This window comes from Sciurus vulgaris (genome assembly GCF_902686455.1).
Source record: "Sciurus vulgaris genome assembly, chromosome: 16".
Lineage (NCBI taxonomy): Eukaryota > Metazoa > Chordata > Mammalia > Rodentia > Sciuridae > Sciurus > Sciurus vulgaris.
Window position 1 is genome coordinate 11,411,941 of NC_136477.1, and position 102,671 is coordinate 11,514,611.

The 102,671-nt window shown below is 44.1% G+C and overlaps 1 protein-coding gene and 3 long non-coding RNA genes across 4 annotated transcripts; 1 reads left to right on the plus strand and 3 right to left on the minus strand.

The window, feature by feature from the left end:
- Window positions 1-6,245: 6,245 nt before the first annotated feature.
- On the plus strand, window positions 6,246-23,003 carry LOC306646725. Its single transcript, XR_013759947.1, has 4 exons — window positions 6,246-6,403; window positions 18,096-18,222; window positions 18,408-18,519; window positions 19,055-23,003. It is a non-coding gene; the product is annotated as an uncharacterized lncRNA (long non-coding RNA).
- Window positions 23,004-45,205: 22,202 nt separating this feature from the next.
- On the minus strand, window positions 45,206-50,357 carry LOC306646754. The gene is made up of 3 exons (XR_013759958.1): window positions 50,222-50,357; window positions 49,501-49,563; window positions 45,206-45,474 (listed from the first exon to the last, which is right to left on the minus strand). It is a non-coding gene; the product is annotated as an uncharacterized lncRNA (long non-coding RNA).
- Window positions 50,358-56,765: 6,408 nt separating this feature from the next.
- On the minus strand, window positions 56,766-64,557 carry LOC306646824 (uncharacterized protein). The gene is made up of 4 exons (XM_079115563.1): window positions 64,406-64,557; window positions 59,514-59,640; window positions 59,025-59,085; window positions 56,766-58,379 (listed from the first exon to the last, which is right to left on the minus strand). The coding sequence occupies exons 1-4, from the start codon at window positions 64,406-64,408 to the stop codon at window positions 57,140-57,142; spliced, it is 1,431 nt and encodes a 476-aa protein (XP_078971689.1). The 5' UTR covers window positions 64,409-64,557; the 3' UTR covers window positions 56,766-57,139.
- Window positions 64,558-88,005: 23,448 nt separating this feature from the next.
- Window positions 88,006-90,939, minus strand: LOC306646980. The gene is made up of 3 exons (XR_013760022.1): window positions 90,918-90,939; window positions 90,729-90,764; window positions 88,006-89,705 (listed from the first exon to the last, which is right to left on the minus strand). It is a non-coding gene; the product is annotated as an uncharacterized lncRNA (long non-coding RNA).
- Window positions 90,940-102,671: the final 11,732 nt, after the last annotated feature.

The following is a 102,671-nucleotide window of genomic DNA, read 5'->3' on the forward strand; positions in this document are numbered from 1 at the left end:
AAGTTTTCAATATTCATGTGATATTCCCTGTCATGTGAATCTTCAAACTCATGTAAAGACTCCCACTGGAGAGAGGTCCTACAAATGTACATAATACAAATTAATTCACATATATCATTCCAGAACATCCACAACATGAAAGATGTTTTAAAACTTGCAAGCATATTTTTTAGTTGCTTATTAAAGTATCCCTGGACTATGGATTTCTATTTATTACTTTCACAGATGAACATAAGGTGAGATAACTCTGTAAGCAATAGTACACAAGTTTAATAATGTTTTTTCATTGAATCAGTTATTATAATTTTCTTTCCTTTTTGAAGTGTGCTGAGTTCATGGGTGAACCAAAGCGTATTCCAACATGAAAGTTTTTAATATTTTTTTTGTTCTGCAAATAATGGCCCATTGAAAAATGACAATTTGGAAATCATTGGGATTTTCCTACTGGCCATGGGTGGCAGGTATTAGATGTCTCTTACCCATTATATGATTTTAATCATTCCTTCTGATTTAAATACTCTTCTTTGGAGGAGGAGCAGAGGAGACTTTTTTCTCTGCTAATAGTTGCCATAAATTTATGAATATGCAAAGTTTACCTTACAGTATAATCTCATTTAAATTATTTTCATCTTTTGCTCTGTTAGTCATTTTCTGGCTGTGATTTAGATGATAGACTTTGCATTAAGAGGAGACTTGTGGTAGCACAATATAATCTTAGTTGGAAATGACTTTCCTGAATTGCATTAACATGGATAACAGTGTGGCCTGTTTTCTACAATCCATCCCATTCAGTTCCATGCTAGAATTCATCAGTAGTATATTTGTTTGAGATACAGAGAGCAGAAATGATGAAGGGTGTGGGTTTTGTAGCTATCATATATGGAACTGGACGGTGGATAGGGGCTTCAGGGATACCTGCTTCTACCTCATTTTCCTGATGCTTTGCCCTGCCCGTCATCAGTACAGTCATGTGCTGTTTAACAGTGTTTCAGTCAACAACAGGATGCATGTGTAGTGGTCTTTTAAGATTATAAGGGACCTTAAAATTTTCTATTGCTTAGTGACATCATATTCACTGTGATGTCATAGTGCAAAGTACTGTGTGTGTGTGGTAAAGCTGGCATAAACAAACCTGCTTTACCAGTAGTATAAAAATATAGCACATGCAATTAGATTTAGACATAATACTTATAGTAATAATAGACAACTGTGTTACTGGTTTATGTGTTCTCTATACTATAGTTTTTATCATTTTAGATTGCATTCTTATTTTTTTTTAAGTATAAGACAGCCTCAGGCAGGTCCCTCAGGAAGCATTCCAGAAGAAGGCCTTGTCATCATCCCTGGGCAGCTCCATGTGTGGTGTTGCCCTGAAGACCTTCCAGGCAGACAGTTGTGGAGGTGGAAGACTTCAGAAGTCTTCCCAGGATCATTGACGGTCCTGGACTGTGGAGGCCTAGGCTAACGTGTGTGTTTGTGTCCTAGTTTTTAACAAAAAGGTTAAAAAAATTTAAAAATCAGAAAATTTTGAAATAAATTGAAAATAAAACCTCATGGGGTAAGAACATAAAGAAAATATTTTTGTACAGCTGTGCAGTGTGTTTTTCTTTTTTTGCTTTTTTCCATTTTCAGATGGGTAATATGCTGATGTTGTAACAAGGTTTGAGGGAGGCACCTCTCACACATCTGTGTGAAAACCCAAGCATGGTGCTTGTAAACCATAAAAAGGCTCTTATGTTTTAACCTAAGTGTTATTACAAAAGAGTCAAAAAGTGCAAAAAATATTTTAGTGGGTTGTGGGTATAGCTCAATGTTAGAACACTTTCCTAGCAAGCATGTGGCCCTGGGTTTGATCCACAGCTGAAAAAAGTTATTTTTAAGTTCATTAAGTAAAAATGGTACAGTAAACTAAGGTTAATTTATTATTGAAGAAAAAAAATTTTTAGAAAAATTAGTGTGGCCTAAGTGTGCACACAATTTACAAAATCTACAGTAGTATACAGAAACATCCTAGGGCTTCACATTCACTTCCCACTCACTGACTCACCCACAGCAACTTCCAGTCATGCAGCCTCCGTTTATGGTAAGTGCCCTGTTTAGGTGTACCACTTTTTATCTTTTATACTGTATTTTTATTGTATCTTTTCCACGTTTAGATATACAAATACTATGTGTTATAATTGCCTATAATACTGAGTACAGTTACATGCTGTATAGGTTTATAGCTTAGGAGCAATAAGCTGTGTTATACAGTCTAGATGTATAGTAGGCTGTACCATCTAGGTTGGTATAGTAAGTATATTTTATCCTCAAAAAGATGCAACTACCTGATAATGCATTTTTAGAACACCTCCCCTTAAGCAGTAGATGCCTATATTCTCAAAGTTACCACTAATTGCTTGTCATCTTTACAGAGATGTAGTGTACAGACACCTACCAGGTTCCACTCAACATTCATTACAGTTTAGATTTTCCTGCAAACTTAAATATGTACATAATTTGGACTCTCAAGGTTGGAAATATTCCCTGATGTTTTGACTTTTCCTCATCTCTAGATTGAATTCATCAAGGGTCTTACATTTATGTAGTAAACACCTTGTATTAATGCTGCCAGTGACTGCATGCTTCTGAATCACCATGATAGTTATAGTAGTGCATTCAGAAAGAACATGGGCCAAGCATGGTGGTATACACCTGTAATCCCAGAGACTGGGGAGGCCGAGGCAGGAGAATCCCAAGTTTAAGGTTAGTTTCAGCAACTTAGCAAGATCCTGTCTCAAAAAATAAAAAAAGGGCTGGGGAGGTAGTTCACTGGTAAAGCATCCCTTGGGTCAATCCCCAGCATTGCAACAGCAACAAAAGAACTACATGGAAGTTTTTCCTTTATTGCATTGTGCAGTGAATGCATTGATCAGTCCTTAGTTTTAAAAATGAGCATCTTCCTCATAGCAAGTGGTTTGTCTATTTCCTGTCACTGTTGAACATAATCTATGTTTTCAGTTACATTTCATTGTATGTGATAAAGTGTGCCTGTTTTTGTCAGACTATTCTGTACATGTTTTCTAGAATATTTTATTAACTGTTTTCAAATAATTTGTATACTATCAATTGTCTTTTTCATTTCTTATAAGGATATATTAAAATACTCCATTGCCGTTATGGGCTTTCAGATTATTTGTAATTTTGTCAAGTTAACCATTGGCTATTCAAAGTTAATATTACCATGTACATACAAGATTGAGTATTGTTAGGGAATTTTATTTTTTATTCTTGATAGTTCTTTTTTAAAATTTATTTTTATTATAAACAAATGGGATACATGTTGTTTCTGTTTGTACATGGAGTAATAGCATACCATTTGCATAATCATACATTTATATAGGTTTATGATGTTTGATTCATTGTTATTTTTTCCTTCCCCCACCCCTCTTTCCTCTATACAGTCCCTCCTTCCTCCATTCTTGCCCCCCTCCCACCCCCCCATTATGTGTCATCATCCGCTTATCAGTGAGATCATTCGCCTTTTGGATTTTTCAGATTGGCTTATCTCACTTAGCATGATATTCTCCAATTTCATCCATTTGCCTGCAAATGCCATAATTTTATTATTCTTTATAGCTGAGTAATATTCCATTGTGTATATATATATATATATATATATATACCACAGTTTCTTTATCCATTCATCAATTGAAGGACATCTAGGTTGGTTCCACAGTCTGGCTATTGTGAATTGAGCAGCTATGAACATTGATGTGGCTGTATCTCTGTAGTATGCTGATTTTAAGTCCTTTGGGTATAGGCAGAGGAGTGGGACAGCTGTGTCAAATGGTGGGTCCATTCCAAGTTTTCTAAGGAATCTCCACACTGCTTTCGAGAGTGGCTGCACTAATTTGCAGCCCCACCAGCGATGTATGAGTACCTTTCCTCCCACATCCTCTCCAACACCTATTGTTGCTTGTATTCTTGATAATCGCCATTCTAATTGGGGTGAGATGGAATCTCAGTGTAGTTTTGATTTGCATTTCTCTTATTACTAAAGATGGTGACTAATTTCTCCATTCATTCCGAAAAGCTAAAACTCAATCATTTTGTCAAAGCCCTCTTGCCAGAGACCTCCAGGATCTCTGGTGCTCAGTGTTTAGAGTGCCTCTGGGATTGATCCCAGAGCTGCTGAAAAGAAAACTCCATGGAGCGGTGCGTGGCAGTGTGAGAGTATAAATTATGTGTCTGTATGTTGAACCCTCAAGGTTAGGAGTATTCCCTGATGTTCTGACTCCCCTAGATTAGATCTACATCAAATTCATCTAGGGTCTAGTAAGTAGTAAAACCCTTGTTTACTAAATAGTATTAATATTGTAGTCGGAGAGTGTTAAGAGTTGTAATAAGAATGACCACAAACCATAAGCGGCTAGGGAGAGTTGGTAAGAAAACATTGAAAAGGATTCTTTTTAGACTTGGGTTTTTGTTAGTCAGTGAAGGGAGATTTTCTCTATACTGGATGCTGTACATTGAACCTAATTACATCACTGGTTATAATAATTCTTATCTAGAAAGAAGGAAGAATGAAGTTGAGCTAACCCTGTTTGCAAGAAACTCCAGCTGTGTTGGTCAGTAGAGGACTATTTTGGTCAGTTTTGTGGTTTCGGTGCCCCTGTCCCCTTCACCCCTTTTTAAAGAGTTAAATTTTTTTTTCAGTCTGAGGAACAAACCCAGGGCCTAGTACTAGCTAGGCAAGTGATCTGCCACAGAGCTACATCCCTGCCCTAACATTTCCCCCTCCATTTTAAAAGAGATTCTCACCATGTTGCCCACTATGTTGATCTTAAACTCCTTGATTCTGGAGAAATGTAAACACGTGTCCACAGAAAACCATGTACATGAATGACGTTGGCAACATTCTTCATAATATCCAAAAGGTAGAAACAAAGCACATGTCGTTTACTGGATGAATGAGTAAACACAATGGGCTACATCTATACAGTGGAATAGTATTCATCATAGAAACAAATGAAGTACTGACACCTGTCACAGTATAGATGTTCCTCTATCAAACTCTGTTAGGTGAAAAAGTAGGTCATAAAGATACCAGATTATCTAATTCCTTTCATATTAAAGTTCAGAATAGGAACTCTATCCTATTCTGGTTGTGTAGGGTTTGAAGGAAAATGAAAGGATAGTTAATGAATACAGGGTTTTCTTTGGTTGTTACTGGTGATGGAAATATTCTAAATTTGTGAGATTGCAAGTACAAGTGAATATACTGAAAAAAATTAATCATACACATTAAAGGAGTGTATTTATAATATCTCAGCAAACAGTTTCCAATAAAAGATACATCAGGAGTTTTGATTCCATTTTAAAGCACATTGAGTTCCAATGGACATCCAAAGTTTACACAGCCTTTTATTTTTTCTTACATCAGCAAAATAGGAATTCAATTTGCCTTAGGGCTAGCATAGCCACTTACATTTCAAAGTTCACTAGGAACACCTTCAAAAATTATCAATAAGAAATTGCCTTGCAAGTTTGGGACTATAGCTAACGGTAGAGTACTTGCTAACATGCGTGAGACCCTGGGTTTAAAAAAAACAACAACCCAGTTTCTAATGTAAATTGCATGCCTCAGACTTTATAACAAGAGCACATAGCTTCTTGTTGGTCGAATAAGAGTCACTGTACCTAGTCTAGGACTGTGATGTTCTATGTCCCCAGCCCTTCTATTTTCTTTTAAGACAGGTTTTCCTAATTTGCTCAGGCTGGCTTCAAAATTGCCATCCTCCTGCGTCAACATCCGGAGTAGCTGGGAGTACAGGTGTGTGCTGTCGCGCCTATCCGGTTTGAAAAGGTTACTTTTAAATGTTTGTGTTCGTTGTAAACAGAAGAGTTCTAAAAGGCCTGGGGGACTTATGCCAAGCCTCTGACCCTCCGAGGACACTGGAACCTGCGATTCCAGTTTGACCTGATCTGGGCGCCCCTCTTAAATTGAACAGGGCTTCATTCCATGTGAAAAAAGAGTCGGATTCTCTGCGCACACTTGTGACCACTCCGCAGGAGCTGTGCGGAGAAGCCAGGGTGGGTTCTAGGGTGGGGAACAAGTTCTGACGGAGCCGAACGCTGCTGGTAGAGTCACGCTCTGGCCCACTGGGGAAGCCTAATCTGCCAACATGCGTGACCTCCTTCCTCGCTGTCATTCATTCAGAAGGGGGCGGGCCGTATGGACGGTCCAATCAGGCACTTCGCAGGAAAGCGCCGCGGAAGGACGCCACGGAACGTACGTGGACGTCTCTACATTTTCCGGTTGCCCTTGGGGGCCGGTGTAGCTGTGCTGCGTCGGCAGTTGGCCTGTGGCCTGCGCTGGAGCTGTGAGGGGACGTCGGAACAACCTAGAGGCCGGAAAATGGTGAGTACGGCGTCCTAAGCCGCCGCGAAGGGGCGGCTGTGACCCCGCGCACCCGACCGGGCGGCCCGGCCTTCTGCCTCAGCTCCGCACTCTGAGGCCGAGGCCGCGGCCACCGCTGGCCGCTCCCTTCTCCGTCCCCTCGGGCCCGCGGGGTGGGGCCGGGCCGGGCGGGGCTGGGCTGGCAGCCGCGACCCCGGAGCCCGGTCGCGACCCTGCGCGGAGCCCTCTCTGGGCAGCTCCGCGGCTCCCAGCCTGTGCGGCGCGGCGGGAGGGCCGCGGGGGCCCCGAGTGCGCGTGGGGAGCGCGCGGGAGGAGCGCTGGGCCCGAGCCCCCAGAGGCCCTCCGATCTCAGCGGAAGCAGACGTCCGGGCCTGCCCGCCGCTGAGGCTTCGAGGCTGAGAATCCCTCGATTTCGCGATCCTTCGGATGTTGCCAAACCCAACCCGCTCTCCGGCTCACACCGTTATTAACTAAAATGATCTTTCCGTATGCACGTGCGCGCAGTTTTCTGTTTGTTTTTTGTTTTCTGCGGTGTGGCGGATGCAACCCAGGGCCTCGCGCATGCCAGGCAAGCGCTCCACCACTGAGCTGTAACCCCAGCCTTGTTTGTGGACTTTTCACTTGAAAGTTAAGCAGAGAATAACTACCCCACGCTCTGCTGGAGGGGCGAAAGGTCCTGTGCCTCTCCTTTTTCCCCCTAAGCAGAATGTCCTTTTTTTCCTTTTCCATATTTTTTATTCGTGCGTTGTGGTTGTTCATAACGATGGGATTTGTTACCTATTACACATGCACACAATATAATTTGAAGCAGGCTGTCTTTGAGTTGAGGGTCCCCTTTGGAAACGTTACAGGTGATGTGTCCTCAGCTCACCTTCCTGTCTTCCTGGTCCTGAGTTTTTGAATGGTCTCGGATTGACCCAGCATGGGGTGTCTAGTGAATGCTAGCCCCATAGTCACTCCTACAGGACAGTGTGAGGTGCGGGGTGTGGGGCCTCTCGGAGGAGCAGCTGGAGGTCCTGGGACTGGCAGTAGTCTTTCTTATCTACCTATTTAACTGCTTGGGACAGTCAACTTTTTTTTTATTTCACAGTCCCAGGTTCCATTCCTCAAGAACCAGTGGTGATCAACCAGCCAATTGCTGGTATGGAGGTGACAGGACAAATATTATTACTGCCTTTTGTGATTCCTTAAGATGGTGAAGGGAGGAAAACTGCCCCAAGAGGACAAGGAAAGCTCACCCCAGGAAGGTGGTGCAGGAACCTGAAAAGAATGCACTTTGGGGGCAGGGTTGGTGGCCCAGTGATAGAGCACTTCCATAGGATATGTGAGGCCACTGGGTTCAGTCCTCAGCACTACATAAAATTAAATAAAGACAGACTGTTTGGAGCATGATATTCCCTTTTAAAAAATGCACTTTGGTCACACCTGGGGCAGATCTCTTGGGAAGGTGGACACAGCATTTCATTGAACAGGATGGAAGTGTGTAGTCCTCTGCTGGGTAGTCTGTCCTGACACTAGTTTCAGATATATGTGTGTTCCAGGTCAACATAGTCCCTCCTCAGGTTTGTCACCTGGAAAGAATCCCCCCCCCCCCACCACTAACTTTGTCACTTTCATTAATTGTGAAACATTGTTTTATCAGTAGTGATTGAAAGATATTTCCAAAAAGACAAAAATAAAGATCCAGTTTCAGAAAAAAGTTAGATATCTACTCATATTCCATTTGTTAAAAATTCACATTTACCTCTTTTCTTCCCCAGTGTATGTGTGTTCACTCTCTCAGGTGTGTTCTTTGGGGGATTTCAAATGGAATTCCTGGACTTGACCTTGAAAATGCCACAGGGGAAAGAACTAGGAACATACCCTCTTTCATGATGTTTGCAGATAATGAATGCATTTACACACACACACACACACACACACACACACACATATCATGGTAGACGAATTTGTTTATTGCAAAGAATCACCAAAAGTTAGTTCCTCTGCAGGTTGAAGAATTTGTGGCAGTGAATAACTGTTCTGTTTCCTGTTATCTGGACTGAGAGATGTAGTGAATCATATGGAACAGGGCGTGGCAACATGTAGACATGTTCAACTATTTACTAAATTATTGATCATGGAAATAATAGTGAAATTACCTTTTTTTCCCTGAAAGACATACTGTGCTTTTATTGTGTGCCATAAGAGAAATTATTTATGTGCATCCATTTCTCTTTTTAGAGTGAGTGGCTGGGAATCAAGAGGTCTGGGGCCAACCCAAGGCCAATCTTGAACTTACAAATGTGAAGTCATTGGTTTGTTTTTTTTTTTTTTTTAAAGTTGCTGATGGACATTTATTTATTGTGGTACAGAGGATCGAACCCAGGGCCTCACACGTGCCAGGCAAATGCTCTACCACTGAGCCACAACCCCAGCCCAAGTCATTGGTTCTTGCTGGGGAGTCTCCTCTGCAGGTGTTTCAGACTGCCTGTAGCCACCACTGGGATTTATTTGTATTGAGTTTGTATTCTGGAAGCTTACTAAAAATATTAAATATGAATATATATAAAACAATTACATAGTCCATAGAAACATCAAAAAGGGAACAGCAGTGGGGCACTGTGGTACATGCCTGTAATTCCAGTGATTCAGGAGTTTGAGGCAGGAGGATTGCAAGTTCAAGGTCAGCCTCAGCAACCTAGCAAGACCCTGTCTCAAAATTTAAAAAATAAAAAGGGCAAGGGATGTATCTCAGTGGTAGAGTGTCCTTGGGTTCAATCTCCAGTTAACCCCTGTGCCCCCAAAAGGAAACATCTGTGTAATTGCAGCCAGACTGAGACTTAGAAAACACCTTCCCACCACACACCCCATTGAAATGATGCCTGAAGGCTGCATCTCCTCTCTCTAGATGGAGCCAGTCTTATAAATTCTTAGATAATCTCCATGTTTATCTTGCTGGTTTTATAACCTGTGTATGCATTTCTTTTTCAGTATCTTATTTTTGCATGTTTTATGCAAATTATAACATCCTCTGTATAATAGTATGTGTCAGGTTTCTTTTTTGCACAGTTGAACTATTTTTTCAGAGCTTTTTTAATTTTACAGAAAAGTTGAGCAGATAATCCTTTCTTCATGGCTTATAGTTTCCCATTTTTAATATCTTGTATATGTGTAGTGTATTTGTTAGTTATGAATTAATATATTATGTTTGATGGTGAGAATTAACAAATACATCATCATTCATGTAAATCCATACTTTACTTTAGGATTGACTCCTTGCTTCATTTAGTTCTGTAAGTTTTGACAAATATGTGTGTCGTGTACCCACCATCAGTATCATAACTTTACTGTCCTAAAAATGAATTCCCTGTGCTCTATCACCCTTCCCTTCCTCCATTACTACTCCCCCCATCCCCCAGTAAATACCCTGGCAACCCCTGAATTTTTTTTTTTTTTTTTAATGTCTCTGCGGTGCTCTACTTGGAATCATGCTGTAAGGCAGGCGTTTTGCATTGTCTTCTTGCAGTTAGTAATAAGCATTTAAGGTCCCTCTGACTTTGTGACTTGATACTCATATCTTTTTAATGACCAAATAATATTTAAATTTTTTTTATTTGTTCTAATTGGTTATACATGACAGTAGAATTTATTTTGACATATTGTACACAAATGGAGCTCAACTTCTCATTCCTCTGGCTGTACAAGGTGCCGAGTCACACCAGTGGTGTGATCATACATGTATATAGGGTAATAATTCGGCCTCATTCTACTGTCCTTCCCATCCCACCACCCTACCCCTCCCCTCATTCCCTCTGCATAATCCAAAGTTCCTTCATTTTTCCCTACCCACCTCCCACTGTGGATCAGCATCCGATTATCAGAGAAAATATTTGGCCTTTGTTTTTTGAAATTGGTTTATTTCACTTAGCCTGATATTCTCTAGTTCTATCTATTTACCTGCAGATGCCATAATTTCATTTTTCTTTAAGGCTGAGTAATATGTATCATTCTGTATATGTACCATGTCACTGTAGTATGCAGATTTTAGGTCCTTTGGGTATAAAACAAGGAGTGGGATAGCTGGGTCAAATGATGGTTCCATTCCAAGTTTTCTGAGAAATCTCCATACTGCTTTCCAGAGTGGTTGCACCAATCTGCAGTTCCACCAGCAATGTATGAGTGTACACATCCTCACCAACACTTATTATTGCTTGTATTCTTGATAATTGCCATTCTGACTGGTGTGAGATGAAATCTTAGTTTTGATTTGCATTTGTCTAATTGCTGGAGATGATGCACATTTTTTCATATGTTTGTTGATTGATTATATTTCTTCTGTGAAGTGGTATTCAGTTCCTTAACCCATTTATTGATTGGGTTATTTGGTTTTTTGGTGTTACATTTTTTTTTAAGTTCTTTATGTATTCTGGAGGGTAGAGTTCTATCTGAGGTGCGTGTGGTAAAGATTTTCTCCCATTCTGTAGACTCTCTCTTCGTGTTATTGTTTCCTTTGCTGAGAAGAAGCTTTTTAGTTTGAATCCGTCCCATTTATTTTTATTTATTTATTTATTTTTTTGGGTGCTGGGGATCAAACCCAGGGCCTTGTGCTGCAAGGCAAGAACTCTACCGACTGAGCTATCTCCCCCCCCCACCCCCCCCCCCCACCCCCCGGTCGGTGCAGGGTCTCTGTCTAGTGCCTGTCTTTGATCCACTTTGAGTTGATTTTTGTGCAGGGTGAGAGATAGAGGTTTCATTTCATTTTGTTACATATGGATTTCCAGTTTTCCCAGCACCAGTTTATTGAATAGGCTATCTTTTCTCCAATGTATGTTTTGGCCCCTTTGTCTAGTATGAGATAATCATATTTATGTGGGTTTGTCTCTGTGTCTTCTATTTGTACTATTGATCTACTATTTTGGTGCCAGTATGTCATTTTTGTTACTCTTGCTCTGTAGTACAGTTTAAGATCTGGTATTGTGATGCCTCCTGCTTCACTTCTTCTGCTAAGGATTGTATTGGTTATTCTGGGACTCTTTGATAGTAATTTTTGACATCAGGTTGTCAATACAACTTTATTCTCAAGTATATTGTGTTGGTAATTTGGAATCTTTTACCTTTCCATACAAACTTTGATTCTAAAGTATTCCGTCTAGCGGAACCAGCACAGAGAAAGGAGACACCACCAATCTTTAGTTGACGAGATTTATTGCGTCCTCCCTGTTTCTCTGTCTTCTTTGTTCTACCACTATCTCCCTTCTCCCTCTCTCTCCCTCTCTCCTCCCCCTCTCCTCCTAGCTTATCAGCCAATTATAGCAAAGCTTTTTCTCACGCAGGAGAGCATGCAGAGGAATGCCAGCATAACACTATATAAATCACGAGCTGTCCAGGTGCGGCATGATACTAGATAGCCAATCCTTGAGCTTGGCGTTAACATGTCATAAGTCTCCAAGGAACTAGTAAGCAAGCAGCCTTTTTGGGTACCTCCTTATTTTGGTAGCCAGTGCCCTTTGGCTCACTGCCAGGCGCCATCTTGTCCAAGACAGCCCTCAGCACTAAAGTTTAAAAGCAGTTCTAGTTTTCTGTTGTTCCCTCCAACCCTTTAAACCCTTCTTTGTTGGGGACCAAACCTAGGCCTCACATGTACTCGGCACATGTTCTCGCACTGAGCTACAGCCTTAACCCTTGATTCTAGTTTTCTAAAAACTGACTCTAGTTTTGTTTTGTTTTGTTTTTTTCATAACATACTTTGCTAGAATAATCCTAATTGAGATGGTGTTGAATGTAGTTCAGAATGGGAGAACTGGAGATCCTGACAGTGTTGTGACTTCCTGTCAGTGAACTTGGAATACCTCTCCATTTATTTTGATCTTGTTTATTTAGGCCATATTTAGAATTTCATAGTGTTCATCATGTAGATGTCACCAGATTGATGCTGTGGTCTGAATGTTAATGTCCTTCCAGAACACATGTCAAGGTTTAGACCCCTGTGCAGTAATATTGAGAGAACTTTTGGGTTGGGGAAGTAGCTTGGTGGCAGAGAGGGTTTGCCCAACATGCATGATGGCCTGGATTCCATCCCTAGCACCAGGGAAGAGGGAGGGAGAGGGAGAGGAAAACTGTTGACTTTTTGTTTTGTTTTGTTTGTTTTTGTGGTGCTGGGGATTGAACCCAGGGCCTTGTGCTTGTAAGGCAAGCACTCTACCAACTGAGCTATCTCCCCAGCCCAACTGTTGACTTTTTATGTTAATCTGATGTTGTACAACCTTGCTATGATCTGTTATTAGTTCTATAGAAGTTTTATATTTGTTCTTTGGATTTTGGGCTTTTATGGTATATAATTCTTTTTGTATGTTGTTGGATTCAGGTTTTCTGATATTTGTTGATTTTTATGTCCATATTTATGAGAGTTCGTGCTGTGAGGTTTTTTTTGTTTTTTGTCTTTTTGTCAAGTCTCTTATCTAATATTGCCATTAGGGTAATGTTAATGTCTCTGGAAGAGATTGTAAGTGAATTGATGTCATTTCTTTCTTCAGTGTTTGGTTTTGGCAAAATTCACCAGTGAAACCATCTGAGTCCTGCCTTCACTTTTTGAAATTATAAGGTGTTGATTCAGTTTCTCAAATTCATATAGATTGGTTCATGTTGTTTATATATCTCTGTGTGCCTGAAGATTGTTTCCTTCAAGAAGTTGGTCCAACTTTTGAAATCCAAGTTTTCAAATTTTTAGACATGGAGTTATTCATAGTATTCCCCCACCTTTTCTTTTTTTCCTTTTTGGTACTGGGATCTGAACTCAGGGACACTTTACTGCTGAGCCACATTCCCAGCCCTTTTTTTATTTTTTAATTTTTCTTTATTTTGAGACAGGGTCTTGCTGTTGTTGAGGCTGGCTTTGAACTTGAAATTCTCTTGCCTCAGCCTTCCAAGGTGCTAGGATTACAGGCATGGAATACTCTGCCCAGCCATCGTATTCCTTTTATGGTCTTTTTAACCTCTGTGGGATTGGTGGCAATGACCCTTCTTTTTTCTTTGTTAGCCTGGCTGTGGGTTCATCAGTTTTGATGTTTGTGTGAGAGCGGGGGCGGGTAGTGGGTCTTTGATCCATTTTGATTTCACATTTGTGCATGGTGTAAGGTTTCATTCTTTTACATGTGGATGTCTAGTTTTCTCAGCACCTCATTTTTTACAAGACTGCCCTTTTCCTATTGTATGATCTTAGTTCCTGTGTCAAAACTCATTTTACCGAATGTGTAAGGGTAACTTCTGGGCTTTCTTTTCCTTTGGTCCATTCTCTGTTTTTATGCCATTACACTGTTTGTTTTATGTTGTTGTTTTGTGTGTGTGCATTTTTTTTAGTTGTGGAGGGACACAATACCTTTATCTATCTTTACATGGTGCTGAGTATCGAACCCAGGGCTTCACACATGCTAGGCTATCACTCTACCACTGAGCTACAACCCCAGCCCCAGCTGCACTGTTCGATTATCACATCTTTGAGTATTTGAGTTTATTTCCACCAGTATTCATAAGGCACACTTCTCTGCACTTTTCTTTCTTGGAAAGTCTTTGTCTTTGTTATCAGGGCAGATTTATTTTCTAAATGTTTTTATTAGTGCATTGTACTTATGCACAATAGTGGGGTTCATTTTTTACATACATGCATAGAATTTAATTTGCTCCATTTCAGTCCCTAGTGCCACCTCTTTCTCTTCCTCCTCCCTCCCCCTGTTCCCCTTCCTCTGCTCTACTGGAGATTTGGTGATTTATAAATAACAGAAATGTATTTATGACAGTTTTGGAGGTAGGGAAGTCTAAGATCAGGAACTGGGGGTTAGGTGTTTATTGAAAGTCTTGTCTCTGCTCCCAAGGTGGCACCTTGTTGCTGTGTCCTTATGCAGTGAAAGGCCAGAAGGGCAAAGGGCCTTCCTGACTCTCTCCAGTCATCTCATAAGGGACTAATCCCTTCAGAAAGTCACAGTCCTTGTGGTCCAATTACTTCCTAAAGGTGCCACCTCTTCATACTGTTGTTTGGGGGGTTAAGTTTCATCATAAATTATGGAAGGGGACACACACATTTGAATCATCACAGGGTTTTGATTATTGCTGCACAGTTCTTATTAAATGTAGGTAGGCTCAGATTCTTTTGTTTCTAGAAATTAGTCTACTTCATCAGTGTAATCCAATTTGTTTCTGTACCCCAAGAGACTTTGCACATAAGCTGTGAGCTGTGCATTTCTTTCATTTGTGTTTTGCTCTGTACAGGAGCCTTGTTGCTGTGGTGGTATGGTGTGGAGGGCGGCAAAACATTCCATTGACCTATGATTTGGCCTCATTTTTAGGAAACCTGTGTTCCTGGGTTGTGACTTTCTTAAGTACTTCTTAGTCTTCCACCCTCCTTAGTTGCTACAGGAAAGTTAGAGCAAATTAGAAGGTTTGGTCCTGGTCACATCTCTGTTAGGTTTTGGGACATGTGGTCAGCCCTCAGTATCTGTAAGTTTTGTGCCTGCAGATTCAAACATCAGGGGGTAGAAAATATTTGGGGGGAAAATCCTTTCTGTTTATTTTAGCCAGCTTTTTTGCTGCTGTGACCAAAGGACCCGACCAGCACAATTGTAGAGAAGGAAATGTTTATTTGAGAATTCTCGGTTACAGAGCTCTTAGTCCATAGAAGGCTGGATCCATTCCTCAGGGCTCAAGGTGAGGCAGAGGGAAGCAGCTCACATGGTGATCAGAAAGCAGAGAGTGTGCATTCTCCAGATACAAATATATACCCAAAACCACACCCTAATTCCCACCTTCTCCAGCCACATCCTATCTCTTCAGTTACCACTCAGTTAATCCCGATGAAGAAATTATATCACTACTTGGGTTAAGACTCTCACAACCCAATCATTTCTCCTTTGAACCTTCTTGCATTCTCTCACATATAAGCTTTTGGGGGACACCTCACATCCAAATCATAATATTGTACTGATTATGTTTGGTTGTTTGTAATTGTCTTCTAAACATTCTGGTAGGGTTTATGGAGTTATACTACAGTAGAACAACTATTTATATATAACATGTACATCGTAGTAGCTGTTGTAAGTCATCCAGAGACAATTTAAAGTCTACTGGAGGCTGTGCAAACACTATGCCATTTCATATAAAATATATTTTAGCATTGAGCAGGGGATGGTGGGGGGTCCTAGAAGTGATCCCCAGTGGATACTGAGGGGTGGCTATAGTTTTTGTTTGTTTCTGCAGTGTTCTCTACTATTGAGCTGTATTTCTAGCCCTATAGTTTCTCTCAGAGGAAGGGTTTATTAAAACAAACCCAGTTCCTTGGACATCTTTCAGAATGGCTACATTTCCCACCCCTGCTGAAGCAGGCAGTGATTTTTCTCTGATCTTCTCTGGGGACACCTGGTAGGATTTCTGGAGGTAAAATAAAGGGGCTGTCCACCCCACGATTGGTCCCCATGATTTTGTTTTTTTTTTTTACTTCTGAAGCTTATCCTACTCAGCTTCTAGCAGTTCACCAATAACAGTTTAGTTTTTCCTACCCTGGTAACTGTTCTTTGCAGAGGTTTCTGCTCTAGCAAGTTGTATTTTATGGGTCTTTGTCTCTGTCTCTTCATTTGGGGACAGCAGTTTTCCTGTAAATACATTTCTCTAATGGATGTAAGAAGAGTTGCTGATTTACAACTTGTTTGCTGTCTTGTTCTCTGGATGTGAGTATTACTGTCTGTGTCATTAGAGGCCGTAGTGGAACTGAGAACTATCTGACTTCACTTTTTGATTTTAACTGATAACTTTTTTTCCTTTTTCTTTTTTTGTGGGGCCTGGGGATGGAGCCCAGGACCTTGGGCTTGCTAAGCAAGCATTCTACCACCCAGCCATGCCGCCAGACCTACCGACAACTTGTAGACCTCAAACCTCCTTCATCCCCTTGTGCCCCACATCTGGATATGGTGATAGGAAAGCTAGTTTGCTCCTCTTTTCTCAGGGACAGGATAGTTAGTCCTTGTAAGCTTGACCTCACACTAGCTCACCCCTTAACCTCAAGGAAAATCCCAGTCAGACTTCCTTCCTCCCTCTCAAGGTCTTTCATGCCTGCTTGAGCCTGCTGCCCTGCTCTGCCTGGTGGCTGGCATGCACTTTGTTCCGCACTTGCTGGGGAGCTCGTGCTGTGACTGGTGTTGTTCTGTATTTGTTGCCAAGTAGGTTAAAACTCAGATTGCCACAAAGAAAGTAAAATACACAAATTATGTTCTTTTCCAAGCTTAATTCATTACTTAATTTTTTGTGTGTGCTGAAGATGAACCCCATGGCCTCACACATACTAAATACATGCTCTGTCACTGAATGTACCCCAGTTCCTTTGGGTTTTTATTTATTTATTTATTTTTGAGACAAGGTCTTTCTCAGTTGTCCAGGCTGGCCTCCAATCCTGAGACAAAAGCAGTCCTCCCAACATGCCGAAACCAAAGGCATGTGCCACTATGCTTCTCCTATCACTTTCTTTTTTTTTTTTTTTTTTAAGTGGGTTTCTTATTTTTTAAAAAAAAATTTTTAGAGTTCAATCCCCAGCACCACCCCCAAAAAATTTTTTTAGATGTTGATAGGCCTTTATTTTATTCATTTATTTATATGTAGTGCTGAGAAATCAAACCCAGTGCTTCATGTATACTAGGCAAGTGCTTTACCACTGAGCCACAACCCCAGCCCTATCACATTCTTGATTAGATGAATTTGGCCATTTTTAGATGTTCCTTTATTGGGGGGCAGGGGAATTAACCAGGGCCTCCATGCATGCTAGGCAAGCACTGTACCACTGAACTATAACATTCATTACTTCTATTAAATTTTGAAAAGTAGTTTTTTTGACTCCTATGATGTCTGTTTTGGGATTTATAAAATTTATAGGCCCTTGTAATAGGTGACATCTTGATGACATTGAATTCTAACAACATGTACTACCCTTCACCGTTTTTCATTCTCATTTGACATTGCCCAATTAAAATTTATCAAAATTTCCGTTAGCTTGGTGAAATATTTTTCATTAGTGTTCTTTAGTGCTTAATTAATTTGGACTAGGGGAGACCAGGTACCAGTTTCCAGTGTCCTCTCACTGTAATCACTTAGTTGGGCCAACTTTCCATGTAATACACTGAATATGCATAACGTATTTTCACCCAGGGAAGTGCTTCTTGCACTTAAAAGAGTGATTTTAGGCAACTTGTTGTGTATGCACCAGCACATAACAAAATTCCAAAATCTGAAGGAAAATGAGAGTACAGCAAATTCTATGTTGTTTTCATAAACATTTTAGGCAGAGTGAGCTACTCTTTATCATTTAGGCTGATATCAGCAAAGATTGAAGGTCATGAGCAGGGATTTCAAAGGAAACACGGTCTCAGTACTAGAGCACTAAATCCTTCTGTAGGCCAGGTAGTAGTTTTTGTTATAACTGGTACTAGACAACTCTACAAAGAGAAATTAGAGGTGGCTGAGCCACACATCCTACTCTGGAACCCACCGTCCACGGGGTAGTGTTCCTGTTCTGCTTTGCCCTATGAGTAATTCATTTGTCATCTCAATTGCTATGTGGAAGGGTCTGATGACCAAGTCATAAAAATACATGTTTGGAGACCAGAATTGTGAACTTATGAATCCCAGTGCTGTCTGTCTCACCCTTCCTCCTTTACATACATGTGGGATGTTTTAGGACCCAGTGACCTTTGAGAATGTGGCTGTGAACTTCACGCAGGAGGAGTGGGCTTTGTTGGATCTTTCCCAGAGGAATCTATACAGAGATGTGATGTGGGAAACCTTCAGGAACCTGACCTTCGTTGGTAAGGATAACAACATTCCTTCCCTTAGTCATTTAAAGAATGAGTGTTTCTTTATCATCAGTGGTGTTCAGTGGTTTAGAATATGGAAAGGGAATGCTTTGGTAAATAAAATAAATCAGCAGGGTCTTAGTGTGCTATAAAATTTCTAAATATTTTACTCATAATTTTCTGGTTCTACATTTTAGGAATAAAATGGAAAGACCAGCATATTGAAGATCATTGCAAAAATTCAAGTTATTCTAAATACTTAAAAGAATTCATACTGGAGAACAACCCTACGAATGAGAGACACCTAAGGTACTTTGTGTTCACAAAGGAAGGCAGTGTTCTTGGGGAGAAATATAGCATGTTTTAAAATTTTATTTTATTTTTAATGAAAACCTTGTTGTTGTTATGTTGTCCAGGCTGTTTAAAAAACTTGTGGGTTTAAGCAACCCTCTTGCCTTAACCTCCAGAGTAGCTGGGACTACAGGCATAAATCATCATGCCTAACTCATGGAAATATAAAAACAAAGAAACAGAACAAATAAGCCCAGCTTTAAGTTTCTTTGTCCTTCAAAAATTTTATCCAGAATCCACATACTTACATGTTACATAGTTCGTAGTTCACTGTGTATCACCATATTTAAAAATTCCATCTGTCAATATTACTGTTTTGATAATAGCTATGATCAAGCCCCCTTGCAGAGCATTTGATCAATTCATGCTCAAGCAATTTTGAGAGTGAATAAAGCCCTCATTTCCCTTATAATAATATGTAAGTATAATTCCTATTAATAAATATAAAATTATTAAGAAACAAATGGTTAATACTACTTTTCCTTTTTTTCAGAAGTCATCTGGCAGAGAGAGTCTGTGAAAGTGAAGAAGGTAGTCAGTATGAAGAAACCTGCAGCCAGATTCCAAATCTTAATCCCCCCACAGAAACAAGTGGAGTTGAACCCCATGACAGCACCACATGTGAAGAGGGGGTCACAAGTCATTCGTCCCCTAATAAGCACCTGAGAGCTCACACTGGGCAAAAAACACATGACTCTCAGGATGGAAAGAAGTCACGTCAGGGTAAGCAGCGCATAAAGGCCTACAGATATCATCACACTGGAGAGAAACCGTATGAATGTAAAGAATGTGGAAAATTCTTTATTTCCCTTGCAAGCTTTCAAAGACACAGGATAACACACACTGAAGATGAAGCTCATAAATGTAAATGTAAAATATGTGGGAAAGCCTTTTATTCTACCAATTTATGTCAAATACATGAAAAAACTCACCCTGAAAAGAAACCTTATCAATGTAAGCAATGTGGTAAAGGTCTGAGTACTGCCAAGTCCTTCCAAATACATAAAAGGATTCATACTGGAGAGAAACCCTATGAATGTAAGGATTGTGGGAAAGCCTTCAGATGTCCCAGTGATTTTCGAAGACATAAAAGAACTCACACTGGAGAAAAACCGTTTGAGTGTAAACAGTGTGGTAAAGCCTTTGCTCGTTCCAGTTCTCTTCGAGTACATGAAAGAACTCATACTAGAAAGAACACATACTGTGAGTGTAAGGAATGTGGGAAAACCTTCGTTTCTCTCTCGACCTTTCAGAGGCATATGATAAGGCACACTGGAGATGGGCCTTATAAATGTAAGGACTGTGGAAAGGCATTCATTAGTCTTATTTCATTTCAAATACATGAAAAACTACACACTGGCGAGAAACTCTATGAGTGTAAACAATGTGGGAAAACCTTAAGTAATCCCAGTTCCTTTAGAATCCATGAAAGAACTCACACTGGAGAGAGACCCTATGAATGTAAGGAGTGTGGGAAAGCCTTCAATTGTCCAAGTTCTTTTCAAAGACATGAAAAAACTCATACAGGAGAGAAACCCTTTGAGTGTAAAAAGTGTGGGAAAGCCTTCAGTCGTTCCTGTTACCTGCAAATGCATGAACGCATTCACACAGGAGAGAAGCCCTATGAATGTAAACAATGTGGCAAAGCATTCAGTAGTTCCAGTTCCTTTGGAATACATAAAAGAACTCACACCGGAGAGAAACCCTATGAATGTAAGGAGTGTGGGAAAGCCTTCAGCTGCCATAGTTCTTTTCAAAGACACCAAAGGATTCACACTGGAGAAAAACCCTATGAATGTACAAAGTGTGGTAAAGCCTTCAGCCGCTCCAGTGTTTTTCAAATACATGCGAGAACTCACACCAAAGAGAAACCCTACGAATGTCAGGAATGTGGGAAAGTCTTCGGTTGTTCCAGTTCCTTTCAGATACATAGAAGAACTCATACTGGAGAGAAACCCTACGTATGTCAAGAATGTGGGAAGGCATTCAGTTGTTCTAGTACCTTTCAAAAACACAAAAGGACTCACACTGGAGAAAAACCCTATGAGTGTAAAAAGTGTGGGAAAGCCTTCAGCCGCTCCAGTACCCTTCAGATACATGAAAGAACTCATGAAAGAACTCCTGCTGAAAGAAGACCTGCACAAACACCCTGAGTGTGGGAAAGCCTTCATTCCTTACAGTCCCTTTCAAAACCTAAAGGAACACTTAACTGGGTGAGGCCCTGTGTGAGGAATGTGGGAAAGCTTTGTTGAGTGCCGCTCTAGCACATTGAGAATGCACGCTGGTCAGAGACCCTGTAAGTGCCAAGGACCCTGTAGTGCCTTTTGTTGTCCCACTTCAGGTCAAAGCCATGAAAGAAGACGTGGAGAATACAAGCAGTGTGCAGAGCTCATCTCCTTATGGGAACATGCAACGTGCGCACTAGGGGCTGAGCGTAGCTCGGCTTGTTGGAGTGCTCGCTTACCAGGCCCAAGGCCCCTGGCTCAGTATTCACTGTGGCAAAGGAAGGGAGAAGGAATTCTTCCTGCATTAAAGACCTGGAAGTGTAAGAAACAGAAGAATGTTTTCAATTTTAACATTACTTTGAAAGTCTTATAAAAACTCCTATATTAGAGAAATCATGCATATTAAGATAATGTGCAAAGCCTGATGCAAATACCTATATAATACTCCAGAAAATTTACATCCTAAAGAAAATATTATTAAAGGTGTAAACTGATATGCTTATCTACCTTCCTCTTTCATTCTTTTCCCTTTTTTCTTTTTTTTATTTTTGTTTTGTTTTTGTTTTTGTTTTTGTTTTTTGTTTAATACAGAAGTGGGGGCTGCACCCAGGAGTGCTCTACCACTGGGCTACATTCCTGGCCCTTTTTATTTTAAGATTCTAAGACAGGGTCTTGCTGAGTTACCAAGGCTGTTCTTGAACTTGTGGTCCTGCCTCAGCCTACTGAATTGCTGGGATTAATAGGCATGGGCCACTGCACCTAGCTTATATTGATTTTCTTCATTAGTAACTCATTCTTAATGTAGATCTCTATACTTGGAATTTTTACTACTTATTTCCACAAAGAATCATTGAGGTTTGATAATTTTATGAGTACTTTCAAAGGAACAGTACAAGAGTTTTATAGGTAGTGTTTTTAAGTTACTTAATAAAATTTTATCTATTTTGAATTGTGTGGGACCTCTGGGTAGATTGAACTGTTTCTGATATACAGAGAAGTTTGATTTTTATGTAGTTTTTTATTGTGTGTTTAGTAGGTGACTAAAAAAAAGTTTTGTTGGAATTTTTTACTGGTCATGTGGTGGGTTTAGATATCCCCCCTCCACCTATGTATTCCACCATTTCTTATGGGGAAAACTGCTTTGTTTAAAAAAAAAAAAAAAAAAAAGTGAAAAAAGTACATAGACGTTTATTTCATTTACTAAGTATGTAAAATTTATCATAGTCTCATGTGGGTTCTTATTTTTGTCTTTTGCCTTTTACTGTTTGTTGCTATCTCTGGCTATTTGGATAGTTCACTTTGAATGATAGATACCTGTGATTAAACAATAAATTTAGAGTTGGTGTTAGATTGTGATGACTTCATTGTGGGAAGATTTTTGCAGAATGTATTCCCCTTATGGTGCCATGTTAGAAGTTGCCAGTAGTCTAAACTTGGATGAGAATTGGAAGGAAGAAATGAAGAGGCATTTATCAGGTTTTGAAGTCACCCCATTTGGAGACAGAAGCATATGGGCCATGCAGACACCTACTGCCAGCCCATTTTCCTGCTTGGTAATCGTGCCAATCAAAATCATCTTCAAAACCAGTTGATTTGGGGCTGGGGCTGGGGCTCAGTGGTAGAGCGCTTGACTTGCACATGTGAGGCACTGGGTTCAATTCTCAGCACCACATGAAAATAAAGATATTGTGTTCACCTACAACTTAAGAAAATTTTTTTGGTTTCCCTGTTCTCGGAGGCGAAGTTTCCTATAAATTTCTGTAGCAGTTCTACATGAAATACCCTCAGTTGGAATTTTCCCACAAACCCTAATATGTCTATCAGGCAGCCAATTTAGACACTCGTTCTTGGAAATACTCTCCCTCCTCTATAGGTTGCATTGCTACAAGGTCTGATTTGCATGTAAATATGTTTTCAGTGATAGTTGCTCTGCTCCCGCGTGGGTGGCAGCTTCAGTGATGCCAACAAAAAGAGCCAGACGAGGGGCGGGGGCAGAAGCTCAGTGGTGGAGCCCTGCTGAGGCCCTGCTTCAAACCCCCGCCCACAACACACCAAAAACTTTTCTCCATTGCGTGGTAAGGTGATCACGGCGGCTCCCGTCTGAAGAGACTAGATGGAAGGTGCTGGGTGTTTTCCTGTCCTCACAGCAGAGCATAGTCATTCTGTTCATTTTTAGTTATGTTTTATTCTCTGTGATTAAAAATATTAAAGTCTTTTCCTCAAGCAGAATTTCTGTGTGTTTCTTAGTGATATTTTATTGAATATGTTCAAGCAACTTGTATGCTGACAAATGTCTTTTATTTACCAAAATATATTAAAATATCCCATTGCCATTGTGGATGAGACTGACTCTATATTTTGCCAAGTTATTCATTAGACATGCATGTGTTATGAAGTATATACAGCTTCAAGAATTTTTTTCCTCAAATTTTACTTTTATTGCATATATTGGAGGTTTTTTTTTAATTAAAGCATGGTTTTGTATGTAAATGCTTTCTTAACTGACAACACAAATATACCTGTTGTCAAAGAGGAGTGTAGTAAATTATGGTAGTAAACCTGATCGGTAGCCATAGAGGACCGTGTGATTTTTTTTTTTTTTTTTTAAAGAGGGTGCTTAAAATAGTTTTATAAGATTTGTACTTGAGTTATGTGGACTGGTTGGTATGGGTATGACATTTCCTTTGGGTGTTTTGAGAAAGTAAAATTTTGTCCTTGGTAATTCATTTTTTGGTGGTTGGGTTTTTGTTTCTTGTAGTTCTGGGCGTCAAGCCCAGGGTCTCACACCTGCTGGACAAGAGCGAGCTCTACCACTGAGCTACATCCCGTAGCCCATGATATGTTTTTATTTTCTTTCATCTGTATTTTCTAATTTCCTTTGAGTTATGGTTTGGATCTTAAGTGTCCCCAAAGGCTCATGTGCTGAAGGTTGGCTGCCAGCCTGGGGCACAACTGGGAAGTGGTGGAACCTTAGGGAAGTGGGGCCTGGTGGAGGCAGGTCATTGGATGCTCTTGAAGGATATGGGACCCTGGCTCCTCTTTGCATCCTGGCCACATGTGACATCATCTTCCACACCCTGCCACCAGGATGTGCTGCCTCACCACAGCCCCAAGGCGACGAAGCCAAGACTTCGGACTGAAAGTTCTTAAACTGTGAGCCACAAACCTCTTCTCATTTATCTCGGGTGTTTTGTGAGTGAGGGAAGGCTGACCGACACCCGCGAGCACTGCGCGTGCCAGGCTGAGAGCAGAGGTACGCCAACAACGCTGCCCGGGCCGGGCATGTAGCGCGCGCTCTCTTTTTTTTTTTTTTTTTTTTTTTTTTTTTTGTCATTTTGCTCCTAAGTGCCAGGTTAATGTTCTTCATTTGCTTGCTTCCTTCCCAGCTGTTGGTATACCGTGGACGGTCACTGCTCATTTAAACTGAAGTGTTCCGACATACAAGTCCCTCCATCACCACAATCCACATAGGGAACATACCCAAGAATATTCACCAGCTGCTGTTTCGGGTTCCTATAGCTTAGTGGTTTCCAGAATTCATATAAACAATCATATAACACGCAGCCTTTTTAATTTGGCGTCTCTCACTTTCTATGTCTGACTCGATTATAGTGTCTCTTTCAGGTCTGGACAGAGGCCTTGACCTCCAAATCCTCCCTGGCTCCTTAGATGGCACCAAGTATCTCAAATTCTTTCCGGGCCAGGCCCCTAGTCCCTCAAACCCATCCTGTGGTATTTGGACGACGTCCCCAGATCCACAGACAGTCCTGACACTAGTTTCAGATGCCGCGACCCTTGGGCGTCACCCATACGCCCATGGAACTTGGAGTCCTCCCTGCATTCTCAAACTCCATCCCCGGCCACTCCAACCCCACGGTGGAACCATTCACACCGTACGGGGCCCTTTCCACCCGCCACGGCTGACCCCGGTGCTGCTGTTCAGCCCGTGGAGTTTGGAGGTGCAGCCTGAGGCCGCCAGTGGGGAAGGCAAGCAGGTCTCGCAGGCAGTCGGTGGGCGCCGCTGGGCCGCGCAGACCGGTTATGCCTCACTCGTGTCCCAGTTTCCCGTTCACGTCTGCGCTCACTCTCCAGGTCAGTGTCCTGGGCGCCCTCCTGCGGCCGCGTTCTCCCCACAACAAACTAGGGCCGCAAGCCCAGCAGCAGTGTCTGCAGGCCCAGCGGGCCAGCTCCTGACAACTGCGACAACTGTGGACAGGCTGCGTCCACAGTTGAGGCGACCAGTCGAGAGGGTGGGGCTGGGATCAGAATGCTGGGCGGGGCTGACAATGGTGGGTGGGGCCGAGGCCTAGGGGTGGGGCTTAGTGGGGCGGGGCTGAGCCCAAGGGGCTTGGAAGTCAAGGGACCCGCTGAGCCGGGACGGGCCGGCAGAGCCCGGGCTGTAAAGGGAGACAGGTGCAGTGGAACCCCGGGAGGAGTGTTCAGCTGTTGGACAGGCTGTGGGGCGACTTTGGCGAGGAGGGAATGAGGGGCCCAAGGCAGTGCTAACCCAGGAGGAATGGTCCCTCGCGCCCGCCGCCCCAGCACCGCCGGACCTCCAGAGTGTGAAATTTATCGAGCTATCTAGTGGCGCTGCTCTCGGACGCGCCTGGAGGAAGACACCGAATGAAGGACGAGAGCCTGAGAGTGTGGTGGCTAGGGAGAGGGTTTGGTGGATGGAGATGGGTGGGGGACTGAAGAGGAGCTGGGGGAGAGTAGGGGCAGCTTCAGTCCTCAGGGGCCTGAGGGCAAAGGAATAGGAGACAGATGAAGAGAAGGACAAGGACCGGCAGGGACCTGGGCCCTACCTGAGAGCTTGGACTGGGCTGCCCTGGGCAGACGCCGAGCAAGAAATAGGTAGTGATCTGAGACAGCACCCTCCTGGTAAGAGTGTCCGCTTGCAGGGGCTGGTCCAAGGCGCGACAACTTGCGTGCACCTGGTGGGCAAGGGCCAGGAGGCGTGTCAGGGCAGGGACAGCAGTGGGAAGCGACCAGGGCCGGCTGGGTCTACTTAGGGGTCGGGGGACCAGAGTGGAAACAGTTACGCCAGCGCAGACGACCAGGGTAGGAACCAGATGAAAGCGGGCGGGAGCACCTGGCTTGGAGGGGGCTCCGCCTCCCCCAGTGTGAGCGGGGTGTCGTTCAGGCTGCTGTCCCTGGGAGCAGTTGGTCGGCATGGTCAGCTGCGTGTCGAGAAGGGGCCGGTGAGAATCCTGAACTGACTCCAGGCGAGAGCTTCCTGCTGGTGAAAAGGGTGTTGACCCCCGACTGAGGGCAGAGGAGTGGCAGCGCGTGGGGACCCCGGTTCCTCTCTTCCCCGCAGGGAGGATGTCTCCCCCGGGATTTCCAAGTTTATTGGAAACTGGGTCTCAAATCCACAGGCCTGTTCCCCCAGCTTAGCTTTTCCTAGAACTGCAGGAAATTCCTAAATCTGCAGATTCCTCCTGGCACTCCCAAATGCCAACTTCCCCTCTCCAATTTATATCATTATGTGTAACTATCTGTCCTTTATTGTACATTTCAGACAGACGAAGTGTTTTCTTTTTCTTTCTTTTTTTTTTTTTTTTTTTTTTTTTTTTTTTTGGTACCGGGGATTTTACTCAGGGGCACTCAACCGCTGAGCCACATCCCAGCCCTATTTTGTATTTTATTTATAGAGACAGAGACAGAGTCTCACTGACTTGCTTAGTGCCTCACTTTTGCTGAGGCTGGCTTTGAACTCCCAATCCTTTTACCTCAGCCTCCTGAGCCGCTGGGAATTACAGATGTGCACAACCATGCCCTGCTTAATTAAAAAAAAAAAATTTGCTTATAACTCTATTTTGCTTATTTTTATGTGTTGCTGAGGATCAAACCCAGTGCCTCACACGTGCTAGGCAAGTGCTCTACCACTGAGCCACAACCCCTGCTTTCCCAGCTTAATTAATCATTTTCTTACAGAGAGAGGGATAATTCTTTAAAATATTTATTTGGGCGGCTGGGATGGATCTCTGTGTTCAATCTGAGCACCAAATAAGATTTTTTTAATGAATATTTTATGTGACAGGAAAGCAGAGAATCAGCACACAAAGCTCTATGGTAAAAAAAAGAAAGATAGAAAAGAATCCATATCCTTTCCTCTCTTTTTTTCCTGGGGGAACTCCTCTGGATTGAGGTTCCTCGTTGGAAAGTTTCCTGGGTGATCTGGCCTACTGACCCAATCCCAGGACAGGACAGCCCCTCTCTGAGCTTGTCACCTTAGATAGATTTACTCACTCGTTTGGTAGTATTTCAATAATGGGAGAATGTATTTAATTAATAGAACCTGAAAAACAATATGAAATGTTTCCAAAACAATAAAAAATGTGAATCTTAATATAAAATTTGCAGTATTTATATTTCATTTGTTTTGTATTCTTTTTACTTTTTTTTTTTTTTTTAACTCCTGAAGAATGTGCAGTAAGTTCAGGAGTTGTGTTTTTTTTCCCTCTTGGATGATTTCAACAGGAATTCTGGGGTATAAACTTGCAAATCGTAGGTGTGTTAAAATGTGATTCATTGTTTGGGAACCCATTTCTTGCCCTGGAAATAATAAATGGATGCCTTCATTTTCTGAGAAGAATAGTTATTTAGGGTTCTGTATTTTTCATGTCAATAAGGGCTTTGAGTGGTCTTGCTGGATATTTCACAATGTTTGTCTCATTTTAAGTGCCATTGGTGATCCAAAGCACTGTGACTGAAAGCTAAGGCCACCCTTGAACCCAGGAGGCTGAGAGGCAGGAGGACCACAAATTTTAAACCAGTCTCTACAACTTAGCAAGACTCTGTCTCAAAATTAAAAAATAAAAGGATTGGGAATATAACTCAATGGTAGAGCATCTCTGGACTCCATCCCCAGTACAGCAAGAAATAAACAAAAAAACTTCTCTTCTCATAAATTATTTCAGGTATTTTGTTACATCAGTAGAAAGGTGACACACACATATTCTTCTTCAGGCAATTTAGACAGGAAAGAAAACCTATGCTTTCAATGAAAGTGGGAAAATTAGAATTCTAACGCCAAATGGCATATGCAAAATCTCCAACAACATAACCATTATTATCGTGCTTCATACTTTTTACAGAAGTCACATGGTGGACAGACTGAAAATGAAGAAATTCATCAACGTGGAGAATATTCCAGTCAGATTCCAAACCAATTGGAATAAGAAAAGTACTGGACTAAAGTCATGTGAATACAGCCTGTGTGGAAAATTCTTCATTTGCCATTCATACCATAGTACACACATCAGCTCTCATGCTGGACACAAACCAAGAGTGTCAAGAATATGGAGAGCAGTCATATAAATGTAAGGAATGTGGGAGAGCCTTCAGGTATTGCCAATCTGCTGCCACAGAAAAAGAAGAACCACACTTCATAGAAATGCTATGGATGTAAACAATTGGGAAAACCTATACACTCCTTCAAAGCTTCTGAGCACTGAGGTAATGCATGCTGGGAAAAGCACTACGACATGATATGCGGGAAAGCGTTCAGATATCAGCACCCCATTGAATTACATGAAGTGACTCATTTCTTATAAATGTAGGAAACGCGGAAAAGCCTTCAGATACCACCAGTCAGCTCAAACACATGAAGAAGAATACTCTGCACAAGGGTTAGGGAGATAGCTCAGTTGGTAGAGTGCTTGCCTTGCAAGCATAGGGCCCTGGGTTCAATCCCCAGCACCGCAAAAAAAAAAAAAAAAAAAAGAAACTCTTCACAGAAATACTATGAATGTAAATAATGTGGGAAAACCCATGTCTGCTCTAGGTTTTTAAAGGCATGAATTAAGTCACAGTGGAGAGAAACACTGAATGTAAGAAATTTTGGAAAAGCATTCAGATATCAAAATTCTGTTCAAAAATATGAAAACAATCATACAGAAGAGAAACCCTGTGAATGTAAAGCTTGTGGGAAAGCCTTCAGATACCGCCAAACTGGACAAATGCTTGACAGGACTTAGTGCAGGGAAATGTTCTGAATGTAAGCAATGTGGGAAAATCTGCATGTCGGCTTCAGGCTTCTGAAAACATGAACCAAGTCACCTGGGAAAGAAAGCCCATGAGTGTAAGGAATGTGGGAAAGCATTCAGAGATCTCAATTCTGCTCAGAGACATAAAAATACTCACACTGGAGAGAAACCCAGCAAATGTAAGGAATGTGAGACAGCCTGCAGATACTGCTACCCTGTTCACACACACATTAAGATGGGAAGAACAACTTTATGTTGCATTAAATGGCAAGTGAGGGGCGAGAGTTGTGTGTGGAGAGTGGTGACAGAGGATGGGAGAGCAGGGACTAAGATTGGGCGTCTCCGATGACCTCATAACTGGCATGCCTGGTGCCTGGGAGTGTTTCTGCGTGAGGGCTCAGGATGCCTAGCTGCTGTGGCAATGCCCTGCATGAGGAGGCTCTGTGCAGGAGCCCTATCAGCTCTGACCTTGATCTCAGGCACAGCTTCTGGGAGTAGAATTCTTACACTAGACATCCACAGTGTTTCACCAGCTCCGCTACCTGAGTCTGCCTGCTTCACAGAAACTTAACAGCTACACAAAGCGCCTACTAACATTGCACTTTGCATCTGTGGTTTGCAACTGCAGAAAAGTTACATAGATGTCCTAGTTTTTGTAACTTTCCTGAATACAAAGAATAATGCTTGTGCAATCTTTAACCTGATAATGAGACATATGTAAAGACTGCTGGCATACCTCTTGAGACCTGCATCTCCATAAGAAGGCAGAGCTCCATCTGATCCCAGCTTAATTTTCAAAATCTGTGTTTGTGAATCTTTATTTTCCAATCCCCCTTTGCCCCTCGTGGGAACCAAGAGTTTGGCCACGCTGGTTGGGGCAGTTGTGGCTCGGTGGTAGAGAGCTTGCCTAGCATGTTTGAGGCACTGGGTTCGAGTCTCAGCACCACATATAAATGAATAAAATAAAGGTCTATGAACATCTAAAATTTTTTTAAATGGCCAATGAATCCAATGTTTGTCCATTTTTTCATTTGTAACATATTTTCTTAATGTAGATATGTGATTTCATATTTATTAGGGTCTCATATGGTTCACCATACCAATCGATCCTCACATCTCACAAATATAAAAAGATAACAGGGAGTCCACAGTTAAACTGAAAAGTGACAGCTGGGAGCTATCATCCCCCTTGCCTTCCCCTGCAGGCATGTCCTGCACCCGACTGCCCAGGAAGGAGCCCCATGAGGTCGTCCAGTGCGCTGGTCTTAGGCAGCTGAAGGCGGGAGGCGAGAGCTGGACTGCAGGACAAACCCAGCGCCCACCTGCTGCCTGCGGGTTCCTGCAGACAGTGCTGCTGCTACTGCCCACCGGGCAGCCAACCGAGTATTATATTACCAACCTCAGCTCATAAAAACGGCATCTCTGGGGGGTTTATTCTACTCCTGTTTTGTAGGTAGGACCTTGCTCTGCTGCCCAGGGCAGCCTCAAGCTCAGAATTCAAAACACAACATAAGGTCACATAACTTTCTAGTAAAGCGAAGGTAAGACCTTAAAGTTCAGAGGTAAAGGGTGGAATTCTTGAGCAGAACTGGGCACTGGAAGGGCCATCTTTTGGAATTATGTCCTGTTTCCATCTTGATGGTGCTGGTATGACTATATATATGAAAACTTATAAGAACACTTTAAGTGATATTATGTATCTTAAAAATAATTGTTAGCCAGGGCTGGGGTTGTGGCTCCGTGGCAGAGCACTTGCCTAGCAGGTGTGAGGCACTGGGTTTGATCTTCAGTACCACATAAAAATAAATAAATGAAAGGTATTGTGTCCACCTACAACCAAAAAAATATTTTTAGAAATTATTAGCCAGGCACATGCCTGTAATCCCAGCAACTCAGGAGGCTGAGGCAGGAGGATTGGGAATTCAAAGCCAGCCTTAGCAATTTAGCAAGGCCCTAAATAACTCAACAAGACCCTGTCTCCAAATAAAATATTTAAAAAGGCTGGGGATGTGGCTCAGTGATTAAGTGCCCCTGGATTCAATCCCTGGTATAAAAGTGAATAAATAATCATTGCAAAACATTAATTTCACACATCCGAACTATGTTTAACTCTCCACAACCTTCCATTTTTACTTCTATAATGCTTCTCTCTACCACGTGGGATCAAAGAGTGGAAGAATGGAGTTCTCAGGCCCAGGGGGACTTGCAGGCAACCCTGTCCTCAGGAAACTCCTCACAGGGCTCGCCCTGCCCGCTTCTCACACCCAGAACTTGAGAAAACTGAGAGACTTCTGTTGAGTCCAATTCACAAAAAAAATGAGTGACTTAGATACAACGTGATGTTCACGCAGCCTATTCTGACAATGCTTTTAGAAGACAGACATGGGAGCAGGCCTGTAGCCTGGACCCGATGTGTTTAGGGGTGCAGCTGACTCGGAGCATCTCACCAGTGATCATCTTCAAGTCGGGATCCTTCCTTCTTTCTTCCACACGTTTGGTCTGGTCAGATACCAGGTGCTTCGTTCATAAAGGGGCAGCAGCTCTTCAGGGGTAAGCACTGCTGGACAGGTGACAAGGACTGCTCGAGGTTGGTCTCCCTGGGCCAGGTTGCACCACACTGCCAAGTGACAGTGCTGTTGGCCCTGCAAGCTGCCTGAGTGGCCTTGTAGCTAGTGTTAAAATCACAGCCACATGGGGCTGGGTGGTGACGCAGTGGTGAGCGCTTGCCTAGCACATGTGAGGCACTGGGCTCCATCCTCAGCACCACATAAAATAAATTTTAAAAAGAAAGGTATCGTGTCCATCTACAACTAAAGCAATTTCTTTTTGAATTATAGTCACATTCCTGTTATGGCACACTGTGTGGCCACAAGCCATCAGGCCTGGACACGGATGGCACTTGGAAATAGAAAATGGGGTGTGAGAGGGAAGCTCTGTGGTTCAAATGAAGAGGTGTCCATTACTAGAGGAGCAGAATGTGACTGACCTGCCTGAACAACTTTAAAGGCCAGCAGGGATTGCGAGTGTACTATCGACTGACGAAGCACAGGACTACACTAGTATGCTCCTAGGACAATGCAGCACAGTAATGCTATCATATATAAACTGTACTATACAACGCATCATGAGCTACACACAGTAAAAACGTACACTACATAATGTATGTATATTAATACGCTTACCTACACAGCTCATAGTATACTGGTTAATGTTATATGGTATATTATAATAGGATACATGCATATATCTTCTGAATAGAGATGCAAACAGACTCAAAAATCGCAAATCGAATCTAGTTGAATGCACCTGCGCCGCGCAGCCAGCTGGGATTCTGCACAGGAAAGCAGGGAGTGCTCTTCACGATGTTCAGTTTGTGGGGCTTCAGCGCTTGCCTGGCATGCTGGAGGCCCTGGGTTCAGCCCCCGGCACCATGAAAAATGATTTCCAGCTTGCATTCTTATTGCCCATTTTTGAATCAGACTATTAGGCTTTTTGCTGTTGTTTCTTGGATATTCTGGATATCAGCTCCTTGTCATCTATACAGTTTGTGTTCTACCGAACCGAAGCTGTTTTCTCAATCAAGCGATTGCTTCGTACCTCTATGGAGGGTTTTGGTTTGATATAATCCCACCTGTCCGTATGAGTCCTGTGATTTGGGGGAGAGAGGGCTTGTCCAAAAAACCCTTGCCCCTTCCAACCTCTCGAAGCCGCTCCTCTATTTTTTTTTTTTTCTGGTAGTTTTAGTTTCAGATCTTGTGTTTAGGTTACTAATTGATGTAATGTTGATTTTTGTAATTAAAAAGAGATAAGGGGTCCAGTTCATTCCGAAGTGGAGATCCTATTTTCTTTTTGAAAGGAGCACGGCTGTGGCGTCTCTCCCCTGACTCTGCCGGTCCCCAGACACCGCCTTCCAGTCTGGGTCGTTCACCTCCTCGTTAGTCTCCGGTGCCACGAGCCCGCGGCCGCTCCCCGCTGCCGGCCTCTTTCTCTTTCTCTCGCCCTCAAGGGCGGACACTCCGCGCGTCAAACTCTGCGGAGTGCCCGCGTCTGGAGCGGTTCCCCGGGTGCTTTCATCCCTGCCCGACTCGGATGGGCTCTTCTACTGCCGCTTAGACCGCAGACCCCCGACGCTGGCTCACCTTCCATTTGCCTGACGCTGTCCTCCACATCCAGACGCCGGCCGCATTTGGTAAGTGGCTCCTCCGCCGGCTTTTGGTTAAATGACCCGTAAGACCTGGGAAGTGACCGTTGAGTCTGGCACCCCCAAGGCTCTCCGCGGGGTCGGCAGAACCCTGGATCCCTGCGCTGACTGCTGCGGAGAGCCCCGGGCTGCAGGGGACTCTTTCCCGAGAGGACGGCCTCTTGCGAGACCTACTCCAGTCGCGGTTCTCTTAGGACATTTTTGTCTCTACAAAAGCCCCGGCGCCGAGCACCCAGGTACCTCTACAGGCTTCGCCTGCACGCTGACCTAGCAGTGGTGACGACTCCCTGGTAACTCGTCCTGCATTCAGGTGATTCCTGGGGGCCGAGGGACGCCTGGCCTCTGTATTCATCAGATCCTCTCTCGTAATGGGCAGCTCACTCTCAATCCCCACCCAGACCCCTGGGTTGCCTCTTAGCTCATTTAGGGTCCCTTTACCTCATCCCAGACCTCAAACCAAATGGCAGTCTAGATCCCAACATTCTTGGGGATCTTTTTAACTTCTGAGAGCGCTGGGGAAATGGAAAGAGATTCCCAACCTTCACGCTGTCTCTCTTGCGCACTAAACCTGATCTTTGCTTTTCCTGCAAACCTGAACACCTCCTTTTGGCAATGAAACCTTCACTTCCCCCATTTCTTCTCCCCCTCCTAATCCCTCCTCCTCCTCTGACTTTGAACCACCCCCATACCTGGTCCCCTGCTCCTCCATCTCCTTTGCCCCATCCCCGTTTCTTCCACCACCACCCCCCCCCACTCCACCCAGCCCACCCAGGCCTCCCATCACTCCATCCTGTGCACATGTTCTAGCTCCGCTATGGAAGGTGGCCTGTGTGAAGGCAGTGTTCACAGTCCACATTCCTTTCTTGCTCTCTGATCTTTCCCAGATAAAGAAACAGCTGGGCTCCTTCATCTCCAACTCCGCAAACTTCATTAAGGAATTTCAGTATCTTACTCAGTGTAGCTATCAGCGGGCAAACTCTGGGGTCCCGCAAGGGGCAAAGGGGGATTGGAAAGTAAAGATTGACAAGCACAGATCTTGAAGACTAGGCTGGGATCAGGTGAAGCCTGCTCTCTGATGGAGATGCAGTTCTGAAGAATTATGCCAGCAATCTTTATTTATATATGTCTCTTTATCAGGTTAAAGACCATGCAAGCATTATTCTTTGTATTCAGGAACATTACAGAAACTAGGGCATCTATGTAGCTTTTCCACAGTAGCAATCCATGGTTGCAAAGTGTGATGTTAGGAGCTTTGTGTAGCTCTCAAGAAAGTCCTTTGTTAAAAGTTGCTATAAGGTGGGCAGGAACCAGAGAAGGGGAGCTGGTGAAACACTGTGGTTGTCTAGCATAAGATCCTTCCTTCCCGGGAGTGTGTGCCTGAGATCAAGGTTAGAACTGACCTGGCTCTTGCCCAGAGCCTCCCCATGCAGGGCATTGCCACAGCAGCTAGGCATCCTGAGCCCTTGCACAGAAACACTCCCAGGCACCGGGCACGCCATGGTCATGAGCTCATGAGAGACCCCTGATCTCAGTGACTGCTCTCCCATCCTCCATCACCGCCCCCAACAAGTCAGTCTTATGACCTTACCTGGCATGACATTTATATGATCACGTCCAGCACCTTGACCCCTGAGGGGTGCAAGAGAGTCTGGGAAGAGGCTCGCAATTAAGCAGATGAGGTTCACCAATCAACCCTGACCCACCCCATTGGGGCTGAACCAGTAGATAGGGAGCCCCAGTGGGCAATAACCCGGGGATCAGGCGTCTGCGGCAGGATGAATTCCAAACCTGCGTCCTTGCAGGTTTCTGAAAGGCCGCCGTTAAACCCATTAAGTATGATGAACTTCAGGAAGTAACGCAGGAAAAGACTGAAAACCCATCCGCCTTTCTGAGTCACCTCCCAGAGGCCATGCTGAAATATACCTAATTGAGGTGGTTGGACAGGGGTCCCCTAACCCCACAGCCAGAGGTTCTAGTGGTGGCATTCAGGGTGTGTAACAGAAGGGAAGGAAAAACACACACACACAACTAAAAGCCTTTCAGTCAGCTAGACCTGCCAGCCGGCCACCACTAGGGACACCCTCACTCCCAGAAGACCCCCAGGCCCCTGCCTCAAGTGCAGAAAAGAGGGCCATTGGGCACGAGCCTGTCTCAACTCCTGACAGCCCCCAGGTCCTTGTCCAAAATGCCACCAACCGGGACATTGGGCACTGGATTGCCCTGGTGCTCAGAGACGAGCCAGGTCACCCTCGCCCCCTCTCCCCACTGACTTACTGGGATTGTCAATGGATGACTGAGGGGCCCGGAACTTCTACACCCGACGACCATCACCACTCAGGAGCCCCGGGTGACCCCTAGGTGGCAGGCAGGCAGCTCCCCTTCCTTGTAGATACTGGAGCCACCTTCTCAGGGCTGCGGGAGCTTTGGGGACCCACTTCCCCTGCCAAAGCCTCTACAGTCGGGGTAGAGGGAAACCATACCACCCCCCGCAAAGCCCTCCAGTAAGTTGCAATATGGACAAATCTGCTTCACTCACTCCTTTTTGATAATTCCTGCGTGTCCATTTCCCTCCTGGGAAGGGCATCCTAACTGAATTGGGGCCTCTATTTCCTTCTCATATACCATATGCCTCCACCGAGACTCCACTGCTGTTCCTGTCCTCACGACCTTGCAGGCACATACAACCCAGCCTGAGTCTTCATGTCCCCTTCCTCCCTCCTTTGCGGACCCCGAGGTCGGACGCCCACACACCCTCTGTAGCCACAGTCCACCTGGACTCACTGGCCTGAAGGACCCACATCCCCTTCCCAAAGGAGCCTCTTAGGGCTTCGACCGGCCATCCAGGATTTAAGGCAGAAAGGCTTCCTGCGCCCCCAACTCCCCCCTGCCACTCCGTCCCGGCTGTTAGAAGCCTGATGGATCCTGCCGTTTGGTGCAAGACCTCCGCAGCATCAGCTGGGCAGTGTCCCCATCTTCCCCTTGGTGCCCAGTCCCTGGCCTTGCTTTCCTCCCCCTCCTCCACCACCTGCTGCTCATGTTGGACTTGAAGGACGCCTTTTTCACTGTCCCTCTTCATCCTGACTCGCAGGATCTCTTTGCCTTCACCTGGACTGACCCTCTCCCTCGAGTTTCTTCTCAGCTGACCTGGACAGTCCTCCCGCAGGGATTTCGGGACCCCTCACCTGTTTGGCCAAGCACCGTCCCATGATCTCGCCTCTCTTACTGTCGTCTCCTCCTCTCTCCTACAGTGTCTTGATGACCTTCTTCTACGTAGTCCCCCTCTCGAGGACTCCCAAGGGGACGCTGTTAAGCTTCTAAATTTTCTGGCTGACGGAGGTCATAGGGTCTCTCCAGCAAAGGCGCAGCTTCCCAGCCTCGGGTTATTTACTTAGGAGCCAGCCTCCCACCTGGATTTAAGGCCATCACTGTAGAGAAACGCATTGCTGCAGGACACGCCCACTCCATCCACCAAGGAAGAAGCCCTGTCCTGTCTAGGGCCAGCAGGATATGGATCCTGGATCGCAGATTTTTCCATCCTGGCTGCCCCTTGTATGAGGCTTCGAAGGGCACGTCCACCACACCTCTCCTCCACCTGGTGGAAGCCCCTTCCCAGACCCTAGGGAAGCCCTTCTTCAAGCCCCGCCCTCCGCCTCCCTGACATCTCCAGACCCTTCTACCTGTTTGTCTCTGGGTTTGCTTTGGGGGTCTTATGACGTGTCTTAGGGCACATGTTCGGTCCCCCCTTGGCCCAGTGGCATACCTATCAAAAAGGCTAGACCCCACCGTAAGAGGCTGGGCACCCTGTCTTAGGGCACTGGCCGCAGCATCTGTCTTAACCCAGGAACCAAACCCTTTCCTGTGGGCTCCCACGGAAGTGCTCTCCCTCATCTGCCAGCTCCTTCCTCACAAGGCTCTGCGCACTCCGCCGCCCGTCGGGGTTGGCCTTGCAGACTGCCCTTACTGAGGACTCTTCATTGCCCTAAGACAGTCCTCCTTTCAATCCAGCCACCCTCTGCCCCGCCTGCTGACATGCAGGCTTCAGTGACCCATCGCAGCCGGGAGACCTGGAGGAGCCACTCCCTGCCCCTCCAAGGTCCAGGAGGGGCCCTCACAACCCTGCTTCCATGTGGTTCCCTGATGGCAGCTCTTCTCCGTGAAGGGATCCGACGGGCTGGACATGCCACTGTCTCCCTGGAACAGGTTGTGGAGTCGGGGCCACCAACACCGCCAACCAACAGGCGGAACGAACCGCCCTCCCCCGCGCACGCTCGCGAAGGGGAGCCCCTCGCCATCTACGCCGCCTCCACACCCGCTCTCCACATCCTCGCCGGGGCGCTGTTGCGAGAGAGGGGCCTTCTTACCGCGAAAGGGCCTCCATCTCCACCCCAGCTGCACCCTGACCCTCCCTGAGGCTCTCCGCCTCCCAGCAACTGCAGGCCGCGTAACTGCCGAGCCCTCGGACAGACGGGGGTCACCCCTGCAGGCAGCAGCGCAGATGAGGAGGCTGGAAGGGCGCCTGCCGTCCCGCCAGCCCCCACCATGGCTCTCCGCGACCCCGCACCTCACCGCCCCCAGCAGGAGAGGCTTTCCCGCCTCCTCCGTCTACTCCCCGACCTTTCCTCACTCTCACGATTCGACGAGACCCACCTGCAGCTCTGCCCTCTGACGTCCCACTTCTGAGGCATCTCCCCGCCACAGGGGAGTTTGCCCACGAACCAATCCCACAGCGGTGGACCCCACTTTTCCGACTCAGCAGGCCCGTGGCGCCTTTCCAGGGTGGACTGGCACCGTGCCTTCGCGCTCGGTCACGGGAGGCACCTTCTCGGGATGGGCTGAGGCCGTCCCACCTCCCACAGAAGGGCACCACCCGTCTCTCCCTGCATCCTGCATGAGCTCATTCCTGGCTTTGGAGTCCTCCTTCCAGGCAGATAATGGGTCTGAGTTCATCTCCCGAGTTTCCCAACAACCCGCCAAGGCCCTTGGGGTCCCTTGGCACTTCCACATTCCCTTTCACCCAAACTCATTGGGTAAAGTAGAACGAACAAACTGAACGCTTAAAAATGTCTTAACCAAACTTTCTTTAGAACTTCACCTTGACTGGGTTAAACTCCTGCCTCTTGTTCTTCTGCACCTTCATTCACTTCCCAAGAAACCTGCCAATATCTCCCTTTGAGCTGATGTATGGTCGTCCCATCCTTCCCCCTGGGATAGTGCCCCTTCCTTCCCCTCTTCCTTCTCGTAATTCATCCCACATTCGGGCATTCCTATGGGGTTACGCCAACTCCTCCCTCATCTGGACCCCTGGCTCAACCTCCTCAAATAGGAGACCAGGTTCTTGTCTCCTCAGGAGGCCACAGCCCCTCTGTCTCCAAATGGCAGGGACCCCATACAGTCCCCGGGCTGTCAAGGTGCGAGGTTTACCAGGATGGCTACACGTTTCTCGGTTAAGTCTACTCCCAAGCCACAAACCCCCTCCAGCTTCTCACCCTCAGGCTTCTTCCAAGCAATACTCGGCCCCCCAGTGGGACCTCTCTGCCTCAGGCTGAAGACATCAAGCCCTCCACCCTCCTTCCCTTTCTGGAGACCGAGGACCAGAACACCGAGGCACCAGACAACCACCCAGCCATGAGGACTGGACTGCCAGCTACGGTCCTGCCTCCCCTGCCATTCTCCCTGTCTGCCATTGAAATTTCCCCAATAGATCTGTCCAGCTTGTATTACAGGACTATCAGGACCTTATAAAGGATGAATCGGGGCTGGGGATATAGCTCAGTTGGCAGAGTGCTTGCCTCGCAAGCCCAGGACCTGTGGGTTCAATCCCCAGCACTGCCAAAAAAAAAAAAAAGACTCAGAGTCTGGCTACAAGTGCTCTCCCTAAGGGAACAGTCCAGTCCCCAGCCCCCGCCTACTGCAATGACATCTCCCTCCCCTGAACCAGTTCTACGCCCATGTCCAGCAGGAAGCAGTCATTGAAGATGGATCTTCGCCCTTGTGCCCAAAAGGGATCTTCTTATGAACAAAAATGGGGGAACGAAGGGAACAAGGCTGTAGCCATTTCTCCCCTGATTCTGCCCCCTCCCCTCACGCTATTTTTCAATCTAGATTGACAATTAGTCATTGGTCCAATGAGCCCGTGGGCTCCCACTACTTAAGGGTGGCTCCCCTGCTATTAGCCCTCTTTCCTTCTCTTTCGCCCTTGAGGACAGACACCCTGTTCGTCTGCTTATTGAAATCTCCAGTGTGAGTTCCTGCATCTGGAGTGGTTTTCTGGGTGTCTTCACTTTTTAACATTTTTTTTAGTTGTAGATGGACACAATACCTTTATTTTATTTATTTTTATGAGGTGCTGAGGATCAAACCCAGTGCCTTATGTGCTAGGCAAGCGCTCTACCGCCAAGGCACAGCCCCAGCTCAAGGACATCTTATTTTCTTTCTTTCATTTTTCCCCCTTCTGGACCAGGGATGCTTTACCACTGAGCTACATCCCCAGTCCTTTTTTTTTTTTTTTTTTTTTTTTTTTAAGATAAGGTTTTGCTAAATTGCGGAGGCTGGCCTCAGACCTGCAATCCTCCTGCCTCAGCCACCTGAATCACTGGGATTACACACCTGTAACTCTAGTGACCGGGGAGGTTGAGGCAGGAGGATCATAAGTTCAAGACCAGCCTGAAACTTAGTGAGACCCTGTCTCAAAATAAAAAGTAAAAAGAATTAGAGAGATAGCTAAGTGGCAAAGTGCCTCTGGCTTCAATCTCCACTACCACAAATAAATAAATAGGCATCCTTTCTCCACTGCGTGTTCTTAGCCACTTCACTGAAAATCACCTGGTTGTAGACATGTAAGTTTATTCATAATTCCTCAGTTCTGTTCCACTGGTTCATGTGGATTTTTATTTTTTATTTTCTGGTGGGGAGGGGCCTTGGTACTGGGGTGTCCCCAGGGGCACTGTATCACTAAGCTATATCCTCAGCCCTTTTTTTTTTTTTAATTTTGAGACAGGGTCTCACTAAGTTGTTGTGGCTGGCCTCGAATTTGTGCTCCTTCTGCCTTGGCCTCCCTAGTAGCTGGAATTATGGGTTTGAGTCATCGTGCCTGGATAGTGCCATGCTATTTTGAACACTGGAGGGTTGTAATATCTATTTAAGATAGGTAGTGTGAAGCCTCTTGCTTTGTTCTTTTTGCACAAGATTTCTTTGGTCATTCAGTTGATGGTGGTTCCACACAAATTATAGTATTATTTTTCTAATTATTTATTCTATGTTCTGTGTGGAATATAGAATGTCATTGGTGTTTCAAGAGGAATTTACTTATCCTTTGGATCCCTTCTGATAGTTTGGATATTTTATTCATACTGAGTCTTCCGATTCATAAACACAGATTTTTTTTTTTTGTCTCCAAAAAAACTGTCAAGCATAATGTCTGTACTTCTTTTCTTTTAGTTGTGTCCCTGTCTGATGTAGATGTCAGAGTAATGCTGGCCTTATAGAATGGATTGGAAGAATTTCCTCTTCCATTTTTTGAAATAATTTAAGAACTGGTATTGTTTCTATCATTATTATTATTATTATTTTGGTGATGAGGATGTAATCCAGGGCTCAGGAATGCAAGGGGGGCCCTCTACCATTGAGCTATACCCAGCACTGAAGAGAGAGGGAAGGAAGAGGGAGAGAGGTGGTAAGGGAGGACATCTGTGTCAATACCGTCTATGGTCACTACATGCGCACACCGGGTGACCATGTTTCAGAAGGCTTAATACTGTTAAGACCAATACCACCCCAAATTATGTACTAGTCCAATGCATCCCCGACAAGATGCTACTGATGAGTTTTGAGAAATAACTCATTTGAATCTCAATAGAGTCCAAAAAGACAAAACGATCTTGCAAAATAAAAGCCAAGTTGGATGTCAAAAATTGCCTAAAGGTATTATAAACAAAACACTATTGGGAAAAAACATGCAGGGCCCGAACAGAGAACCCATAAGTAACCTCACAAGCATCCTGTGTAGAGGAACTTTGCGACTGGTCCAGTGGGAATTCCCAAACAGTGCCCAGCAAGAAGGTGAGGGGGCGTGCACAAGACGTGGCCACGAGTCTGGCTCTGCAAACGTGTTGACGCTCAGCAGTTCCAGTGCCAACGTGGCTCTTCTATCTCAGGGTACATTGACTGCTGAGTCCTTTGAGTTCCAGTATGAATCTGAGGAGGGGTATTTCTTTTTTTTTGAGCAGGGGATACCGGGGATTGAACTCAGCCACTGAGCCACATCCCCAGCCCTATTTTGTATTTTATTTAGAGACAGGGCCTCACTGAGTTGCTTAGTGCCTCACCATTGCTGAGGCTGGCTTTGAACTTGCGATCCTCCTGCCTCAGCCTCCCAAGCCCCTGGGATTACAGGCATGTGCCACCACACCCAGCCAGATGGGTATGTCTCTCTCTACAAAAAGCACTGTGATTTCTATGAGCGGCACTAAATCTGTGCTTTCTTTGGGTAGTACTGACACCTTACCCAAAGCATCTTCCCTAGGGAGAACCATGGACAGTGCCTCAGGATTAGCAAGGCTCTGACCCGAGACGCCTAGCACACACGCAGAATTAAGGCTTCAGGATTGCTGCACGTCCAGCCAGCTTTCATGAGATGAAGGCAGATGTGGCCATAAAAGAAGTTTCCTGCCAGGTGTAGTGGTGCACACCTGTGATCCCAGCATTCCAAAGCTAAGACAGGAGGGTCGCAAGTTCAAGATTGGCCTCAGCAACTCGGCAAGGCCCTAGCAACTTAGTGAGACCCTGTCTGAAAATAAAACACAAAAGGGGCCGGGATGTGGCTCAGTGGTGAAGCTCTGCTGGGTTCAATCCCCAGAACTCAAAACCTAAAAGTATCACCTGGCAGCAGAAAACAGACGACAGGGAGGCCAGCACTGCATCATCGCATGGATACACGCCGTCGCGACTGTGGCACGCTGGCGAGGCCCTGTGCTCCATGGAGTAACTGGGAGACGGCAGGGAAAGAGGATCAGATGACACATTCAGCACCATTATACAGGATTTTCTGTACAGTGCAAAGAAAATGCTAGACTGAAAAATGGACAAAGACGAACTTCCTTTCCTTTTAAAGAAAACACAAAGCTGTTACATTTTCCCCCCTGTCATGAAGGGGGTACCTGTCTTGGAATCCTAAGCACAGGGTAGTGGTACCTGCACACAGTAAAATGGAGATGGGAGAGTGGAGGTGTCTCTGCGACCTAAAGGTTAAGAAACGTTTGCAGAATTTCCTAGCTTTACAGCAGAGTGCAGTGGCACATGGCTATAATCCCACGTGGGAGACTGTGGCAAGAGGACTGTGATGCCAAGGTCAGCCTAGGCAACTTAGTGAGACCCCGTCTCAAAACAATTTTTATAAAAGGACTGGGTACTGGCCAGGCACATGCTTATAATCTCAGCAGCTCCGGAGGCTGAGGCAGGAGGATCCCAAGTTGGAGGACAGCCTCAGCAACTTAGGCCCTCAGCAACTCAGTGAGACCCTGTCTCTAAATAAAATACCAAAAGGGCTGGGATGTGGCTCAGTGGTAAGTCACCCTGGGTTCAATCCCCAGTACCAAACCAAACCAAACAAAAAAATCCTACACTTTATAGGCAAGAAAACACTTGATATGAAAAGTGAGCTTCTTCCCTGACCCTTGTTGGTTTGTATTCTGATAATTTACTTAAATATATTTGCCTTATGCAACCTCCATGGAAGATTTTTTTAATGCCCTTTTTATTTTTATGTGGTGCTGAGGATGGAACCCAGTGCCTTACATGTGGTAGGCAAGTGCTCCACTACTGAGCCACACAGCCCCACAATGGAAGATTCCTTTTAAAACTATTATATAGTTTTTAATTATATAGTTTTTAATGGAGTAATTGAGTCTACATATTTTAACGAACAGAATTCATGGAAAACAATGTACAATATAATAGAAAAAAGGATGAAAATAACAAGTTTCATGAGACTGTGATACACATTACATAGAAGAGGAAGATAACAGTTTATTAGCAAGGAAAATAAATCTTTTTCTCTTTCTTAACTACGTTTTTCCCAGGAGAAATGTGATATCCAGCTCCTGTCATACAGACCAGTAAGACAATCACAGCAATGGGGGCAGGGGAGATAGCTCAGTTGGTAGAGTGCTTGCCTTGCAAACACAAGGTCTTGGGTTCAATCCCCAGCACAAAGAAAATCACAGCAATGGGGAAAAAAATCCTTTTTCAATAACCTATTAATGACATGCCAATTAAACAGTGTAAAACTGAATCCATCATATTACAATTCACCTACCCATATATCAAAATAGAAAGATAACATTATTAACTTAAGAAAAACATCCTATTAAGTCAATGTAAATTGCTGAACAGAAACGTTTCATTTTACATGTTGTTTTGGTACCAGGGATTGAACCCAGGGTTGCTTAACCACTGAGCCACATTCCCAGCCCCTTTTTATATTTTATTTAGAGACAGGGTCTCACTGAATTACTTAGGGCCTCACTAAATTGCTGAGGCTGGCGTTGAACTCATGATCCACCTGCCTCAGCCTCTGGAGCCACTGTGATTACAGATGTGTACCACCACACCCAGCTGAAACATTCCATCTAATGCTTCCAATTACTATACATCCCAGTTAAAAGCAAGACAGTGAAGAACACACTACACTACACTCACTTCTACTCTGAAAGCTTTCCCACATGGCTCACATTTATATTTTCTCTTTAGTGTAAGTCCTTTCACAGACTCAAAACAAACTACATCTGAAGGCTTTCCCACATTCCTCACATACACAGAGTTTCTCTCCAGTGTGAATCCTTTTATGCAAATGAAAAGAATAAAAGTGACTTTTTTTTGTTTTGTTTGGTTTGGTTTGGTACTGGGGATTGAACCCAGGGTCACTTACCACTGAGCCACATCCCAGCCCTTTTGGTATTTTATTTAGAGACAGGGTCTCACTGAGTTGCTGAGGGCCTAAGTTGCTGAGGCTGTCCTCCAACTTGGGATCCTCCTGCCTCAGAATAAAAGAATAAAAGCAGTTTTCTGTGCTGCTTACACACAAGGGGTGGCTCTCCAGTGTGGCTCCTTTTATGTAGCTGAAAAGAACCAAGACAGGCACAAGTTTTCCCACATTGCTTACATTCATAGGGTTTCTCTCAGTGTGAGGCCTTTTGTGAACTCAAAAAGACCAAGAATCCTTGAAGGCTTTCCCACATTCATTACAGTCATAGGGTTTCTCTCCAGTGTGTGTCTTTTCATGGACACAGAAAGACCAAGAATCACTGTAAGCTTTCCCACACTGCTTACATTCCTAGGGTTTCTCTCCACTGTCAGTCCTCTCATGCAATCGTAAAGAACTAAAATTACGAAAGGCTTTCCCACATTGCTTACATTCCTAGGGTTTCTCTCCAGTGTGAGTCCTTCCATGGATCCAAAAAGAACTAGCACTTCTGAAGGCCTTTCCACATTCCTCCCACTGGTAAGGTTTCTCTCCAGTGTGCATCCTTTCATGCAATCATAAAGAACTAAAATTACGAAAGGCTTTCCCACATTGCTTACATTTGTAGGGTTTTTCTTCAGTGTGAGTCCTTTCACGGAACTAGTTCGAAAGGAATTAGACCTTCTGAAGGCTTTCCCACACTGCTTACACTGATAAGGTTTCTCTCCAGTGTGAATCCTTTCATGCACTTGAAAATACCTCACATCTCTGAAGGCTTTCCCACACTGTTTACATTTGTATGGTTTCTCTTCAGTGTAAGTCCTTTCATGGACTTGAAAAGAACTACAACTTCTGAAGGATTTTCCACATTCCTTACACTGATAAAGTTTCTCTCTCATATGAATCCTTTCATGACTCAGAACTGATCTGGAAAATTTAAAAGCTTCCCCACAATATTTACATTTATAAGGTCTATCAGCAGTATGCTCTGACCTGAGTCTCCCAACCTTTGCATGGGAAGTGAAGGCTTTCCTACAGTCCTTACATTCATAGGTCTTCTCTCCAGTGTTAGTCTTTTCATGACTCAGAACTGACCTATGATAGTAAAAGGCTTTCCCACAAAATTCCCATTTGTTAGGTCCATCTCCAGTGTGCAATATCATGTATCTTCTTTGACTTTTGTAAGAAGCAAATGATTTCCCATATTCCTTACAATCACACAGCTTCTCTGTAGTTTTTTTTTTTTTTTTTTTTTTTTTTCATGTCTTTGAAAGGAGTAGTGGTCAGTAAGAGCCTTCTCATAGAGCTTGTAATTATACTGTTCCCCCCATATTCCTGAATCTCATGCAGTTTGTATCTGGTGTCATGAACAATGTGTCTATTAAGGGATGAAAGACATGAAGACTTCCAGGCACACTATGGTCATAAGGCTTTACTCCATTGAAGCTTTTGTTCAGATCAGGATTTAGGACATGGCTAAAGACTTCTCCACAGTGAAGATGCTCTTTACTTTCACAGACTCTCTCTTCATTATTGTTGCTGTAAAAAAGGAGAACTACATTATTGTTGGTTTGTATATTAACGATACTACTTCACTACTATAAATTGGATATTTTTACTATTATTAGAGGAAGTGCAGGTTTTCTGCACTGTCCAAACTCTGTGAAAGTGAAAGGACTGCCTGCTCTTTAAGAGACTTTGGCCAAATTATTCAACAACAGCGTGTTTCTCAAGTAGGGAATTCCTATTACTGTTTCTGATGTGCAAATATACTTACGCCACATTTAAATACACATTTTGATAAAATTTCTTTATTGGTAAGTTCAAAGCTGAACTCTTTGCTTAGTTTTTAAATTTACTGACATACTATGCTTCTCTCATGGGATATCTCCTGAGACCACAATGGTATGAAACTAGAAATCAGTTACAGAAGGAATCCTAGACATTTTACAAATACACAGCAAATAAATAACACATTCTTGAACACTTCATGGATCAAGGAAAAATTAAAAGGGAAATGAAAAGATCTTGAGACAAAAATGGAAACATAATATACTGAAAACAATGGAGCCCAAGTGGATCTATAATGGATGTGGAACAATAAATGCCTACTTGAAAAACTAAGAAAAAGCCCATGATAGTCAAATATCACACATCAAAGAACTAGAAAGAGAAGAGCAAGGTAAATGCAAAAAGAGCAGAAGGCAGGACACAATAAAGACCTGGATAATAAATCAAAATCAAACAAAGAGAAGAAAAGATAGAGAAAGAATCAGTAATGTAAGAGTTGACTTTATTAAAAAAAAAAAAGACCCTGAGCTACTCTGAGAAAATGAAAAGATTCAAGTAAATAAAATAATAAAGTGAAACCCATCCAATAGACATCTCAGAAATTTTTTTTTAAAGTTTATGTGGAACTCTTAGGAATAATTACATGCCAACCAACTGGACATCCCAGAGGAAATGAATAAATCCCAAGAAATGTACAACCTGCTAAGAATGAGTCAGGAAAAACTAGAAAGCCTGACAGACCAAATAAAACTACAGATACTGAAGAAGTAACCAAAAATCTACTAAAAGAAAAAAGAAAAGCCTGAAACCAGGTGGTTTCCAGGCTGAATTTAAACAAGCACTCCAAGAATTGACACCAAAACTCTTCTCAAAAGTAGCGCTAGAAGTAGTATTTCCAAAACCATGTTAGGAGGTCAGCATCCAATGATAGCAATGCCAAAGATATGACGAGATAAGAAAACTGCAGGACAAGGTGAGGAACGAGGTACAAAGAAAGTACATGAGCAGGGGCAGACACCTATAATCCCAGTCACTGGGGAGGCTGAGCAGAAGGTTGGCAATTTCCAGCCAGCTGTAGCAGTTCAGCAAGACCCTGTCTCAAAATTAAAAAAAATAAAATAAAAACTGTGAATCTAGCTCAATGGTAAAGGCCCCTGGGATCAAATCTCTGAGGGAAAAAAATTACAAATAAATAAAAACCCAACCTGTATTCATGGATCAGGAAAATGAATATTAAAATGTCCATACCATCCAAAACAATACAGATTCAATTCAATCCTGATAAAAATCACAAATTCTGCAAAGAAATGGGAAATACAATCTAAAAAGTATTCAGGATCACAGAACACCCCAAACAACACGAACAATTCCGAGATGAATAAATAAAGTAGAAAATACCACATTCCTGACAAAAGCATTTTACCAAGCTATAATAATCAAAATGGTATTATACAGGTTTAAATAGAGGGGATGGGAATATACCTCATTTGGTAGAGTGCTTGCCTCACATGCATAAGGCCCTGGGTTCAATCCCCAGCACCAAAAAAATAAATAAATACAAAATAAAAAATAAAAGACACACAGTCCAGTGGGACACAATAGAGGGTCCAGGAACAGATCAGAATAGAACTGGCAACCAATGATCAGAAGACACAGCACCAGCTAATGTTTGACCACACCACTAAGACACAAAGATAGCCTCCTAAATGAAGGGTACAGGAAAACGGCCTTCACGAAAGCCAAAGAATGAAACTGAACCCCTGTCCTACACAGTACACAAAATGAATTGAAAATGGACAAAGTGGAAACTATAAAGCACCCAGAAGAGAGGACACGGGAGAGGTCCCTAGACATTGACTTGCATTGATTTTGTAAACACATCAAAAGCTCGGGTCAAAAGAGCAAACAAATCAAAGGAATCATGTTAAACTGAACACCTTCTGCCTCTATCAAGCAACTACATGAAAACAGCAGCCACCAGGTCATGAAGAACCATTTGAAGCCATGTGTCCAGGGACGAGTTATGTCTCGGTCTATTTTCTCTTACTGTCACAAAGTACAGAAGCAGGTGGTTTAGAAAAAGAGGTTTATCTTAGCTCGGGGTTTTGGAGGCTCAGAAGTCCAAACACCACTGTGCCACTGATCTGATGAGGGTCGTGACTCGGTCATCACATATCAAAGGTTGTCACGCAGTGGGAGAGCAAGAGGTGAGAAGTGTGGGCGAGAGGCATGAAAGAAGCGAGGGGCCTACGCAACAGGGCAAGGCGTGCAGGGCGCGGCGGCCCACGCCTGTGATCCCAGCGGCTCCAGAGGCTGAGGCAGGAGGACCAAGTCCAAAGCCAGTTATGAAAAGGTGCTCCACGTCATAAATCATCACGGAAATGGAAAGCAAACCCACCATGAGATACCAGTTCACACCGTGAGAACGGCTGTTGTTACAAGCTGCAGATAACAAGGTTGGGGACGTGGACCGAAGGAAACCTCGTCGCCGCTCTCAGACATGCTCGCAGGTGCAGCCCCATGGAACGCAGCAGGAAGTTTGTACAGAAAACAAACTGTCATCTAACTCGGCAACGCCTTTCTAAGGCTTAAGACCAAAGGAAACACTCACTGCACGTCCCTGGGCACGGCGACAGCGTCACCACGGCCAGGCTACCAATGCAAGTACACGGGCCTCCCTGCAGAGAGTCTTCCGTTTGCCACTATAGGGATGAAATGACAGCAGTGTGCTCAGTGAAATGACAGATACGATGGACACGGCCTGACCTCACTTTCTTTTTCTTCTGTGTCCTTTTAGACTAGCTGCCCTGCAACCTGGATCTTCTGCTAAAGGAGCAAATCCTCAGAACTGAGATGATAAGGAACAAATCACTACTGAGTATACTGTCACGAAGTTCAAGAGAAACTCAGGTCACTGGGTAGGGGCAGGAAATTAACCTACAGAAGGAATTAACTTTATTATTTCGCCCTTATCTTCCAGGAAACTGAGAGAACCACGGAGTGTTCATCATATTACTTACATCCAAAAGGAAGAGACAGGTGGATATAAAAAGTATGTACAACTAAGGACCAATGACCATCTGTCAGACACAGGAACACTTGGATTCTGAACTTGATTCCTATTTCTGAAAAGTCATATACATAAGGTTTTAATTTGCAAATATACAAGTGGCAAAACAGACACTCCTATACTCAGGACTCTACCGCTAACTCCAACACAGGAGCCATACTATCCAAAATTTATGCATTCAACTCACAAAAACATTCCATGACATTTGTGTTTCCCAGTTGTTTTTATTAAGCATTAAAATAGTAAATATAAGTTGAAACCATTTTAAGGGCCAAAATCAAGATTTTATAGGTATCCATTATAATTTCAAATTCCATTTTTTCAACTGTAAGTGGGAAAGCTACACAACCAAATATCATTCATTTCAGTGTGAAAATTTCAATGAGAAGCTTCACCAGAAGGCTGAAGAGGAGGGAGGAGGTGACCTTGGCACTGTGAAAATGCCACATAATAGTTTTCCAAAGAAGATGGAACTTGGGATGATTCTCTGAAGAAAAGCAGAAAACAACTCAGTATGAAAGGCATGTATTTATCTGGTAAATCCATTCTTTCTCTTCCTAGCCCTGTGCACCAAATACCAGTCCAGTTAGACCTTGTCTCAAAATAAAAAATAAAAAAGGCTGGCAATGTGGCTCAGTGGTTAAGTGCCCCTGGGTTCAATCCCTGGTACCAAAATTAAAAATAAAAACAGAAAAGGAATTTACCTGCAGCCCTGCCTGCCGTAGGTCAACAGGATATGTTACATTCTTCAGCAAATAACCTGTTATCTGCAGGAGAAACGCAGGCCGGAAATATCAATCCGAACACAAATCACCTGGACTTTCACACAGATCAGATCACAGAACTCAGGGGAATAAGGATAATCCCCCTAACCACAAAATCCATAAGAACAAGTCCCAATTAGAACAGGTCAACATGGGCCAAGGTGACCTAGAGTTTTCTTTCCACGGGGACTTGACAGCCTGACGTCATTCTGCTCTCAAAGTCAGGAGGTGGACCTGGGCAGTGCTCTGGAAACTTCCCTGGGACCCCCAATAAAAGTGGAGAGCCTAAGGGGAGCGTCCTCCTCTCGGAGAGGACCCACTCTCTCCCTCACGAGGGTCCCTTTGCTCGTCCTTCTAATAAACTCATGCCTGCTTCTGAGGGCGACAGGTCTGAAATCCTTCTGCTCTGATGCAAGAACCGGCGGAGAAAGGCCTGTCGTGCTGCTCAGCTTGCGGCAGGCCCCGGCCCTGTACCAGGACTGGAGCCCCACACGGAACCTCTCCTCCCAGGCGCGAACCCCACAAGCGAGTTGGGTCTCCCCACAACCCCCCCGCCACCAGTCTGAGGACACGCGGGGCTGCCGAGCTGAGCAGCCCACAGAGGATCCCGGGGTCCCAACCGGCCACCGCTCCCTGGTCCCAAAGGCCCGCCAGCACTCACCGCCTCCGGCTCCCCGGTGTCCGGGTCTCCCCAGGCTCCCACCACCACGGCGGTCATCACTCCACCCGCAGAGCCAGCCCGGGTACCACGGCGACCCGAGATGCGCTAACAAAGGACCTGTGAACAGAAGCCCCGGTCTCCCCGCCGACGAGCTCCGCCCACTTCCGGCGGCTCCTCATTGGACGGGCCGATGCCACACCCCCTGCGGGCCTCGAGGCGGATAGCGGAAGTCACGTGTCCGCCTTCAGCCGGGTCCGCCCCCACCAGGCGCTCCTGTATGTAAGCGCAACCAAGGCCCCAGCTGGAGGGCAGCAGGAGAGTCCGAGTCCCGCAGGAGTCAGGCTACGGGTGGGCTGTTAGCCTTCGAAGTGGCGCCACGAACGTGATACAGACCCAGCCTCCGGTTTGTTAGTTGACTCAACCACCACGAGGCCTCTACCCATGAGTCTCTCAACATTGGGATTCACCTATAGTCTAACTAGCATGAAATTTGGAAGCAGAAATGAAGGCGTTGATCAGGTTTCCTGCAAGTTGTTCTTGTCAAGTATTTTGGTCACAGCAATCAAAAGCTAACTAACCCACCATGAAAGTCAAGAGTGTCCTCAAAATACAATGAACTGCTTGGTTGACATTTTCTCAGGGGTGTGGGTTTCCACAGATTTCTGCAGCACGTGCACATTGAAGATCTATTACAATTTGCATTTTTGTGCAGCCCACATGTACCCCTGGCAACTAAGCAGGAGAGTCTGTACGAACTCATGATCTCCATCCACGCCCTTAAACTTTTTTTTTTTTTTTTTTGGTGGCAGGGAGATAACGGGATTGAACTCAGGGGCTCAACCACTGAGCCACATCCCCAGCCCCATTTTGTATTTTATTTAGAGACAGGTCTCACTGAGTTGCATAGCACCTCTGGTTGTTGAGGCTGGCTTTGAATTCGTAATCCTCCTGTCTCAGCCTCCCGAGCTGCTGGGATTACAGGCGTGTGCCACCACACCTGATGCCCTTAAACTTTTAACCATGGCAAAAACAAACATGAGCCACGTTTACACCTTATCTTTATGGGGAGTCATTACTGTTAATTCCGGAAACATAATGTATTGCTGCCCATTGTGGCTACACCTGACCAGGTCCTGAAAAGTGTTTAATGCTCTGAGTCCTCTATTCTACCGTTTGTATTCATAAAAGTCAGATTTTTACAGTTAACACTGTTCTGAAATGCTTCCAGTGATTGTGTTCCCAAGTCCACCGCGACTGATAAAATGATGCCACTGAGCAGAACCACAGACTTCCCTCCTTCATGAGGGAATCCCTTGCCCAGACCTCCTGTGTGGAAATAAGCGCCTTCGTTCCCATTGGGGGGTTTCCAGTTACTCACAGATGTACATGATCCTTTAGGATGTTCTCAGTTGTGATTAAAAAAAAAAAGTTATTAAAAAAAAGCTTTTGTAGTTGTTTCTTAGAAATAACAACTTTTCAAATAATGTATATATTAAATATGGTTTTCATTTCTAAAAGGAATTACTAAAATTTTGTATTGCAGGGTTGGGGTTCTAGCTCTGCAGTAGAGCAGTTACCAAGCAGACATGAGACACTGGGATTGACCCCCAGTACTGCAAAAACAGAAATTGCAATTATGGATTTTCCGATCAATTTAGTAATTTTTCCAGGAATTTGTCAAACATTCTATGTCAATATTATCATGTGCATATAAGTTCAATTTTTTTCTTCAAATTTTATTTATTATTTTCATGTGGTAAGTTTTTCTTATGAAACTAATTTCATACTCATGAACTAAAAACATGGCTTTGTCAGCCAATGCGGTCTTGCCACAGTCCACCAGGACAACAGCTGACATCAAAGTTGGAAGTCTAATGAATTAGAGTAATAAAGGAGGCCTACTGTGCGGTTAATGGTAAAGATGTTTCTCAAAAGGCTTCTTATAGGATTTGGGCTCATGATATGTGATTTCATTTTAAAAGGTAACATGTTGCCCTGTTTCATGCTGTGAGGAGGTGAGCCTAATCCCATGTGGTAAGTTGTTTAGAAGGCAAGAAGAATGGGGTACAGAACATGAAGGAGTAGACAAGTTGGAGTGTATGTTTATCTTCTTGTGGGAGCTCAGGCTCCAGGGACAGAGGATGTCATCATTGGTGATACTTATTTCCACCCTTTTGGGGCACTGGTGGGGAACCAAACCCCACACTTGCTCATGCTAGGGAAGCACTCTATCTCAGATCTACACCCCAGTTCTTTTTCTCCCTTCTCAAATGCATCTGAATGTGTCTTACAACACGTTAAACACTTTTCAGGACCTGTTTAGGTGTGGTCATAAACAATGGGCAGCAATTATAATGTTCCAATGTTTCTGGAATTAACAGTAATGATTCCCCATAAAGATAAGGTGTACACATGGTTCATCTTTGCTTTTGCCATGGTTAAAAGTTTACGGGCATGTAGAATGTGATCATGAGTTTATACATGAAGATATGGGACAGAGATTTTTCGCTGATTTAGGCCATGGGTGGGTTACTTACTGTGGTGTTAATGTTTTTGCTGAATTGTCATTTGAAAGGATTTAAATCTTGTATTTGAGCTGGGTGTGTTAGCATGCCTGTAGTCCCAGTTAACCAGGAGGCAGAGGAAGGAAAATCACTTGAGTCAGGAGATAACCCAGCCTGGGCAAGAAAGGGAGAACCCCAAGTTGGAAAAAAAAAAATACAGATGAACTTTCAAAGAGTTTGGGATTATTTTTTTTGGGGGGGGGGTACTGGGGATTGAACTCAAGGGCACTCAACCGCTGAGCCACCTCCCCAGCCCTTTTTTGTGTTTTATTTAGACACAGGGTCTCATTGAGTTGCTTAGCACCTCACCAAGTTGCTTAAGCTGGCTTTGATCTCGAGAGCCCCCTGCCTCAGCCTCCCGAGCCACTGGGATTAAAGGTGTGTGCGACTGCACCTGGCTGGAAAAAGAAATTTCTAAATTCGAATTAACTTGGAAAAGAAATTTTTAATTCGGCATCATCCACGTGTTATATAGAGTAAGTGATGTGATATGGACCTTATTAAACCATGGATTTCCTCTTTGTTGGTTCAATTCCTAGGCTCATTTCTGAAGTGCTAGCACATCTTAGGTTGTTCCTGTGGGTAAAGTGGTATCTATGAATGTCCACTGGGATTTCCCACAGGAAACACCAAACAGGGTTAAGGATTTTTACAGGGTAATAAGTCAAGGAGTACTGAAATGAGCTGCAGACAGAAGATACCATTTTGACAAATATCATAATTTAGAACAAATGGAGGTATATTTGATATCCTCAAGCTGAAAAATCCTTAATACTTTTTCATAAGAGGACCATGGTACAGTACCAAAAATTCTACTGTTAATCTTTCTTGCACCCTTCCCCAAAGGGCTGGGACATAGCTCTATGATAGAGCATTTGTGTAGCCTATATCAAGACCTGGGTTCAACCACAGGAATTTTTTTTTTTAAATCAAGTCTCTAGGAGTATGTAAGTTAGATAACATGTTTGAAGTAGAAAGAAATGTAGAAACACACAGCCAAGACTCAATCATGAAGAAATAGAAAATCTGAACAAACCTTTGACTAATAAGATTGATAGTTAAACTTCTCAACAAGTAAAGCCAGGGACCAAGAGTCTTAAGGAATGAACAGCAATACTCCTCACACTTTAAAATTTAAAAAAAAAATCAAACAGGGACAAACACATGATTCAGATTTGGAATGTCCCTCAAAAGCTTATGTAAAAGTATGGTCCCAGCCAGGGGTGGTGGCATATACCTGCAATCCCAGTGTCTTGGGAGGCTTAGGCAGGAGGACAGCAAATACCAAGCCAGTCTCAGCAATTTAAAGAGATTCTGTCTCAAAAAATAAAAAGGACTGGGGATATAGTGGTAAAGCATCCCTGGGTTCAATTCCAGTACCAAAAAGATAAAAATATGGTCTCCAGTGTAGCAAGGTTCAGAGGTCAAGCATGAGGGTTCTGACCTTATAAATGGATTAATCCACTGATAGCCGAATGTATTTCTGGGAGGTGGGACCTGCTTGGAGGAAGCAGGTCACCTGGGTGTGCCCTGGAAGGGTTTATCTTCTCCTGGCCCATTTCTTCTTTCCTCTCCCTCTCCTTCCCAGCTGCCATGATCTGAGCAGCTCTCCTGCTCCATGCCCTTCCGCCATGATGTTTCTGACTTGGGGCCAGCTAACCTTAGATTAAATCCTCTGAAATCATTATCTAAAATAAATCTTTTTTCTCCTCTAAACTGTTCTTGAAGGGAATTTTGGTCACAGCAATGAAAAGCTGATTAACATAACATGCAACTGCTGGATATGGTGGCACATGCCAGTAATGCCAGCAACTTGGGAGGCTGAGGCAGGAGGATCACAAGTCTGAAGCCAATCTAAGCAACTTAGCAAGACCCCATGTCAAAATAAGAAGGGAAAGGGGGCTGGAGTTATAACTCAGTGGTAGAGCACGTCCCTGGGTTCAATTCCACCTATTGTAAAAAAAAAAAAAAATCAATCTATGTGGCCTGGGTGACCCTGACACAGAAGGTAGAAAAAGAAACTTCAAGGACAACTGGAGACAAATATCTTTTGAATATTATTCAATAGTTCTTAGAGAAGCATGAGTACAGCATATCAAGAAGCATATTTAAAAGATTACACAACATAACACAGCGAGACTAATCCCCGGAACATAAGGATGGTTCAAGATTTCTGGAGAGTTCCAAAAATGGATTCGGTCCAGCCTTGTGTGAAAACCTCTTGGGAACAAGACTGATGGAGCCGTTGCTTCATGTGCATCTCTGATCCTGAAAGGACAGTTGTGCCAGAAAGTGAGCTTGTTATCGGTGTCAAGTCACTGCAAAGTCTACAGCACAGAACCCATGTCTATGCTTGGCGTCAGCTTTGATGTGATCAGCACAACAGCTCCATCCCCCAGGGAGGCAGAGATGCCATCCAGTTTTGTCATGTGGTATTAACATACCAGCACCAAGAGACATCACGTGACCATAACTGCCCCGAGCTGGGCGCCGTCAGTCAGTTCCAGCTCACAGAAACAGCACTGAAGGGAAACGAAGCTCTGACCGCAGACCTTAGAGCTTTCTTGGCAGGAATCAGAGGAAGGGTCAGAAGTACGTCAGCAGTTGGACTGACAAGTGTCTCAGGAGTTTTGACAGGCCAGGCATGGTAATGCACACCTCCAGTTGCAACAACTTAAGAAGCTGAGACAGGAGAAGGCCAAGTCTGAGGCCAGCCTGTGCAACTCAGGAAGACCGTCTCTAAATTAAAAGGGCTGGGAATGTAGCTCAGTGATAGAATGCCCGGGTTCTATTCCCAGTATTGAAAACAATTTTTCAGCAGGATTAAAAAAATAAGATCGTCCACTTCTAAGTAATCAGATTCCTGTTCTCCATATCCTCAGTTCATTTTCTATCTTAGAAGACTTACTTCCAGAGTTCAACGGTAGAATGTGTGAGTCCTATTACAGAAGGCATTTCACGTGGTAGAATCTGATCCAGTCCCTGCCCTCCACTCCAGCCAGTCAGCGCTCTTGGACAGCAGCATAGAGTACAGCGATTACCAGGATGTGCCCAAATATAAAAACACCCACGCCATTCTGTAGGCTCCACTGGACGATGGATTTCTGCAAGTACCCTTCATAAGGCTACGTTAACATGGGGCAAGGAGGCTGCATCTCTTTCATGCAAACTGGACACTTGAAAAACCAGGCGAGAGTACAGGAAAGTAGAGCACCCAGCCTGAGGTTTGTTTAAGATATTCATGACCCACTTAAAGAACTGCATGTCTCCAATGCCAGTTAAGCTAAGGATGTGACTAGGAAATCGAAGACAACACTACCAAATCATGCATACAAAGGTGTGATAACATTACCTTCTCTTTTTTGGCAGACTTTAATAATTAAACATGGTAAAAAGAATGAGCCACAAATAAAGACAGTGTATTAAAACATTTATGAGACTAACCATGCTGTGAACTTTCTGAAGCATTATATATGAAATGATTTGCATTGGGCTTTCCATAATTCATTTACTGCACTTTTGTCCAGTTGGACTTATTGAATGACTGGAAATAATTGTTAAAGTTGAAAACTTTCAGCCAGGTGTGATGGTGCACACCTGTAGCTCCAGCAACTCAGGTGGCTGAGGCAAGTCAATCAGAGGTTCAAGATCACCTGGGCAATATAGTGACACCACCCCCAAAATTTAAAATTTTAAAAAGGCTGGAGATAGTGACAGAGCACCCTGGGGGACAATTCCCAGTACCAGAAAGAAAAAGAAAAAAGAAAACCATGATGATTGAAGAAGTTTCAACATTTTCTTTAAGAGTTCCTCTCTAACATGCATGCTCATGTGTCTTCCAAAGGTTGTGTGGATTTTCCATATTCCTCATATTTCAGAGTTTCTTTCCGCAATAGATTTGTTTGTGCAACTGAACAAACCTGAAGTACTTAGATATTCCATGTTGTTTATATGTATAAGGTTTTCCTTTATTCTTTTATGCTGGGGGTGGGGGATACTGAGGATTAACCCCTGGGTATTACACATGCTCTAAAACCACTCTACCTGTCTGCACTATATTTCCAGTCCATTTTTTATTTCATGACAGGGTCTCCCTAAATCACCCAGGCTAGCCTTGAACTTGGAATTCTCCTGCCTCAATCTCCCATGTAGCCAAGATTACAGGCATGTGCCATAACCACCAGCTTACATGCACTAGTTTCTGTCCTGTGATTTCGTGTTCTCCAATGTCACTAGAGTAAATGAAGGCCTTCCTACGTTGTTAACATCCACAGGGTTTTTCTCTGCTGTGACTTCTCTCATGTACTCAAATGTAACTGCAACATCTGCAGTGGCCATACCACACGGTTCACATTCAGAGGGCTTCTATACAGCCTGAGTTTTTATGCAGTTTAAGACAGTTGGAATACGTGAAGACTTTCCCACACTGCTTACATTCATAAGGTTTCTCTCCAGTATGAGTTCTTTCGTGCACTCGAAGAGTGTACGGGTTGGTGAAAGCCTTGCCACACTGCTTACACTCGTAGGGCTTCTCTCTAGTGTGGGTTTTCTCGTGTGCCCGAATTCCATTTGAACTGCTGCAGGTTTTACCACACAGTTGACACTGATAGGGCTTCTCCCCACTGTGGATTCTTTCATGTACCCTAAAGGAGCTGGAGTACCTGAAGGCTTTCCCACACTGTTGGCACTTATAGGGTTTCTCTCCGGTATGAATTCTTTCATGCACGCGACACTGACTTTTCGTCAGGAAGCCCTTTCCACATTCCTTACATTCATATGGTCGCTCTCCAGTGTGTGTTCTCCTGTGTACTTGAAGGGCTGCAAGACTAACAAAGGACTTCCCACATTCCTGGCATTTGTGAAGATTCTTTCCAGTATGAGTTTTCTTATGCAATCGAAAGCTCTGTGGATATTTGTACTCTTTACCACACTCTGAACATTTGTAGGGTTTTTCTGTAGTATGACTCTTTTCGTGGCACCTAAAGTCTATGGAAATACTGAAGGACTTACCACACTGCTTACACTGATATGGTTTCTCTCCAGTGTGACTCCTTTCATGTCTCTTAAACTTTGCATAATATGAGAAGTGTTTCCCACAGTGCTTACACTGGTGGCGCTTCCCTCCAGTGTGGATGTTCCTGTGTCCCCGATAGGCTCCAATGCTACCGAAGCCTTTCCCACATTCCTTACATTTAAAAGATTTCCTTCCAGTGTGAACGTACATGTGTCCCTGAAAAGTTTCGTAATAAAGGAAGGCTTTCCCACACTCATTACATTTATAGGGTTTCTCTCCAGTATGAGTTCTTTCATGCGTTCGAAAGAAAGCGAGTAATCTGAAAGTTTTGCCGCACTGTTTACACTCATATGGTTTCTCTCCAGTATGAATACTTTCATGGTTCTGAAGACAATGGCGATAACTGTAGGCTTTGCCACACTGTTTACACTCAAAGGCTTTCTTTGCAGTATGAGTCCTTGCATGTCCCCGAAAGAACTTGCGACAACTGAAACCTTTACCACACTCTTTACATTTATATGGCTTCTCTCCGTGTTCCTGATATTCATAGGGTCTGTGCCCAGCCTGAGATCGGATGTGCCTATGAAGGAATGACAGATGCGTGAACTTTTCCACACAGACTACATTTACATGGTATTGCATAAGTCACAGCTTCTTTGGTGAGACTGAATTGAAATCTAGCTGAAATTTTTTCTACTTGATTACCCTCTTTCCTTTTCATAGTGTCTACCACATAACTTTCATAAAAAAATGAGTATTACATTTTCAAAAGCCATTTTATTAATAATTATGCATATATTTTAACAGGTGTTAAATTCTTATTTGAATCACTTTCAGAGAAAAGTGTCCATTTCCTGCACTGTCTAGACTGAGAGTGAAGGGACAAGGATAGAGTGTGGCTCAGTGGCACAGCACTTACCTACCATCTCCAAGTCCCTGTGTTTCAGTCTCTAGTACTGAAAAAAAATTACTTTAAAGTAATTTTTAAATGCATTAAAAAGTACTCCATCACCTCTACATCAAAACAGGAATCTTTGCACATGGGGTTTCCTAACACTGTTTTGAAGTGAACTACATTTCACACCCTGAACATCTGACATTTTTACAAGGACACTGTAGGTAAAATCTTCTGATGACAAAGTAGAACCTGGGCTTTTGTTTTTGCCTGCTTGTTTCTGAAGTGCTGTGGCACTGGAAGACCGTCTTCTTTGTGAATACAACTCACCTTGGATTTCTTCCCTGTCTTTTGTCATCATCTTCAATGTTTTGGTCTTTCCATTTCTTCCCTAAAATTCACACCCAGAAAAATCATCATAAATTGCTGAAAAATCATGAGGCTCTAGGTGCATGATTAGGAGTGACCCAGTCTGATATTTTTACCAAAGTAATCCCTTTTCCACCCTTCACATCTTGGAAATCTTTCTTGCTCGGCTGATGATCAAGAAACTCTTAGCCAGGAGCAGTGGCACATGCCCATGATCCCAGCAACTCAGGAGGCTAAGGCAGGAGGATTACAAGTTTGAGGTCAGCCTCAGCAACTTAGTGAGGCTGTAAGCAACTCAGCAAGACCTTGCCTCAAAGAAACAAAATGAAAAGGGCTGGGGGCAGCATAGCTGAGAGGTAGGGCGCCCCCCAGGTTCAATCCCTAGTACCAACAAACAAACAACCCTCTTGCTCTCTTCTTGACTTAATCAAGGAATGATATGATTCATACCTACAAAGACCAGATTCCTGAAGGTTTCCCACATCACATCTCGGTAGAGTCTCTTCTGTGAGGAATCCAGCAAAGCCCACTCCTTCTGGGTGAACTTGACAGCCACATCCTCAAAGGCCACTGAGTCCTAAAACATCCCACATGTGTGCAGAAGGACGGGTAAGAACAGCAGCACCGAGGACCGACTCAGTCCCTATGACATTTGCACATGGCTCTGTGGTCTGCAAACATTTACTGATTTTAACGCAGTTCTCAGAACACCAACTGTCAATTCCTCATAAAATTTAGCAGAATGGGGGCTGGGACTGTAGCTCAGTGGTAGAGCGCTTGCTTAGCACAAGGGAGGTACTGGGTTTGATCCTCAGCACCCCATAAAAATAAATAAATAAAAATAAAGGTACTGTGTCCATCTACAACTAAAAATATAAAAATAAAATAAAAACCAATTTGGAGAAAAAAAAAAACCTATTCTTGCCAAGAAATATGAGAGAGCAGAAGACCTATGAGAATCCAAGCTGTAGTAAGTCGGGGTCGTTTGAGGTACTCCATGCCACTGTAAGACTCCCAGCGATTTATACGACACCCAGGGCACTGGGTGTCAGTCAGTGGCAGACCACTTGCCCAGTTTTCAGGAGGCCCTGGGTTCGAACCTCTGAGCACATTTTCACATCTTGCTACTATGTCATTAGGCTCTCCTTTTAAAGACTGTGGAATACAATGAAAAAATATTGTACCATTTCTTTCTCTATCTTTCAGGTTTTAGAACATCTTTACCAAAATTTAGAAATGATAGGAGAGAGAAAAGCAAAGCAAAAACAGGAACTTGTGTACTCTGACACTGCCGCCAACAGCACCCCCAGGCCAGGCACAGTGGTACAGGCCTGTAATCCCAGCCACTCAGCAAAGTGAGGACCACAAATTCAAGACCAGTCTGGGAAATGTATACTCTTGTCTCAAAATAAAAAATAAAAAGGCCTGGGGATGTAGCTCAGTGGGCGAGCACCTGTGGGTTCCACAGAAAGAAGAAAAAAATAACACAGCTAAACCCAGAAGGATAAACCTAAAACTTCATATTAAAGGTGTGAAATTCTTCCGTTCCTTTTCTCAAGTACAGGAGGGCCAGTATTCAACAAAAAGACTTTCAAAACCCAGTTTGAAGAGCTAAGACAAGCACCAGAACCAAGTTCAGATATAGAAGAGATCTGGGGACTATTAGACCAGAAATTTAAAATAAGCTTAACAGAATTAATATGGTGAGGTGTGTGTGTAGGGGATGGGGGCAGTTATTGGGGATTGACCCCAAGGCATCACACATGCTAGGCAAGTATCCCCCACTGTTTTTTTCTCCCCATGTAGTGACCATTGAACCCAGGGTGCCTCACTGAGCTACATCCCCAGGCCACTTTACTTTATTTAAAGGCAGGGTCTCAATAAGTTGAGGAGGCTGCCTGACCACCTCCTATTTTTGAAGGCACTGTGCATACTAGGGATTGAACCCAGGGGCATTAAGCCACATCACCAGCACTTTTTGTATTTTATTTTGAGACAGGGTCTCACTAAGTTGCTGAGGCAGGCCTTGAACTTGCAATCCTCCTGTCTCAGCCTCCAGAGTCCCTGGAATCATAGGCATGTTGTACCACTATGTCCAGCTGCCCAACCCATTTAAAATTTTGGGACAGGGTCTCACCAAGATGCCCAGGCTGGCCTCTAACTTGGTATTCACTTGCCTCAGCTTTCCACTTAGCTAGGAAGTGTGCCCACTGCACAGGTGTGCACCACTGATCCTGGAAATACACTGAGGTTTCCAACAGAAACACTCAACAATTTTGCAAGAATACCTGGATAATTTCAAGTAGACGCATGAAAATTCTAAGAATCAAAAGGTTAATAGCCAGGCACACTGGCACATGCCTGTCATCCCGGCAACTCAGGAGGGTGAGGCAGGAGGATCGCAGGTTCAAAGCCAGCCTCAGCAACTCTGTGAGGCCCTGAGCAACTTAGCAAGACCCTATCTCAAAATAAAAAATAAAAAAAGGCTGGGGATGTGCTCAGTGGTTAAGTGTCTCTGGGTTCAATCCCTGGTACCAAAAATAAAATAAAATAATAAACCCAATAAAAGGCACTCCAACAGAAATGAAAAATACCCTTTTAGGGGCTCATGAAAACTATGCAAATGTGTAAAGAAACAATCAATGATCTCAAGGAAATGCCAATATGACCTTCCAAAAGTGACATGAAAAAAAAATAAAAAGCAGACGGGATATCCAAAAACACTGGGAAAATAAAAATAGTAATTAACATAATTCCTAAAATGCCACAAAAGCAGTGCCCAGAGTGAAATTATGCTGTTGAACACATACAGTGAAGAAACCTATTACAACAACATCTGTGTCTACCTTAGAAAACTAAAAACAGGAGCAAATTAAACCCAGAGTAAAGCACAAGAACATAAGTTAGAGAAGAAATGAACGAATTTGGAGAAAATTCATTTAGATGGTGAACAAAACCAAAAACTAGTTTTATGAAAACACCAATAAAAAACAAATATCTACTCAAACTAATTTAAAGCAGGGGGGAAAAAGTCAGGGCAGGCTCGGAGGGAGCCTATAGTCTAAGTCACTCTGGAAACTAGGGAAGGAGAATCACCTGCATCCAGGAGTTTATTTTTTGAGTTAAGAGTCTCACTATGTTGCTAACATTGGCCTAGAACTTTCTATCCTCCTGTCTCAGCCATGCCAGTAGATAGGCTCACAAGAGTGCACCGTAGCACCTGGCTTGTCTGTATTGTTTATGTAAAATAAATAAATTTATATAAGCCACATCCTGCTTTCAACACTATTTTTGATTAACTTACTTTTCCTTTTTTCTTTTGGTGGTATTCAGCCTGAACTCCCAGTGTTCCTCATTTTAGGCAAGCTCTCTACTACTGAGCTACACCCTCAGCCCTTTTTATTTTTGAGACGAGGGCCACACTTATTTACACAGACGGACCTCAAACTTGTAATCCTCCTGCCTCAGTCTCAGGAGTAACTGGGATTATAGGCATGCGGCACCATGTCTGGATCCTGTGACATTTGAAAATTCAACTTTTTTGCACAGGAAACAATTCTAAGATTTAATCTTCAAAACAGTTATAGGCTGGGTGCAGTGGCACACACATGTAATCCCAGCCACTCAGGAGGCTGAGGCAGGAGGACTGCAAGTTCCAGCCCAGTCTCAGCAATTTAGGGAGACCCTAAGCAACTTAGTGAAACACTGCCTCAAAAATAAAAAATAAAAAGGGCTGGGAATGTGGCTCAATGGGTTCAATCTCCAATACCAAATATTTTTAAAAAGTTATGGAACTGCAAACTTTTCCAAGTTTTCCCAAAAACACTGGCACACACCTGCAATCCCAGCCACTCAGGGGGCTGAGGCAGGAGGATGGAATCAGGAAGAGGTAACAAACTATACATTAGAGCTTGGAAATCAACCCTTTAGATATACTAGAATTCTCAAAGGTACACATTGATTTTAGTAGCTTTCATCATATCATTTAAAATAGCAGTTCAGAGCTGGGGACATAACTCGATAGTAGAGCAGTTGCCTAGCATGGGCACACACACATCTGCAGCACCTAGAAAAAATTAATTACTTAAAACAGGAATGCAGTATGTCTGAGATCCTGTATTCCATCTCCAACACTGCAAAAAATAATAAATAAATGAAGGGATTCAGTAGCCTTATGAATAGCACACTTTTAAAACTAAAAATCTGAACATGTTCTAGGGCTGGGGTTGTGACTCAGGGGTAGAGCACTTGACTAGCATGTGTGAGGCACTGAGTTTGATTCCCAGCACCACATATAAATAAATAAAATAAAAAGGCCCATCAACAAAAGAATGAATTATACCCCTTAAAAAATAAATTAAGGGCTGGGAATATAGCTCAGTTGGTAGAGTGCTTGCCTTACAAGCACAAGGCCCTGGGTTCAATCCCCAGCACCGCAACAAAAAATAAAATAAAAATTAAAAAAATTTTTTGACATGCACACGCAAAAAGTGATTTAATTTTTTTTTTAAGTGCCATGTTCCATCTGCAGTACGGGAAAGAGGAAGAATAAAATAAAATAAAACACTGAGGAGAGAACTTAAATGCCCTGATCTCACATGCAGGCCTGAGCAGCACTAGGCAAACCACCCACCACTCAGCTTGATTCCCAACCTTGATCTCACATCTTGAGATTCTTTTTTCTAAAAAGAACAAAGTTTCGGCTTCAGGATTTTCTTGCTTTCTGGCACCTTATCTGCCAATCAGCTCGAATCTTCCCACACAAAACTAAAAATTGCACACAAACACACAACTGAATAAAAACTTCCAAGTGCAAAGGAAAACTAGAAAAGGGTGATGGTAGTTAGTTAATCAAGGAATCCAAAGGAAAGAAATGAAAAAGTTCTGAGTTGCGACAGGGTCCTGCTTCCCCACCATTCCAATTCGGAGGCAAAAGGCATCCACACGCTTGACAGATGGAAGCCAGACCGGGGCCTCCTGGGGATGGAGACCGCGGGCCGGGGGCAACGACTGTGGGAACGCCACAGTTTCCTCCCGGGGCAGCAAGGAACGCCCCCTCCCCAGGCATATGTCCCCGGGGAGGAAACGCCGCCTGGGTTCACTGTAGCGTCCCACCCAGATGAATTCTCAAAGGCCGGACCCCGGATCCGTCCCCGCGCGTCTGGAGACGCGGGGCGGCGGGCGGAGCTCCAGCGAGGGCTCCGGCCGGCGGTCACCACGGCTCGAGCGGTCACCGCGGCGGACTCGCCACGCTCCCGAGCGGACGCGCGGAGGCTGCGTCGCGCCAAGGCCGGTTCCAACCGCCGTCCTCCCTCGTCCCAGGCCCCCAACCCTGCACGTACCATTTCTATTTTCCCGCCTTTCGGATCTCCCAAAGTCTTCCCTTCGGGTCCCTCAACAGCTGTGGGTCACAGCGCGACAAAAGAGCACAGCTCAGAAACCAAGTGAAAATTCCGTGCGTGGCCAGAACCAGGAGCTAAGTGCCCCGGCGCATGCGCACCGCCCCGCACAGCTTTCTAGCCACAGTACTGAGTGGCGGTCTCCGGGGCCCCGCCCCTTAGACTTTGACTGAAAGCAGGGAATGAGGTCACGTGGTTGGCTTGCATTGGTTGCTATGAGGGCTTGCTGTTGCTGTGCCAGCTTACCGTGTGTGTGTGTGTGTGTGTGTGTGTGTGTGTGTGTGTGTGTGGTGTGTGTGTGTGTGTGTGTGGTGTGTGTGTGTGTGTGTGTGTGTGTGTGTGTGTGTTTCCTGAACTCTTCACCTTCCAAAACTGAAACTCCATACCTAATTTACATAACTCCCCACTCCTGAGCTGGGGTTTTGGCTCAGTGATAGAGCACTTCCTTAGCATGCCAGGGGCCTTGAGTTCAATCCCTAGGTCACTCCACCTGCAAAAGAAAAAGTTTGGCTCTCTGATCAACATCTTGAAACCACAATGTTTCTTCCTGACTCTGAATTAGACCCTGGGTACTTCATACAAAGGAAATACAGTATTTGTCCTTATCTGATTGGCACATTTTGTTTAATATCCTCAAGCTTCGCCATGTTGTAATAGGTGTCAGAACATACTTTTTTTCCCATTATTTACAGACTACCTTATTAGTGTCTGTAATCAAACCCACGTAGATAAGACCTTACACATTTAATACAGTGCGTTACCACTGTACAAATGGAAAAAAAAATAAGTTTAACGTTTCTAGATCGATATGGCTATTAATTCCTGTACAATGCCAACTCAACACTATAAACTGGGTTACTTTTTCCAAAGTTGACAGCACAGCTAAAGTTTCCAAAAATTCAAATTGTGTATATTTATACTTACATAAAAAGACCAATAAAAGCAGTATGTTATGCATCAATAGCAGCAACAGCTTTTCCAGGTTCTGAAATCATCTGAACAAAATTATGGAGACATTCAGCACATGCCATTAAAAAGGGGGAGAGGGGTTAAAAAAAAACAAAGAACATACTTCTTTTTAAAGATGAATAATATGCCATTCTATATATACCATATTTATGGATCCATTATCCCTTGATAGATGTTTAGATGAGTTTCACCTTTTGGCTAGTGTGACTAATGCTACTATAAATGACAAGTGAAGGGTTATGGAAAATAATATTCCCGCAAAACAGATCCCAGGAAAAAGAAAAAAAAAGAAAAGAAAAAGAAAGACAGTGTGGTTCGGGAGGAGGGAGGGAAATCAGCCAACATTAAACCTCTCCCGGTTAATCCTTTCCCAGGAACAATGGGCCCTGAAGGAAGGAAGCAAATACTGAGTGTTGGGCTCTGGACTTTGACCTTGCCCCATTGCATTTTAGTCTTGAAGGAGGCACAGTAAGTAGCAGACCTCTGGGAAACAATGAATCCCAGAGGAAGAAGAAAAGCAATGGGCGGGACTTGAGCTTTCATCTTTCAGGGTCTGAGCTTCTATCTCTCCTGGTTACAATGAGTGTCAAACTTTTTACAACTGCCTTCCTGAGCCAAAATTTTAACCTGCAGGACTAGTTCCCTGACTGTCCAATTGACACGTCATGGTTTCCAATGATTATTTCACCCTCATTGTAAATACAAAACTCAAGACTCTTTCTATAACCGTGGGCCATCTTTGTACCCAGAAAATGAGCCCTTCCTGTGCCTGATCCATCGACTCCACTGCGGAATAAAGGAAAGCTTGCAGATCCGTTTGAGGTCTGCTTCTGTCCCGGCTATTTGTGTTTTCATAATAGTGCCGAAACCATGTTGGTTACTTTGGTTACAGTAAGGGACAGACAAGCGAGAACGGTGGGAACACGAGTTTAAGGTGTGTGGCGAGCAGAGAGGAATCGAGTTTGGTTCCAACAAGTGGATTTTATTCATGCAGTGCATACTCAACTTAACATTCCCAATAATAGAAATTCACAAATACATTAAAGATTCACCCTCCTATTCACCTAGAGTCCAGTCCCCATGGACTCAATGCAACATCTCTTAGCCAAGAAGTCAGTCAATAAAACAGAGGGGATTCTTCTCAGCCGAAGCCTCTCTCAGCTCCTCGGATATCCTTGGATGTCCTCGGGTGTCCCATGAGTTGGAGGCTGTGAAAGAATGAACATTTTTTTAAGCTGTTTTAAAGAGTGAACATTTTTAAGCTGTAAGCTGTTCTAAAGAATGAACATTTTTTTATCTCAACTCCCTAAGGTCTCCTGCCCATTGTCTTAACTCTCTGATGTCACCCTCCTGGTTATCTTAACTCCCTGAGGTCACCCTCCCAGTGATGGGAGCAAAAGCCCCTAAAAGCTGTTCCAGGAAATAGCCCCAAACAGAGGGTAAAAGAGTAAATTGGGCTAGATGACTAAATAGTGCTCAAACAGTAGGATTACCAGAAACTATTGACCAGAATCTACAGCCTGTTGTAAAACATTGTGAAACATGTTGTCAGCAAACCCAGACCCCCTTTGAAACTTCCTGGCAGCTTTGTCCCCCTTTTCCCTTTCATGTGTGACCCCTCCCGATGTGTGGTTTCTGCCTTTATAAACCTACAAGATTTTCTGCTAGGGACTCGACTCCTGGAGTTGGGTCCCAGCGCGCTGGAATAAACACCTCTTGCGGTTTGCATCAAGTGACGCCTCCTGCGGTTGATTGGGGTTGCCGTCCATCCATGGGACAGAGTTGGGGTTTCCTTTTTGGGGGCCTTACATTTGGGGGCTCGCCCGGGATAAGATGGCCCCCCCTCATCCGCGGAGTCGACCTTGGAGGTAAGAAGGGGTACCCCGAAGTTGTCTGTCTTTGTCTTGTGTTTTGTTAGTTGGTCTGGTTCTGTGAGCGCGCTTTCGGTTTCGGTGGCAGCCGTTCGGTGACTCGTGAGAGTGACCGAACAGTGGCCGGCAGACGTGCCTGGGGGGCCACAGGTTGCAGCCCTGGGGGACGCCCTAAGGGTGGAAGGAGAGCCAGGGACGCCTGGTAGTCTCCGTCGGTAAGGGCGCTGATGGGGTTCAATTGGTGGATCAGAGATTGGCGCCCGTCTGTATCTGGTTCTGTTGTGTGTTTGTGGTGGACAAGGTGGAGGAAGGGTTGGAACAACTGGGGGGTTCTCGGACCGGGCTACTCTCGGGTGGACCCCAAAGGTTCCTTCTCTGGACTCCCCCTCCCAACAGCCCTGAAGGATAACTTAGCAAAGTAGCTTCAGTCTCAAAAGTAATGAAAAATAAGGTCTCATAATTTTAACATCCAACCTGTCCTGATGAGGTGGCTAAAATGCCTTAGACACAGAGTTTCTGTTAAAACCTGTTAGATCCTTCCAGATCTCAGTCAAGGCTTACATTGAAATATAAATAAAAGAAGCCTAAAGGCTCAGTAGGAGACCGGTCTCAAACCCAGGGAAAGAAAAGGTAAAAAGAGTCTTTAAAACTCCAGCAAAGTAAATGCTATATTTTTATTATATGTTTTTTTGAGCTCATGATTTTTTGATCAGTTCTATTTTTTATTCAACTAGAGTTTTTGAACATCTGTTACACTACAATGGAGATTCACCTATAAAGTTACAAGGGCTTGATTTTGTGTTATTTGTATGTTGTGCTGTCTGATGTCATGTTTTGTCTGTATCAAAACTGAGCGCTCCTAAAATTAAAATTTTAAAAATGGATCCAGATACTTTTAATTCACGTAATTTAAAAAAGGTTCAAATTGGGTAAACTAATAAGAGTAAAATGTCTTTGAAAATAACTTGCAAGTCTCTAGGTGGTCAAGCTAATAAAATATTGATGTTAATAAAATGTCTAATATCAATTGTTTCTAGGACTTTTCTTCAACAGGGAAGAGACAGCAAATACTGTTCAGGACACTTGTCTGATATCTTGGTTTTTTTTTACAGAATAAGTGAATTAGAGTTAACATGTATGGGATTACTCTAATGTGTTTGTAGAGACATCTGATTAATTTACAAAGTTAAAATGCTAATTGTTAAATAACATCGAGTACTTTTAACTCATTAAATTCCATGGGGTATCATACTTAAACATTATTGGTGTTTTCATAGGTTGGTAAATAAAAGGGTTTAAACTTGCTTTGTGTCATCACTAAACTAAAAACAAGGTTACTAAGAGTTATGTCCTAACAAGTGCAATTCTATATACAAAGGGTCCCAAAAGTTTCAACTGTGTTTCAATTAGAGTACTATAAACAACAGAATATTTAATCTTATTAAAATAGAGTAATTTATCTAAATTCAGAAATTTCATAAGAGTTGTTTCAGAATGTGAACAAAAAGGGGTCAACGAATAGGAAAGAGAAAATAAAAGGTTCTGGGTATGGAAATATATTTAGTAAAAGGAAAAAGGAAATGTTTCTGGGTAAGAAAGTGCTTGTGTGATGAAATACATGAGGGTCTAAGTAAGAGCTAAGAAAGTCTGTGTAAGTAAAGGGCAAGTTTCAACAAGTTTGTGTGTAACTAAGTTGGTTATATGTATGTGAGACAGCTAAAACTATTGAAGGTTTTTCCTAAGGTGAAATACTAACGTTCTGATATAAACCAAAGTTTAATCTATATGGTAGAATGACATGGTAAAATGACAAGGATTTGAAACACTAATTTACTCTTAACTTTGTGTCTATTAAGTTTATTCTTTAGAACAATTAGTCTTAAAAATTGGGGTGTATACAATTATGGTTAAACAACTATTATAGAGTACTGTACTTTGTTACAGAGTATACATTTCTCTTTAAAAACTCAATTTGGTAAGATAAAAGTGTCAAGGTATTTGTGAAATGGTCACTAGTTGTATATTAAATGTGTTCATATTTTTCAGGACCACAAGTTTTTAAAGCAAGGAATTTATTAAGCTCTGCTATCCTCCAGATTAAACTTGTCTGTAATGGTAATCTTAAACTTATAAAGAGTAAATTTTATTGGGGATTTATTTCTATCATTTAATGTTCTATTATAGGACCTGCTATCAATAGGGTATGTGTAAAATTTGTTACTTTTTACACTGAGATAAAGAATTTCAAGTGTAAATGTATTTCTAAACATTAGAGTCTGATTTGTTTAAAGGTTAATATTGTGAAATATGAAAGAAACATGAAAACATTTTGCCACTTAATCACACAAAAGGAAAGTTAAAAGCTCTCTCAGCCTTTCTTTGATTCATGTTTTAGATACTATGTTAAATTGTGTTAATTATAAAGTTTATATAAACTCAGGAAACAGTATATGTAAACTACTTAATGGTATTTAAGGAAAAGAAGCAAAGATCAACATCAGAATTAGAACACTTAAGATCTGTAAAGAGCCCTGCCTTACCTGAGATAAGGCTCTGCCTCCCATCTCACTGCATGTTAGAGTGACTCCAAAATAAGCCAGACTTCAGCTTATTTAAAGTTATAGTCAAAAGATTGGTTTTTGTTGTAAAAGTACTGTGATCTCAAATAGGGGATATGATGTGGTTCTCAGTCAAAATTCAAGATAGCTATTATACAAGCTGAATATATTTTTACTCTTGCTAATTTCATTTTGTAAAACTGTTACCTGTTAATGTTTTGCAGAAGTAGCTGCTCCAAGAACAAACAACCTAGGTAACTTGTGATAATAAGCCATCACCTATAGAACAGATAGTGGTAACTTCCAGTACTAATGCAGACTCCAGTTAGATAAAAGGGTAAATAACTGTAAAGTTATGGACATTAAAGTTAAAGCCCATTACTCTTAATTTATGACTGGTGAGACTGGCTTGCTGGATAATTAAGATCAAACTTAGAAATTGGAGTTAAATACAGAGGTCAAGAAAAGTCCATATTTGGGTCTTGCCCTCAATGTTAGCCTGAACCCAGGGAGTAAGAGAACTTCTCTAAGGAGCGTTGCAACTCTGGGTCACACAACCTCCTGATCAAGGAGATTGTTGAGACTAGAGGATGAAAAATTATCCAGTGCATCTGCTGCAGAGGAGGGTCATGGAAAAGGGGAAACATCCCTTGATGTTTCTAAAGGAAGTCACCTCATCAAGAGACCCTGCCTAATCAAAGTCACTGGTGGAGCTAAGGAGCCGCTCTTAAGTTCTGTACGAGTGACCCCTGTGGGAACTCAGCTGACTCTTTAACAAGACAGGAACCAGGTCAATTTGACCAACTTGATCTTAGATACCCAGCAAAACAGTTAAAACCAAAATATAGCCATTCTTGGGCATTTAAAGGAAATAATAATTAAATGTAACTTAAGATGTACACTTGTATTAGCCCACTAGAATAAAGGCTGGAAGCTACAAATGAAAGAAAGATTCTTCAGCAAATGTGCCTGATAACTATCAAGAGAAACTGCCAGAGTCAGAAGTTTTTAGTCAGTTTAAGACCTTCCTAAGCTACACAGGTAGACTTAATCTATGTTTGTTAGTATGATTATCTATTCCTAAGTAACAGAAGTATAGAGATCTCTACTAAACACAGGTTATACCAATAAAGGGATATTTTACAAAATCAGATGACATTAAGTAGCTTAACTATATTTTCTGGGGACATCTATGACAATGTTAAAGTCCCCAAATAAAGGCCTTGTTCTCTCCAGCCTTTGCTAGGCCTAGTTATGGGAACAATTTCTCAGTTCTTCCACATTCTGGTGAGAGATTAACTTCTGTCATTTTCATGATACTCAGTGGCATGTTTCAGATGCTGCAACATTTACTTTGTGCTAATCTCATTTCAGTACTCATGTCTTTTTGTTCTTCTATCATAGAAGCAGCCGCCCCCAGATGACTTTACAAACTGCTCTTCCCCAACCAGGCTTCTTCCTGGGACCCCTTGATTGACCCGATTTTTAGAAAAGGAACTCCAAGCTGCTTGCCCCACGCCACCCACTTCCAGCTCGAAGAAGCTAGAGCGGTCATCGACCTCCTTCCCCAGCAGCATGGAGTTCCTGAGATTAGAGGGGAAAATAAAGCCAGAATTGGAAACAGGTAGTTAGTGTAGAAATAGGGGATCGGGTCAAATCAAGGAAATGGCCATAAAATCATCTGCCTCTGGAAGTTGGAGACTGCCCCTGGAAGAATGGAATGTCAAGGATCTCCGGAGCCCATTGATTACCAAATTTACCTGCCTTTATCAAGGACTGTTTACCAAGGACTGCAAACAAGGGGCTGCTAATTGGTGGCCCGCCCCCTCGGCTCTTGCCTGCCTGAAATCGCCTAGTTACCTTCAACAGGGAAAGAGTAAATGCTGTACAGGTGCTAATGCTCAGGCAACAATATCAGTCCCTCCGCCAAGGAAACAATTTGGGGGAAGAATATGTAGAGACAGAAGTTCCATGATTAGAACTTTCCGAAAAGAAAATGGGGAAATGAAAGAATGAACATTTTTTTAAGCTGTTTTAAAGAGTGAACATTTTTAAGCTGTAAGCTGTTCTAAAGAATGAACATTTTTTTATCTCAACTCCCTAAGGTCTCCTGCCCATTGTCTTAACTCTCTGATGTCACCCTCCTGGTTATCTTAACTCCCTGAGGTCACCCTCCCAGTGATGGGAGCAAAAGCCCCTAAAAGCTGTTCCAGGAAATAGCCCCAAACAGAGGGTAAAAGAGTAAATTGGGCTAGATGACTAAATAGTGCTCAAACAGTAGGATTACCAGAAACTATTGACCAGAATCTACAGCCTGTTGTAAAACATTGTGAAACATGTTGTCAGCAAACCCAGACCCCCTTTGAAACTTCCTGGCAGCTTTGTCCCCCTTTTCCCTTTCATGTGTGACCCCTCCCGATGTGTGGTTTCTGCCTTTATAAACCTACAAGATTTTCTGCTAGGGACTCGACTCCTGGAGTTGGGTCCCAGCGCGCTGGAATAAACACCTCTTGCGGTTTGCATCAAGTGACGCCTCCTGCGGTTGATTGGGGTTGCCGTCCATCCATGGGACAGAGTTGGGGTTTCCTTTTTGGGGGCCTTACAGCTGGATGTTTGGGATGGCAGTCATCGTCACTGGAGCAGTGGTTAGTCATCCAGGCTCAGTGATAACGGTTGATTGGCGATGGTGTGGACAGCGGCTGGGGCAGTAAGTGACAGAGCGTCGTGGGGTCCTCTGGTCACGGTGCTGCTGACCATTTGCTCCAAAAGTCCAGTGGTGAGCTGAAGAAATAGCTCCTTTAGGAGAGCGCTCGCCTAGCATGCGCAAGGACCGCGGTTCGAATCCCCGGCCGCTCAAATGAGAAGAAAAAAGAAAAAAGAAAAAAAAAAAAGTCCAGTGGTTTAAGTAGTGATTTTAGTCCAGTCATGTTCTGGTCTCATAGATAAGGGTTCATATCGACATTGGTCAGGAGTATCAGCCTGCCACACACCCACCATACTTGACAAGTCCAGGCAAACACCTACTACAACTTATTATCACTACAGAACACACAACTATAGCAATTCCTATTATTTTTCTTGTCTCATTACCAGGGGATAATTCTATAAGATGGGCCCACTGGGCTGACCCCCTCATCCTTTCCAAGAAACAATTTACCTGCAACCCTCCCCGGCTTAAGTGGACAGGATAGGTCACATTTCTCAGCAAACTACATATTATTTGCAGGGGAAATGCAGGCCTGAAATCAAAAGTTGATAAGAGGAACCCAAGTTGTCTTGAAGGGGGAGACATTTGTGACCCTTTCACAGCCCAGATCCCCAAATCCAGGGAGAGAAGAATAATTCTTCCTGGTCATACAATCTGTAAGAACGGATGGTTAAGAATCCAATTAGAATTGGTCAGCGTGGACCAAGGTGACCTAGAGTTGTCATGCCCGTGGGAACTTGAAAGTCTGATGATGAATAAGAACAGTCAAATCAGAAGCGATGGGCCCCCACTGAGGTCTTGTGCAAATGCCGCACCTGGAGCCTAGCCCCGAGAAATATTCATGAGCACCATCAGGGCCCTTTCAGAGATAAGAAGCCTTGAGGCTAGAGCGCCTGCACCCAAGTCCTTTGTCCCAGAGGTGGGAAAATGAAAGGTGAAGTTATTGGAGGTGATAGCCTTGGCCCCGTTTTCAAGGACTGCTTTACGTAGATTGTGCTCCATGCTCTGCCCAGATCCACACAGAAGCTCCTAAGCTGGAACACCAAAATGGGTTTTCCTGCTGTCCCACGTGGTGGGAGTCCTCTCTCCTCACTTAAATAAATCCTTCTCCCTTTATTCTTCCCTTTCGTTATTGCATATGGCTTTCAACCTTTGAATTTTTCGAGGCAAGAACCCAAAAGAATGGGTTGGTGAGATAGCTCAGTTGGTAGAGTGCTTGCCTCATAAGCAGAAGGCCCTGGATTTGATCCCCAGCACCGCAAAAAGAAGAAAATTGGCAAGTGGGCAGGGGGTGGATCTAGTTTTCATCTCAAAGCTCCAGATTCAATGTCATCCTGCTGTCAGTCAAAAGTCAAGAGGTGGACCTGGGTGGACTCTGGAAACTTCTCTGAGATCCGCAATAAAACTACAGTGCAGGAGAGCACACTATCCTCCTCTCTGAGAGGACCCACTCTCTCCCTTGAGAGTGCCCCCTTTCCCTTTTCCTGTCCCTTCAGTAACTCATGCCTGTTGCTCTGAGGGACACGTCTGAAATCTTTCTGGATTAATCACAAGAGTGGGGTTGGGGGTGTGGTTCTTTGTGCTCTTCAGTCCCCTGGAAGGCCCCAGCCCTGTAACCTTCGGTGTTTCCACCTGGTTATCATTGGCTGTAATTGGCTGTTGGTTATCTTACCCCAATTGTTTTCTAGTTGCTTTCTCCATTCAGCCTTCTCTGAAGCTCTATTCTGCACCTCTGATTCTTGGTGACTATAGAAGAAAAATCTTGAGATAATTAATGGTTTTTTGACTAGTACACAGTCTTATAAAGACCAAAAGTTCTCTTAATTGAAATTGGATGATGCAGCCCTTAGGGACCAAGGGAACATTGTGGGACCTCACTCAAGGCTCCTAATCCATGTCTAAGGTAAAGGATAATCTCCATCTTTGGGTCAGGATTCCCTACTTAGTGCTCTTTGCCTCTCATACTGAAAAAGGCAGCCTTCCTTATTCTTTAGCTTTCTGCTGGATATCTATCTCTCCAAGACTTGCATCTGGAATGTAAGTTGCATAAACGATTGTCCAAAACTGGTTTAAGACCAGAGGAGAAGTGTCACTTTTAAATCTAGGCTGCTATGGGACATAAATGGCTATTTTATCTGTTCTTGTACTCTGGGATTCTGCTCTCAGTAAGTTCCTCCCTAAATGCTGAAGAACAGGAGAGATAGAGAGATCTGGAAAGGCCAGCTGCACCAGGTCCTGAACCGTTTGAGGATGCTTGCGAGGTCTACATTCTGTTTGGGGAATAATGCAACAGATGTTACCCCAAAGCACAGAGACTCAGCTTCAGGAAGCTGACAGGCCAGGGAACGTCAGGGGACACCCTACTTTCCCTTGGTTTCCTCTTCTCTCCAGATGAGCACAGGGAAGGAAAATGGAAAGATTTCAAATGTACAAGTCTTCTTTACCTTGAGAATTTTTTTCCTGAGGCACTCATGTGCTTCCGCATTCTTTAAATATCTGTGTTAGGTAGGAATTCAGGGACACCATGATGTTGGAGGTAAGGTGTAAGGAGGATGCCACTGGAGGACAAGAACAAGGCAGGGAGACGTTGGGTCCCATTACCCTGGCAACTTGGGCCAAGCAGGACTCATCACCATGACAACTCCCATCACAGGCTTGGAATTTTAAAACGCCAATGGGGTTAAGTGGGCAGTATTCTAATTAGGTTTTCTAATGTAACCAATGGGGAGAAATTGGACAATATTCTAATCAGATATTATAAGATAACCAAGGAGAGCAAACGGGGCAAGGTCTTCAATCAGGTCCGTATAGGGAAAAGAACGCCTCACAGCTCAGCATATTAAACACCAATTTCCAGACCTTCGGGCCTTGGGACTCTCTATTGCTCGACCCGCTCTACCTAACAGAGTGCTCCTTCCACCTCACCTTCAATAAATCTGTTTTGCCTGTTACCTGTGTGTTTTGCTCAGTTCTTTGCTCGGGACACCAAGGACCTGGACCCCACCTGGACACCCTGATGAAAACATCTGCAAGGGCTCTAATCTGATCCCAAAGTGCACTCTGATCTGATGTTCCACATTCTCCTTTACTGGTATAATTATGGCTGCATCATTTTTTTTTTTTTAAAGAACTTCTGGGGACTGGGGAGATAGCTCAGCTGGTAGAGTGCTTGCCTCGCAAGCACAAGGCCCTGAGTTCAATCCCCAGCACCGCCAAAAAAAAAAAAAAAGAACTTCTGTCTTTTTTGAGCTCTTAGTCTTTGGGGCAAATTCGCTTTTGGTCCTGTGTGACTAAATTAATATATTTTGTTCAGATTATTCTTCTTTTGTCTCATGTGAGTTTTTAGCCCTCTCTCTGTTCTTTGTTTTAGGTGTCAATGGACCTTTATTTTATTCATTTATTTGTGGTGCTGAGAATCAAACCCGATGTCCCACAAATGCTAGATAAGTGCTCTACCACTGAGCCCCAGCCCCAGCCCTCTCTGTTCTTTCTGCTGTCTTTATTCAGAGGTCAATTATACAAGGAAAAGCTCTAAAATCTTTGTTTCCTGTCAGTTTTTATGCATATTCATGCACACCTGTGTATTACATGTTGGGTCTACATAAGTTTGTTTTAAAAAGGGAATGGATCCAGATGCCTTTTAGTTCATGTGACTTACACCTTTAAGAAAAAAAGCTTCATTTAAATTAGTAAAACATTTGAGTAAAGAAGTCTTTAAAATGACTAACCCACATGTTTTTCTAGGTGGGCAGGCAATCAACCGAGTGTTGGTTTCTTTCTTTCTTTTTTTTCTTTCTTTTTTTGGGGTAGTGCTGGGGATTGAACCCAGGGCCTTGTGCATGCTAGGCAAGCACTCTACCAACTGAGCTATATCCCCAGCCCCCAAGAGTGTTGGTTTCCATAAAATAAAGTTTAAAGTGTAATTTCCATTGCTTGTAGGATTTTTATTCAGCAGGGAAAAGATGGTTTATACTGTTAAACGTGCTTGTCTGGTATCTTGGTTTTCTTTTTCTTTCCTTTTCTTTCTTTCCTTTTTTTTGGGGGAGGTGGGGAATACTGGGGATTGAACCCAGGGTTGCTTAGCCACTGAGCTACATTCTCAGACCTGTTTTGTATTTTATTTAGAGAAAGAGTCTCACTGAGTTGCTTAGCATCTCACTTTTGCTGAGGCTGGCTTTGAACTTGCCATCCTCCTGCCTCAGCCTCCTAATCCACTGGGACTACCAGCGTGCACCACATGCCCAGCTGATATCTTGATTTTCACATGTAACCTAAAGTTAACAGTCCAATTGCTTCTTGGAAGAAGAAAACATGTTGGGGTCCGCACAGTGGACCCATTTTATAGAATTATTCCCTCAACCTCATGTTCCCACCACTTACATCTGTCTGCCCTGTCACTCTTTTCCATAGTGGCTGCAGTGTATTCCATTCCCACCAATATAGCATAAGGATCCCAAATGGTGTTTTCATTTGCTTGATGATTTTCTTTGAAACACAAAGATTATTAATTTTGATGATATCCAAAATGTCTATTTTCTTTTTTCAGGGTCTGTGGTTCCACAGTTAATTTTAATCACAGCTCGATCCTGTGGGCTCCTGAATGAGTGACAACTAACATCACTGAGTCCCCCAAGTCCCAAAAGAAAAGTTGGCTGGTGGTTAGTGTGTGTCATGGCTAGATGTTTTCTGGGAGCTTCCGAATGAGCTGAGCCCAATCCAATTCAAGAAACTAAATAAAAAGCAGCAGCCACCAAAATGGGAGATTTTTAAAAAATGAACCTCCCTTCCTATGGCAGGGCTCACAGCCTTCGGGGTGCAGAACTTCTAAACCTCTGCGGGGTGATTGGAGAAGCTGAGGGAGACAGGGCAGCACCTAGGGGGCAGCCTTCCCTTCCTCACCTGGGGGAGCGGTCACAGCTGCTTTTTCCCTAAATAGAGGACAGGCAGCCTACTCGCAGTTTTATGAAACCAGAATCTCTTCTCTAATAGGAGAGAGTATTTCTTTTCCTCCTCCTCTCCCTTGACTTGCTGTTGTGCTAAACAAAATTAGCATGCCCCCACCCAGCAGGTTATTAACATAGTGACACCCAGAGGACGCGGGGTCTTTCAGCATCCCAAGAGAAAAGTTCATCCCAGGTGTCACGAGGAATCGGACACATACTCAGAAGCAGCTCAGCGAGGCAAAATGTCCTTCTGCAGAAGGGTGTGCTACCAAGGAAACCTGGCAAGCAAGCAGCCCTGGGGGGCAGTCGGCCTGCATTGATCCCCAGGGCAGCACTGCCCCTGGCTCTAATAGGAGGAGCTCGGGTTACCGATCTGTGCAGCCGGCTAACTGGGTTGTTGAAAGAACTATACCTTTAGTTGTTCCCACCTCCCTTTGTTCTCTTGTGGCAGGAAAGCCGTGGTCGTGGGGTGTGGGCCTTGTCCCCTGGAAGGAGGCCTGCGTGGTGTGTGCCTTTCAGGCCCCTCAGGGACTAGGGCCCATTCTCCCCTCCTGTGTTCTGTGAACAGGATGTTCTGTGGTCTGTAAGACAATTCCTCTGCGTCTGTGAAACAATCATCTGTGTTCACACAGTTGTTTTTTCATTTGTTACCAACCTATAATCTGCCAGATAGGCTGGAAACTGCTTAGACAACGCTTGACCTCTGAGATGTATGGTAGCCTAACTGCAAGCACATACAAGACAGTGTCACGTGCAGTAAAGAGGGAAGCAGCTTCCCTTGTGACAAGTGCTCCATCTTCCCCAAATAAAGCGCTTCTCCTCAGACCTCGGTGAGCAAACTGAGTCCTTTTCTCCACTGTTGCCAGTGTCAGCCGTGGGTCCCCTCCTTTGTTGCAGCCCCGTGAAGCATTGGGTTGCCTGCATCCCAATGCCTGTAAAGAAGAACTGTACCTAGGTTGCTATTTTTGTTTGTTTATTCATTCTGGAGATTTAACCCAGAGAGGCTTTTCTACTGAGCGGCATTCCCAGTCCTTTTTGGTTTTTATATTTATTTATTTATTTATTTATTTATTTATTTATTTATTTATTTATTTATTTATTTATTTATTTATTTTCAGCCATGGGTTGAACCCAGGGGCACTGAACCACTGAGCCACATCCCCAGCCCTTTTTTATATTTTATTGAGAAATAAGGTCTTCCAAAATTGCTTAGGGCTTTGCTAAATTGCCAAGGTGGCCTTTGAACTTATGATCCTCCTGCCTCAGCCTCCTGAGCTGCTGGGATTATAAGCCTGTGCCACCACGTCTGGCTAAATTACTGCTTCTTAGCAGAGAGACTGCTCTCGCTGATGGTCAGGCCAACCCTTTCCCACCTCCTGGTTTCTCAAGGGCTGTTCAGGTGCTTGGACTTTGGATCTACAGCCCAGGGTGCTATCATGTAACTTTCCACCTAATGTGATTTTGTTGTTGTTGTTCCTTTTACTTATACAGGACAACAGAGTGATTTTAACAAGTCGTACATACATGGCATACGACTCTCCATTCTTGTGGTTGTATACGTAGTGGGATTACATCCGCCGTGTATTCATACGTGAATACGGGAGAGTTATTTCCAGTTCATTCTACTGTCTCTCCTGTTCCCATCCCCACTTCCCTTCATTCCCCTTTGTCTAATCCACTGAACCTCTAGTCTTCTTACCTGCGCCCCTTACTGTGAGTTAGCATCCAAATATCAGAGAGACCTTTGAGATTTCGGTTTTTGGGGATTGACATTTCATTTAGCATGTTAGTCTTTAGTTCCATCCATTTACCAACAAATGCCATAATTTCATTTCTCCGTATGCCTGAGTAATATTCCATTGTGCATATGTACCACATTTTCTTTATGTGTTCATCTGTTGAAGGTACCTAGGTTGGTTCCATAGCTTAGCTATTGTGAATTAAGCTGCTGTAAACATTGATGTGGTTGCATCACTGTAGTAAACTGATTTTAAGCCTTTTGGGTATATGCGGAGGAGTGGGATAACTGGGTCAAATGGTGGTTCCTTTCCAAGTTTTCTGAGGAAACTCCATAGTGCTTTCCAGAGTGGCTGCACCAATTTGCAATCCACCAGCAATGTCTGAGTGTACCCTTTCCCCCACATCCTCATCAGCATTTACTGTCACTTGTATTCTTGATAGTTGCCATTTTGACTGGAGTGAGATGGAATCTCAGTGTAGTTTTAGTTTGTATTTCTCTAATTGCTAGAGATGTTGAACATTTTTTATAGATTTGTTCACTGATGGGCTGGGGAGGTAGCTCAGCTGGTAGCGTGCTTGCCTCGCAAGCACAAGGCTCTGAGTTCGATCCCCAGTACTGAAAAAAAAAAAAAAATTTGTTCACTGATGGTATTTCCTCTTCTGTGAAGTGGCTGTTCAGTTCCTTCGCCCATCTATTGTTTGGGTTATTTGGTTTTTTGGTGTTGTTTTTTGAGTTCTTTATATATCCTGGAGATTAATGCTCTGTCTGAAGTGCCAGTAGCAAAGATTTTCTCCCATTCTGTGGGCTCCCTCTTCACATTCTTTTTCTTTCTTTCTTTCTTTCTTTTTTTTCTTTTGGTACCAGGGATTGAACTCAGGGGCACTGAACCACTGAGTCACATCCCCAGCCCTTTTTTGTATTTTTTTTAGAGACAGAGTCTCACTGAGTTACTTAGGGTCTCACAAAGTTGCTGAGGCTGGCTTTGAACTTGTGACCCTCCTGCCTCAGCCTCCAGAGTCGTTGGGATTACAGGCACCACCATGTCCGACTCTCTTCATTCTTGATTGTTTCCTTTGCTTAGAAGAAACTTTTTAGTTTTATATCATCCCACTAAATACTATATTCTGGAAATGGACCACTGGACTTTTTATTTCTCATACCTTCTTGCCAGTTTTATTTTTCCTTTCACATGACTACTATGCACCCCAGTTACTCCTGTTGACTTGGGGATCAAAAAAGTTGGAGTACAGTGGTTTTGCTCTCCACAACAGCAGAGGCCTTTCCTACCCACCCTCCTTTTGGGGGAGCAAGGGGGACAGAGAAAGTTGTTTTTTCAGAGGTTTCTGACACCCTCAGTTACAAAAGGGGACAGTGAAGACCCTGTCCCTCCTCCCCTCCTTCCTCTCTGCTTCTCTCCTCCTCGAGTCCTGAGATCCCAAGAGGGGGACAAAGTCAGTGTAGTTGCTTCTGTGGGCAGCAAGTGCCAGGGTCACCATTCACATTTAGTGAAATGCTAATAAGGAACTGATTATAATTCCACTTAAAACCATCAGGCCCTGCGGTATTATTCACATGAATCCTCCCATCAGCTGTTTTTCAAGCATGGAGAAGAAAGAAAGGCAGGAACGAGCTTCCTCCCCCGGCTCAGGCCTAGGAAAACAGAATGGCAAGACCCTTGGGTTTCAAGAGTTCCAGCTAGAAGATGGAACTGTGCGGGGGGCCAGGAGCGAGCCAGCTGTGGGGGCCTTTGCTGGAAACCCATTCCCTACCGAGGGCTCCACTGGCAGAGATGAGTCGGGGTGAGTGGGTGCCCAGCAGCTCCTCCAGACTCAGTGACCAGTAGAGTCCCCGCTGTCTTCAGCGTGTCCCAAGTTCCTTATAACCCTTTGCACAGCGTTTGAAAAGGGAGGTTTGAAGACTCAAACTTCTTTTCCTTCTGAACAGGCGCAGCAGATTTTCTGCCCGTCTAGAACCTTCTGCAAGGCTCTTCTGTAACAGTGAAGCAAGCCAATGCCCCACACCCCTGAGGTGAGCTGGGATGGTGGCGAGAGCGCTTGCTGAGTGTGAGCTGTGTCACCTACACAGCTCAGCACATCTGACATCCACGGCCAAGTGCCACCCAGCAGCTATCTGAGGAAGAAGTCATCTCCATTGTTGATGTCACAAGGGTGCTCTGGGTACCTCCTGGGTTCAATTCCCTATTCAAAAACAACAACAACAACAACAACAACAACAAAAACCCTAACAGGCACAAGAAATTATCTTGAAAGATAAGAATGGATCAATGTTTAAGACTTTGCTTCATACTAATGCATTAAAATTTTTTTAACTACAGTGATGCGGCCACAGCACTGTTCACAGCTGCTCAATTCACAATAACTAGATTGTAGAACCAGTTGAGATGCCCTTCATTTGATGAATGGATAAAGAAACTGTGGTATTTATATACAATGGAATACTACTCAGCCATAAAGAAGAATAAAATTATGGCACTTGCTGGTAAATGGATGAAGTTGGAGAATATCATGCTAAGTGAAATAGGCCAAGTCCAAAAAAACCAAAGGTCAAATATTTTCTCTGATAAGTGGATGATGATGCATAATGAGGGGAGTAGGGGGCAGGGGGAAGAGAAGAATGAAGCAAACTTAGATGGTGTAGAGGAAAATGGGGCAGGAGGGGGTGGAGGAAGGAAAGATGGTAGAATGAGACAGAATTACCCTATGTATATGTATAATTATATGAATGGTGTGAAACTACATTGTGAGCAACCATAGAAATGAAAAGCTGTGCCCCATTTGTGTACAATGAATCCAAATGCAGCATGCAAAAATAAAAATTTAAATTAAAAATTTTTTTAAATGTTTTGTTTCAGTTGTTTTGTTTCAGTGGATACAATGCCTTTATTTTATTTATGTGGTGCTGAGGATCAAATCCATTGCCTCACATGTACTAAGCGGATGCATCACCTCTGAGCCACAACTCCAGTCCCTGTTCTTTATCTTTGATCCTTTTTTTTTTTTTGGTACCTGGGATTAAACTACTCAGGGGCACTCCACCACTGAGCCACAGACTGAGTCCTATTTTGTGTTTTATTTACACACAGGGTCTCACTGAGTTGCTTTGACCCTCACTGTTGCTGGAGCTGGCTTTGAACTTGCGATCCTCCTGCCTCAGCTTCCTGCGCCACCGTGCCCGACTGTCTTTAATCTTTGAGCTGTAGTGTTAGGTCGTTTATTTGTTGATTTTTCCTTCTTTTATTGAATGCACTCCATGAAATGAATTTTCCCCTAAGTACTGCTTTCATAGCGTCCCAGAGATTTTGATATGTTGTATCTTTGTTCCCCTTTACCTCTAAGAATTTTTTAATTTCCTCCCTGATGTCTTCTGTTATCCATTCATCATTCAATAGCATATTATTTAATCTCCAGGTGGTGGAGTAGTTTCTGTTTTTTATTCTGTCATTTATTTCTAATTTCAGTTCATTATGATCTGATAGAATACAAGGTAGTATCTCTATCTTTTTGTATTTGCTAACAGTAGCTTTGTGGCATAATATATGGTCCATTTTAGAGAAGGATCCATTTGCTTCTGAGAAGAAAGTATATTCGCTCATTCTTGGATGGAATATTCTATATATGTTTGTTAAGTCTAAGTTATCAATTGTGTTATTGAGATCTATGGTTTCTTTGTTCAATTTTTGTTTGATCTGTCCAGTGGTGAGAGAGGTGTGTTAAAGTCACCTAGTATTATTGTGTTGTGGTCTATTTGGTTCCTGGAATTGAGAAGGATTTGTTTGGAGCATAAATATTTATGATTGTTATGTCTTGCTGATTTATGCTTCCCTTAAACAGTATGAAATGTCCTTATTTATCCCTTGTGACTAACTTTGGCTTGAAGTCCACTTTATCTGATATGAGGATGGATACTCCAACTTTTTTGCTGAGTTCATGTGCATGGTATGTTTTTCCCCATCCTTTCACCTTTAGTCTCTGGGTATCTCTTTCTATGAGATGAATCTCTTGCTGGCAGCAAATTGTCGGATCTTTCTTTTTAATCCAATCTGTCAGTCTATGTCTTTTGTTGATGAGTTCAGGCCATTAACATTCTGGGTTATTATTGAGATACTATTTATATTCCCGGTCATTTGGCTTATTTTCATTTTTTAACAAGACGTTGTTTCTCCTTTATTTGGCTATTCCTTTAGGCTAGTTCCTCCCTTTGCTGATTTACATCATTGTTTTTCATCTCTTCCTCATGGAATATTTTGCTGAGAATGTTCTGTAATGCTGGCTTTCTTTTTGTAAATTCCTTTAGCTTTTGTTTATCATGGAAGGATTTTATTTCATTGTCAAATCTGAAGGTAAGTTTTGCTGGGTATAAGATTCTTGGTTGGCATCCATTTTCTTTCAGAGCTTGAAAAATGCTGTTCCACACCCTTTTAGCTTTTAGGGTCTGGGTTGAAAAATCTGCTGATATTCGTATTGGTTTCTTCCTGAATATAATTTGATTTTTTTCCCTCACAGCCTTTAAAATTCTATCTTTATTTTATATGTTAGGAATTTTCATTATAATGTGCCTTGGTGTGGATCTGTTGTGATTTTGTACATTTAGTGTCCTATATGCCTCTTGTACTTGATTTTCCATTTCATTCTTCAGATTTGGGAAATTTTCAGATATTATTTCATTGAATAGGTGGTTCATTCCTTTGGTTTGTTTCTCTGTGCCTTCCTCAATCCCAATAATTCTTAAATTTGGCCTTTTCATGATATTCCATAGTTCTTGGAGATTCTGTTCATGATTTCTTATCATCTTCTCTGTTTGGTCAACTCTGTTTTCAAGATTAAATATTTTGTCTTCAATGTCTGAGGTTCTGTCTTCCAGGTGTTCTATCCTATTGGATATGCTTTCTATGGAGTTCTTAATTTGGTTTATTGTTTCCTTCATTTCAAGAATTTCTGTTTGTTCTTTTTTCAGAATCTCTATCTCTTTACTGAAATGATCTTTTGCTTCCCACATTTGCTCTTTTAACTGTTGATTGGTGCAATCATTCAATGCCTGCATTTGCTCTTTCATCTCATCATTTGCTTCTCTGATCACTTTATTTATGTACATTCTGAACTCCCTTTCTGACATTTCTTCTGCCATGCTGTCATTGGATTTTATTGATGTAGCATCTAGGATTTTGGGGGACATTTTCTTCCCTTGTTTTCTCATATTGCTCAGGTATCTTCCCCTCTAGTAGTGAAAATCTGAGATATTGCAGTTTCCCCCTATAGACTTATAGTGTCCCCGTAGGTTTTCAATAACTCATCTCCTAGCCTTCAACAGCTTGAAGTCTTGGAGGAACTTGATAATGCAGTGATCCACAAGGAAGCTGCCCCTCTAGGCGTGGTGGCCTCCAGGTGTGGCATCCTCCCTGCTAGTGGGTAGAGGTGCTTCCACGTGTTGACCTACAGTCAGTCGAAGGGGCACTAGACTGTGGGCTGGGGCCCGGCTGGTCTGGGCCTGGGTATCTGGTTCACCTCTCTGGCGGGGAAGCCTTGCCAGGCAACTCAGCTCCCTGAAGTTCCCTGCCGTCCAAATCTGCTGCCCCAGAGGGCTAGCCTTGCCTGGAAGTCTCGCCAGACAGCCCTGCCCCATGAAGTTCCCCATTGCCTCAGTGGGGAAGTCTTGCCCAGTGGCTCTGAGCTGGTCCCAAGTCTCTCAATACCTCCTCTTCTTGAATCTTGAGTCCTGGAGCAACATGGCATGCAGTCACCCTCTAGTCCACCATCTTGGATTCCTCTGTCTTTAATCTTAATACTGGAGGCCATGGACCCAGTAACGTAGAAATGACTTCAGTCTGCGAATGCCTGGGTTTTTCATTTAATGCCTTCAGTGCCTCAGACAGAGGAGCATTCCACCCTGCAGAGAGTTATTTTCAGACTTTGAGGCCATTCACTGTTTCAATCAAGCCAGGTCCTGTTGGATTATATGGCAGATGGGAAATCCACATTATGTCCTGGTCTCAAGCCCTTTGTTGTCTGCCATGACCTGTGAACAGAGTTCCTGGGTCCCTCTCGATCCACCTGTGGCTTACCATGCAGGGCGTTCAGACCAGCCCTTTGACTGGCTCTTCTGTGGGCAGGCTGGCATCAAGCCTATACTTGTGTCCACCCAGCTCAAAGCAGATTTGGCCCCTTCTGATAACAGGAGTGGGCTGATGTGGTCTCTCTGCTAGCATTGAAGAGGGACGTCACCTCATTCGACATGCCCTTTGGTGGCATCCAGTTGTCAGGGGTCATGCTGAGATCGGGCTGGATCGTTCTGGCATGCAGCTGCAACATAGGGCCTCTCTGGGGGCAGTCCCCAGCACGTCACAGCTGCCCACAGCCTTCTCACCTGCAGGTGTTAAACCAGGAGGTCACCAAGTGGCGGCTTCCTCTGCTGGGGGTTCCTCCGGCCTTCTTAGCTTTGCCAGTTGGTTCCTTGTCATTACCTGGAAGTCAGAGAGGACGATGGGCAGTCACATGGCACACTGAGAACTTTGGCTTGGACACAATGCCAAAGGTCTTTCCAGAGCTTCCTTTCCCACCACTCATCCACTGTGGCTGCCCCCGAGGCGGCCACCAAGCAAGTCCTCTGCGTGTGGCCTAGTGTCAGCGCAGATTCCTGGTCTGTCTTCATGAACAACCACCACTCACACTTCTCACACTTCCACCCACCAGCTGCTGCATCCACAGAGTCTCTGTCGCTGGATGATAGTGTTATGGGGAGCAACTGAAGAACAGATCGATCGCCACTGAGGAGTCCAAATTTGAGAGTCTTTAATAAACCAGCTGGCTGACTGTCTCACACAATGCCCCAAAAATGGCTATTGGGAGAACAGTCCCAACCACAGGGTTGTAGGGGTTCTTATACCAAAAATTACATCAATCATAAATGTCTGTTGCTATGATTCAAAATTACAAACTAACATCATGAGATCATCAACAGAGGGGGAAGTGGGTCAAATTGACCCTTACCTAGGTACAAACTAAAGAATGGCTACTAACATCCACACGATCACCGTTCACATGGAACACTGTTTAGGAACAATAGGGATCAAAAGAGAGCAATTTTTCATTACATAAGAACTGTCATTTTGTATTGTTAAACATGTCACACTAAGTAACTGATGATGGGTTCAGAGGAAGGGTGTTCCCATGGGAGAAGCTTATTTCCTACATAACATGGAGTCTCAGAGCAAAATGTTTCTTTTGTGTGTGTGTGCGGTGCTGGGGATGGAACTCAGGGCCTTGTGCATGGGAGACAAGCACTCTACCAACTGAGCTATAACCCCAGCCCTCAGGCAAAATGAAGTCTGTCTGGCCTATAATATTCTCATGGAGCCAGATCTATTAGCCCATCACAATAGTCCATGGCTCTCCACTCTGGGGGACTTCCTTTTGCTGATTTGTCCACATACCTGGCCCTCTGCTGCTGGAGGTTGGCCTTCTACAGGGGAGGGAAGCAAAGCCATGACTTCTGGCAGTTTGTCCTTTTCCGCTATAGACATAAGAGGTCCCAGGAACTGTTGGAGCCCTAAGCTGAGAGGCCAAGTGCCATCTCCGCCCTGTCGGAGGCACCTGCCCACTTCCCAGTGCTTGCCATCTGAGCCTCCCAGCGACACGCCCTGGCCTTCGGGTGCAGCCATTGACTGATGGTGTGACCTGTACTGGTGCTCCCTGGTGATGCACTCCATCATGTGACCAAAATCCAATTTGGGGGTCATATTTGATTTGCTGCCATGAGCCCAAATCTATCCAAAGCCATCCCGAGTGGCGTGGATGATAAGTTCAGCAGGTCAGTGTGTCCAGGGTCCCAGGGGCTCGGGCCTGTTTGAGCACACATTTGGCATGGTTAAGTGCCTGAGTGTGCCCTTCCGTGCAGCCCCACACTGTACCCTCCACCAACTATATAGGGGCCATAATAACTGAGCCCTCCAATAACTCCGTAGGTCCCCAGAACTCTTGCACTTGTTTCAGCACATCAGGGAGTGGAAATTCCTGAGCTTCATCTATTACACCCGATGAACAACCTTTGTCTTACTTGATCAGACCAATGGCACAACGCCCAGCAATTCCACCAAGAAGCCAGGACCCTGCACTTTGTTGGGGTTTAAGATTCATATTCTTCCTTGAAAATGAGTCAGAAGCATGGGTGCTGCCTTGGTGAGGGCTGGAAAAGATTCCTAAGTCAGAAGTACATCAAGCACAGGGGGATAGTTTTAAGGGCAGAGGTTGGGGCCAGGGTTCTCGATCTTGCACTACCGTACCATGACACATGGGGGCGCTCTGGAGACACCCTTGAGCTGACACTAAACCACCATTGCCGGCCTTCCCGCCTGAAGGCAAGGGGTCTTGACTCTCAAGGGCTCTGTCTATGCTGAGAAGGCATTATCAGGTCTAGTGCACAATGTTCCCAAGTGGGAGCTGAGGCTTCTTTAGTGGTGGCCCTTCAGGGAACGGCCACATCAGGAGGAGGGGTCACCTTAGCTGATTCCTGAAATCTACACCCCCCCCCCATGCCAATTCACACGCAGTCTCCCTTTTGTCTTGATGGACACCACGGAGCCAATATTGTTTGAAGACAAAACAGCAGGGGCTTTTAGGATGCCCCCTCAGTATCGGAATGGAGCTGCGAACGGCGGGTGGGGGCGGGCGGCAGATGTCCAGGCCGCAGCCTGAGCGGTGCCGCGCAAACTCCCCGCTTTCCCCCTGAGAATCGGTCAGGATCACCACATATCAAGGCCCATTCAGCTCCCGTGTCCACCAGCGCCGGGACTCGGAACATTTTTTGAAACTAATGCATTATTCTACATGCAGGCTTCAGTCTAGGGACACGGACCCCTGAACCTCGACCTTCGCCAGTCCTCCCACAACCAAGGACCCAAGGTCTCAGAGGGAGCGGGGTTCTGCTTTCATCACATCTAACGGGAGAGCTTTGTCCTACCTCTCCTTGGATCAGGAGTCCAGTCTCCCTTTTTTTGTGGTAGCACTAGTGTAGGCCGTGGGGATTGAACCCAGGGGCACTTAACCACTGAGACACATCCCCAGACCTGTTTTGTGTTTTATTTAGAGACAGGGCCTCGCTACGTTGCTTAGGGCCTTGCTGAGTTGCCCAGGCTGGCTTTGACCTGGCAGTCCTCCTGCCTCAGCCTCCCGAGCCCCTGGATTACAGGCGTGTGCCCCTGCACCCGGCCTACACTTTCATCAGCAGGGCTAAAATAAGGTGTTGGTTTAAAGCAGGTGAGCAGTTACTGAAGTCCAGACCATTCCATGCACTTCGTCACCATCCCGTCAACTCTGGTGACCACAGCCGCACAGCCGTGCTGGTACACCTGAGCTCAGACGCCAGCTCCACCGGCTCCCAATGGCTGTAAGGTCTCGTCTCAGCCACGTCCAGCGTGGGCAAGGGAACCGGTACCCTTCAAAGGGATGGGCTGGTGCGAAATCAAACCGTGAAATCTGTACATCAGAAAAAAAGGCAAAAAGGCAAGATTGTTAAAGCAGGGGCGTGATCAGTCATCCAGAAGGGTCTCACTCTAACAAAGAGCAGCCCCGGCAGGCTTGATTTAAAGTGCAGATCAAAGGGGTTCGGAGGTATAAGGGTTCAGTGTGGGAGGAGTCTCGCTTCGGTGCTTGCTTCCTGGTGTGGCAGGGGCCTTGCTGTAAGCAGGTTGCACAGGGCTCTTGTAGGAATGTCGATGACGTGTCTTAATCACTACGACATTGGCGGGTTTGAATTCTTGGCCTACACGACCAAACACCACGCACAGGGACTTCACCCTACCCACTTCACAGGTGTGGAGAAGGCAGTAACACCTGCCAGTGATGGGGAAGTGGCCTTCCCCACAGACAGCAGTGACTCAAGGTGACTTGAGTTGACCTCCTGAGAGCTATTGTTCTAAGAACTGAGGGGGCTGGGGTTTGCAGCTCAGTGGGAGAGCAGCGGGGTGAGGCCCTGGGTATGATCCTGAGCACCCCCTAAAAACAAATAAATAAGAGTTAAATTCCTAAAAAAAGAACTAACCCTAGGAGGTTAGAGTTTAGACAGCAGTTAACTGGCATCGCAACCTGTCATTTACACTAGCGATCAAGTGCACCTGCATTCCTACGGAGTTCAGAGAGTTCCAGAGCACAGGAAGAAACAACTCTTCACAGGCACCGGTTGACTCTCTGGCCTTGAAAGCCTGTCACAGGGACATTTACAGCTATACAATCCAACAGGTAGGGACCCATGGTTAATCAGGTTCCCAAAAGAAAGGCTGACAGAGGGAGACAGAGAGGAGGGGGAAAGTTAACCCTTTCCCCAGGCATTGGTTCTTCATCATAATGTCCTTATAATTTCACTTCCTGGTCAGGTCTGGTTCCTCCACCACGGGAGCACGTGACTTTACTTCACAACCAAGATGGTCCTGCTGTGGTCCCCACCTGAACACTGGAGGAAAGGAAGTGGCTGGTCAGTTTCCCCCTGTTGAACGACCCCCCTGCCCCGCATTCTTGAAAAGTCTTCTTAGTTCAGAAACATCAAGCCTTTTAGGCACTGGCTTGTGTCTACCCCTACATCTGGGGATGCAGTTCACCCCAACATCTGGGGATGCAGTTCACCCCTACATCTGGGGATGTAGTTCACCCCAACATCTGGGGATGCAGTTCACCCCTACATCTGGGGATGCAGTTCACCCCTATATCTGGGGATGCAGTTCAGCTGTACAACTCATGCTTTTCATGTGCAAAGCCTGGGTTCAGTCGCTGGCACTGCGAAGGAAAAAATAGTGTCCTGTAGACATTGAGTGTCTCAGTTCCGTGTGCTACTCTACCAAGTTAATAGAGCCTACAGAGGGGGTCCTGGGAACCCCAGTTCACAGCCAATCGGCCAGTCAGAAGTTCTGGAGGCCCAGACTGTGACTGGCGTCTACAGTAAGAGAACAGAGCTGGGCTTGCTGGTGTACGCCTTTCATTACAGCTACTTGGGATGCTGAGTTCAAGGCCAGCCTGGGCAACTGAATGAGACACTGTCTCAAAATAAAAGGACTGGGGATGTGGCTGAGTGGCAGAGTGCTTGCCTAGTATGTGCTAAACCCTATGTTCAATCTCCAGTAGTGAAAACAAAAAAACTATTTTTCTAAAAGGTCTACGATCGCCCAGCATTATTTTGGCTTTTCACCTGCAACATTCCAGCCCTGCACAATCATGATATTTACTCAACCAAGGTCAAAAGTCTGTAGAATTGAAACCAAAATCATAGGTAATGGGGTGGAATGGAGGACTGAAGGCCATCTGAGTCTGGGAAGCTGGAGACCACTCCTGGGAGGTTGGAACATCAGTGTCTCCAGGGTCCTTTTCATCACCCCTCCCAAAAAGCTGCAGATAGGGAATCGTTAATTAATGCCCCGGGGCCCCTACCTGCCTGAATGGCTTCATTTAACCCTCCCCTGCCCATCTGCTTCTCACCTTTTGCCACCTCACTGGCATCTCCTGGGCCTAAACCTGTAGGCAGGAAGGAGAGAGATAAGGGGGGAGAGAGCAGGAGAATAAAGGAGCCCCTAATCTATAAAAGGTGCAGGGCGCCTTCACTTCCGGAGATACCAGAACATCAGCCACGACCTCCTTTCCCCTCCCGGGAGAAGTCTGTGTTACTACCTTTAAATAAAACCTGCTCAATATGCTTTCTTTGGCGTGTTTCTCTAGTGTTATAACTTCAACATCTGAGGAAGCAGAACTCATCACCCATAAACGGTATCAGAATCTTTAAGAGTTTCAAGCCCAGTGCCAAGGTGCACACCTGTAATCCCAGCGGCTCCAGAGGCTGAGGTAGGACTGGGAGCTCAAAGCCAGCCTGAGCAACTCACTGAGATCCTCTCTCTAAATACAACACAAAAATGGCTAGGGATGTGGCTCAGTGGCTAAGCACCCCTGGGTTCAATCCCAACTTAAAAAAAAATAAAAATAAAAAAAAAGTTCTGTTTTTTAATTTTGTCATTGATTTCTAATTTCATTCCATTATGATCTGATACAACACAAGGTAGTATCTCTATTTTTTTGCTTTTACTAAGGGCTGCTTTGTGGCATAACATATGGTCTATTTTAGAGAAGGATCCATGTGCTGCTGAGAAGAAAGTGTAGTCGCTTGTTGATGAATGGAATAATCTATATATGTTTGTTAAGTCTAAGTGATTGATTGTGGTATTGAGTTCTATGCTTTCTTTGTTTAGTTTTTGTTTGGAAGGTCTATCCAGTGGTGACAGTGGTGTGTTAAAGTCACCCAGAATTATTGTGTTGTGGTCTATTTGGTTCCTGGAATTGAGAAGGATTTGTTTGTACATGGATGCACTGTTGTTTGGGGCAAAAATATTTATGATTATGTCTTCCTGATTTATGGTTCCCTTAAGCATAATGAAATATCCTTCTTTATCCCTTCTAATTTCAGCTTGAAGTCCACTTTATCTGATATAATGATGGAAACCCCTGCTTTTTTACTGAGTCTGTGTGCGTGGTAGGTTTTTTCCCACCCTTTCACTTTTGGTCTGTGGATGTCCTTATCTATCAGATGAGTCTCTTGAAGGCAGCATGTGGTTGGGTCTTTCTTTTTAATCCAATCTGCCAGTCTATGTCTTTTGATTGATGAGTTTAGGTCATTAATGTTCAGGGTTATCATTGAGATATGATTTGTATTCCCAGTCATTTGGGCTTATTTTTGGTTTTTAACTTGACGTGGTTTCTCCTTTGATTGGTTTTTCCTTTAAGATAGTTCTTCCCTTTGCTGACCAACATTGTTTTTCATTTCATTCTCATGGAATATTTTGCTGAGAATGTTCTGTAGCTCAGATTTTCTATTTGTAAATTCTTTTAACTTTTGTTTATCATGGAAGGATTTTATTTCATCTTCAAATCTGAAGGTTAGTTTTGCTGGGTATAGGATTCTTGGTTGGCAACCATGTTCTTTCAGAGCTTGAAATGTGTTGTTTCAGGCCCTTCTAGTTTTTAGGTTCTGGGCTAAGAAATCTGCTGATATCTGTATTGGTTTCCCCCTATATGTAATCTGATGCTTTTCTCTTGCAGCCTTCAAAATCCTATCTTTATTTTGTATGTTAGGCATTTTCATTATAGTGTGCCTTGGTGTGGATCTGTTGTGATTTTATGCATTTGGTGTTTTGTAAGCCTCTTATATTTGATTTTCCATTTCATTTTTCAGGTTTGGGAAATTTTCTGATATTATTTCATTGAATAGGTTCTTCATTCCTTTGGTTTGTTTCTCTGTGCCTTCCTCAATCCCAATAATTCTTAAATTTGGCCTTTTCATGATATCCCATAGTTCTTGGAGGTTCTGTTCATGATTTTTTATCATCTTCTCTGGGCAACTTTAGTTTCAAGGTTAAATATTTTGTCTTCCAAGTGATCTAGTCTGTTGGTGATGCTTTCCACTGAGTTTTTTATTTGGTTTATTGTTTCTTTCATTTCAAGGATTTCCATTTGATTTTTTTTTTAAGAATCTCTATCTCTTTGTTGAAATGATCTTTTGCTTCCTGCATTTGCTCTTTCAACTGCTTATTGGAGTGATCATTCATTGCCTGCATTTGCACTCTTATCCTTTGCTTCATGAATCATTTTAATGATGTATATTCTGAACTCCTTTTCTGACACTTCCTCTACCATGCTGTCACTGAATTCTATTAATATAGAATGTAGGTATGTTTGCATCATTTTCTTCCCTTGTTTTTTCGTGTTGCTCATGTATCTTCCCCTCTAGCAATGCAGATCTGGGGTATTGCAGTTTCTCCCATATAGGCTTATAGTGACCCTATAGGTTTCCAAAACCTCTTCTTTAAGAGGGAGATCAATATTAGCAGCACCCAGAACAGAAAATATGCAACCCTAAACCAAATAGCCCCTATGAAGATGTTAGCAATACTGTCATAATAAACAGAATGAGTTCAATTATTATCTACAGTATAACAAATAGATTTTCAATAAGGTCTGCAGTTTCTAAATGGACGGGGAGGGTGTAGGATGTAACTTAGTGGGATAAGAAAAGAGTATATAGAAGTTCTAGATGGTAGAAAGAGTGAAAGTGTAATCAAAAGAAGTTGTTTTATATCATGAGAAAAGGGAGAAAGAGACTCTAAGGAAATAGGTAAACAAAAGGAAAATAGAGCAAGAAAAATTAAAAAATAAAAACCTAAAAATTTTCAAAAAGGAGAAAAAAAATCTATACTATAACAGTCATATAATATTCAGATCTCCCAGTCTTCAGTAGCCCAATGCAAGAGAGGTACCTAACAATGAGCTTCCAGTCTCCAGCAGGCATCTCAGGATGGGATTTGCCCTACGTAAAGATGGGTGCTAACACTTCCAGGATAATCCAAGATGGCCGCTCTGGCTTCCAAATGTGTTGGCAAATGGGGAGCTGCAGCTCAGGGCATGGGTGTGGTCAGCCTGGAGATGGGGTGCAGTTGGTCTGGTTGAAGGATCCTGGAGGTTAGGTGTGGTCAGTTGGGTTGGGCAGGGGGTCCTGCAGGTCCTGGCTGTTGTCTCAAAATGGCAGCAGCCACATGTAACCAAACCTGCAGGTACTGTGACATTGGACTTCCAGGCAACAGCAGGCAGCTGGCAATCTGCTGGTGGTCTGTGGTCGATCTGCAGGCTACCAGTGAATGATCATTAGGTGGACCTTGAGCAGTGGGTGATGGGTAGGTGAAAGGCAGGCGATGGGCAGGCAAGAGGCAGGCAAACAGGCAAATGGCGGATGGTAGGCGTTAGTCAGTGAGCAATCTGTGCTGGCAGACTGTGGGTGATCAAGGTAGACAAAAGGGGTAAACAGCAGGGGATTGATAAGCAGCAAGGACTGCCTCACAGAGAAACACATTTCCTCTGCTTGAAACCCAAGTTACTGAGTGACAAGGAACGCAACTGCAGTTCCCCATCTTGGATCTCCATTTTTAATTTTTAATTGCATGTTTCTTTTGTTTTTTCCTGTGCTAGGACTTATTGCTTCCAAGGCAAATGCTCTATACCCCCAGGCTCCTAAAACCAAGTCTTTCGCATTTATAAATTGGCTTGAAAAAATGGGGCTACTCCTGCCTTATGCCTAGTAAATTAGTTATCATGGCCCCACGTAAGTTAAACAGGACCTTGAAAGATTAAAAACTATTATTAAAAAATATTTCATGAAGCCAGGCGCGGTGGCCCATGCTTGTAATCCCAGCAGCAATCCTTGTAATCTGGAGGCTGAGGCAGGAGGATCGAGAGTTCGAAGCCAACCTCAGCAAAAATTGAGGCACCTAGGCAACTCAGTGAGACACTATCTCTAAACAAAATACAAAATAGGGCTGAGGATGTGGCTCAGTAGTTGAGTGTCCCTGAGTTTAATCCCTGGTACATCCCATTTTTTTTTTAAATGAAAATGTGATTATTCCTACTATTCCACTGTATTGTTTTGTTTTTTATACTGGGATTTGAACCCATGGGTGCTCTACCACTGAGCTACATCCCCATTTTTATTTAGAGACAGGGTCTCACTAAGTTGCTTAGGGGCCTCGCTAAATTGCCTAGGTTGACCTTGAACTTGCAGTCCTCCTGCCTCAGTCTCACAGACATTACAGGTGTGTTTCACCGTGCCCAGCATCTTTTTTTCAATTTTATCTTATTGGTTCTTCTCAGTTAATATATGACTAATCTATTTTGATAAAATTATGCGAGCACAGGATATATCTTATTCTAATTAGGACCCCATTCTTGTGGCAGGTACTGTGGTGGGGTTCACTTAATTTCATACGTGTGTATAGGAAAATCATGTTAGATTCCTTCCGCCGTCTTTCCTGTTCCTAACCCCCTCCCTTCCCTTCCTTCTCCTTTGTCTGATCCACTGAACTTCTCTCCTCCCCCGCATCCCGGCTTTAATGTGTTTAGCTTCCACATATCACAGAAAACATGCAGCCTTTGGTTTTGGAGACTGACTTATTTCCCTCAGCATGATATTCTCCAGATCCATCTGTGCCCAGCATCTGGATTAAACTCCTGGAACGTATCTGGTAAGGGAGGGCTGCTACTTCCACGGCTCCTGTCAAACACTAGTTGGGCCTCTGCTCCCACCTGCTTCCGAGCAGCAGCGGTGTGTGCTCATTTTGCCTAAGGCCATTTATGCTGCTGCTTGCAAGTGGGCTCTTCAGGAATGAGCAGCTCACCACAAAAGGCCGCCAGCTGCGGGCGTGGCCTCCATGCAGATGCGAAGGTGTCCTCAGACTCCTTCCCTATAGGAGCCCAGCACCCTCCTACACCTCCCGAAGCCACACTTGATGGCCATAAGTTGTCCACAGGCTTTGCAGGCAAGCTGCCGCCATGTTCAGGATGGATACCAGGGCCTTGTGAATGCCAGGCAAGCACTCTACCCCTGAGCTGCCTCCACCCCTGCAGTTATGCTTCAGGGGTTTTTCAGTAGGTTTTTTGCTTTGGTATGTTTTGCGCATGCTAATACCTGAGTCCGTAGGCTGCTAATCTGCTCATCCGCTCATCCGCTCATGCACTCATCCATGCCAATGGTGATGCTGTGGGGGTTTGTTTATTTTGTGCTTTGTGAAAAGTGCTGCTCTTATTTTAGTCTCCCCGTGCAAATGCACAGCAGATTCTCTGGAAATTCTATTTGAAACCGCTAGATTATGGTCAAGTTGAAATGCGTAGCAAAGGGCAGTGGAAGGTTTCAGTTGACCCTTCATTTCTGCATAAGAGTTCTGACAGCCATCAACTTGGTGACTTGGGAGGCTGAGGCAGGAGGATCCCAAGTTCAAAGCCAGCCTCAGCAACTGAGTGAGACCCTGTCTCAAAATGAAAAAGGGCTGGATATGTGGTTCAGTAGTTAAGTGCCCCTGAGTTCAATTCCCAGTACCAAAAATAAACAAGAGGAAGAAGAATTGAGTTGAAAAAATTTCTTACAAAAAAAAAAAAAAACAACTGATGAGAAGGGTTTCTCTCATTTTTCCAAGTTTTCCCTCACTCGTTGGTGCCAGGAATTGAACCCAGAGGCGCTTAACCACTGAGCCACATGCTCAGCCCTTTTGTCTTTTGAGACAGGGCCTTGCTAAGCTGCTGAGGCTGGCCTTGAACTTGGAATCCTCCTGCCTCAGCCTCCTGAGTCACTGGGATTACAGGCATGTGCCATCCTGCCCAGCTTCTTCCAATAGGACCAACAGAACTCGCAGTGACCATAGTAAAACATAACTGCAAGTCCACTGGTCCCAGAAGTGAGTGTGGACAGAGAGAAACTGATGACCAAGGCAAAAAATAGATGTTTGGAATTGTGTGTGAGTTTAGGAATTTGAGTACAGGCCTCCAGCCCTATTAATCTCACTCATCCTGTGCACATATGTGGGTGTTGTAGGACTCCGTGGTCTTTGAGGATGTGTCTGTGAACTTCACCCAGGAGGAGTGGGCTCTGCTGGATCCTTCCCAGAAGAAGCTCTACAGAGATGTGATGCAGGAAACCTTCCGGAACCTGGCCTCTGTGGGTAAGGGCGACGTCATCCCTTCACTTGGTTAATTATAGGGTGGATGTATCTTGTTCATTCTTATTCTGAGATGAAGAAGATGAAAAGTAAATACACTGGTTAATAAACCAGTCACAATCAGCTCATTATGGACCTCGGATCTGGTAATGTTGCTATAATTCCTAATAACTTACAATGATTTTTCTGGATCTGTATTTTAGGAGATATATGTGAAGACCAGAAGATCAAAGATGAGTACAAAACCCAGAGGAGAAATCTAAGGTGAGTTGTGCGTACCAGAGAAAGCAATGTCCCTCAAAAGAGTCCCAGCATGGTGGGGTTGCGGCTCAGTGGTAGAGAGCTTGCCTGGCACGTGTGAGGCACTGGGTTCTATCCTCAGCACCACATAAAAATAAATAGGTAAAATAAGGTATTGTGTCCATCTACAACTCAAAAAAAAAAAGAAAGAAAAAAGAAAAACGTCCCAGTATATATGATATTTTAGGGTTTTTTGTTTTTTTTTGTTTGTTTGATACCAGGGATTGAACTCGGGTGCTTAACCACTGAGCCACATCCCCAGCCCTATTTTCTGTTTTATGTAGAGACAGGGTCTCACTGAGTTGCTTAGGGCCTTGCTTTTGCTGAGGCTGGCTTTGAACTCTTAATCCCCATGCCTCAGCCTCCCAAACCACTGGGATTATAGGTGTGCACCACTGTGCCCAGCTAGTATGGCTTTTTTTAAAGCAAGCAAACAAATTCAGCCTCAAATTGATTTTTTTCTTAGAAATTTTCACAAAAATTTTTTTTTTCTTTTGCAGTACTGGGCATTTAGCCAGGGAGGGACTCTACCACAAAGCTGCGCCCATGGCCCTTTTGTTGCTGTTGTTTTGGTTTTTGGTGGTACCAAGGATTGAACTTTGTCCTCTACCACTGAGCTATCTTCCTCGCCACCTCTTTTTCTTTCTTTCTCTTTTTAGTTGTAGATGAACACAATATATTTACTATTTATTTATTTATTTTTATGAGGCTGACCTTGAACTTGCCAAGTCCAGACGTAAACATGTGGTTCTTCTGCCTCAGCCTCTGGAGTAGCTGGTATTACAGGCACACATGCCCCTGTGCCCGTCTCCAACCCTTTTTTATTTTGAGACAGGGTCTCACTAAGTTTCCCAGGCTGTCCTTGAAATTAAGATCCTCCTACCTCAGTTTCCCATGTAGTTGGGATTACAGGTGTGCACCACTGTGCACACTAGCCCAAAAACGTTTTCTTAAATTACATAGATGGTCCATGTTTGAAAAATATCTTACTTGGCAATAGTATATGATGTGATAAGTTATAGAGAAGCATATTGCAGAGAGTTGAATATATTCACTTGTGTGTGGGGGGGGTTCTGGACTCAAACTCAGGACTTCACATATTCCAGTCAACACTGTACCACTGAGCCATATCCCCAGCTGTCGTATATTCACTTTCAAACAGTTCAGACAGGGCTGGGGTGTAGTTCAGTGAGAGGGTGCTTGCCAAAATGCATGAGGCCCAGGGTTCAACCCGATCACTTAAAAAAATTCAGACAGGGCAGAAAACCTGAAGTTTTTCTGGAAATAATAAAAATGGAATTCTAATGTAAAATATAATATAAACATTAATGTGCTTCTAATGTTTTACAGAAGTCATATGGTATAGAGACTCTGTGAAAGTAAAGGTGGTCAGTCTGGAGAAACCCTCAACCAGATTCCAAGTGTCAGTGTGACCAAGAAAACTTCTGGAGCAAAACCATATGAATGTAGTGTGTGTGGAAAAGTCTTCATGCTTCATTCATCCCTTACGAGGCACATCCGCTCTCACTCTGGACATGAATTCTATGGATGTAAGTATGGAGATAAGCCTTACAAATGTAAGGAGTGTGGGAACACCTTGTTATCTCAAATCCTTTCAAGGACACGAAAGGACCCACACTGGAGAAAAACCCAATAAGTATAAGGAATATGGAAAAGCATTCAGTGCCCACCCAACCTTTTACGTTCATGCGAGGGTGCACACTGGAGAGAAACCCTACAAATGTAAGGAATGTGCAAAAGCTTTCATTTCTCTGGAAAACTTTCGAAGACACATGATAATGCACACTGGAGACGGACCTTACAAGTGCAGGGACTGTGGGAAGGCGTTCATTTTTCTCAGTGCATTTCGAACGCATGAGAGAACCCACACTGGAGAGAAACCTTATGAGTGCAAGCAGTGTGGGAATGCCTTCAGTTGTTCCAGTTATGTTCAGATACACAAGCGCACACACACCGGAGAGAGACCCTGCGAGTGCAAGCAGTGTGGGAAAGCCTTCATTTACCCCACAAGCTTTCAGGGACACATGTAGATGCACACCAGTGAGAAACCCTACAAGTGTGAGGAATGTGGGAAAGCCTTTAGTCTTCACAGTTCCTTTCAAAGACATGAAAGAACTCACAGTGGAGAGAAGCTTTTTGCATGTAAGCATTGTGGGAAAGCCTTCACTCTGTCCACGTCCTTAAACAAACATGTGAGGGTGCACAGGAGATAGAAGCCCAGTGGATGTGACAGGACATCTGCAGTTCCAACAGATACCTTTCAGCCATGAAAATTCCCACTGGGAACAGCCTGTGAATGAAAGTGATCTAGAAAACTAGATTAAGGTCATTCGTGGTGACGGGTTGGAAGATTCAAAACGTGAACGAAACGATGAGTCAAAATATTTTTTAGGGCTGGGGTTGTGGCTCAGTGGTAGAGCCCTTGCCTAGCACATGCAAGGCCTTGGGTTTGATCCTCAGCACCACATTAAAAAAAAAAAAAAAAGTAAATAAATAATATAAAGGTATTGTGTCCATCTACAGCAAAAAAAAAAAAAAATTTAATTAAAAAAAATTTTATAACCAGGTGTGGTGGCACACACCTGTAATCTTGGTCTGCCTGAGTCAGCATAATAAAGAAGTCCTCTCTACTTTAACCTTTACAAATGAGTCCTCTGATGCTAACTGATTACTCGTTTGCTTTCCTACTGTTGTTTCCTTGTTTTCACCTTACAAAATTCACTGGGCTGGGCTGGGGTTGTAGCTCAATGGTAGAGCACTTGCCTAGCACAGGTGAAGCACTGGGTTTGATCCTCAGCACCTCATAAAAATCAATAAATAAAATAAAGGTATGCTGTCCATCTACAACTAAAAATATATATATTTTTTAATTATATTGGTCTGCCACTGCTGCCTGGCAATAAAAGGCAATTCCATTTATAATGTGTTGTAATTCGTGCGTGCGTGTGGTGCTGCAGATCCAACCCAGGGCCTCGAGCGTGCTGGGCAAGGGCCGTACTCCTGAGCTGCAACCGCTCTTGGCTTTGCCTTTGACAATAGGAAGTAGCTACTTGGTCTTTGTCTCAGGTTCCTGGCACAGAGTTCCCAGAGGGGCATTGGAAGCACCTTTGTTATTCATGACAAGTTCAAGGTTGAGGGCTGGGGACATAGTTCAGTGGTCAAGCTGCCCCTGGGTTCAGTGCCCAGTACCAAGGAAGTAAAGAGAGCAGGCACAGGGACACAGACTGACACACAAAGAGCACCCCATGAAGATGAAGGCAGAGGTCGGTTCACGCTGCTGCAAGCCAAGGAATACCACAGATTGCCAGAAAACCACCTTATGCGAGGTGAAAGGTCTGGAAGGGATTCTCCCGACAGGGCCCAAGAAGGAACCAACCCTCCCACATCCCGAGCTTGGACTTCTAGACTCCTGAGAGGTTAGGACAATAAATTCCTATTGTTCAAAAGCTACACAGAGCTGGGCACAGTGGGGGTGTACACCTGTAATCCCAGCAATCAAGAAGCTAGGGCAGGAAGGACTGCAAGTTTGAAGCCAGCCTCAGGAACTTGGCAAGGCTCGAAGCAATGTGGTGAGACCCTGTCTTTAAAAAGAAAGAAAAAGTCTGGGATGTGGTTCAGTGGTAAATGCCTCTGGGTTCAATCCCCAGTACCAGAAAAACAAACAAAACCCAAAGATCCTAAGAGCTCGGAGCAGTGGGCCAGTGCCTGGGGAGGCTGAGGCAGGAGAATCACAAGACAGAGGCCAAGCTTGACCCTTTCTCATGGTGAGAAGGAAGCCAGGGGTAGTAGAGAACACCTCGTATATGCAGCAGCTCAGGAGCAAAGCGAGGAGGATCCCGGGCGTGAGGCCAGTCTCAAAATAAAAATGTGCGAGCCACGTTCCACCCTCAGTATTGTCAAAAAGCAAAACATTTCGGGGATGTCCTTAATTAAGTTACGAGCCAGAAAATGGAGGGAGAAGGAGACAATTTTAACTCACAGCTTCAAGCTAAAGAAAATGGGGATGTGGGGATGTGCTCAGTGGTTAAGCGCCTCTGGGCTCAATATCCAGTACCAAAAAAAAAAAAAAGGAAAAGGGGAGGCATACCCCACGAAGTATGAGAGCTGGACGAGGGATCCTCCGTGCCATCTTTGGAGGGGCGACTGTCTCTTCAGAAGGTGACTGTCTCAGTCTGTTCCAGCTGCTATAACAGAACACGGACAGTGGGCAGTTCTTAAGTGACAGGAACCGTTTCTCACAGTCGAGAGGCTGGGGAGTCCACGGGTGCCAGCAGATTCGGCGTCTGGTGAAGTCTCCTTTCTGCTTCACAGTCGGTGGGTCCTTGTTTCAGAAGAAAGCAGTGTGCCAGAAATGGCCCTCACAGGCGGAAGGTGATGAGGACAAAGGAGACGCAGGCCGCTGGGCTCAGCAGCACACGCCTGCAATCCCAGTTGCTCAAGCAGGAAGTGAGTCCAAGGCAGCAGGGACGCTGAGTGAGACCCCGTCCCAAAATGAAATGTGGGCTGGGGTGGGGCTCGCCCAGCACTTGACAGGCACTGAGTTCTATCCTCAGCACCACATTAAAAAATAAAGTCGTGTCCATCTGCAACTAAATAATGTCCTAAAAAAAAAAAATGTAAAAGGGGTTGGAGGTGCACTGCTCAGTAGTAAGGTGCTTTGCCTGGTATGCGTGAGGCCATGGATTCAATCCCCAGTATCACAAAATAAATAAATAAATGAAAAATATTATTTGGGGGCTTACCTTCAGTACCAGGCCTGATGGTCGATGAGCACAGGGATCCTCCTTGGACAGCACTAGCTGACCTGGCCTGGTCTCTCCTGAAGGGATACTTAGAAAAAAGTGGTACTGGGTGACCTAGGCCCCTGTGCAGCCGTGGCAGAAGCCACCCACCCTGGCGTTCTGAGCTGGCTTCTGCCAAACAGGCCCAGTGCGGAGATATTGGGAACACTACAAAGCCAAAATGATCCTGGCCTCTGCGTCCACCCTGGGCCAGTCCCTGTCAGCGCAGGACTAAGGAACATTGGCCGCTGGTGCTTGCAAAGACTGGCCCTATACAGGACACGGCCCAGTGGTCCTTGAGAGGGAGACTTGGGAAAATTTCCCAGGTCACTCCCAGCAACACACAGGCGTCCCCTCCTCCTCCCTCATCTCTCTGGGCCCAGGACTCCCAGTTCCAGAGGGTGACTACAAGCGGCTGAGAGGCACATTCAAACCCTGGTCTTCACACTGCCTGCGGGTAGGGTGTCCTCCTGGGCTCCTTGAGCTGCCAGTGGATTGGCACAAGGGTGGGGCCACTGGGAGCAAGTAACTTTGTTTCAACTGAACCAGGGGCTTAATCCCAACATCTTCCTAGGTAACAGAACCAGAACTCTCTAGAAGCCCAGGGTGCACCAGGGTATTTGCCTGTCTGCATCCCGCTATCTGTTGGGCCTTAACCCAGGACTGGCCTCTAGTCACATCGCCTGCTCTAGGACCTTCCAGATTCCTTGCTCTGAAGATCCAGCTCCCCCAAGGCCAGTCTGGGGCGGTCCCATGGTGTACCAGCTTCTCTGAGCCCATGTCCAGCACAACTGCCC

Bases quoted from the DNA above. Each gene is read 5' to 3' on its own strand.
- LOC306646824 (XM_079115563.1), bottom strand. The intron at 59,086-59,513 runs GTATGAATCATA...TGTGAATTTTAG, and splicing joins CAGGAATCTGGTCTTTGTAG to GGAAGAAATGGAAAGACCAA. The intron at 58,380-59,024 runs GTGAGTTGTATT...ATTCCTTCATAG, and splicing joins AGACAGGGAAGAAATCCAAG to GCACATCCGATCTCAGGCTG.